This window comes from Sturnira hondurensis, unplaced genomic scaffold (assembly GCF_014824575.4).
Source record: "Sturnira hondurensis isolate 20B ecotype Veracruz unplaced genomic scaffold, ASM1482457v3 Scaffold0005329, whole genome shotgun sequence".
NCBI classification, from domain to species: Eukaryota; Metazoa; Chordata; class Mammalia; order Chiroptera; family Phyllostomidae; genus Sturnira; species Sturnira hondurensis.
This window is the reverse complement of record NW_028077960.1, coordinates 11,965,375-12,109,553: the sequence shown is the minus strand read 5'-3', so window position 1 is coordinate 12,109,553 and position 144,179 is coordinate 11,965,375. Positions and strand designations below refer to the sequence as shown.

At 38.2% G+C, this 144,179-nt stretch overlaps 1 pseudogene; it reads left to right on the top strand.

Moving 5' to 3' along the window:
* The first annotated feature begins 104,204 nt into the window (after nt 1-104,204).
* On the top strand, nt 104,205-107,099 carry LOC118987690 (40S ribosomal protein S10-like; annotated as a pseudogene).
* The last annotated feature ends 37,080 nt before the right edge of the window (nt 107,100-144,179 follow it).

The window sequence follows — 144,179 nt, the reverse complement described above, 5'->3', positions numbered from 1 at the left end:
ACAGAGGATTTCATCTTCCACAGGAGACAGGATCCTTCATACTGTCTCAGAAAGAAAAAGGGAGGGTTGCAATATATAAATAGTGCATCTGGTGTTACTGTGTAACAGCTTCTACTTTTTCTACAGAATACATAGCAATGTCATCCTCCGAAACCCAGGGAGAATAGACATTTGAGAGGATTGGAGAAGATGTACAGGTATGAAATTATCTTTTTTGAGCACAAGAGAATGCAATTGCCAGATTTAAGGGACCAGATAAAGTGAGAGCTAACTTAAAAGATGTGAGTTTTTCTCCAGCAATTCTTACCTGCAGCAATACAGGCATGGAGAAATTCAGTAGTTGTGCTTTCCCAGGGACGCAATTTTGCTGGGAAATAGAGCAAGAAGAGGGAAACAAAGCTATTGAAGATTTTGTAGAAGAGTGATTATAGTGAAGGTTGGTGCACATAATGAGAATAGAAAAAGAAGATGGAGTCAATATAATACTTGCATGAGTCAAGGTGGTCGAACATATAAAAAGTTTAATTACTATATATAAGGTAGGAATATCTAAAAATAATTCATAAATAATTTGTTTTATTATTTCACTTAGATTCCTAAATGGCATTCCTGGGTCAAAGTTAATAAACATTGCAGGAGTTTTAATACATAAAGACAAGTTGCTTTCTATTAAGAGTGTACACAACTCCCAAAAGTATATGTGAATTTCTACTGCAGTTACCAGCATCATCATTACCTTTGTTGCACATCTGATAGCACAAATGGAAGAATTCTTAAAAGGAAAATATTGAGATGAAATCAAAATACATTTTTCAGAGAGTGACTTTTCTATGATCTTTTTTTCTTCCTTCGCAGGTAAACTAAAAATAAATGTGAATGTTTTGTTCAGTAGTTTTAATTCACCTAAATAACAGAGCATAATATTCAAATCATTTCTAAGTTATCAACACTTCTAAAATATATTTAATAATTCCCTCAAAACCAACTCTTTTTTTTAATCTTAAGGTTTTTTAATCTTTTTAAATGCAAGGATGGATAGTTGGTGAGCCATGTCTGCCATCAAAGGCTCACATAACTCATGGAGAAATTAATGGCAAGTTGGTTGTAAATATTGATTCCTTGCATCAGGATTTTACTAGAAGCCTAGAAGCATATCAAAGAGAAAAAAATAAAAGGAGCCTGGCTTCAAGTAGTTTGCAATCTAGTTGAAAGATGATTTTATTAACAAAAATTTCTTAAATGTAACTGACAAAGCAAAATCTACAAGTTATTAAAGTTTAGCCAGAATAATCTCCAAAAAGTGTGGAGGAAATAAGAAAATATGGATGGGCCACTTGACAGGGTCATCTCATTTAAAACTGAACTCCTCTTCCCTGAGCCCAAATCTCACTCCTGCTGCGCATTCTGACTTCAATTCATCCATTAACTTGCACACGCCAGAAACCGGCACAGCCTCGCTGAGGCACTCACTCTCACCTATGCACCAAGTTCTACCCATTCCAGCTCTAAACTCTCTTGTCTCCATAGCTCTCTTTTCGTAACCCCACTGTCACCATCTTAAATGGGGTACATAGAAATTTAGGCCCAAAGGATTAGTTAACATTTTTTGCCAGCACTCTCATAACACAACCACTTCTCATAATACAACCACTATGGAAGAATTATAAATTGAGTGAAATTTTATTTTACCAGATAGTGTTAAATAGGAAAAGGCCATGAATTTTAACCAATCATGTATCACTCATATATAATATCAACTGCTCAGGAGACTACCTAAGTTTTATGAGCAGAGCTTCTAAAACAATTGGAAATTTTGTGTAGCTATGTAAGGAATGCAGTTTATCACTCATTTTCCTTTAAGCAGTTAAGAAATATTTATTAAACATCTATTGAGTATTTCTGTGATATCTTTCCTTTAAATATCATTGTTTTGATTCATTGTCATACTGGCTGATGTATTACAAATTTCTGTGTAATTCTGGGTTTGCTAAAAGAAAAATAAATCAGGGATACTATTTTGAACATCATCTGATTTCAAAGTTCTTGGTATATTTTCTGACTTTTTAACCATGTGTCCTCTTCAGCTCATATAAGTACCAAAAAGCAGTAGAATAAAAAAAAATTAAAGAAGGTTAAGAATATATTTAGGTTTTCTACTGTTGAAGCAAAGCTTTCCTACAACTTTTGCCTTTTCATCTTCCCAATAAGTTATATACAAATCATTCTCTATTCTTCCTAAGTAGAAAAAATAGAGACAAATATATTAAACAATAAATTATACCACATGTTTGTATTTTCAGAAAAAACATGACCCCCAAATAGTATTTTTTAATTAGCTGGAACCTTAATTGACTATCTCATACCAGACCTGTACTTCATACTTAATTGGAAACTAACACCTCATATTTGGCACTGAAGTGTACAAATACTGGCAACGTACAGGTCTGGAACTCTCTGTTTCGGCTAATGGGAGCTATTATTCCAATTCACATAAAGCTTTACTTTCAAGTGAGATAGTCTCACTAGGCTCCCAATTTCATTTGAAAAGGACAGGACAAACAGTTCACTTTCAGACACATCTTTGCTTCTTTTGGTATGAGAAAATGGTCTGCTAAAAGCCTTGCAGAGGGGGAAAATTATTTTGAAAAAGAAAATCCATTACTGTTTCACCAGAGGGACCAAATCCAGAATATCCTAACCTAAATTTTCTCTCCTCCTTAGATATTATATGCATGTGCTTGAATTAGTATTCAATGTGTAATTAGATTAATACTCTATTTACCTGCCTAATGGTTCCACTGCATAACAATCATTCTCTTTTTGTAGGATGGGAATATCTTTTAAATCTCCCTCATGGAGGTTGAGCAATGAATTTAGTAAAATTTATTATTAATTTCCTAATTATTGAAATAATAAGAGCAAAGTGCTAAGAAGGGGAACAGAGATCAGCGTATTAAGAAAGAAAATGAGAAGAAAAACAGACAAAAACCAAAAGAAATGCTGTGGCTGTGAGGTACTTTGGACACATTCCAGGAGAAACTGGAAAGCCTGGTCATTAAAAAGAACAGAAAGGCCATTTTTTTGGGATATCCTGGATGGCAGTTGCTCAGCTGAAGCCGTAACTTAGTGTCTATAATTGTTGGCTGAGTACACCTAGTTCAGGTATTGCTCCTTTACAATGCCAAGGAAATTGTCTTATGGCGTGTTTGTTTGTTTACCTTGGAACTTCAAATGGTCTACAAAATTGTTAGTTTGGGAAAACTAAGAGCATATAATGGAAAGAATTGCCTTTGGTTAAATTAAGTAGCAAGTAATCTATATAAAGACACATGGAAATACAAATGGCTTGTGGGCATGGCTCTGGCTGTGCTTTGTGTAACAAAGACTGGCCTCACGGTCATCGAAGTCCCATTCTGTGCCCAGTGTAAAAAGTTCATCATCCCGAACTTTTGGGGCCATGCATTGATCTACCTGCCCTTTTTTCACTGTCCTTGTCCCAAAGCCATTCTGTTCACAACTGAATTGTACATTAGCAGCTCTACCATAAACTGCAAGGAGAAATCATTGAAAATTCTCTTCTTAAAGTGGAGAGGTACCATAACATGGATTTTAGATAAAAATAGACTGATTTTAAATCCTGGATATGACTCTCATAATGGTGTATCCTCAACTTCTTCAGCTGTAAAATGAGAATAAAAATTATATCTTCCTCATAGAATCCTTATAAAAAATTAAATGTGGTAATACATGTGAGATACATAGAACCTATTAGGTATTTAATAAACAAAAGTTACTTTGAGATAAAAACATTCTCTCTCAAGATATTGACCAGTTCTGGTCAAACAGCCATTGTCCAAATCCAGGTTCTGTGGGTACTATAGGAAATGTGTGTATTCCATGCTGTTTCCTTCGTGTGTCAATCAGTGACTCTAAGTGGGAGAAAAATGTGTTTCAAGCTTAGTTCCTGGCTCTTTCCAATACCCCAACAATTTATCGCTGTGTTTATTTCTTGCTTTTCACTTAAGTGTCCCTATTTTCCTTCCCTTTTCCCATCAATTCCACCAAAAAAAATTACTACCTGTATCTGGAACTGAGTTTATATTCACCTGCAAGTTCATTGTTTTTGCCCATCACATGAAGGATACACAATACGCAGAAGCATAAAAACTTCTTATAGGGAGACACCTCAGTTTGTGCTGTTTCTCACATACCTGTTCTCAGACATTTCCCTGCTCTACTGAAGCCAGTCCATCAAAAGTGCATGCTCTGCAGAGATCTCTAGGTATATGTATGCAGCAAAAGCATTTTGAGTGAAAAGTGTAAAAGCTGGAAAAGGTATATATCTCTTCATATATATGCTATATACAATTATGTAAATTTTAAAATATACACTATTCAAATTATATTTTGTTAAGGGTGTATACATATTCAAGGCATATGAAAATCACATTTTAGAAGGAGGGCCTACAGGGAAGTAGGAATTGGAAACACAAATCGGAAATAAAAAGAAAAAATAAAATAATGGAATTGCACAGATGAATTAAGTTAAATACCATTACACAGAGCTATTTTAATTACCGTTGTTTAAGAAAGATAATTCAAGCAAATGTTTCCTATTAGCCACGTCTAGCTAAACAAATAGACCCTCAAGATGAAAATATTAACTTTAATTGTTATCACAAAACTGATATTGTAGAATATAATTTGAATCTGAAAGCTTTTGGGCTTAAGGCTAAACTATAGAATTACTTACCCAGTTCCTCATTGCACTGGGTTTCATTAAACTTTCTGACATGGAAGATCATAACATGGTGCAGCCAAGAGGGGGGCCCCAAACAGAGAATTATAATGGGGTCCAGAACTCAAAGTGTCCAGAAAATATTAGAAAAATATATATGGGATGTCCTCACCCCAACAAGTCTGAACTCGGGGATGGGACCCATGGAGCAGGGCCATTGAGAGCTGTTTTGTACAGCAACAGCTCTGCAGCTAAACTCTGGCATGGTCATTTAACATCTCTATAACCTTTAACTGGTTTCATAGATATGTTACATAGCTGTGGCTATGCTTTGAGCCAGGGGGATGGAAGTGACCTCCACCCAAGATGTAACTGGGGGCAGCTCTTCCTGGTTACATCACTTTCATGAGAGGTTGGAGAAGATTGGTTCCATGCCGTGGGGCCACACCTGCCCAGACCCACTATGGCAGCCCAGAAAAGCTGGAATACAGGAATGCTAGCAGATGTAGTTGACTGTAGGAGGAGTTGGATATGGGGCTGCAGAAGAAGATTGGCGCTGGGATTTAAACCCAGACACAGCAGCCATGTGGGGAGAGAACCCCACAGAGTGGGGTTCACATGGCTTTGGGGTGTTCCCTTTTGCCACATGGCTTGGGAAGCAGGGGAGACTTTGCCTGGAAGAAAAGGGGTGAAAGGACTATTGCTGGTGGGCCATGAGAAGGTGCCACATGGCTTTTGACTAACTGGAGATGATGGTGGCAACACAGCTGATGGTGCCAGGAGCCTAAATCATGGACTTCTACTTCTTTTCCTGAGATACGGTACCCCAGACTGGGCAGAGGGAGAAGGAAGGACTGTGTGTGTCTGTGGGTATTCTAAAGGACTTTAGTCTGTATGACTTTTAAATAAATATTTCCTTTCCTTTTCACAAATCTCTGGCATTGAGAGACATCTTTCCTCTGGCAGCGGGCATAGCCAAGCTAGTCAGGGGTCCTTTCAGTAATAGTATATCATATGCCCCCCTGGGCTCTGTTCTGTAACAAGATCACAGTTATAAAGCAACACAGAGAGTAGGCCAGCATATGTGCCTACCCTCTGTGGCCAGCTAGCTACAAAAGAGAAGGGTGAGAAAAGGAGATTTAATCTTTGTTTAGTTTGCCCTTCCAAATCATCAGATTAAGTCACTGTTCTCCCTTTATGAAAAAGGAGTAAGGGTGTGCCAAGAAGGCAGGCATGACAACCTAATGAAAAGCCCTCTGTTGGGAACCACTCTGCCTGATTTTAGGAGTTGTAACTACCTCCCGTGGCTAAGACTGAGTGAGTGACCTCCGCAATGCAAGCCAAAAGAGACAAAGCTTGTCTCTGGTAGCAAATACTGCCTCAGCTTACTCCCCTTCCCCCAAAGCATGGTCAATGTCCATGACGAGCAAGACTCTTCACAGCGAGGGGTAACCTAAGCCAGACACGATCACGTGGGAGGTCATCATGGAAGGGGGCGCTGAGACCAAGAGGGAGCAATAGACCCTTGCCCCCGCCCCCACCCCCCCGCTATTCTGACATAGCCTGAGTCTCCATGTCCCCTGGGAGAAGGGCTTCCTGGCTTTAATCCACTTAAGCCTAAAAACCTGTGATGGAGGAGGCTGTGCAGCTCCTTGCCTTGCTAGAGCAGTATCCAGGGAAATCAGGCATAAGAAAGAATTCCTAAAAGTCCTGTGAAACCTGCTTTGCTAAGATTGCTTTCATTCATATGTTAAGGGTCTGAGTAGGAAATAAGTATGTCTCCCAAAGTTTCTGCAACTTCCTTACTTGACAGACACTGACTCAGACTAAGCCTTCATCAGATTTCTTTGAAATGTTATCTCCTGTTTGATCCTTACCACCTGTATTCCTGTGTATTACAACCCAATAAAAGCCCCTGGAGGAAGGAGCTCCTGGCCTTTTTCCTCTGAGAAACTGGACACCTCTGCTCCCCAAGCAGATCATGCCTTGGTAGTGTTACTTTCATCCATGGTGGATGGGGAGGACTTGAGGGCAAAGTTGCCCACAAAGCCCTCCATGTGGAAGAAGGCATTAGGAGTAGAAAGTTTTGTACCTTATGCCCCACAGTGAGCATTTGAATAATCTCTTGCCAAATGCTTTCTGTGAGCCTAAAAAATTATACCACCACTTTTCAGTTATGAGTCTTAAAACAGCTAAGTTTTATTTGAATACACTTTAGATTTCTTTCTAAATCACATTTTTTCATTTTACAAAAATTACAGCTTATTATTTTCAGTAAATTTTTTCTCTTCTTTACTAAAATTTAAAAACCAGTTCAGAGTACTGTTACCAGACCTCTAACGGTTTACTAACTCACTTAATTCACCCCATCAAAAGAAATAAAAATAATTTTGACTATTAACAGGTCTGTAATTGGTTAGTTCTAAGGCTGTTTTGGGCAACATCAGACACAATACTATTTAATATAAAATGTTAAACAACACCTAAATTCATATGCACTGTTAGAATTATCTTGACTTCTGTTGTTATATTTTAAAATAGGAAATAGAATCTATTATGATAAGGCAGGCTAGATAAAGCAAGAACTCAAGAAATCTTTTTTAGATATGTTCTGGGCCATAAACATAAGATTAGAATTGAAATAAAATAATACACTTCACATAGTATACACTGTATACTTTCCCACCAGTATATGCGAGTTAAATTCACAAAAATCTTTTTAAGCAGAAACACCTTCAATTTTTTAAGGTTTTTATTTATTTATTTTTAGAGAGAGGGGAAGGGAAGGAGAAAGGAAGAGAAATATTAATGCATGGTTGCCTCTCATGTGGCCCCCCCTGGGGACCTGGCCTGCAACCCAGGCATGTGCCCTGACTGGGAATCATGTTGCCATAACCCACACTCAGTCCACTGAGCTACATCAGCCAGGGCCACAAAAATCTTTCTTAATCTTCACATATTCCATTATATATCTCAAAACACTTATTATCATTAGTTATTGCTCTCTTTAGAAAGAAACTATAGTAACGTTGGGATTATTTTCAGCTACTTCTTTTTTTGTATTGTATCTTTTTCACTACCATTTAATTCCCTTATACTCCCTCCCCAAACCCCACAATGAACACACTTTTGTCCATGTCCATGAGTCCTTTTTCCTTTTGCTGAGGAAGCCAATGAATCTAGTGCATAGTTAATGTGTTATGAATGCACAATTTCTACTTAAAATGGAAGAGTCTCTTCCTTTACATTTATTTAGTGGGTATCACCATGGTAACTGAATGCTTTTTCACAAAGCGTAATTTGTGACACGAAAAGATACAAAGAAGAAAAAGAGCTTATCCTTTCTATATTTTGCATATTGACAGAAAAAACTATTGGGCTAACACATTTTGGGAAGAAAAAAAACATCTGAAAAGCAATATGGACAAGAGCAATTTCTTTCAATATTGTAAAGATTCTAGCCTCTCAAATCTGTGCTATAAGAAAAGCTACCTCAGGAAAAAGTATCTCAGAGGGAATAATTTAATCTCACACTGGAGAGCCTCAGAAACAATCTCACTTAACCCTTCTGTTTCGCAAATGACATCCCTGCGCCTAATCAGGTGGTCTGAATGCTTCAGGATCACATAATAAATACTAGTTTGTGACAGGGCCCCGCCTCTTCCTCAGGCCAGCCACCTCCCAATCCCTTGCTTTTTCTATTGTCGCATCTCGTATACTCCATGTTACCTCTTGTCACCATTAAAACACAACTGCTTTAAATTTCTTTAAAAGCTGGTTTAAAAAATTTTGATGTATGAAACAAGTGATAAATTATTATGTAAAAACTCATACAAAAATTGTGAATGTGGCCTTTTTAAAGTTAATTTATGGTACATGTCAAGATCTAGGTCTGAGATTTTACTCTAGCTGCCCGCCAATTTCACCATTGCTGACAGAAGTCACAAGACTCTATCAGAGACAGAGAACAGTTTACTGCTCACAGCAATAGCAGTAGCTAGAGTATCAGCATCTCCACCATCATCCCAAACCTCAATTCCCAAGACCAATGAGGAAAAGACCAGTGTTGCTTACATATAGAGTGGGTTGTGACAGAAAAAGAACCTTAAACTTAGAGAATGCAATTTTTTTTGTAAGGAACTGTAAGCCTACCTGATCTTTCCTCAAGAGAAAGACTTTATTTTTACTTTACTGAAGAGTAAGCAAACTTGTCTTTTGTTCCAGTGGCAGATGTTATCTCAATCTTCAAGGCTGTTTGCTAGACAAAGTTCCTCAAGTAAATATTTCAGAACAAAGCCAGTGCCTCTGCTCACAGAAATAAAAGAGACCCTTAGAGAATTGTCTTGCAGTGACACTCATGTCTCATTACTATATTGTCTCAGCTTCTGGAAAATGCTTCCATTAAGTATAATACTCCATCAGCCATAATGATTAATTTGACTAGCAGAGACTAGAATCAACCACGTTCAACTTGTCTCATCTAACATTTAATAAAGCCACTAAGTAGCAGGAGAAAGATAACCTAAAATATGGGCCTTAACCATATCTTCCAGGGTCCCAGACATACCAGCTGAACAAATCCTATATACCAGGGCCTGGCGAACCGTGGCCTACAAGTCAAATCCAGCCTGTCATCAGTTGTTAAAGTACTGGGACACAGCCATGGCCATTCATTTATGTATTATCTATTGTCATCTTTATACCTCAAAGTCAGAGTTCAGAATACCTTAACCATTAGGTCATTGCTGAGTAGCTTTGTGGTAAAAAGAAATACATCACTGTCAGACTGCAAATAGTCTGAAAAGACATGTAAATAACACAAATTAGTTTCAAGGACTGTTACCGAACAGGGGGTCTGAGAGGGCAGCAATACTTGGCCGACCGAGGGACACCAAAAAACTGCTACAGAAAACAGGGGCCCCTCCCAAGGACAGTATACTAATATCTATAGGGCTCTTCTGTCTGCCACCAATTGGCAAGATATCTCTCAATGCCAGAGATTTGTGAAAAGGAAACAAAATGTTTATTTAATGCTATTTAGGCCTAATGCCTTCATTAAAATATCATAGTCTTTAAGGGTATACACCTNACAGAAAAAGAACCTTAAACTTAGAGAATGCATTTTTTTTTGTAAGGAACTGTAAGCCTACCTGATCTTTCCTCAAGAGAAAGACTTTATTTTTACTTTACTGAAGAGTAAGCAAACTTGTCTTTTGTTCCAGTGGCAGATGTTATCTCAATCTTCAAGGCTGTTTGCTAGACAAAGTTCCTCAAGTAAATATTTCAGAACAAAGCCAGTGCCTCTGCTCACAGAAATAAAAGAGACCCTTAGAGAATTGTCTTGCAGTGACACTCATGTCTCATTACTATATTGTCTCAGCTTCTGGAAAATGCTTCCATTAAGTATAATACTCCATCAGCCATAATGATTAATTTGACTAGCAGAGACTAGAATCAACCACGTTCAACTTGTCTCATCTAACATTTAATAAAGCCACTAAGTAGCAGGAGAAAGATAACCTAAAATATGAGCCTTAACCATATCCTCCAGGGTCCCAGACATACCAGCTGAACAAATCCTATATACCAAGGCCTGGCGAACCGTGGCCTACAAGTCAAATCCAGCCTGTCATCAGTTTTTAAACTACTGGGACACAGCCATGGCCATTCATTTATGTATTATCTATTGGCATCTTTATACCTCAAAGTCAGAGTTCAGAATACCTTAACCATTAGGTCATTGCTGAGTAGCTTTGTGGTAAAAAGAAATACATCACTGTCAGACCGCAAATAGTCTGAAAAGACATGTAAATAACACAAATTAGTTTCAAGGACTGTTACCGAACAGGGGGTCTGAGAGGCAGCAATACTCGGCCTACCGAGGGACGCCAAAAAACTGCTACAGAAAACAGGGGCCCCTCCCGAGGACAGTATACTAATATCTACTGGGCTCTTCTGTCCGCCGCCAATTGGAAAGACATCTCTCAATGCCAGAGATTTGTGAAAAGGAAACGAAATGTTTATTTAATGCTATTTAGGCCTAATGCCTTCATTAAAATATCATAGTCTTTAAGGGTATACACCTACACACACACACACACAGCGCTCCCTTCTCCCACTGTCCCAACTCCGGGTACCGTAAATCAGGAAAAGAGCACATGTCCGTTTTTCAGGTCACTGGCACTGTGGGCTGTGTTGTCTGTCCAGGAAGGAACTCCAATTAATCCAAAGTCATGCGATACCTTCCACTGGCAAGAGTTCTCTGTACCAAGTTCCAGTCAAAGTCTCTCCTGCTTTCCAGGCCACTCAGCCAAAGGGAGCACCCCAAAGCCATGTGGGCTCTTCTACCAAAGCTGCGTGGGCTTCTACTACCAAAGCCGCACTCCACCCAAAGTGCGTCTTTCTTCTTCACCTGGCCACAGGGATCTCCATTCTGGCAAAGATGCGTGGTTTTCCCTTCTACCTGGCCAAGAGGAGGTCTTAACTCTGTTGAAACTGCTTGGCTCTCTCTCCTAATGGCTACAGGGGTCTGCATCTTTCCAAAACAGAGAGGCTCTCCCCGTCACCTGGCCAAGACAGGGTCCTCACTCTGCTAAAGCCACATGGCTCTCTCACAAGCACTCTCTCAGAGGATCAGCCCCCAGTTCTACCTTGGGGAGCAGCCACTCTCTTCTCCCTCACCCCAAACTTGGCCACAGCTATTTAACATATCTATGAAACCAGTTAAAGGTTATACATATGTTAAATGACCATTCCAGGGGTTAGCTGCAAAACTGTTGCTATGCAAAACAGCTCTCAATGGCCCTGCTCCATTTGTCCCTTCCCCCAACTGACACCTGGGGGGGCCCGGAAAGAAGACATCTTAATAATATTTCCTCCAATATTCCTATGCACTTTGAGTTCTGGACAACATTCCAAATCTTTTTTGCTCCCCCCTCCTTTGCTGCACCCTGTATCAGGACCACAATGGTGTGACTAGTGTCAGCTTTGGCCTGCAAATATTAAAAAAAAAATTATTATTGGGCCTTTATTTAAAAAGTTCAGCAACTACTGACCTCAGACATTTTGGTGTACCTTAGAAAACTATATATCTTTCTCAAATTTATGCTTGATATTTTGATTTGGTTAAAGGGATGAATCCAGGTATGAAAGAATGCATTTGAAAATGCACAAATCCTTTCTTATCCTATAAGGAGAAAGAGTAAGATAATGTTATATCTACAACAGCACAGTCTAGTGAATTAGGCTGATCTGAATCCTTTCTGGGATCGAGGTGGTGTCATGGATCACTTCAGTCAAAGTCAGGGACAAATTTTATACTATCTTTTTTAATTGTATAAAGCACTTAAAGGTGCTTTTTATCATCACCTCTAAGGTATCGGTCACACTATTTTTGGTAGAAAACAAGTTAGGGCCTGGATTCCCCACAAGAAGTACAGTCCTGAACACACATGATGCCCCTGAAGAGTGTTGTTTATAATTTGGGAGCCACCTAAGAAGCTACTACATCAGCCAGAAAGCGGAGACTAATACCTTCAATATGGCCTCCTCTCCAACTCTACACCTTAAGGTTCCTAGTTCGATTAGAATAATTGAGTCTAGTCCTTACTTTTGGAGGAAATGCTTAAGGCAGTAATTCAACCTATGCTGTTTGTCCACACTAAGAAGTGGGTATCATCCATCCATATCAGAGAATAACTGATGCTCTGGGTGTGGGAAAAACATCTGAGTGCATTCATTGGCAGATATTTTGCATGGGAGGTGCTGGAGTTGGGGCTATCTCCTGATGTTTCTAATAGATTCTCAATAAGGTTAAGAAAAAGCAGTAATCAAAGTGTGGTTAGCTGTCTGAAAAGTAACGGCAGATCCAGCAATCAGTAAAATTTAAGGCTATTGCAAGAGTTTGGAAAAATGGCCTAGGGAATTTTCCTTTGTGAGAAGGGCTCCTCAAATAGTTCTGAAAGTGAAATAGCATTAATGTGTCCTCCTTTGTACCTCCTGGGGCTTAAAGCGTTCTATTCCAAGGATCAGGGACAATTGTTCTTTCTACTGTGGCAAAATTAGCACACCCCACTTCCATGCTCTGACTTCCCCTTTCTCCAATCACCTACAGCCACACCCAGATCATCTGTTAAGAAGAATAAGACACAAGAGAGAAAGGGGCATTTTTAAAATAAAATTCACAGACACCCATTCTGTCCATTTTAATCCATATGGACTATAGTAGGTAAACTTGCAAACAATGTATTCAACAAAGTGGTCATTATCTTTATCGTCTACAACCATGTTGACTGAACAAGAGAATCCACAGGGCAAAATAAGAATTTGACTTGAATCTTTAGGTCTCCTTTTGGCTGAGCTTCCACTCATATGCATCATAAAAGCTGATCTGAGCTTGCTGTGTGGGGACAGAAAAGAGCATCATGTAAAGGAATAGTCATGGAGAATCCCTAATTTTCAAACTAGATCTATACAATGCCCCCATTACCTTTCATTCTGGTCATTGCCCAGGAAACAAATAAGAAGAGATGATCTCTTTTGGGGGAAAGTCCCATTCAGTAACCAAACTGTATTACTGAGTATGGGCCAGAATGAGGTGAGGAAGGTAGAATTTGAAATGATTTTAAGCCAATTTTTGAGGAGCTTGTTCCAATGCTCAACAACCTCTCTGGGTGGCAGGAAGCAGAGAAACCCTATCGTCACATTAACTGTCAGCCCACTATTGAGTGGATTTTGTGATAAAATAAACATCACTTTCATACTGCAGATGGTCCAAAAAGCCAAATATATAACACAGCTTATTTTCAAGGGTCACAATGGTGTGGCTGGACCCAGCTAATCAGACAGGAATAGCAATTTTATAATCATAAACTGTGGCAATAGTAGGGAAACAATTCAATATAGTCAGCCTCCCAGAACTGGTGGAGGTCCCCAACCCAATGGATTGTAGCATCCCTTGTTGAAGAACAAGAGTTTACTTTCAGCAGGAGTTAAAAGTCTTCTGTGCAGAAGTAGCCTCTGCATCAGAAACATAGAATTACTTGTTTTGTGCCTAATCTATGATGGTGGATATGTTGCCATGTCTCAGGCAATGTAAGATCCAGAGGCAATGATAGCAATATGGACACAGCAAGCTTATTCTAGCTGTTCTTGTCACAGAATGAGCCTTTGTCATGGGCTCCCACATGAGTGACTCAGACAAGAGGCATGTCTTTAAGTTGCCAGTCAGTTTTTGATTTGATAGACCATCAACTAGGACATTCATAATTGCTTATATTTAGTAAAAATATAACAAGTTTCATCAGGGGGAATATTGGTTAGAGGCATGAGAATGGCCTTGACTTCTGCCCACTGTGCAGAGTGATCACATCCATCTTTAGTTTTTACATACCTTGTGTTGAAGCTGACCAGCTTTAGCAGCCTACAAAGCATCTTTGGATTTCAGCTTCGATGACCCATCAGTGAGATAGGCCTGAACATACTCCCATTCTCCAAAGAGATAACTGTCACTTTTTCATATAAAGCCAAGATGTTGCTCAGGCCACATTGAATATACCATTTCCACTTGGTAAATAAGACTTTGGGGGGCCTTTTCATCCTAGTTGTTGAATTTGAGTTGACCCACCTCAAAATCGGAGTATCAGGATGGAGCAGGGCTATGAAACTCATTTTCACTGGGGGCCACATCAGTTTCGTGGTTGCCTTCAAAGGGCTGAATTCAATTTCAACTCCTTAAGAGTTAAGGAATAGTTACATTTATGCAGTCCTAAAATTACATTCAGCCCTTTGAAGGCAACCACAAGGCTGATGTGGCCCCTGGTGAAAATGAGTTTGACACCCTGGAATAGAGAGTCAAAAGTCCTCATGGGTCATACGTTTCGTTTTGACAAAGAGCCTAGTAGCAGGCTAATATTCTTTTCAGAAGGGTGTGCCAATGTCAATGTAAGAGAAGTGATGCATCTAAAACCCTAAGGGGTGTCTCCGGTTGGAAGCCAGCTCTCTTTATCAAAGGCTCCAACTGGAAAAGTTATTAGTCACTGAGACTCTTAATTCAGAGGGACTATCAGAGTTATAGGACCCAAAAAGTAATATGACTTTCCTACATATGGCTCTTCCTAATCAGAATTCCCTTCGTTATTTAGGAGACAGGAGGTTCAACCATATTTGCATCAATTTTTACAATACATTCAGATTTAGAAGCAACAAAAATGATACACTAAATTGGCCCAAAGGGCCTCTCTCACAAGTGTACATTAGTTTCCATCCCAACACTGAACTTTTCACAACTCAATCAGTGGAATCTCTGCATCTCTCCTCCTTAAGACAAGGTAGACCCTGCCTGACCAGTGTGGCTGAGTTTGTTGGAATGTCATCCCATAGCCAAAAAGTTGCAGGTTCAATTCCATGTCAGGGCACATACCTAGGTTGTGGGTTTGATCCATGGTCTGGGCGCCTACAATTCCTAGTCTGGGTGCATGCATGAGGCAGCCAATCAATGTTTCTCTCTCACATTGATATTTCTCTCCTTGCCTCTCTCCCTTTCTCTCTCTCTAAAAGCAATGAAAAAAAAAATGTCCTTGGATGAGGATAAAGAAAAACACCTGTATCCAATAGAGTCATATAAGTTTGAGACCTTCCCCTCCTTAAAGGCCTCTAACATACTTAAATAGGTGGTAATCTTCCTTGGTCCTCTTGAGGGCAGAAAGACCTCAGCCTTGTCCCTATTCATATTTTTTCATGAAGAACCTGGGATAGAGGTGAGAATAGAAAAGACAAGGAAGTGGAAAAGGACTTTATGAGGAGGTGCAAAGATAAAAACTCATTCTGCACCAGTAAGCAAGACTCATTTACTTTCAGTATTGAGTGGCATCGCCCATGGCTCAACCAAATGAAATTCTAATGTTTTCCACCTGCCCAACACTATATCAGAAGGCAATAGCTATATTGCCACCTGGTCATGGCTGACACCATCTATTTTAGTTTGGGGGATTTCTTGATTTAACAGCCACAGCCACATGACATTCCACTTGAGGCCACTGGATTATGCCTTTTGCCTGACTCCAGGCTGACACCTAAAAGTGACTTTTTAAAAATTCATCTTAATTAAGGGCATCTGCTATTCCATTACCAAGACACATCTCATAACTTCTCAATGTAAAGGCTGGATGAGTTTTCTAGGGCTGCAGGACTCACTATAAATATTTATCTAAAAATTCTGTTCAGTTTCTCATGACCCATTGGTCACCATCAGCATTTTAAATCCAACTTAGATACTTTTTAATGCCTCATCTATGATTTCCCACAGAAATTTGTCTTTCTGGGAGAAATTTCTTGCCCAAAACCCAAGGATCCCTTACAACAACCATTAACTACTAGGAAAAAAAAATTCTGAGGATCTTTATTGTCATCTCTGAATGGGCATAAGATTGGCATGGTAGATTGCAGGAGTCACGCAGTGTAGGGGTGACTTTCCTCGAAACTGCCCCTGTGTGCCACGGATGAGAGTAAACACGACTGAGACACGATGTGCTCTGCTTGGGGAGGAGAGGTGGCCAGTTTCCCAGAGGAAAAAGGCCATGAGCAGTGGCCAGTTTCTCAGGGGAAAAGAAGTTAAGCCCCTTCCTCCAAGGACTTTTATTGGGTTGTAATACACAGGAATACAGGGCAGCAAGGATCAAACAGTAGATAACATTTCAAAGAAATCTGAGGGCTTAGTCTGAGTCAGAATCTGTCAGGAAGAGAGTTTTAGAGTTTCCTGCTCGAACCCTTAACATATGAATGAAAGNAAAAGCAATGAAAAAAAAAATGTCCTTGGATGAGGATAAAGAAAAACACCTGTATCCAATAGAGTCATATAAGTTTGAGACCTTCCCCTCCTTAAAGGCCTCTAACATACTTAAATAGGTGGTAATCTTCCTTGGTCCTCTTGAGGGCAGAAAGACCTCAGCCTTGTCCCTATTCATATTTTTTCATGAAGAACCTGGGATAGAGGTGAGAATAGAAAAGACAAGGGAGTGGAAAAGGACTTTATGAGGAGGTGCAAAGATAAAAACTCATTCTGCACCAGTAAGCAAGACTCATTTACTTTCAGTATTGAGTGGCATTGCTCATGGCTCAACCAAATGAAATTCTAATGTTTTCCACCTGCCCAACACTATATCAGGTGGCAATTGCTATATTGCCACCTGGTCATGGCTGACACCACCTATTTTAGTTTGGGAGATTTCTTGATTTAACAGCCACAGCCACATGACATTCCACTTGAGGCCACTGGATTATGCCCTTTGCCTGACTCCAGGCTGACATCTAAAAGTGACTTTTTAAAAATTCATCTTAATTAAGGGCATCTGCTATTCCATTACCAAGACACATCTCATAACTTCTCAATGTAAAGGCTGGATGAGTTTTCTAGGGCTGCAGGACTCACTATAAATATTTATCTAAAAATTCTGTTCAGTTTCTCATGACCCATTGGTCACAATCAGCATTTTAAATCCAACTTAGATAATTTTTAATGCCTCATCTATGATTTCCCACAGAAATTTGTCTTTCTGGGAGAAATTTCTTGCCCAAAACCCAAGGATCCCTTACAACAACCATAAACTACTAGGAAAAAAAATTCTGAGGATATTTATTGTCATCTCTGAATGGGCCTAAGATTGTCAGGGTAGATTGCAGGAGTCACTCAGTATAGGGGTGACTTTCCTTGCAACTGCCCCTGTGTGCCACGGATGAGAGTAAACATGACTGAGACACAATGTGCTCTGCTTGGGGAGGAGAGGTGGCCAGTTTCCCAGAGGAAAAAGGCCATGACCAGTGGTCAGTTTCTCAGGGGAAAAGAAGTTGAGCCCCTTTCTCCAAGGACTTTTATTGGGTTGTAATACACAGGAATACAGGGCAGCAAGGATCAAACAGTAGCTAACATTTCAAAGAAATCTGAGGGCTTAGTCTGAGTCAGAGTCTGTCAGGAACAGAGTTTTAGGGTTTCCTGCTCGAACCCTTAACATATGAATGAAAGCACTCTTAGCAGAGTAGATTTCACAGGTTTATCAGGAAATCTTTGTGATGCCAAATGTTTCCCCAGGACACTCTAGCAAGGCAAAGAGCTGCACCCTTCCCCATCAGGTATTCAGGTTTAAGGGGATTAGAACCAGGTAGTGAGTGCTTCTCCAAGAGGACATGGGACTCGGGCTATCTCAAAGCCAGGGGGGCAAGAGTCCATTGCTCTTTGCTGTAGTCCCCCAAGTCCTTCCATGATGGCCTCCCAAAGTGATCGTGTCTGGCCTAGATTGCTCCTCCTCTGAAGGGTCTTACCCGTCAAGGACTTCCAACCATGCTTTGGGGACAGGGAGGAAACTGAGGCAGCATTTGCTACCAGAGACAAGCTTTGTCTCCTGTGGCTCGCATTCCAAAGATCACTGATTCCTCCTTAGACACAGGGAGGAGAGTTACAATTCATGAAACCAAGCAGAGCGGTCCACAACAACTCAGGTATGTGATGGTCCTATTGTTGCCCTTCTTCCTTAACAAGCATCCCATCCCCTGCTCTCTCATCTCTTATGTAAACCAAGTACAATAAATTCTCAATGTCATCAGTAGGCTTTGTGACTTTAAGTGAAACAAACCCAAATTTACTATAGGTTAACTGATATAAACAAGAGTTAACATCCTAGGCATCTCACCAACATTATAACAAAACTATGTCCAATGAAATAACATTATTTGAGGATGTGTTATACTAGCCATTTAGTTGCAAATTTCCCTACTTTGAGACCCAGCAGAAGTATTCCTAAATAACTGTTGTCAGGTAGGAGTCAGAACCTTCTGGTGCCCTGCTGGGGTAAATTTTAATAATAGTTATTACAATGGAGTGGACCTGAGGCTGGCCACCACATTGACAAAAAATTGTTTGCACCCAGAGGAGAGTTAGAAAAAAAAAAAAAACAAAGAACCATTCAAACAGCTTTCTTTCATTTTAGTTCCTAGCACTAAGCTTGTAATAGCTCCCCAAATTTTCCCTCATTGCCTGGCAGTAAAGTGGAAGGCCACTGATTGTCCAATTGGCCATTCAGTTTGTTCAACATGTCTGTTATCTATTCCTCATAGAATTCTCTGAAATCTTATTTATCAACCATAAGGCCCTCTTCTTCCTCTGCCAGCAAGGGATGTCTCAGCATCCCATCCTCATTACCAAAACTGTCAAGAATTTTGAAGGATCTGAGATTTTACTAAACATGAAAGCTTGTAAGTCAGACAGCCCTTGTTTCACAGAGGCTGGCAAAAAAACATTCCTTGTTAAAAAGAAAGTTCAGTTTATCCTCACAGCAATATCATAGCTAGAGTATCATCATTTGCACCATGTCCCCAGACCTCAGTTCTGAAGGGTGATGTCAAAAAGTACATGCCATGCATTACCTTACAAAGCCCAAGCACAGGGAACCCAGATCTTTTATAAGAGGCAGTAAGCATGCCTACCCTTTTCCCCAAAGGAAGACATTATCTTTGTCACACCAGACAGTAAACAAACCTGCTCTTTGCCCCAGAGCGAGACACATCTCTATTTTCCAAGGCCGTTCACTATTACACTATTACAACCATCAACAGATAGCCTAGAACAAAGGTAGCCAGCGCCTCTGCTCGTAAGTGCAGAAATGCAAAAGACCAATGAATTATCTCCTAATCATGTAAACAATTAGTGAAGTTATTTTAAAATGTAAATCCTGACATGAACTTGATACGGTTTTAACACAGTTATTGAGGTACAATTGACATACTAAAAACTGCACATATTTAAACTATAAATTTTGCTAACTTTTGACACACATACAATGAAACACTGAAACATGAATATGATCAAATTAATGAATGTTAGCCCTCACCCTCCAAAGTTTCTTTGTGTTTCATTCTTTGATTTCTCTTTTTATTAAGTATTTGATGATTTTTTACTAAAAACAGATGAAACTAGTTGAATTGGTAAATTTCTCCCTTGAGGTAGAAATTATATTTCTACCAGGCAAGGAATGATAAGTGATTCTTGGTGGGTGTAAATATGTGTTTTCAGGCATAGTGTGAGCTAAATGACTGCACCCAAAAAAATTAAGAAATTTTTCCATTACTATTCTCAATGCCATGTGACTAAGACCTTTAGAATACTCACTGTGTTTCACATGAGTCAATGAAGATTTTCATTTTGATATTTCACCTACCAAACATGATCTTATAATATTTAGGTAATCACTGAAATATAAACCCTGATTTTCTTTCAAGAAATTTCCTGCCTACATTTTACTTTACGTCCTTTTAAAAGAAAAAGGTGGTGTGTAGTGGAGGCAGTCTGGCTTCCTCACCCACGTGTCTGGGTAGCTAAGGGAAGCTGTATTTCCTTAGTCTTTGAGGGGCCTGATAACCAGTGTTCTTATAGCCTTGAGACTGGATTCAATAAATTATTCCCATAACATGAGGTAGGCTTGCATGCACAGAATTTTATTATGTTATATAATTTCTGGCATCTTGCCGGCTTTGTCCCCCTCGAGTACTTAAACAGGTAGGGACTCCCTGCTGGGGGCAATGGTGATGAGAGACATGCAAGGGGACAGGAGCCACAATGGGTGCCACTCTGAGAAGCAAGGACCATGGCATGAGACATGCAGATAGACTTGCAGCATGGAGCATGCGTGACTCACCCACCCATGAATAAAGGTATGCCAGAAGTCCCAAAGGCTCCACGAATATTTTTCCATATGCACGAATACCATGGACCTGCCTGGCCTTGGAGGGTGGTAACACATGGTGCACGACCAAAAGAGAGACAACAAATTTAAAAACAAAGAACAACCAGAAGTACCAGAAAATCAAACTGTATGGAAATCTGACAACCAAGGGATAAAAGAAGAAACATTCATCCAGACCAGTATGAGAGGCAAGAGCAGGCAGCCATGGTGGACAGGACTCATGGCAAGGCCACAACTGGAGACGTGTCTGCAACTGGCAGAGCAGGTGGTTCCACATTTGCATGTGCATAAACCAAGAGGATCAACTAGGGAACAACAAGACAGACCATGCTACCCAGGGGTTCAGTGCAGGGAAATAAAGCCTCAAAACTCAGACTGAAAATACCTATGGGGGTTGAGGCAGTGGGAGAAACTCCCAGCCTCACAGGAGAATTTGTTGGAGAGACCAACAGGGTCCTAGAAATACACAAAACCACCCACCTGGGAATCAGCACCAGAAGGGGCTGATTTGCTTGTGGGTGACAGGGGAAGTGACTGAAAGCCATCTAAGAGTCTAGCAAGTGACATTGTTCGCTCTCAGACTCCTCCCCCACATACAGCAACAAAGTGCATTTATTGCCCCACCCTGGTGAATACCTAAGGCTCCCCCCCTTACTACATAACAGGTGCACCAAGACAAAAAAAATGGCCCAAATGAAAGAACACATCAAAGCTCCAGGAAAATTACAACTAAGTGATGAAGAGAGAACCAACCTATCAGATGCTGAGTTCAAAACACTAGTAATCATGATGCTCACAAAAATGGTTGAGAATGGTTGCAAAATAGAGCAAAAAATGAGGGCCATGAAAAGTGAAATAAAGGAAAATGCAACAGTGATGGGAAGGAAACCAGGACTCAAATCAACTGTTTGGAGCAGAAGAAAGAAATAAACATTCAGCCAGAACAGAATGAAAAAACAAGAATTCAAAAAAATGAGGAGAGGCTTAGGAACCCTTCAAGGCAACCTTAAATATTCTGACACCTGAATCATAGGGGTGCAAGAAGAAGAATACAAAGAGCAACAAATTGAAAACTTACTTGAACAAATAATGAAGGAGAACTTCCCCAATCTGGCAAAGGAAAGAGATTTCCAGGAAGTCCAGGAACCTCAGAGAGTCCCAGAGAACTTGGACCCAAGGAAGCACACACCAAGGCACATCATAATTACATTATCCAGCATGAAAGATAAGGAAAGAATATTAGAAGCAGCAAGAGCTAAGGAGACAGTTTCCTACAAAGGAGTTCCCATAAGGCTATCAGCTCATTTCTTAAAGGAAACCTTGTAGGAAAGAAGGGGACGGGAAAAGTATTTGAAGTCAGGAAAGGCCAGGACATACATCCAAGATTGCTCTACCAGTTAAGATATCATTTAGAATGGAAGGGCACATAAAGTGCTTCCTAGATAAGGTCAACTTAGAGGAGTTAATCATCACCAAGCCCTTATTATTTAAAGGGACTTATCTAAGAAAAAGAAGAAGATTAAAAATACAAACAGTAAAATGACAACAACTCACAACTATCAACAAGCAAACCCAAAAAAAAAAAAAAAACAACTAAAACAGAAACAAAATCACAAAAAATGGAGATCACGTGGAGGGTTATCAGTGGGGAAGAGGATGGCAAGAATGGGGGGAAAGGTACAGGAAATAAGTAGTACAAATGGTAGGTGGGAAATAGGGGGAGTTTAAGAATATTATAGGAAATGTAGAAGCCAAAGATCTTATACGTACAACTCATGCGCATGTGGATGGGAGGCGGTGTACAGGGTGAAGGGGAATAAAGGGGACAAAAAGGAACAACTGTAATAGCATAATCAATAAAATATATTTTAAAAAATAAGGAAAAAGGTGGTTCCATTATTTGTTTTCATCTTTTTAAAAAACATACTTTTTCTCTGTTTTTGATTTTTTCCAAAGTAAAGATTTTATTTTTTATAGTCTTTGGAATAATAAAATAAATTATATGACACATTATAGGTACATGTCACATTAGCATTGTATGAAACCACAGCTAAACAGAATAAAACTAATATATATGAGGTTTACCATGTTTAAATCAAGTACCACTTTACTTAAACAGTGAAGAATTAATGAACTATACCTTGCATTATTTGACATAAAGTATATAGCAGGACTTAAAAGAAATAAATGCAATGCCTCAAAATTATTTGAAATAAATTTTATTTGCAATGGCCCTTGGAATGAACTTCTATTCAAGAAAAAACTTAGATTGCAATGTGTTAATATCTTCGATTGGCTAACCAAATGGAAATCAGTATAATTACAATGAATAAAGAATGCACAGTTAATATTTTAAATTTCATTCTTCTTTTAAGATATAAAAGAAGATAAATAAAGCAAATAAAAGCTACTTTCATACTCGTATTTATAAGATCGATAATTTTGTTGGTGCTTATGAACTTTTCAAAGCAGGTAATTAAAAATATTATATAATCTCTTTTTAGTACACACTAAAAGTTAGAGATGTATTTTAAGAAGTTAAACCTCACTTCAGCTTGAAATGTACCACAAAAATGCATTATAAAAGAAATATTAATACATTTTCACAGGGTCCTGAAAGATATTTAAAAGTGCAAGAAGTGAATGTTCATTGTTCATTGATAACTGTTCATTGTTCTGCTATCTTAAGCAATGACAGATTGAGAGGAAAAACTGAAAGAATTTCTGAAATTAAAATAATTTTTCAATATGTTAGATAAATATTACTATCAAGAAAGTGTTTGAACAGGCATAAAATATTTTATTGGCCGTAGCAAGTTTAATGAAATTTTTATGCTTGAAAACTAGCAATATGTAAGCAAGTAGGCATCAAAGAGAATATGGGAGAACAACCAAAATCTACCCATAATACTCTGTAGTTTTGAGCTCCCTTTCTGTCACCTTTTCTCCCCCTTTCTTGTTTCTGTGTTTGGTGTAACTTATTCGATTAAGAGCAATACATGCTAATTAAATACTGTATGAAATTTTTCAACTTCTTGATGTAATTTGTGCCATTCCTTACTCTATACCTATCAATGAACTTCATGAGTCTGCTCACAGATTACATTTTTATGTCATCTCTACTATCATCTTTTGCTACTTATAGATAAATTATTCTCAACAAAGACGACTATAATCATGAGATTTGGGCCTATTCCCCCCATACAGTTCTCCATATTTTTGAATTATTTTTTCCACCCAATCTATATCTCACAGTTTGATCCTTAAACTAGGACTCAGCCTAGAACACTGAACCAGAAAAGTCCTTGTTTAAAGAAGTATATCTAGCCCTGGCTGGTGTAGCTCAGTGGATTGAACTCGGGCCTGCAAACCAGAGGATCGCGGTTCGATTCCCAGTCAGGGCACATGCCTGGGTTGCAGGCCAGTTCCCTGCAGGTCAGCTCCCAGCAGGGGACGCACAAAAGGCAACCATACATTGATGTTTCTCTCCTTCTCTCCTTCCCCTCTAAAGATAAACAAATAAATAAAATCTTTAAAAAAAAAAGAAGTGTATCTACACATACATTTCCCCACCTATGTCCTGAGAATGAATTCTGAAAGCAGACAGAAAAAAGGTTTGTGGCAATAGCATTGGGTTTGAAGTTAATGAGAACTAATACTTGGTTCCAGCATTTAATTTTTCTGGGTATATTTCTCAACTTTAATTTTCCCTACTCCACATAGTTCTTATGAGAATTAAATTAGAACATGCAACTTATGAGCCTTACTCAAAGTAAGTTTCAAATAAGTATTAGCTATTACCCAAAAGTTAAATCAATTTTATTGATAATTGATTATTGTCTATGTTTGGTGTGTTTTAAGATTTTATAATGTCTTTTAGGATTTTATAATGTCTTTTTATAAATCTGAGGTCAATTTTTCACTAGCATGCAAATTTTATGCAATTGCAAGGGTGGTCTTTCTAAAGCACAAATCTCTAACACATTCAGAATCTTTTAGTTGCTTTCCATCTTCATCTGGTTCCCACCTTTCTACACTCATTTCCCAGCTCCCATTACACACACACACACACACACACACACACACACACACACTGAGCTTCCTCCAAGCCAGATTTCAAGCCATTCCCTTAAAAAAAAAACAACAACAACAAAAAAACACTCCTCTATATGTTAACACAGTGTCACCCCTCCTCAGATGGTCTTTTTTGTCCTCTCTCCTTTCCATTTGAACAGCTCTCACCTCTCCTTCAAAACTCAGCTCAATGACCACCACGTTAGCAAGCCTTCCAGGACCTATTTAGATATCAGTGCTCCTGTAGCACTTAATTCCTCCTGAAACCAGGAAAAGTCAGCATTTGTGCTTCCTGTCATTATTGAACCAATAAGCAGAGACAAGGATGGAATCTTTATAGGTGCTTTGCCCACATATCCAGCCATCTGAAGAGAGCAGTTTATATACCCTAACAGACCATCTTATATTCCCTCTAAAGCCAGCCTTTTTTTCTTTTATAAAAGAAAAAAAGTGTACATAGGGGATTTGGAATGCAAGGGAGAAAAAGTGTATTTGGAATTCAGGAAAGAGGTTAATCACACAAAAACTGCAGTCCAGCAATTTTCCTAACTTCCCGTTATTCACTAACTGGAGCTTTTCTATCTGGGTCCTGGGTCCTGGGTGATTTTTTTATATGTGTCCTGGGCACAGATGTTTCTCCCTGAAACACAATGGCTCATATATTATCTTGATTGCTTATGGTCTCTTCTGAAGCACAAAGTTCAAATCTCTTGTGGTCTCCTGGAGTCAAGGTTGACTATACCTTCAGTTTCCGAAACAACAGCTTTTTACATACATTAACTACTAAGCTTATTAACTATCACCTAAAACTAAAACTTCCCAACTCAAGCCCCATCACTACCACCATTGTAGCTTCTGTCTAGTTGCTTTATTTTTCATGTACCTCCTCCCACCCTCAATTGCTTCCATTTAGCCTCTGGTGTGCAAAACGTATTGATTTCTTTATTACCCTAGAGCCTGTAACATATTTTGTAGTCAACAAATAATGAATAGATAGAAGGATTGGATTCTATTATTGTGGTGAACAAATATCACCATAAGTAATGACCATATTCACATACAAATAGATGTTGATGTGTGACAAATTTTCCACTTTTGTATTGCTATGAATGAAGGTGTGGTCTTCAGAAAACATTTGTTTAAAGGCAAACACATTACATTGCTGGGAAGAAGTGCTACTGTCACATGTACAGTGAACTAACAGGGTTCTGATGGTTTAGAACGGACCTTTTTTATGGGAAGAATCTAAAACATTCACCTCTACTGAGGGAGAAAAGAAAATTCACGTGAGCAGTAACAGTGCTGTCCTAGGCAGGTTATCACTGGTTCATCACAAAAGCAAGAACAACAAGTGGGGAAAGCTCAGAAAAACTGTCTGGGCACCAGTTTGCTACCCACACAACAGCACATAGCCTCATCTGGGAAGACAAACTAATTTTCACACTAGTAACGTCAAATTTTGTTAAGAATGTAAATGTACTGGAAATAAAGATCATTTGGAAGTTATAAATACAAATTGTTTTGGATTTTCCATGCTATTACTTCCCTTATGTAGTCTGAATAGCTCAGAGCTCTTACAGAACCAATTACACATTAAATGAAAACCTAAATAACTCCTCAAGAGCTGAGAGAACCACAGCTAAGTAACCTGTAAGTCACTCCTGAACTATCCTTACCAGGAATGCATATTCTAAGAAAAATGAGAGAAAAAATTGCATCAATCTGTAAAAAGGAATTCCTGAAAGAAAGAAAATGCTACATGACAAAGAGACTGTTTTACATTAAAGCAGTGTTATTTATCTTCATTGCACACAGTGAGAGCTGGGTCAGAACAAAGGGACAGAGACCAAGAAGACCCAGTGGCCTCCCTGGCAAAGATATATTGGCACTGCCACCCTGCAGTGCTCAGGGCGGGGGCTGGGAGCTTAACTCTGACACCAGGGCAAAAGGGGAGCCATTGAGAGCAGTAGACCTAGACAGCGCTAAGAAATGACAGTGCTCCCATAACCATTCTTGAGGGAAATTGCTTTCCAATAGAATACAGGCATATTTCTGAGAGCATGAGTTTCTTTCCCACCATTGTTTCGATATAACTTTCTGTGAGTAAAATGTCTCACTCTCAGCTTTAAAATATTCCTCCCAAGATCACTTGTGAAAGATGTAACAGTTTTAATACTGTGGTAGATTGTGTAACTATTCACAAAAATGTACTGCGTTCCCTCTGAGAAGATGAAACATCTTCACCCTGTTAAATGCAGGAGAAGCATGTGACTTGCTTTGACCAATGAACTGTGGGAAGGGTCATACATCACTTCAAGTAGAAGCTTTCAGAGAAACGCATGCTTTGCCACTCTATCATTTCCTGCTTCCGCAACAACGGGCAATTTTGAAGTGAAAAAGCTTTTCCATTAGCCTGGATCCTGGAGTGAAGATGACATGGAACAGAGCTACAGCCAACCCACAACAGACCTGCAGCATGAATGAGAGAGGAATTTTTTTTCTTTTTGTTGTCTTGCCTTCTATGCTGAAATTTGGAAGATTGTGTATCACTACCAAATACCCCAGTGACTAGCCAAATAGCCTATTAGAGATGCCATTTCTCAGAATGGAATGCACCAGGCCAAAGGAAGGCCTCTTAGTTGACAGCTCTGTTGCAGTCGACTGCCTTGTGGGTGGCGGTACCACCAGGAAATAAAATCATTAAGAAACGAGTGATATGAACTGTTTCTTAAACAGCCAAGATTCCTAAAATTGAAGCTGATATCCACTTCAATTAGAGGTAACCAACTGAAAAACAAGTGCTGCTCCAGAAGATCATTTTAGGTCAGAAGGCTTCTTACAAAGGAACAGTGTTAAAAGTGGATAACAGGTTCCTATGCTTGTATTTTAGTGCTCTGTCTCCAAAAGGTTAATATTATTTTAGTTAAGGTATACCACTGAAAGCCAGGAAGTACATAATTTATAATATTGCTTCTTGAGATGAACTAGAAATTACAATTTTAAAACCATTACACCAAGCACATACCTCCCAAATATCACTGGCTTTAGAACAGAAAACGGGCTTTCAGTTGGTGTTAGTGTATGTGTTAGCTGGTTTAGTTTTCTATGTCTCATGTATCTGTGCTTTGACCCTAAAACAGGAGCTGAAACCCCACTTATAGAAACCCCTCACCTGCTCATAGGGGTGCCAGCTCTTGTGGCATCAAAAATTCTATGAGCAAGTAGTGACAATAAAATTGGAAAAACCAAGCAGGAAATATAAATTTTGTTGGTAAGGTTGATTAGTTATTTATGGCTGTATAACAAATTGTCCCCAAATGTAGCAGTTTAAAAAATAAACATTCATTAACTCACAGTTTCTGTGGGTCAGGAATGCATTTTAGCTGGGTGGTTTGGGTTCAGGGTCTTTCGTGGGGTGGAACTCAAGTTGTCAGCCATGAGAAGGCTGGAGTGGGGCTGGATCCACTGACAAGGTAGGTAGGTCACTCGTACACTAGACAGGTTAGTCCTGCCTCCTGGCAGGGGCTTTTCGTTCCTCGCCACATAGGCCTCTCCATGGGGTTGCAGGGGGACCCTTATCTACACTGGCTTGAGTAGCAACTTTCCCCCCCCCAGCAAGTAATATAAAAGAGATCCAATCAAATCTTTCACGGCATTGCCTCCAAGCTGACATACTGTCATTTCCGCATTATCTCACTAGTTAAACAGATTAGTTTTGTTCAGTATGGAAGTGGATTATAAAAACTGCATCTCAGGACACAGGGATTATTGGGGGCCATCTTGAAGGGTAGCTACCACATTTATATTTTCCCTATAACCTATAGAATACCTTGGTCACTGGCTTTTTCATTTATTAAGTTCAAGAAGTTTAAAAAGTCAGCTCATATAAAATTCTGACCAATATAATTCCTATTGAAATATCTGTTAAATAAAGAGATTATGTTTTAAAATTCACAGTCACATTTAAATGTCAGGTAATAGAATAAATATTGTGTTTCATTTAATATATTTAGTTATCTTATTTCCTCGTGGTATGATTCACTTAGTACCAAAAATAAAAATAAAAAAGGTATTATTATTATGTAAATTACTTTTCCTCAATTTTCAATACAGTCTTTCTGATTATGGATCATACAATTAAGAGTAATAAAAAGGCAGTGTAAAAAATTCTAACATTATACAAGTGACAACGGAATAGATGACATCACATTAAAGATATAATTCTAGAAATCCTTAAGAATAAGATCTTGTTCAAAAGACTAAATAAAGCTTTCAAAGATTTAATTCCAAGTACTAAGGTTGATTTGCAGATTTCCACCGTGTCTTTTATATTAATCACTTCAAGTTTTGACAAACATAATTATCTGACAAGTACTTGCTAACATCCTTCACACCATTACTAATCATGGTAGGTAAAATATAGTGTCTGCATTCAAAAACATATAGTCCAATACAGGGAGACAGACATATAAGTAAATATACATCAAATACCCCCCAAACATAAATAAAAACTTGAATATCATACTAACCAATATACAAGTCTTTATGAGGATTCCACATGTGAGAACATACAGTATTTGTGTTTGTCTATGGGACTTGTTTTATTAGCATAATGCCCTCAAGGTTCATCTATATTGTTGCAAATGCCAAGAAAGCCTTCAGTTTTATGGCTGAAATATATATTAGCGATTTTGATCACCTTTTGATGTACCTGTTAGCCATTTGTATTTCTTCTTTAGAAAATATCTATTCAAGTCATTTATCTATTATTTAATCTGATATTTGGCTTTTTTCTATTGAGTTGTATGCATTTGTTATATACTTAAAAAATTAACTCATCACATATATAATTTGCAAATATTTTCCCCCATTCCATGGGTTGTGCTTTCACTCTAGGAGTTGTTCCTTTTTTCACGTGGAAACTCTATAATTTGATGTAGTTCATTAGTTTATTTTTATTTTTTGTTGCTTTTGCTTTTGATATCATATCAAAAAAAATTTTCAGCACCAATGTTAGAGTTTTTTTCTTATGTTCACTTCCAGTAGTTTTAAAGTTACATGTTTTACATTTAAAACTTTAATCCATTTTGAATTAATTTTTGTGAATGGTGTAAGAGAGTGGTCCAGTTGAATTCTTGTTCATGTGATTATCCATTTTTCCCAACACCATATAATAAAGAGACTATGTTTTTCCATTTTGCATTCTTGGTGCTCTTGGCAAAGATTAGTTGGGATTATTTATAGGCTCTCTATTCTGCTCCACTTGTCTATATGCCTGTCTTTATGACACTTTCATACTGTTTATATTAGCCCAGTAACATAGTTTTAAATCAGAAAGTATGATGCCTAAATCATACTTCCATTTTTTCTTTCTCAAGATGCTTTTACCGTTTAGGGTCTGTTGTGGTTACCTACAAAGTTTAGGGTTGTTTGTTCTACTTGTCAAAAATACCATTGTAATTTTGATAAGGATTGCATTGAATCTATAATATAGATTTGATTACTATGGGTGTTTCAACAGTACTAGTTCTTCTAATTCATGAGCATAAAATGTACTTCCATTTATTTGTGTCTTCAATTTCTTTCATCAATGCCATATAGTGTTCATAGTACAGGTTTTTAACCTCCTTGTGTAAATTTATCCCTAAGTATTATACTGTTGTTTTTCATGATATTGTAAATGAATTGATTTTAAGTTTTTTCAGATAGTTTTTGTTTGCGTGTAAAAATGCGACCATTTTTTGTATGTTGATTTTTCATCCTATGATTTTACTGAATTTATTTATTACTTCTAAAAGACTTTTAGTAGAGTCTGTAGGATTTTCTACATATAATCTCATGTCTTTTGCAAACAGACAATTTTACTTCTTCCTGATTTGGATGCAGTTTATTTATTTATTTGTTTTTTGTTTATTTTGCTTACCTAATTATTCTGGCTAAGATCACCAAAACTACGGTGAATAGAAACCAAAAAAGTGGAAATCCGTGTTTTATTCTTGTTCTCAGCAAAAAAGCTTTTAGCTCCTCATTTTTAAGTATGATATTAGCTCTTGGCTTGTCGTATATGACCTTTATTAGGTGGAGATATGTTCCTTCTATGTGCACGTAGTTGAGAGTTGTTATCATAAGATAATGTCAAATTCCGTCAAATATTTCTATGCAACTAGTACGATAATCATGATTCTTATCTTCCATTCTCTTTTTTAACCAAAAATAATTAATTTCTCATAGTCTGGAGTCTGGAACGTCCAAGACCAAGATGTCAACTGGTTTGATTCCTGGTGAGGACTCTCTTCCTGGCTTGCAAATTGCTGCCTTGCTGTGTTTTCACCAAGAAATTTAATGAAGGAAGTAAAAATCTCTACTCAGAAAACTATAAGACAGTGAAGAAAGAAATTGAAGAAGATACAAGTAAGTGGAGATATATACTGTCTTCATAAATAGAAAGAATTAACATCATTAAGATATTTATTCTACCAAAGCAATCTACAGATTCAACACAATTCCTATTACAATACCAATTACGCACTTCACAGATGTAGGAGACCATTCTGCAGGGCGTGGGCCCAGCCCCCAGTGGCAAATATTTACTGCAAAATAACTTCCTAAAATCCATGCTAAACCTTCCAAGGATGAGTGTAACTGTTTCAACCACTTTTGCCCTTTTCATTTGCAAATATCCCTCTTCTGTGATGTGAATAGCAGCATTGGCTCCTTTGTTTGCTGTAAAAGGTAACCACCTAAAGCAACCTGTGCATAGTAAATGAGGACCATCATGTAATGTGCTGAGAAACCCAAGAAAGGCTGGTCAGAGCAAGATGGCCAAGGACCTGAGGGCCAAGGCTTTTGCTTCCCTTGAGAGAAAGGCCATGCTGTCCCTTTTCCTCCACAGGACTTGGTAGTCCCTGTGAATGTCCCATTTCATCCATAATGATGCAGACACTGCGGACCGGTGTCCACATCAGCTGGTGCCCATGAACAGGGACCCAGAGGCCACAAGCTATGGTCGCTATGGACAACACACCAACTTGGGCTGGGCTGCGCACATCAGCCCTGATAACGTCCAACGACCCCTTGTGCTACTTGGGAATGTCTAGGGTGTATTAGATTACAGAGGAAGAGGGTTTTCTTCCTAGGTCGCTCTCTCTTGTGACCGCTTTCCAACATACCTTCTTTTGTAAGCAGGAGCCTTGCCGGGAGTCGACCCCAAACTAGGTCTAGGCTTGGGAGAAAGAGCAAAGATTTTCCCTTTAGTCAGTTTTAAAAATATCAACTAGTTACAGGACACTTTACAGGCTTCTCAACAAATTCTTTTAAGCCTCCTCTTGTGGCCCCTTCAGTTTTGCCTTTTCCCTCCGTCTGCCGTCATAAGGACTTAAAGGTGCAGGTGCATAAAAGGCAAAACTGAGTCTGGTTTTGTAATTGCTGTGCTTGCGGTGGGAGGAATTTCAGAAAAAGTTTCTTTTATTTGTTAAAAAAATTTCTTTGAAGGTTTCTACGAATCCTCAACCATGGGGAACGGGCTCTCTATAGAACAAGAGCAATGTTTTAGGTTCAGCAGCATTTGGGGGCTGCTGAATGTCTCCTAGATAAGAGATCTTTAGCTTTGGAAGTATGGAACAGAAGGGACCCATGAGAACTGTTGAGGGCAAGGGGAACTAGCCAGAACATAGCTGTAAGGAAGCAAAAGGTGTTTTACTAACTAACGCAAAGAGGCTCCGGGACACGCCCGAAGAGCAGGGTGTGTTCCAGGATGTGGTTTAAGAGCAAAGGTTAGTCAGGCAGATAGCCATCTGGACAGTCACTAGGGAGGGAAATTTTGCCCCTGTGCACGAGCTCGACTGACCAATCAGGTAAAGGAGCACGAGCCAGTGCACAAGTTAACTCACCAATAATCAGTAACCCTATTGTGCCCCTGAGCTAACCGCTAACCGCCACATCTGCTTCTGTATCCAGCTTACTTGCTCGCCTCCTTAAAACCCTAAGCCTGTAAGCGTTTGTCACGACTCTCATTTGCAGCCCTTTCGGGCACCGTGTCTCCAGACACTGGAGAGTTCGCCCCTGCGCAGGTTAAACTTGGCCAATAAAGTAACATCTTTGGAACCCCGAAAGTCTCCGACATTTGTTCTCGCGGTTGGTGAATGCAACAGAACTAGCCAGGCCCTTCTCCCGGTTCCCACCAGCTGCCCAAAGTCTCACAATCCACCCAGTGAGTTCCGCAGCCACACAGGTGTGCACGCAAGGTCACAGCATGGCTGCAGCTCCCTGCATGTGCATGCTCATGGCGAGTTGTGTGGGGGCTGCGTCTCTCTGCCAGCCGGCAGTGGTGCAGAGGGGAGATTGGTTTCGCTTGCCTCCCTTTCCTCCCAGTGTGAGCGGGAGGAGACCCTTCCCCGGGTGCCTGGGAACAGTTGCAGTCTTGGACACCCAGCGCAACTGTGACCAGTCAGAAGCGGTGGCATGCACCTGCAGTCCCAGCTACCTGGGAGGCTGAGGCAGGAGGATGGCTTGAGCCCAGGAGTTCTGGGCTGTAGTGCACTATGCCAATCAGGTGTCCACACTTGAGTTTGCCATTAATAGGGTGAGGGGGTGGGGGGCACCAGGCTGCCTAAAGAGGGGTGAACCCGCCCAGGTTGGAAACAGAGCAGGTCAAAACTCCAATTTTTAAAAAAGTAAATGTATTTGCCAGTAGAGAAAAAACTGTTTCTGAAAGTTGTGAATGTGTTCGTAAATTTGTCAATCTAAAGCATGCTATAAGTGGGATGGGGGGTGACGTGTTAAAGAAATATTAAAAATCTTGTTTATGCCAGAGCCATGACCTTTATTGTAAAAATGAAATATAGATATATTGTCTCCCAGGGAGAACTAGCCCTTCTCCACAGAAGACAAAGTACCATTTTTTAACTTAGTACCTATAAACATGATTGTTTCCTTGGGGAGGAACTGGCTATTCTCCCGAAAGGAATGATTAGTCAATCAAGTCACAAAAGGCCATTGGTGCATAACCATTCTTTGTCTAAAACATATTTTTTCAGGACACCTCCCCCCCATCTTTCCCACTTTTCTTGAAAACTCTGAACCTAGGAGCTACCAGGTCCCGAGAACAACAGGGCAATTAACTTGCTGCTTAAACTCACTGCAGTTTGCAGAAACAGCAGGGGCCTGTCCTTCCAAGCCCTTAGCAAGGCACCCCCATTTACAGGAGTTAATCCTCAAGGACTGAGTTCTCAAATTATTTGGCAAACAGATGTCACTCATTACACTCCCTTTGGGAAATTCAAATAGGTTCATAGTTCTATTGATACTCTGGTGCGCTACATGCATCTGCTTTAACAGGAGATTCTGCTAAAAATATGCAAGCCCATTGGCTTGAGGCCTTCAGTCATTTAGGACAACCTCAGCAAATCAGAGCTGATAGTGGGCCTGGATACCTTGCACATTCTACTCAGGTTTTTCTTCAGCGTTGGAATATCCAAAAGAAAGCAGGAATACCTTAAAATCCAACTGGTCAGGCAATTGCAGAATGGGCTCATCACTTTTAGAAATCTTCTTAAGAAATAGAAAAAGGGGGAATCATGAGTCCTTCCCCCCATAATTTAATTATGTTAGTCCTGTTTACCTATAATTTTATAAATTGTGATGAATCACTCTGTACTCCAACTGAGAAACATTTTCAGAGGAAAGAGCCAAAGTCATCTTATCCTTAGGTTTTATATAGAGATCTGCTGGGAAATGGCTCTTGGTAGGCCCTGTAGATCTCTTAACTTGGGGAGGAGGGTATGTTTGTGTTTCCATCCCTACGGGTCCTGTCTGGCTACCAGCCTGAAGAGTAAAGCCTTATCATGAGCAGGACAGATACCAAACTCTGCTACCTGAAACCAAGGACCAATCCACTGACAGACCCACTGGCCCAGCTTGACTCTGAACAACCAGAAGGAAAATGAACAATCAGACCATAACTCATGGGTCTGGGTCTGCCAACAGAGGAGGATGGGGCCTGCCCCAAAGTCAGAGGCCGAGGCTCAAGTGCCTCTTACAGAGGACATCAACCCCTCAGTGCCCCATAGTGTTCAATGGTTGAACCCTAAAAACTGTTTCATTGGACTGAATTTACAAGTTTGGGTCCTAGCAGCTCTTAGATGCTCCTTTGTCTTAACCCTTATTTGTGCTTTATGATATACATAGAGGTTGTTTTCTTAAGATTGTGTCAGGGAACAGCAAATAGTAGGTTTCACAGGCTTAACAGCTACAATTGCATTTACAATAAAAAAAAGGGGGGGGAGGTTAGATGTTGGGAACCACCCTGCCTGGTTTCAAAAGCTGTAACCCATGCCCTCCCCTCCATGGCTAAGGCTGAGTAAGAGTCCGAGGGACCTGCTTCATCCAGGTCTGTTCTGCTATGAGGACCTGAGCCGCTGAGACAAAGCTTATCTTCCTGGCAGGAGCACCATCTCTGCCCACTTTACTTCACCCTGCCCAGCCCCCAATGCTTGGTAGGTTAGCCAATGATGGCTAAGATCCCTTAAGGAAGGGGCAACCTAAGTCAGGCATGATCCCGTGGAGGTCCTCAGGGAAGGACTTGGGGGGCTATAGAAAAAGAGGGTAATGGACCCTTGCTCCTCGGCTTTGACATGGCCTGAGTCCTCATTCTGTCTGCAAGGAGTCTCCCAGTCTCTTGGCTGCCTTATTTTCCCTGCTCTACCTAAGCCTGAAACAATGCCAAAGGTGGGTAGAGCCCTCTGCTGGCAAGGGCAAGTTCCCCAAGACAATCAGGCCTAAGAAAGAAAGCATAAAATCCTATGAAACCTAGTTTGCTAATACCCTCAATTTAAACATAAAGGTCCAAGCCTGAAATGAGTTTGTTTCCCCAAAGTTCTGTGGCACTTTGGTTATTTGACCCTGACTAAAAATAGGCCCTCAGAGTTCTTTGAATGTTATCTATTTGATCATTACTGCCTGACAGTGATTCACGGGCTTAATCTGAAAAAGTGGATCTTTAGAACCACTGGATGCTCACTGATTATAATAATGCTCTATGTACTTTGAGGTTTTTTGCAAATTATCTTTCCAGGGTCCTGTGAGAGGCCAGCAAGCAGCAAGCTTTGTGGGATCTATAGTGGTGCTAACTAAAAACAATGAGGGAGATATAGGAGACCATTCTACATGGCATGGGCCCAGCCCCCAGTGGCAAACATTTACTGCAAAATAACTTCCTAAAATCCATGCTAAACCTTCCAAGGAGGAGTGTAACCGGTTCAACCACTTTTGCCTTTTCATTTGCAAATATTCCTCTTCCTTGATGTGATTAGCAGCAGTGGCTCCTTTGTTTGCTGTAAAAGGTAACCACCTAAAGCAACCTGTGCATAATAAATGAGGACCATCACATAACGTGCCAAGAAACTCAATAAAGGTTGGTCATGGCAAGGGACAAGGCTTTTGCTTCCCTCGAGATAAAAGCCATGCTGGCCCTTTTTTCCACTAGACTCGGTAGTCCCTGTAAATGTCTCATTTCATCCACAATGAGGTGGACACTATGGGCCTGTGTCCACATCACACAGATATAGAACAAAATCCAAAAAATGTATTTGGAACCAAAAAAGACCCCACATGTCTTCAGTAATCTGAAGAAAGAACAAATTGGGAAGTATCACAACACCTGATACCAAGCTATACTGCAAGGACATTGTAATCAAAACAGTCTGGTACTAGTATAAGAATAGACATGTAGAAAATGGGAACAGAACAGAGAATGCAGACTTATATAGCCAAATAATATTTGACAAAAGAAGCAAAAATATACAATGAGGTAAAGACAAGTCTCTTCAATATATGGTGTTAGAAAAAAATGGACAGATACATGGAAAAAATGAAAATGGACCACTTTCTTATACCATATACAAGAACAAACTCAAGATGGATAAGATCCTTAAATCTAAGTCACAAAACCATAACAATCTTACAAGAAAATATAGGCAGTAAAATCTCAGACATCTCTTAGAGCAATATTTTTGCTCTAATCAATACCCTTGGATATGTCTCCAAGGGTAATGGAAATAAAGTAAAAAATAAACAAAAAAATAATAATGTAAAATATAAACATCAAACTAAAATGCTTCTGCACAGCAAAAGAAACCATCAACAAAACTTAAAGGTAACCCACTGTATGGGAGAACATATTCATCTATGATATATTTGATAAGGGATTAATCTCCAAAATACATATACTAAGACCTTATACAACTCAATACCAGGAAGAAAAACAATCTGATTAAAAAATGGGCAAAGGAATAGTCTCTGAAGAATAAGGGTTAGCTCTTCCTTAAATGCTTTGTAGAATTCTCCTGTGAAACCATCTGGTCCAGGGCTTTTGTGTGATGGGAATTTTTTGATTACTGCTTCAATTTCATCTGCTGTTATTGGTATGTTCAGGCTTTCTGCTTCTTCTTCGTTGACTTTTGGAAGATTATATTTTTCTAGAAATTTGTCCATTTCACCTAGGTTTTCAAATTTCTTGGCATACAGTTCTTCATAGTAATTTCTTACAATCCCTTCTATTTCTGCGGTGTCAGTTGTAATCTCTCCTCTTTCATTTCTGGTTGTGTTTATTTGGGTCCTCTCTCTTCTTTTTTTGATGAGCCTGCTTAAAGGCTTGTCAATTTTGTTTCTCTTTTCAAAAAACCAGCTCCTGGATTCATTGATCCTTAGAATTGTGCTTTTAGTCTCTATGTTATTTAATTCTGCTCTGATCTTGGTTATTTCCTTCCTTCTACTTGCTCTGGGCTCTTTGTTGTTGTTCCTCTAGTTCTTGTAGGTGTAGGGTTAGTTTGTTTGTTTGAAATGTTTCTATATTTTTTAGGTAGGCCTGTATTGCTATGAACTTCCCTCTCAGAACTGCCTTTGCTGTGTTCCATAAATTTTGAGTTGTTGTGAGTTCATTTTCATTTGTTTCCAGAAAGTTTCTGATTTCTTCCCTAATTTCAATCTTGACCCATTTGTTGTTTAATAGCATACGATTCAGTCTCCATGGTTTTGGGTGTTTGGGGTTTTTTCCTGTGGGGTTAGTTTCCAATTTCAGTCCCTTGTGGTCCGAGAAAATGCTTGGTAGAATTTCAATTTTCTTGAATTTATTGAGGCTTGTTTTGTGTCCTATCATGTGGTCTATCTTTTAAAATGTTCCAAGTGCATTTGAAAAGGGGACTCTAGTTCATTGTTGGTGGGATTGCAGACTGGTACAACCACTGTGGAAAACAGTATGGAATTTTCTCAGAAAACTAAAAATGGATCTGCCTTTTGACCCAGCAATTCCACTGCTAGGATTATATCCTAAGAACGCTGAAATGCTAATCCAAAAGAACCTATGCACCCCAATGTTCATAGCAGCACAATTTACAATAGCCAAGTGTTGAAAGCAACCTAGGTGCCCAGCAGTAAATGAATGGATCAAAAAAATATGATACATTTACACAATGTAATTCTATGCAACAGAAAGAAGGAGCTCCTACCTTTTGCAACATCATGGATGGAACTGGAAAGCATTGTGCTGAGCGAAATAAGCCAGGCGGTGAAAGACAAATACCATATGATATCACCATTAACAGGAATCTAAACAACAAAACAAACAAGCAAGCAAAATATGACCAAAGACACTGAAATACGGAACAGGCTGACAGGGACTAGAGGGGAGAGAACCACAGGGGAAAAGGGGATGGACTCACATGAACAAGTATAAAGGACACATGGACAATAACTAAGGTTGGGGGTGGAAATGGGAGGGAGGTGGGGAGCACTGAGGGTGTGGGCTGGAATGGAAGTAAAAAACACAAAACTACTTGAACAACAATTAAATAAATACATGTTTAAAAAATGGGCAAAGGACCTGAACAGACACTTCTCCAAAGAGGACATACAAATGTCCAAAAGGCATGTGAAAAAATGCTGAATGTCACAAAACATCATAAAGGTGCAAATTAAAACCACAATAAAATATCACCTCACACCCACCAAAATTACCCTCATCAACAAACCAACAAATAGCAAGTGCTGGTGAGGATGTGGAGGAAAGGAAACCCTAGTGCACTCTTGGTGGTAAAGAAGACTGGTACAGCCACTGTGGAAACAGTATGGAGTTTCTTCAAATAACTAAAAGCAGAACTTCTTTTTAACCCAGTAATCTCACATTTGGGAATATAGCCTAAGAATCCAGAAGCACCATTTTGGAAGAATATATCCACCCCTCTATTCATAACAGTGTTATTTATAATAGCCAAGATCTGGAAACAGACCAAGTGCCTATCAGTCAATGAGTAGATAAACAAGCTTCAGTACAGAGAGAGCCAGCCAAGATGGAAGCATAGGCAGAAGTGCTTCACTTCCAGGCAAAAGAAGTAAAACAACCAATTTAAAAACAAAGAATAACCAGAGCTGCCAGAAAATCATTTGCATGGAAGTCCAACAACCAAGGAGTTAAAGAAACATTCAGCCAGATTGGTAGGCAGCTGGAAACTGGAAAGCATTTCTTGGGCAGGACACAAGGCAAGGCATCAGACCATGGGCGATCCCACATTCACGCACAGATAATCCAGGAGGAACAAGGAGGGAGCTAGATGGACCACAAAACCCAGGGTTTTAGTGTGGGAAACTAAAGACTCAAAACTCCTGGCTGTAAAAAATCTGTGGGGTTTGCAGCAGTGGGGGAAATTCACAGTCTCACACAAGAGTTTGTTGGAGAGACCCACAGGGTCCTAAAATGTGCACAAACCCTCCCACCTTTGAATCAACACCTGAAAGGTCACAACCTGCTTTTGGCAAGTGAGGACAGTGATGGAACGTAGAATGAGAGCTGAATGAGTGGCATTGTTCCCTCTATGACCCTCCCCCACAGATAGCACCCCAACACAAAAAAGAGGGTTGCCCCACCCTGACCAATACCTGAGGCTCCACCCCTTACACATAACAGGTGTGCTGAGACAAATATGGCCCAAATGAATGAACAGATGAAAGCTCCAGAAAAAGAACTAAGTGATGAGGAGATAAACAACCTATCTGATGCAGAGTTCAAAACACTGGTAATCAGGATGTTCACAAAATGGATTGAGCTTGGTTGCAAAATGAGGGAAGAAATGAAGGCAACACGAAGTGAAATACAGGGAAATATACAGGAACCAACAGTCAAGGGAAAGAAACCAGGACTCAAGTCAACAATTTGGAACAAAAGGAAAAAATAAACATCCAACCAAAACAGAATGAAGAAACAAGAATTCAGAAATATTAGGAGAGGGTTAGGGACCTCCAGGACAACTTTAAGCACTCTGATATCTGAATTATGGGGTGCCAAAGGAGAATATGAAGAGCAACAAATTGAAAACTTATTTGAACAAATAATAAAGAAAAACTTCCCCAATCTGCCAAAGGAAATACACTTCCAGGATTCCAGTCCAGGAAGCCCAGAGAGTCCCAATGAAGTTGGACCCGAGGAAGCACACACCAACACACATCATCATTAAGTTACCCGAGATTAAAGATAAGGAGTGAATCTTAAAAGCAGCAAGAGGAAGGGGAACAGTTGCCTACAAAGGAGTTCCCATAATACAATCAGCTGATTTCTCAAGAGAAACCTTGCAGACAAGAAGGGGTTGGATAGAAGTATTTAAAGTCATGAAAAGCAAGGACCTACATCCAAGATTACTCTATCCAGTTAAGATATCATTTAGAATGGAAGGGCAGATAAAGTGCCTCCCAGATAAGGTCAAATTAAAGAAATTCATCATCACCAAGCCCTAGTATACAAAATGTTAAAGGGATTTATCTAAGAAATAGAAGGTCCCAAACTATGAACAGTAAATTGACAGCAAACTCACAACTATCAACAACTGAACCTAAAAAACAAAAACAAAAACTAAGCAAACAATGAAAACTGGAACAGAATCACAGAAATGGAGATCACATGGAGGGTTGTTAGTGGGGAGGGGGCAGGGAAGAACGAGAGGAAAAAGTACAGGGAATGATAATCATAAGAAGTAGACACAAAATAGACAGAGGTTAAGGATAGTATAGGAAATGGAGAAGCCAAAGAACTTGTATGTATGACCCATGGGCATAAACTAAGGGCTGGGGGAGTGCAGGCAGGTGGAAGGGTGCAGGGAGGAGAGAGATAAAGGGGAGAAAAAAGTTGGGACAATGGTAATAGCATGAATCAATAAAATATACCTGAAAAAGCATCAGTACATTTACACAATGGAATACTATGGAGCTATAAAAAGGAAGGAAATATTACCTTTTGTGATAACATGGGTGGACCTGAAGATTATTAAGCTAAGTGAACTAAGACAGCCAGAGTATGACAAATACTATATATTCTTACTTATATTGGAACTGAGGCATTCAGGGTCATTTATGTTTCAATATAAATTTTGAAATGTTCTGTATCTGTGAAATATGTCATTGGTATTTTAATAGGGACTGCATTGAATCTACAAGTTGTTTTGGGTAATATGAATATTTTGATGATGTTAATTTTTCCAATCCATGAACATGATATATGCTTCTATTTGTTTGTGTCTTCCTTAATTTCTTTTTTCAGTGTTCTGTAGTTTTCTGAGTACAGGTCTTTTATCTTCTTGGTTAAGTTTATTCCTAGGTACTTTACTATACTTGTTGCTATAGTAAATGGGATTTTTTCCCCTGTCTGATAATTCATTGTTGGTATACAAAAAATGCCTTCAATTTCTAAATATTGACCATCTATTCCACTCTTTTGGCAAATTCACTTATTAGGTCAAGTCATTTTGGTGGAGTCTATAGGGTTTTCTATATAAACATGTCATCTACAAGGAGTGACAGTTTTATTCCTCCTTTCTAATTTGGAAGCCTTTTTTTCCTTTTTCTTGTCTGATCACAGTGGAGAGAATTTTCAATACTATGTTAAATAGAAGCAGTGAAAGTGGACATCTTTGTCTTGTTCCTGACCTTAGTGAGAGAGGTTTTAGTTTTTCCCACTTAGTTTAGTTTTAGCCTGTTGAATATGATGTTGGCTGTAGGTTTCTCATATATAGCCTCTGTTGTGTTGATTTATGCTCCCTGCACTCCCACTTTATGGAGTGTTTTTATCATAAATGGGTGCTGTACATTATCAAGTTTTCTCTGAATCTATTAATATGATTATGTGATCTTTGTCTTTCCTTTGTTTATGTGATGTATTATGTATATTGATTTATGAATATCACACCATCTTTTCATCCCTGGGATGAGTCACACTTGATCATGGTGTATGATCTTTTTAATGTATTACAGGATGCAGTTTGCCAATATTTTGATGAGGATTTTAGCATCTGTGTTCATCAGCAATATTGGCCTGTAGTTTTCTTTCTTTGTTGTGTCTGTATCTGGTTTGGGGATTAGGATGATGCTGCCTTTATAAAAAATATTTGGTAGTCTTCCCTTTTCTTGAATTTTTTGAAATAATTTGAGAAGGATAGGGGCTAGCTCATCCTTAAACATTTTGTAAAATTCTCCTGTGAAACCGTCTAGCCTTTGTGCCAGGAGTTTTTTAATTATTGCTTCAATTCCTCTATCTTTCATCAGTCTGTTCAGGCTTTCTGCCTCTTCTTCATTCAGTTTTGGAAAACTATATGTTTCTAGAAATTTGTTCATTTCACCCAGGTTTATAAATTTTAGTTATAAAATTTATAACTAAATTTTATAGTTATAAAATTAACTATAGGAGCATATAGTTATTTGTAATAATTTCTTAGAATTCTTTGTATTTCTGTGGTATCAGTTGTAATTGCCCAACTTTTATTTTTTATTTTATTTGTTTGAGTCCTCTCTCTTTTATTCTTGATGAGTCTAGTTAAAGGCTCAATTTTGTTTGTCTTTTCAAAGAACCAGCTCCTAGAATTATTGATTCTTTGAATTGTTCTTTTAGTCTCTGTAATTTAATTCTGCTCTGATCTTGGTTATTTCCTTTCTTCTACTCACTCTGGGCATTGTTTGTTGTTGTTCCTTCAGTTTTTGTGGATGTAAGGTTAAGTTATTTATTTTAAATGTTTCTCTCTTTTTTAGGTATGCCTGTACTGCTATGAACTTCCCTCTCAGGACTGACTTCACTGTGTCACATAGGTCTTGAGTTGTGTGTACACTTTTATTTGTTTCTAGAAATTTATTGATTTCTTTCTTGATCTCATTATTAGCCCATTCATGGTTTAATAGCATGCTATTCAGACTCTATGAATTTAAATGTTTCTGAGTTTTTTCTTTGAAGCTGGTTTTTAGTTTCAAGTTTTTGTGGTCCAAGCAACTGCTTGATATGATTTCAATTTTCTTGAACTTGTTGAGGCTTGTTTTGTGTCCTATCATGTGGTCTATCTTTGGAAATCTTCCATGTACATTTTAAAAGGATTTGTATTTTGCTTCTTTGGGATAAATGGTTCTACATATATCAATAGTCCATTTGGTCTAGTGTGTCATTCAATGCCACATCCTGGTTGATATTTTGTTTGGAAGATCTATCCATTTTTGACAGTGGGGTATTATAATCCACTACTATAAGTATGTTGCTGTCAATATATTTTTTGAAGTCCTACAAGATTTTCTTATATATTAGGGTGCTCCTATATTGGGTGCATATATGTTTACAATGTTTATGTCTTCTTGATGGATTCTTCCCTTGAATATTATGAAATGCCTTTCTGTTTCTTTTTTTATGGCCTGTGTTTTGAAGTTAATTTTGTCTGATGTAAGTATTGCTATGCTGGCTTTTTTTTCCTATTTGCTTGGTATACTTTTTTCAAACTCTTCATTTTCAGTCTGTGCAGGCCTTTTGTTCTCAGGTGGGTCTCTTTTAGGCAGTGTGGATCATGTTTTCTTATCCATTCAGCTACCCTATGTCTTTTGATTGGGTCATTCAATCAAAAAGTGGAGAAAGAAAAGGTGAAAAAAGTAAATAGGTAATTTTTAAAATGAACCAAATTGGAAAGAAAAATCCACCACAGCACTATTAATAACAAATGAGCTAAAATCAATATAGTTCATGTGAGAATAAGAGGGGAGAAAGAAAGAAAGAAAGAAAGCTTAAGAGATGTCTACAGCAAAGGGAAGTGATTTTGAGATGAAAGAAGGAGAGAGAATATTAAGAGTGAGGAACAAAGACCACACTAAGACAGGGAAAAATTAAAATTTGACATAAAAAAAGAAAGAAGAAAAAAGGCAGGATGAAAGAGGAAAAAATAAAAACAGGCTAAGAGAGTGAAAAATTAAAATTTGAGAACAAATAAAGTGTAGGAAAGGAGAACAATAAAATTTGAGATTTGAAATATGAAATTAGTGCAGATATAGAGATAAAATTGAAAAAATGCTGTAACTACCCTATCCACAATCAATGAGCAAAGATTGCTAAAAGTGGAGAGAGAACATGGGTATATCAAGATTGGGAAAATGAACAGGAGATGACCATTCACAGAAAAATTGGTTTTGAGAGGCTGGATGGGGGTGGGGGGGGGGAAAGTAAGAGTATAGAATGAAAACAACTTGTAACGAGAGAGAAGACAGAATTTAAAACAAAAATAATAAGAGGAAAGAAGAAGGTAAAATGAGGTAAGAAGGGAGGGGCAAAATATGTAAATAAGCTATAATATTTTTATTAAAACTATTTATTTTCAAAATATTGAAATAAACTATAGTATGAAATCTTGTGACTTAATATGCACAAACTTGAAGGACAAGAAATAAATGTTACAGAGCTATGCAGGAGAGAAAATATCACAAATCATGGAAAAGACCACAGTGGATTTTGTCTCAGCATCATCTAATATTTACCACTGTTTTTTTCTTTCTGGATCTGCCTCTGGTGATCAGATGGTAACCTCATTCTGGCCTTAGGCAGCCTGTTCTACACTTCCAGGGATCTACTACCTAGGAATGTCTCCTTCACAATCTAGTCACTCTGCATTCAGCAGTCAGGCTTAAGCACCACAAGGTGAGGCGGAAAAGAATCCCTTCTGGGGGTGGGGCTATTGTTTCCCCTCAGGTTGCTGCTATTCTGAGGGGAGTGGTCTGCCTGAGCAAGACAACTGTTGCAGTATGGGGCATAACTCAGTGCCAGTGTCTCGGCCACTACTTTCTCAGTTCTCTCCCCTCAAGGCTCCATCCCCAGTCTCTCCTCTAGTCCATTCTGCCGCATCCCCCCGCCTTTGCTGTAACCCAAGGTAAGTGACTGCAAGTGAAAAATGTATGCGCTGTTCCTTTAAATGGCTCTTTGCATCTCCAGCACCCCTGCAGCTTTTGCAGCTGGATGTTATCTGTGTACTTTTCAGGCTCTGGTGCTCTAAGTTGGAGATCTCTGCTTAGGGTTTAGACCCCACCCTTCTCAGGGGATCCAAGTGGTCACTTAAATATCCCTCTGGCACTTAAGCCACCACCTGTGGATGACCAGCCAGCCCTCTCAGTCTGCACCACACTCCCTACCAGTCACATTTTGCTGAAACTGATTCTTCTGTCTATCTGTGGTTATATGGCTTCTCTCTTGCTATTGTTCAGTTGTTTGTTCTAGGTGACTTCTCCACGATTTAGTTGTAATTCCTGATTGGTCCAGGAGGAGGTTATTGTAACTTCCACTCATTCCCCTGCCATCTTGGATCCTTTCTGAAGCAGTCATTTTTCAAGTAAAGGCAAGACTTGGCTTCTGAGAGTTCAGAGAACTTCATTCTGGAGCAGCTGAGGCTGCCACACCAGCAGTGGCCCTGTAGTCAATAATTAGTATGTTTTTATTTCAGCTTAAAGAATTCCCATTAACATGTCTTGTAAGGTAGGTCAAGTGGTGATAAACTCTCTCAGCCTTTTTTATCTGAGAAAATATTTATCACTCCTTCATTTTTTAAGGACATCTCCAAAACATAGGGAGGATAAAATATTCTTTTGGACAACCCTTTTCTTTCAGTGCTTTTGATATATCATCACTCTCTGTTGGCCTGTAACTTTTCTGCTGGGAAACCCACCGAGACCCTTTTCAGGGTTCTCTTATAATTGATTAATTTCTTTTGTCTAGATGCTTTCAAAATTCTCTTTTTAAAAAATTTTCAGCAGTTTTATTATAATGTATCTTGGTAAAGACTCCTTTGGGTTGAATCTGGTTGGAGACCCTGACCATATCTTTCCATAGATTTGGGAAAATTTTAGCTGTTTTTTAAGTATGGTTTTGGCCCCTTTTTCTTTTTCTTTTACAATTTTCATAATTTATAACTTGTTTTTTTAAATTATGTACCATATAACATATAGGCTATTTTCACTGTTTTTATTATTGTTTTTTCTTTTTTGCCCTCTGACTAGATAATTTTAAATGATGTATCTTTGAATTCAGAGTCTTTCTTCGGCCTGGTAAACCTGATGATGACATGCTCTATTGCATTTTTTTCATTCCATTCATTTTATATTCCTCAGTTCCAGAATTTCTGTTTGGTTCTTTTTTATAATTTCTAACTCTCTGATAAAGTTCTCATTTGGTTCATGTATTATTTTCCTGATTTTCTTGAGTTGTCTATCTATGTTTTCTATAGCTTGCTGAGCTTCCTTAAAATAATTATTCTTAATTCTTTATCAAGTAATTTATAAATCTCCATTTCTTTGGGGCTTGTTACTAGAAAATTATTGTTATTTTAGTCCTGTCATGTTTGTTGATTTTCATGTTGCATTTCTGTCTCCACATTTCAGGAAGCAGTCATCTCTTCCAGGCTTAACTGGCCGATTTTAGGTGATAAATACCATCAATCAGCCTAGGTAGGGATTTTTAGGCTTTCTCAGTCCTTTTATTTAGGTGTACCTGCTCTACACTTCTTGCTCTCTCAAGGGGTACTTCGTAGATTATATGCCTTCTCTTAATCCTGAAAAACCAGACCAAAGGCTAAGAGCCTCCTATTTGCTCTTACTACGAGGCTCCCCTGAAATGCTCAAGTATGTGTGCTTTCTCTCAATCTAGCACAGTCGGGCTGGCTTTCTGCACATGAACACTAGCTGCATACAAAGCCTTGCACTCGCCACTCACAGGGAGCCAGCCATAGGGATGAGTGGGTGAGGCATGCAGAGCACTGGGCATGTCTGTGGTCCTGTTCAGGGAATCTGCAGGCAGGATGCCCTGAGCAGCTTGGGGATGATGGAGCCCATAAAGTGCATGGTAAGATCCATGTTACATCAATGGGTTCCCTAGCTACTATATTCCCAGCATCTCAATCCCTCAGGCATGCAGATCACCCCAGTAATTTAGGTGGGGGTAAGAAGAAAGTAGATCACTTTGGTAATATCCTTCATAGCAGGTGGGGGATAGGGCTTATTTCTCACTTTCCCAGGAGCAAGAATCTCAGAACAAGGTAATCTTGCTTGGCACTGAATTGTGCCACCTTGGGGAAATGGTGACTCTGGTAGAGTGATACATTTCTTCATATTCTCTTCAATGCATCTGTTCCTGGATGGTTGTGTTGTTGTTGTTGTTGCTTCTGCTATTGTTGTTGTTTTGGTTTGTTGTACACTGAAGCTATGCTGGAATTCCAAATGTACCACAAGTATTCTTGTCTATGGGTGATCATCAAAGTTAGTGTTCTTGGGGACAGTAGATAACTCCTGACCTCACTTCCTATCAACTCTTAACATCACAAAATTTTTCTGAGCCTAAAACTCTATAAAGATAGTAAAAATGATTTCTAAACAGTAGAGTCAACAGAAATGTTAGTTGTGAATAACAGGCACACATGCTCACAGAAACAGTAAGACAGATCATAAAAACACACTAGATTGTTCCTCCCCTTTAACACCTCGGTCTGAGATACAAGGTTGAGATCACAAAGGAAGAGGCTGCCAGACTGCGAGGCAGTCTAAGAGTCTAAGAGTCAACTCTGGGGGGTAACAGTAGTCATAGTTAACCCAGTGCCAGGCATTTACAAAGCTCTTAGCAAGTCATATGCTGTTTGATCCATTATTATTATTCTCATTTTACAGATTAGAAAACTAGGCACATAGTGGTTAAACAATTTGCTCAAGGTTACCCAGTAGTAAGAATCAGACTGCTAGAATGTGAACTCTCTTTCCTGAAAAAGTCAAAAATGAAACTGCCTTCTGACTCAGCAATTCCACTCTGGGTATCTATCTAAAGAAAACTGAAATATTGATCCAAAAGGATGTATGCACCCTTATGTTCATTGCAGCATTATTTATAATAGCCAAGATATGGAAGGAACCCAAGTGCCAATTAGTAGATTAATTGGATAAAAAGCCATGGTACATTTATACAATGGAATACTACTCAGCCACAAAAAAAGAAGGAACCCTTACTTTTCTGACAGCATAGATGGATCTGAGAGTATTATGCTAAGTGAAATAAGTCAGTCAAAGAAAGACAAGTACCTTATGGTTTCACTTATATGTGGAATCTACTAAACGAAAAAAAGAAACAAATGAAGTAGGAACAGGCTCACAGAGACAGAGAACAAACTGACAGCAATTAGAGGGGAGGAGAGTTAGGGGGGCTGGGTGAAAAGGTAAAAGGGTTAAGCAGAAAACAAACAAACAAAAAGAAAGAAAGAAAGAAAAACCTCACAGATGGAATTTGAGCTCCTAATTCCTACCTAACATTGCTTCTCTGGCAGGCAGAGGTAGACCTGAGGGGAGCCTGAGTGGAAGACCAAACACTGTACTTTATTTTCAAAGAACCCTTCCACATGACTCCTTTTTAAAAAATATCCTTGACTGGTGGGGAAGCAAGCAGAATCTGCTTATGTGCCAAGGAGGGAAGAATGTAGCTTTGAGGGTAACCATATAGTAATAGGGATCAGAAGAGTCTCCTTTGTCTTTCATAAGTTGCTAATTTACACCAGTACAGATCATTGAGTCAACCATTCTCATTCCCTGAACTTCTTTGAAATATCCCATTGGCTCTTTTTAAACAGGAAAGAGAACCCAATATTGAAAAAAATAAACTGTTCTTTCTTTTACTTGAAGAGTACAAGCTTAGAGTATATGCAGGGGGGAAATGAAAACTGTGAAATCATGCTTACTATTTGAACAGCCATTCCAATTAAAAAGCACCCTAGAACTGGTGCATGTCTGGCCATTGTTACTGAACAGAGGTCCGGGGTGGGGGGCAGGGGGGAGCAATACTTGGCCCACGGAGGGATGCCAAAAAAACTGCTACAGAAAACAGAGGCCCCTCCCAAGGACACTATACTAATACCTACTGGGTTCTTCTGTCCGGCACCGCCAATTGTAAAGATATCTCTCAATGCCAGAGATTTGTGAAAAGGAAAGGAAATGTTTATTTAATGCTATTCAGGCCTAATGCCTTCCTTAAAATATCAAAGTCATTAGGGGTATACACCTACACACACACACACACACACAGAGCACTCCCTTCTCCCACTGTCCCAACTTCGGGTACCGAAAATCAGGAAAAGAGCACATGTCCGTTTTTCATGTCGCTGGCACTGTGGGCTGTGTCGCCTGTCCAGGCAGGATCTCCAATTAATCTAAAGTCATGCGACATCTTCCACTGGCAAGAGTTCTTTGTACCAAGTTCCAGTCAAAGTCTCTCCTGCTTTCTAGGCCACTCGGCCAAAGGGAGCGCCCCAAAGCCACGTGGGCCTCTTCTACCAAAGCTGCAGGGGTCCGCACTCCACCAAAAGTGCGTCTTTCTTCTTCACCTGGGCAAGAGGAGGTCTTAACTCTGTTGAAACCACGTGGCTCTCTCTCCTGATGGCTACAGGGGTCTACATCTTTCCAAAACAGCATGGCTCTCTCCCTCACCTGGCCAAGACAGGGGTCCTCACTCTGTTAAAGCCACATGGCTCTCACGCAAGCACTGTCTCTGAGGACCAGCCCCCAGTTACATCCTGGGTAGAAGCCACTCACTTCTCCCTGGCTCCAAGCTTGGCCACAGCTATTTAACCTATCTATGAAACCAGTTAAAGGTTATAGGTATGTTAAATGACCATTCCAGAGGTCAGCTGCAAAACTGTTGCTATGCAAAACAGCTCTCAATGGCCCTGCTCCATTTGTCCCTTTCCCCAACTGACACCTGGGGGGCGGGTGTGAGGACATCTTAATATCTCCTCCAATATGCCTATACACTTTGAGTTCTGGACACCATTCCAAATCTTTTTTGGGGCTCCCCACCTTGGCTGCACCCTGTATCACCATCACACAGCAGACACAGAGAGCTCTGCTCTGAATGCCCATGGAGTCATTTTGGCAAGGCCTCTCTTGGAGCCAACTGATCAGTAAGTATCCCTCATGTCTTTCAGAGTACAGCAAGAATTGAAGACTGAAAAAACAGCAACACCTCTTCACCAAGACCACATTAACCCAAACCACAGGGATCCAGCACTAGCTCCTGGAAATGCAACCTTCCTGGGGTACACCAGCTATGAACAGTGTGGAAGAGAGGTTTTGAACTGCTTCACACACAATTGGGGGGAATACTTTAGGAGCTGCCAGCATAGTAATTTTTTTTTTTACTTTTCAGAAATCCTTTATATGGCTCAGTGGATCATCAGGCACATTTCATGCCCAGATATATAAAAACAAAAAAGAGCCAAAGTGTGAGGGAGGGATAGACTTCACAAAGAGCCTAGCTCTACATCAAAGCTTAGTTCACAGGCAAAGAGCTATAGGAAAACCTTGCAAGTAAAACTAATATGCAAAATCTTGATTTCATAGAAGCTCAAAATTGAAAAGAAAAAACCTGGAAAAAATAAGCTAAATAGAGAGACAGAAATAATGAGAGACAAGAAGCCACTCATAAAAATTGGTTGTAAATACAAGATATGACCCAGTAACTCCCTCACACTGAGCGATAAAGCTTTGCATTCTCTCAGAATGTGGAGGGAATAGCATTTCCCTAGCTCCATTCCCTGTGTAGCTCCTTTCCCCTCTTCATTTCACATATTTGTGGATTAGAAGACCCATATATTAAAACCTACAATCTATGTTCTGGCTATACAATTTTTAGAAGGCAGTAACTTCTACATTCATTTACTAATTGCTTGAAGGACTCAATGCCACATAACCTGAAAAATGTGAAAACCATATAAAGCCATGGTGGGAAGACAAGGAAGTCTATATTTCCAGTAGATNGAGCAACTTGATGGTATATTTATTGGCCAAGTTTTAACCTGCGCAGGGGCGAACTTCCCAAATGAGACCGCAGTCCCGCGGCTACGCAGAGCCGCCAAAATGGAAGTCGCGCCTGGCTTACAGACTGTTGGGTTTTTATAAGAGCAGGCAAGCAAGCTGGATACAGAAGCAGATGTGGCGGTTAGCGGTTGGCTCAGGGGCACAATAGGGTTACTGATCATTGGTGAGTTAACTCGTGCACTGGCTCGTGCTCCTTTACTTGATTGGTCAGTTGAGCTCGTGCACGGGGGCAAAGTTTCCCTCCCTAGTGACTGTCCAGATGGCTATCTGCCTGACTAACCTTTGCTCTCACACCACATCCTGGAACACACCCTGCTCTTCGGGCGTGTCCCGGAGCCTCTTTGCCTTAGTTAGTAAAACACCTTTTGCTTCCTTACAGCTATGTTCTGGCTAGTTCCCCTTGCCCTCAACAACTTCTACATTCATTTACTAATTGCTTGAAGGACTCAATGCCACATAACCTGAAAAATGTTAAAACCATATAAAGCCATGGTGGGAAGACAAGGAAGTCTATATTTCCAGTAGATCCGGACAGATGAGCTCAGTAAATATTTACCATATTAATTGTGGTTTTTCTGCTCTTCTCAGATACATACCTTACAATACCCCAAATGGCTAAGCTAACATTTTGAAATACAAACCTGCAATTATTTATTTCTCCATGCATTTTCTCTTTTTCTTTCCTTAGTTCACGTCAGCAACCAGATTGTGCTCTTTGTTCAAGATAAACATGGAAAAAGGAGAAAAGCAGCCAATAATCTTTCTATTATCTTCCACAGCCTAAGTCTGGCAACTCCTTCTGTCCATAGAGGAGGTTTAAAAAAGAGGATTCTTATACAATGACAACATATTAGCCAGAAACATGAAGAGAAAGAGATCTCCCCCCAGAAAGAAAAACAAGGACTTTCTCCAGGATAGAAAGAAAAGAGAGTATGTGCATGTTCTGTGAGTCTGCAGAACACAGAAGAGCTTTACCACCAAAACTGCTAGGGTGAGCAGCAAAGCCCCTGAGAGAAAAAAAATCTGTGTTCTGTCAAGAGGTAGATAAGATAGAACCACAGGCAGCCTTGCAGAGGATTCTGGAGGCTCAGGTAAACTTGTGGACTGACAAGTTCTAAAACAAGAATGACAAATAAACTCCTTATGAGTGAGCTATGTAAGAAAAGGCCAAGGGTCCCAGCAGCTCACCCCTCTCCATTCTGTGACTTGGTCAGCACTATGGGAGACATTGGAGCTCAAACTCTTAATTTCTCTCTCTCTGTCTCTCACACTTCAGGGAGCTCTATTCTCCTCCCTCTTGGATGAGACACTCTGTGTTATGCCTACAAATACTCTTCTAACTCTGGGGTTGAATCTTTAGAAAATAAAAGCCAGGGGAGGAAAATGATTGGCATGCAACACTGTGGGTTGGCCTGCTACATCTACCCCCTGAGAAAATAAGCACAAAAAAAGCATATAACACATTTGACTCCTTGGAAAGAAAAATTAAAAATGCAGGGAAAATAAAAAATGTATATCTCAAAATATTATCTCAACTATATTTTTCCTAAATAAATATTTTATGTGCTTACAAATAAAATTCACTTTTAACAAACACTCTTTCTCCCAGCCTCTAGCTCCCATATCCTCAGCTGCTGGGGTTAAGGGATATCTGGCCCAGGATCCCCAAGGGTCAGTCAAGTAGGTTAGCCAAATGTGGCAAATTTCTCTCCTTGCCAATGTGTGTGCATGTGTGACAAACTGGAAAGGAACCATGTGAACTCTTTGGAAATTCTTCTCCCTACCAACAGAGATTCCATAGAACAGAGAACTCAGGCACAAGTAAAGGGAGCCTGGACTCCTCATGGATCTAGAAAAATGACTACTGAGCATCTGTCTTCAGCAAAAAGCCTGGTCAGGTTAGTCAGGGAAACTGATATCCTCCCCTTCCTGCTTACCACTTCATTAAAGAAGCCAGAGATCCCTGTAGAAAATAGTTTCCTTGGATTTTTTTGTGAATCTCTCTGGGTGTCAAGGTGTTACCGAACAAGGGTCCGAGGGGGGGGGGGGCAATACTTGGCCCACCGAGGGATGCCAAAAACTGCTACAGAAAACAGGGGCCCCTCCCAAGGACAGTATACTAATATCTATAGGGCTCTTCTGTCCGCCGCCAATTGGAAACACATCTCTCAATGCCAGAGATTTGTGAAAAGGAAACAAAATGTTTATTTAATGCTATTCAGGCCTAATGCCTTCCTTGAAATATTAAAGTCTTTAAGGGTATACACCTACACACACACACACAGCGCTCCCTTCTCCCACTGTCCCAACTCCGGGTACCGTAAATCAGGAAAAGAGCACACGTCCGTTTTCAGGCCGCTGGCACGTGAGCTGTGTCGCCTGCCTGTCCAGGCAGGATCTCCAATTAATCCAAAGTCATGCGGCACCTTCCACTGGCAAGAGTTCTTTGTACCAAGTTCTAGTCAAAGTCTCTCCTGCTTTCCAGGCTACTCAGCCAAAGGGAGCACGCCAAAGCCGTGTGGGCCTCTTCTACCAAAGCCGCGTCTTTCTTCTTCACCTGGCCGCAGGGATCTCCATTCTGGCAAAGTTGCGTGGTTTTCTCTTCCACCTGGCCAAGAGGGGGTCTGCACTCTGCTGAAACTGCATGGCTCTCCCTCCTAATGGCTACAGGGGTCTACATCTTTCTAAATAGCGTGGCTCTCCCCCTCACCTGGCCAAGAGGGGGTCCTCACTCTGCTAAAGCCACATGGCTCTCTCGCAGGCACTCTCTCAGAGAAGCAGCCCCCAATTCCAGCCTGGGTAGCAGCCACTCACTTCTCCCTGGCCCAAAACTTGGCCACAGCTATTTAACATATCTATGAAACCAGTTAAAGGTTATAGATATGTTAAATGACCATTCCAGAGGTTAGCTGCAAAACTGTTGCTATGCAAAACAGCTCTCAATGGCCCTGCTCCATTCGTCCCTTTCCCCAGCTGACACCTGGGTGGGGTGAGGACATCTTAATAATATTTCCTCCAATATTCCTGTACACTGAGTTCTGGACACCATTCCAAATCTTTTCTGGGCCCCCCTTGGCTGCACCCTGTATCAAAGGAGGCAAATCCCTGAAGGACGCACATTCCTCGATTGTGTTTTAGTCTTTCATTGTGCCAAACATGCTCACTTCCTCACATTTTTACATGAATCACTAATGGTTCAAGGACAAAAAATATATACCATATATCTCTATCTTCATAAAATGATTATTCATCTTCTCCAAAGCATCTTACAACAAATGTTAGACAATTAAAAGTATGGTTAACATTAAGTTAATCGACTATTAAGTACAAAATAGCTATACATCAGAATATTAAATGTGCTATCTCAGATGTTTGGTTATTTTCTTTAATCCTTACCAAGGATATACTTATTGGTGTTTAGAAAGAGGGAAAATGAGAGAGAGAGAAAGAAAAATACCGGGGATCGAACCCACAACCTAGGTATGTGCCCTGACCTAGGGTTTAACCTGCAGACCTTTGGTGCACAGGATGTTCCAACCAACTGAGCCACTCATCCAAGCCTGGTTATGATTAATGTCTGTGATTATAAAAGAACATTCTTTTTAAGTGATAGCACTTAGATTGCCATATAATTTCAAACCATCACTTTAAAGTTTAAAAAAAATCTGATTTGGCTCTGGCTGATGTGGCTCAGTGGATTGAGGGCCAGCTTGCGAACCAGAGGGCCACCAGTTAAATTCTCAGTCAGAAAACATGCCTGGGTTATGGGCCAGGCCCCAGGTAGGGGCCACATGAGAGGCAACCACACATTGATGTTTCTTTCTCCCTCACTTCCTCTCTCTCTAAAAACAAATAAATAATTTTTTAAAAAAATATGATTTGGAGTTAACACTTACAAGAAAAAAAGAAGGGACTATCTTCCTTACACATTTCTCAACCTCTTCTCCCCAAGCTTCTATTCTGATTGTAAACACTGCTGTGAGAACTATCAGTTGCAAACTTTCTATCCCAACCAAAAACACTTTCAAGACAAAATAAACTCAAGGGTGGGGGGATGGAGATTAAAAATATTTCCTCTACTATTTTTATTTTTACTTTATTTTGTTGTTTATGCTATTACCATGGTTCCAGCTTTTTCTTCCTTTCCCCACCTCCCCCAGTCTCACCCCTTCCCCTCCCCAAGCCAATCCCTGTATTATTGTCCATGTCCATGGGTTGTGCATAAATATTTTTACCATCTTTCATCCCATCCCCTGCCTCCTTTCTGGCAGCCGTCTGTCTGTTTTATGTACCTAAGCTTGTTATCATTTTGTTCATTAGTGTATTGTGTTCATTAGATTTCACATATAAGTGAGATCATGTGGTATTTTTCTGTCACTAACTGGCTTAATTCACTTAGCATAATTTTCTCCAAGTTCATAAAAAAATTTCCTCTAATATTAAGAGTCATGTTGAGGACATCCTTTCAGAAGCAACTCCTACTCTAAACTCATTATCAACCAGTGGAAATAATGATTTGACTTTGAAGTGCTATAGGCAAAATGCTTCCTTCTTTCATGTATTTTTGCTTGTATGTGTGCGTACATACCTTGCCTTATACCAGCAAAGATGTGGCATGTTTAGTAAAAATTCATGCAATGTTACAAAATATAATACAATCAAATTTTAAAATAAGAAAAAATTAGAGGAAATAAGAAGCATGCAAGTAAAAAGATGCAAAATGAACCCATGAATGAGATTAGTGAAAGAAGAGAGAGAGAGAGAGAGAGAGAGAGAGAGAGAGAGAGAGAAAGAAAGAAAGAAAGAAAGAAAGAAAGAAAGAAAGAAAAGCATATCTAAAGCCTGTTCCATGCCAGAAGTAAGCCAGAAATTGGGAATTATATCAATCCCACCAGGAAGGAAAACCAGGAATGAATTATTCCAAGCTACTAAGTGTCGATAAGATAAAACCCACTCATTCCTTAGAAGAAGCACAACTCCTCCTGAGATAAAAAGCAAACAGATGTTTTTCAGGTGGATCTTAGAGGTAGTAAACTGTATGAGGTAGTAAACAATACTCTTCATGACAGCTTTACAGTAAATGTCACAATGGGTTTCATAGGACTATTTCTTTCAGCACCTTCAAAGTAGAGTGATGCAATGTCAAAAGTGCAACTTGGCAAAAGCAATTCTGCAGGGAAGACCAGAAATGGAATGAGAATATATTTCTTTGCTTACCTGGCATGAACGAGAATCACATTTCAAAACAGACTACAAATCATTTGGGCAAACCTGCATATGTGCTGTTTCTTTCAAACAAGCTTTCAGTAAGTACTGAGCAATGGTGATCCCCAGATAGCCTCTTTCATGTACCTGGATTGTTATTATTCTAGGTCACAGTCTAAGTGCAGCTCCCTATGCCTCAACAGCCAGCCAAGCTGGAGGTAAGTTGTCATATTATAAAATTGACATGCCCAAAGGAGATTTGAGTCAAAGGCAATGTCACTTCTGCACAGAAGTAGCCCACAGAGTGGCTAAGTGCCTTTCCTTCAAGCAGTGCTACTTAAAACTACGATTGTTTTAACAGGCAGCATTGGAGTCTGTTTGTATCATGACCAACTCATCCTAGTACAAAATTAAACTACCATCTTCATTTGTAATCTTATAGATAAAATCCTCTTAGAAATATAGACACATCAATAACAATAAAGGAACACTGCTGCTTGTCTCTAGAAATCAAGAAGCTGACACATTTCACGCAAGTATTCTTAGTGGTCATGAAGATTATAATACTCGAGACCTACAAGAGGGGCTGTGCCAGAAACCCCAGTTAGATTGAGGATCACCTTAGATACCCTCCAGGAAGTCTGCTCTGAGTCCCAGTGATAGGAATCCCCTTGTGTGGTGAAACATCGCCTCTACTTAAGCTATCACAGCATTTATTACCCTGTATTTTAATTGTCCACTAACTCTTTATACCATTTAGGATGCATTCTACTTGAAGGAACAGAGAATTCAATTAATAGTGATTCAAGTAATAGTTTGTTTTTCTCGTATAACAACAATTTTGAGATAAGGGACTACTGTCACTGATTCAATTCAATGGCATCTGAAATTCTCTTGGCCTTTCCCTCATGGTCACCAGGTAGCTGCTAATGCTTCATGTTCACATTTAGGACAGGAGGAAGAGGGTAAAAGAGAAGAAAAGGGGTGGTGGCATCAGCGTCATTTCATTTACCAGGACAAAAAAAAATGTTTCCTAGTGATAAACCCTCCCAGAAAATGCATATTGTCTCCCTGGTCAAAGTTGAGTCACCCAGCAAGCCCTAGGTCCAAGGAAACCTGGGAAAATAAGAGGTGGCATGACCATGAAGTTAAGGCCTAGATTCTGAGTCTCAGCTTTAGAATAATCATGATACACACTATGGAGCAAGGGAGATATACAAAAGAGATGTTAAGTATGGAACTAAAAGTCTTATGTTTCTTTGTTTCCTGAATTAGATGTTGGCTCCTTCTTTTTCCCCAGTGTATTAAAATATTTTGTTTTATGCTTTGGCTGGGCAGCTCATTTGGTTAGAGCATTGTCCCGACATGACAAGGTTGTGGGTTCAACCCTGTTCATGAAATATGCAAGAATCAACCAGTGAGTGCATAAATAAATGGAACAACAAACTGATGTTTTTCTCTCTCTTGTCCTTCCTCTCTGTCTCTAAAATCAATAAATTTTAAAATTATTTTATTATTTTATTTTTTATTAAATTTATTGGGGTGACATTGGTCAATAAATTATATGTTTCAAGTATACAATTCTATTATACATGGTCTGTACATTGCATTGTATGCCCACCACCAATCTCAAATTTTCTTCCATTACCATATATTTGACCACCTTTACCTTTGACAACATGCCCCACTGCCCTTCTTTATGGTAACCACCATATTATGTCTGTGTCTACGAGCTTACATTTGTTTGTTTTTCTTGTTTGTTAATTTGTTGCTCTCAGTTTTACATCCCACATATGAGTGCAGTCATACAGTTTTTAACTCATTCTGGCTTGCTACATTTAGCATGATATTCTCAAAGTCCATCCATGTTGTTGCAAAGGGCACTATTCCATCTTTTCTTAAGGCTGAGAAGTATTAAGGTATGTGATACCACATCTTCTTTACACAATCATCTATTGAGGGACACTTTGGTTGTTTCCTTGTCTTAGACACCACGAAGAATGCTTCAACAAACAGAGGGGTGCATATATTTTTGCAGCATAAAAGTTTTTTATTCTTTTTAGGTAGATAACCAGAACAAGGGTAGCTGGGTCATATGATAACAAGATGTCACTTCTTGAAGACAAAGATTGATCTGTTTTACTGTTTTACTCTCCAGATCCTGGCATAGTGCCAGAATCATAGCAACTGCTCAGTGACTAATTGTTGGGTGGACAAAGAAAAAAAGAGAAATGAATGAAAAAATGAGTGAAATGTCAACTTCCTAACTGTTGCCCATCACCCTAGTTCACACTTATATAAAGATACAAGAAAAATATATACATGTACTTTGAACATACTTGCATACTTGCATTCTGAGATAAGAAATATTCTAGTCCATTCTATTCCTACCTTAGGAACTCAATTCATGCTGATGATAATAATAATGATGGTCAAAGTTTCTACAAGATACTTCCTTGTGGAAAATCACAGTGCTGACATGAAAATATAGTGGATATATTAAAGTAAGTAGATTATTTTTATTGGTTCCACCAAAACATAAAGGCTTGCATGTCCAATAAATATAATACTAAAGTATACATGTTCCTCTAAATCCAAAAAGGTATATGATCAATAAGGTTCATACGACCAGTCTCTGCAAGCTTAATACTCTAAATAAATTACTTGAGGAAACTCCAAGCAGAAGGATTTTCATTTGTCTAAAAAATAAATAAAAAATGTGACTATGAGACACATAATTTGCAGAAGCAATCAATGAAAGGCAAGCTTTATATTGAATTTAAACAAGAGCTTGCATAGAATTTAAAAGAGTGTTCTTTATGGTTTTAATTAAAATGCTACATATGAGACCTTTCTAATCTTACTGCGCTGCAACTGTATTAAGACGCTCACATCAAAATATTTACATTTAAATATTTTATAATGCCATACTTTAAAATATTAATGATGCCACAAGTAATCTATGACATTTCTACAGCCTTTTCAGCAGTGAGTTTTATTTTAAAAAATCAGGTCTGTGTTATCCCTAGTCAGCTACTTAAAATTCCGCTTAGCAAACACACCAGCTCACCTATTTCTACAATTCTAATGAAAACTTCTCTAAGAACTTAACTTCTAGCTATTGTAATTTGTTCTTATTCTGTTCTAGACAGTAGCACAAGAGGGAAGAAAAAGCACTGTTCTTGTGTCACTAAATGCCACTGCTGACTTTAAACACACTCCTTTTCAGAGAGATAGATTTATTGAAAGGTTTCATTTCAAATGTGAGAAAGACATCTGTGAAACATAGCTAGTGAGCAAGTCAGTGTTATTCCCTGTGTTTTGCAGTGAAGAAATGTCTTTACAGAGACCAAAATGCTATTTGGAAACAGATAATGATGAAAAATAGTGCATTTGTACATAACATAGACTTTGTAATGTTAAGATGCATTCCTTAATATTTTCTCCTTGAAAGTACCAAACACGATCTGTCCATTGTTGTGGCTATGTTCTTCTTCCTTCTGCTGTCTCTCTTTCTTGTCACTGGCCAAAAAAAAAAGGCAACTGAGAAAGCCCTGATTCAAACTCTCATCTCCATAAGCAATTCAAGCACAAGTTTGCTGGGATAATAAATATGGTACAGACAATAAATGTTAGCACCTCAGCTGGAAACATAACAAGAGGATTATTCCTTTCTTTGGTCCTCAGAGAAAGCTAATTATTAGGGCTAATCAGAAAGGAAGTTAATGATTAGGGGAATGGCAGCAACTAACAGGGACGCTTCGAAATGTGCCTGCTCCCGCGTAAGTTTGCTGAGGGTTGTCAGATGCATCTGGCTATCAATTTTTTCTACCGCAGAAAAAAACATCATATCATTTGCACAATTGTTAAGATGTTTGAAACACATTATTCTGCCTTTATGCATAGTTGGTTAAAATAGGCTAAAATAGTGGATAGTCCTGGATTTGGGGTTGAGATAGATAACAGCTATGTGGCCATATGGATTCCTTTTGGCAGGTAACTTTCTAACTTGCAAAGAAAGACCATGTAAAATAATGATGACCCACTAACAGTTATATAATGTAACTAATCTTTTCTGGAAAATTTGAAACAGTGATGCCTTTCTGGTCTTTCACAGTTAGTAGTCAAGTAGTGTTTATAATTACAAGTTAACTTATTAACCTTTCTTTTTATTGAAATTTGATTGACTTTATTGGTATGATATTGGATAATAAAATTATACATTTAAGTGTACAGTTCTATAATACAGCATCTGTTATTGTACTGTGTGTTCACCACACAAAGTCAAGTCTCCTTCCGTCACCACTTATTCCCCCTTTACCCTCCTCTCTCTCCTCACTTCCATTTTCCCTCTGGTAATTACCATACTGTGGTCTGTATCTCTGAGTTTTGGGGGTTTTTCTCTTAATCCCTTTACTTTTTTCACAGCCTCAAAAACACCCTCCCCTCTAATAGTTGTCAGTCTGTTTTCTGTATCAATCGGTCTGTTTCTATTTGTTTGTTTCTTTTGTTCATGAGATTCCACAAAAAAAGTGAAATCATATGGTATTTGTCTTTCTCTGACTGGCTTATTTCACTTAGCATAGTACTCTCCAGGTCTATCTATGTTGACAAAATGGGTAAAATTGGCACCTCTTTTGTAGGCAAGTAATATTCCTTTGTGTAAATGTACCACTGCTTTTTTATCCACTCATCTACTCATGGGCACTTGGGCTGTTTCCAGATCTTGGCTATCCTAAATAACACTGCAATGAATACAGGGGTACATATATTCTTTCAAATTACTGTTTTAGATGTCTTCGGACACATTCCCAGAAGTAGAATTGCTAGCTTAAAAGGCTGCTACATTTCTAGTTTTCAGAGGTAACTTCATAATGCTTTCTACAGTGGCTGCACCAGTCTGCATTCCCACCAACGGTGCACAAGGTTCTCTTTTCTCCACATCCTCTCCAACATTTATCCATTGACTTGTTTATGATGGCCATTCTGACCAGTGGGAGGTGTATCTCATTGTGTTTTAAATTAGCCTTTCTCTGATGATTAGTGATCTTGGACGTATTTTCATTGGAATATTGACCATTTATCTATATGTCCTCTTTGGAAAAGTATCTATTTAGGTCATTTGCCCATTTTTTAAATTGAAGTGTTATTTGTATTTCTTTTGGGCGTAGGGTTTTTGGCATTGAGTTGTATAATTTCTTTTTTATTATTTTTATTATTTATTATGTTACAGTTGTCCCAATATCTTTTTTTTTTCTTTTGCCACCATCCACCCAATCCACCCCTCTCAGTCACGATCAATCCCCTTTCCATTGTCCATGCCCATGAGTCATTCATACATGCTCTTTGACTAGTCTCTTCCTTTTCCATCCACCATTCCCTACTTTCCCTCCACCCCTCCTACGGCTATCAGTCTTTTCCATGTTTATGGAAACATAACATGTTCTATTATGGTCTCTAACATGGTATTCTATTATGGTATTCTAACATGGTCTCTTGTTCTATTTATCTGGTTAGCTTATTTTGTTCATAAGATTCCAGTTATAAGTGAGGTCATATGGTATTTGTCGTTCACTGATTGTCTTATTTCACTTAGAATAATAGTCTCTCATTCCATCCATGCTACTGCAAAAGGTAGGACTTCCTTTTTTCTTTCTGCTGTGTAGTATTCTATTGTGTATATGTACTGCAGTTTTTTTAATCCACTCATCTACTCATAGAAGTTGTATAAATTCTTTATAAATTTTGCATATTAACCCCTTATCAGATGTATCATTGACAGATATGTTCTTCCATTGATTAAGTTGCCTTTACATTTTGTTGATGGTTTCTTTTGCTGTGCAAAACTTTTTAGTTTCATGTAGTCCCATTTATTTATTTTTTATTTTGTTTCCCTTGCCCAAGACAAATCAGAAAAAACAGTGCTACAAGAAATGTCTGAGATCTGACTGCCTATGCTTTCCTCTAAGATTTTTATGATTTCCAGGCTCAAATTTAAGTCTTTAATCTATTATAATTTTATTTTAGTGTATGGCATAAGAAGGTAATCTAATTTCATTTTTTGACATTGTCTGTCCAATTTTCCTGACACTATTTATTGAATAGACTATCCTTACCTCATTGTATGTTGTTGTCTCCTTTGTCAAATACTAACTGACCATAAAGGCATGGGTTTATTTCTGGGCTCTTTACTCAGTTCCAGTGATCCTTATGTCTGTTTTTATGCCAGCACCAGGTGTTTTGGTTATATGGCCTCGTAGTGTAGCTTGATGCCAGATAGCCTAATTCCTTCAATTTTGTTCTTTCTCAAAATTGCTGTGGCTATTCAGGATCTTTGTGGTTTTATATAAATTCAGGGGTATTTGTTCCAGTTCTGTGAAATATGCCATGTGTATCTCAATAGGAACAGTATTAAATCTATAAGTTGTTTCGGGTAGTATGGACATGTTAATGTTTTCAGAACCTCTCTGCCTCGTTTCAGGAGTTGTAACCACCTGCCATGGGTAAGGCTGAGTGAGCAACCTTCAGATTGTGAGCCACGAAAGAGACAAAGCTTATCTCCCTGGCAGGAGCGCTGCTTCTGCTTCATCCATCTCTCTAGCCCCCAACGCTTGGTCAGTTAGTCAGTGACAGGTAAGACCCCTCGGGGCGGGGACGTGGGGGGGGGCAACCTAAGCCAGACATGATCACTTGGAAGGCCCTCAAGGAAGGACTCAGAGGGCTGCAGCAAAGAGGGGGTGATGGACCCTTGCCCCCCGGCTATTCTGACATAGTCTGAGTCCCCATTTCTGTCTGGGAGAAGCACTTCCTGCCTCTAATCTACTTAAGCCTAAAAACCTATGACAGGGAGGACGGTGCAGTCCGCTAAAGCAGGTTCCAGGGTGATCAGGCATAAGAAAGAATTCGTAAAGTCCTGTGAAGCCTGCTTTGCTAAGAGTGCTTTCATTCATATGATAAGGGTTTGAGCAGGAAATGAGTATGACTCCCAAAGTTTTGCAACCCCCTTACCTGACAGACACTGACTCAGACTAAGCCCTCAGATTTCTTTGAAACGTTATCTACTGTTTGATCCTTGCCACCTGACATTGACTGATGAGCTTTACCTGTATTCCTGTGTATTACAAACCTAATAAAAGCCATTGAGGAAGGGGTTCTTGGTCCTTCTCCTTTGAGAGATTGACCATCTCTCCTCCTCAAGCAGTTCATATCTTGATAGTTTTATTTTCATCTGTGGCTGACGGAGGGGACTTGCATGCAAAGTTTCCCCCACATTAATGATGTTAATTCTTCCTACCCTTGAACATGGTATAGGTTTTTACTTATTTATATCTTCTTCAGTTTCTTCCTTTAGGATCTTACAATTTTCTAAGTACAGGTCTTTTACATCCTTGATTAAATTTAACCTAGTTATTTTATTTTTATGCAATTATAAATAGGATTTTTGTATCATTTTCTAAAAGTTCATTATTGGTGTATAAAAATGCAATTGATTTCTGAGTGTATATTTTATATCCTGGTACCTTACTGAATTCATTTATCAGTTCTAGTAGTTTTTTATGGAACTTTTAGGGTTCTCCATATAAAATGCCATGTCATCTGCAAATAAAGACAGTTTTACTTCTTCCTTTCCAATTTGAATGCCTTTTATTTCTTATTTTTTCTTGTCTGATCACTGTGGCTAAGACTTCCAGTACTATATTGAACAAGAATGGTGAAAGCAGATATCCACATCTTGTTCCGGTTCTTAAGCGAAACATTTTGGCTTTTGCCCACTGAGTATGATGTAGGCTGTGGGTTTGTCATATATGGGCTTTATTGTGTTGACATATGATACCTCCATTGCCATTTTGCTGAGAGTTTTTATCAAATGGTGAATTTTATTAAACATTTTTTTCTTCATCTATTGATATGATCATGTGATTTTTATTCTTCATTTTCTTAATATGATGTATCATGTTTATTGATTTGCATATATTGTATCAACCTCACATCACCAAAATAAAGCCCACTTGGTCATGGTGTGTGAGCTTTTGAATGTATTGCTGTATCTGGTTTCCTAATATTTTGTCCAGGATTTCAGCATCTATGTTCATCAGGAAAAGTGGACTATAATTTTGTGTCTTCATAGTGTCTTCATCTGGTTTTGGAATTGGGATAATATAGTCTTCATAAAATGAGCTTGAGAGTCTTCCCTTCTCTTGCAATTTTTGGAATACTTTGAGAAGGAGAGATGTTTGTTTTTTTAAATATATTTTATTGATTATGCTATTACAGTTGTCCCATTCTCCCCCCTTTATTCCCCTCCACCCCGTATACCCCTTCTATCTGAATCCCCTCCCCACTTTCGTTCATGTCCATGGGTCATACCTATAAGTTCTTTGGCTTCTCCATTTCCCATATTATTTTTAACCTACTCCTCTCTATTTTGTACCTACCATTTATGCTTATTATTCCCTATACCTTTTCCCCTGTTCTCCCTCCTGCCCCCACCCACTGATAATGTGATCTACATTTCTGTAATTCTGTTCCTGTTCTAGTTATTGGCTTAGCTCATTTTTGTTGTTTTAGGTTCAATTGTTGATAGTTGTGAGTTTGTTGTCATTTTACTGTTCTCATTTTTTATCTTCTTTTTCTTCTTAGATAAGTCCCTTTAACATTCCATATAATAAGGGCTTGGTGATGATAAGCTCCTTTAACTCAACCTTACCTGAGAAGCGCTCCATCTGCCCTTCCATTGTGAATGATACCTTAACTAGATAGAGTAATCTTGGATGTCGGTCCTTGCCTTTCATGACTTCAAATGCTTTTTCCAGCCCCTTCTTGCCTATAAGGTTTCTTTTAAGAAATGAGCTGATAGCCTTATGGGAACTCTTTCGTAGGTAACTGTCTTCTTTTCTCTTGCTGCTTCTAAGATTCTCTCCTTATCTTTCATCTTGGGTAGTGTAATTATGATGTTCCTTGCTGTGTGCTTTCTCGGGTCCAACTTCTTTGGGACTCTCTGAGCTTCTCAGACTTCCTGAAAGTATATTTCCTTTGCCAACTTGGAGAAGTTTTCCTTTATTACTTTTTCAAATAAGTTTTCAATTACTTACTCTTCTTCTTCTCCATCTGAGACTCCTATTATTCAGATGTTGGACCATTTAAAGTTGTCCCAGAGGTTCCTAAGCCTCTCCTCATGTTTTGGAATTCTTGTTTCTTCATTCTGTTCCAGTTGAATGTTTATTTCTCCTTTCTACTCCAAATCATTGATTTGAGTCCTTGTTTCTTTCCCTTCACTGTTGGTTCCCTGTACATTTTCTTTTATTTCACTTTTCATAGCTTTCACTCTTTCCTCAATTTTGGGATCATACTCAACTGTTTCTGTGAGCATCTTGATTACCAGTGTTTTGAACTATATATCTGATAGGTTGGCTATCTCTTCATGCTTTGTTGTATTTTTTTCTGGAGCTTTGATTAGTTCTTTCATTTGCACCATATATATATTTTAAAATTTTTATTTGTTTATCTTTAGAGGGGAAGGGAAGGACAGGAGAGAAATATCAATGTATGGTTGCCTGTCATGCATCCCCTATGGGGAACTGGCCTGCAACCCAGGCATGTGTCCTGACCAGGAATCAAACGACGATCCTCTGGTTCATAGGCCCGCGCTCAATCCACTGAGCTATACCAGCCAGGGATGCACCATATATTTTTTTTGTCTCAGTGCTCCTGTTATGTAGTAAGGGGTGGAGCCTTAGGTATTTGACAGGGTGAGGCAACCCATGTCTCTGCATTGTGGCACTGTAGAGGAGGAGGGGTCCAAAAGGAAATAATGCCATTTGATTCCTTCTCCAAAGGTTTTCAGTCACTTCTGCCCCTACCCACAAGCAAATGGGCCCTTCTGGTGCTGATTCCTGGGTGGGTGGGATTATATCCTAAGGATTCTGAAACATCAATTCAAAAGAACCTATGCACCCCAATGTTCATAGCAGCATTATTTACAATAGCCAAGTGCTAGAAACAGCCTAAGTTTCCATTAGTAATCTGGGACCACCTGCTCCACCAGCCACCACTTTGCCTGGTCTAAGACCTGCTATCTTGCCCACCTGGGTCCTCCAGCCCCCACTTTTCCACAAGTCCTCTCCACCCCAGCTGCCCATCTCCACCCCTTCTACCAGTCTGGATGGGTGTTTCTTCTTTAAGCCCTTGGTTGTCGGATTTCCATACAGTTCAATGTTCTGGCAGTTCTTGTTGTTTTTTGTTTTTAAATATGTTGTCCTCCTTTTGGTTGTGTGATGGAGGCACAGTATATCTACCTATGCCTCCATCTTGGCCGGAAGTCTGGCAATGGCCAATTCTTTTTTGATTGATTAATAAAAATCTCCTATGAAGCCATTCAATCCAGGTCTTTTCTTTGTTACAACCTTTTTTATTATTGTTTCAATTTCATTAGCCATAATGTGTCTATATAGATGTTTTGACTTTTCCTGATTCAATTTTGGAAGATGCTATGTTTCTAGGAATTTATCCATTTTGTTCAGATTATTCAATGTCTTGGCATATAGTTGTTCATAATATTTTCTTACACTTTTTTATTTCTTTGGTGTGAGTTGTCACATCTACTCTTTTTATTTTAATATTTGGGCCTTCTCTCTTTAAAGTTTTTTCAATCTTTTTTTTTTCAAAGAACCATCTCAGTTTCATTGATTTTTGTATAATTTTACTAGACTCCATTTTATTTATTTCTGCTCTTATGTTTATTATATCCTTTATTCTATGCACTTTTGGCTTTGCTCATTGTTCTTTTTCTAGTTCCATTAATGTAAAGTTAGATTGTTTATTTCAGGTTTTACTTGTTTCTTGAGGTAGGCCTGTAATACTATGAATCTCCCCCTTAAGGACTACTTTCACTTTGTCTCATAGATTTCAGGTTGTTGTATTCTAATTTTCATTTGTTTCAATGTATCTTTTGACTTCTTCCTTCATCTCATTTTTAACTCATTCATTGTCTAATAACATGTTATTTCCCTCCACGTCTTTGTGTTTTTTCTTAGTTTTTTCCTTGTAATTCAATTGTAGTTTCATACAAATACATTCGGAGAAGATGCGTGACATGATTTTAATCATCTTAAATCTATTGAGATTTGTTTTGTATCCTAATACGTGGTATATCCTAAAAATTATTCCATGTACATTGCAAAAAATGTATATTCTGTTGTATTGGGGTGAAATAATCTGAAGATGCCAATTAAATCCATCTGATCTAGTGTGTCTTGTAAGGCTACTCTTTCCTTGTTGCTTTTCTGTCTAAAAGATCTATCCATTGATATCAATGGTGTGTTAAAATTTTCTACTATGACAGTATTTATGTCAGTTTCTCTTTTATGTCCATCAAGATTTGCATCACATGTTTAGGTGCTGCTACACCTAAAACGTGAATTAGGTATATAAATGTTTACAAAGGTTATATCCTCTAGTTGGATTACTCCCTTCATGATTATGTAGTACCCTTCTGTTTCTCCTGTTATGGCCTTTGTTTTGAATCCTTGTATGTCTGATGTAAGTATTCCTGCACCAGTTTTTTTTTAATTTCCATTCACATAAAATATCTTTTTTCATCTCTTTACTTTTGTTCTCTGTGTCTTTTCTTCTGAGGTTTGTCTTTTGTACACAGCATCTATAATGGTCTTGTTTTTTTAATCTATTCTCTTACCCTATTGTTTTCACTAAAGCGCTCAAGCAATTTATATTTAAAATGATTATTGAGAGGTATGTATTTATTGCAATTTTTATTTTTTGTTTTTAATATTGTTGTATCACAGTTGTTCCAGTTTTCCCCATTGCTCTCCACTGCACATGCAAACACCAATACCACAGTCAATCTTCAACCTGTTGTCCATGTCTATGGGTCATTTATACTTGTGCTTTAACTAGACCCTTCACCTTCTTTCCTCCCTTATCTCCCTCCACTCTTCCCTCTGGTCCTTTTCAGTTTGTTCCTTTTTCCCATGACTCTGGTTCTATTTTGCTCATTTGTTTCTTCTGTTCATTAGATTCCTGTTATAGGTGAGATCATATATTTATCTTTCACCACATGGTTTACTTCGCTTAGCATAACACTCTCTGTTTCCATGCATGCTGTCCCAAAAGGTAGAAGTTCCTTCTTTCCTTTTGCTATGTAGTATTCTGTTGTATAAATGTACCATGGTTTTTTGATCCACTCATTTACTAATGGAACCTTAGGCTATTTCTAGCACTTGGCTATTGTAAATAATGCTGCTATGAACACTGGAGTGCATAGGTTCTTTTGAATCGGTGTTTCAGAATCCTTAGGATATAATCCAAGCACTGGAATTGCTGGATCGAAAGGCAGTTCCATTTTTAGTTTTCTGAGGAAATTTCATACTGTTTTCCACAGTGTCTATACCAGTCTGCATTCCCACCAACAGTGTACTAGGGTTCCCCTTTCCCCACAACTTCACTAGCACTTGTTTGTTGATTTATTAATGATGGCCATTCTGACCAATGTGAGGTGGTATCTCATTGTGGTTCTAATTTGCATCTCTCTGGTGGCTAGTAATGCTTAGTATCCTTGCATGTGCTTATGGGCCCTCTATATGCCTTCCCTGGAGAAGTCACCGTTCAGGTCCTTTGCTTATTTTTTAATTGGATTATTTGTCTCCCTGGTGTTGAGTTGTATGAGTGCTTAACATATTTTTGGAGATAAAACCCTTGTCCGAGGAATCATTGGCAAATGTTTTCCCATATAGTTGGTTCCATTTTCATTTTGCTGATGATTTCTTTAGTCATGCTGAAATTTTAATTTGATATACTCCCATTTGTTTATTCTGTTCCTTGTTTCCCTTACCCTAGAAGGTGTATCAGTGAATATATTGCTGTGTGAGATATCTGAAATTTTACTGCCTATATTCTCCTCTAGGACTTTTATGGTGTTGTAGCTTATGTTTAAGTTTTTTAACCACATGGTTTTATTCTGGTATATAGCATAAGTTGACAGTCTAGTTCCATTTTTAACAAGTGCCATTCCAGATTTCCCAGTACTATTTGTTGAAGAGATGATTTTTACTCCATTTCATGCTTCTGCCCACTTCTGTCAAATATTAATTGATCATAGAGTTATGAGTTTATTTCTGGACTCTCTCTTCTGTTCCAATGATCTATGTATCTGTTCTCATGCCAGTACCAGACTTTTCTGATTACAGTGGTCTTGTAGTATAATTTGATATCAAGTATTGTGATTCTTTCTACTTCTTTCTTCTTTCTCAAAATTGCTGAGGCTACTCGGGATCATTTATGGTTCCATATAAATTTTTGAAATATTTGTTCTAAATCTGTGCAATATGTCATTGATATTTTACAAGGATTGCATTGAATCTATAAATTGCTTCATGTAGTATGGACATTTGAATGATGTTCATTCTTCCAATCCATGAACATGATATGCACTTCCATTCAGTTGTATCTTCCTTGATTTCTTTCTTTAGGGTTGTGTAGTTTTCTGATTACAGGTCTTTTACCTCCTTGGTTAGGTTTATTCCTAGGTACTTTATTTTTCTTGTTACTATAACAAATGAGATATTCTTCCTGATTTCTATTTCTGACATTTTGTTGTTGTACAAAAATGCCTTTTATTTCTGAATATTGACTTTATATCCTATTGCTTTGCCAAATTCACTTATTAGGTCCAGTAGTTTTTTTGTGCAGTCTATAGGTTTTTTTATGTACATTATCATGTCGTCTGCAAACAATGACAGTTTTACTTCTTCCTTTCCAATTTGGATGCCTTTCATTATTTTTTTTCATCTGATTTCTGTGGCTAGAACATCCAATACTGTTTTGAATAAAAGTAGTGAAAGTGGACTTCCCTGTCTTGCCCAAATATTAGGAAGAAAGCTTTTAGTTTTTGTCCATTGAGTATAACATTGGCTGTAGGTTTCTTGTATATGGTCTTTATTATGTTTTTTTAAACATTTTTTATTGTTGTTCAAGTACAATTTTCTGCCTTTTTCCCCTACCCCTCTTCACCCCCAAGCCCTCCCAAACTCCCTCCCCTGTTTTCACCCCCCTTGCTATTGTCCATGCATCCTTTATAATAGTTCCTGCAAACCCTTCACTTTTTTTCCTATAATTGTTGGGAACCACTCTGCCTGGTTTCAGGAATTGTAACTACCCACCATGGCTAAGGATGAGTGAGAAACCTCCAGAATGCAAGCCACAGGAGACAAAAGCTTGTCTCTGGTAGCAAAGCTGCCTCAGCTTACTCCCCTGCCCCCAAAGTATGGCCGATGTTGATGACAGGTAAGACTCCTCACAGTGAGGGGCAACCTAAGCAAGACATGATCACTTGGGAGTCCATCATGGAAGGACTTGGGGGGCTACGACAAAGAGGGAGCAATGGACCCTTGCCCCCTGGCCATTCTGACATAGCCCGAGTCCCCATGTCCCCTAGGAGAAGTGCTTCCTGGCTCTAATCCACTTAAGCCTGGAAACCTGTGGTAGGGAGGTGGTGCAGCTCCTTGCCTTGTTAGAGTGGTATTTGGGGTAAATCTGCATAAGAAAGAATTCTTTAAAATCTTGTGAAACCTGCTTTGCTAAGAGTGCTTTCATTTATACATTAAGTGTCCAAGCAGGAAATGAGTATGTCTCCCAAAGTTTCTGCAAACCCCTTTCCTGACAGACACTGACTCAGACTAAGCCCTCAGATTTCTTTGAAATGTTATCTACTGTTTGATCCTTGCTTCCCTGTATTCCTGTGTATTACAACCCAACAAAAGCCCCTGGAGGAAAGGGCTCCTGGCCTTTTTCCTCTGAGAAACTGGCCACGTCTCCTCCCAAACAGATTATATCTTGGTAGTATTACTTTCATCCATGGGGGATGAGGGGACTTGAGGGCAAAGTAGCCCCCACATAAAATCCCTCCCCCCTCCACTCTAGTCACTGTCAGCCTGCTCTCAATTTCAGTGTCTTTGGTTATATTTTGCTTCCTTGTTCATTGTGTTGATTAAGTTCCTGTTAAAGTTGGGAGCACATAGTATTTATTTTTCACCACCTGGCTTATTTCACTTACATATGCTCTCTAGTTCCATCCATTCTGTCACAAAGGGTTGGAGCTCCTTCTTACTTTCTGCTGCATAGAATTACATTGTGTAAATGTACCATATTATGTTGATGTAGGCTCCCTATATTCCCACTTTGCTGAGCTTTTTTATCATAAATGTGTGCTGTACTTTCTCAGATGTTTTTTCTGCATCTATTTATATGATCATGTGATTTTTGTCTTTCATTTTGTTTGTATGCTGTATTACATTTATTGATTTGTAAACATACCATCCTTGCATCCCTGGCATGAATGCCACTTGATCTTCTTGTATGATATTTTTAATGTATTGCTGGACCCCATTTGCCAATACTTTGTTGAGGATTTTATCATCCATTTTCATCAGCAATACTGGCCTGTAGTTTTCTCTCTTTGTTGTGTCTTTATCTGGTTTTGATATTGGGATAATGCTGGCTCAAAAAAAAAAAAGTTTGGGAGTATTTCCACTTCTTGAATTTTTTGCAATAGTTTACAAAGTATAGGACTTAGCTCTTCCCTAATTGTTTGGTAAAATTCACTTGTGAAGCTGTCCAATCCAGGACTTTTGTGTGCCAGTTTTTTTTTATCACTGCTTCAATTTCACTAATTGCAATTAGTCTGTTCAGGCTTTCTGCTTCTTCCTGATTCATTTTTAGAAGATTGTAATCTTGATTATTTCCTTCTTTCTACTCACTCTGGGCTTTGTTGTTGTTCCTTGGTTCTTGTAAATTTAGGGTTAGGTTGTTTTTTTGAAATGTTTGTATCTTTTTTTAGTAGGCCTGTATTGCTATGAACTTTTCTCTCACGACTGTCTTCATTGTGTCCCATAGGTTTTGGCCTGTCGTGTGTTCATTTTCATTTGTTTCCAGAAACTTTTTGATTTATTTCTTGATCTTATTGTTGATCCATTCAATGTTCAGTAGCATGTTATTCAGTCTCCATAAATTTGAATTTTTTTTGAGTTTTTCCTTGAGGTTGGTTTCTAACTTCAAGCCGTTTTCATCTGAGAAGATGCCTGATATGATTTTAATTTTCTTGTCTTTTGTAGTTTGTTCTTTTGACTTATCATGTGGTCTATCTTTTAAAATGTTCCATGTGCATTTGGAAAGAATGTATATTTTGTTTCTTGGAGTGAAAGATTCTGTATATATCAATTAAGTCCATTTGATCTAGGGTGGTGTTCAATGCTACAATATCCTTGTTGATTATTTGCTTGGAGAATGTATTTTTAGTCAACAATAGGGTGTTAAAATCCTCTATTATGAGAGTGTTGTTGTCAATATCTTTCTTGATATTCTCCAAGATTTTCCTTATATATTTGGGTGCTCCTATGTTGGGTGCATATACATTTATAAGAGTTACGTCTTCTTGATGGATTGTACCCTTAAGTATTATATAGTTTCTGCCTTTGTCTCTCTCTTTTTTTTTTCTTGGCTTTTGTTTTGAAATCTATTTTGTCTGATATAAGGATAGCTACCCTGGCTTCTTTTTAATATCCATTTTCTTGGAATATTTTTGTCTCTCCCTTCACTTTCAGTCTGTATAGATCTTTTGTTCTGAGGTGGGTCTCTTACAGACACAGCATATATGCAAGTCATGTTTTCTTATCCATTCAGCTACCCTATATCCTTTGATGTGATTATTATTCCATTTACATTTAATGTTATTATTCATAAGTACTTATTCATCACCATTTTTCCCCTTTGTACTTGTGTTCCTCACTCTCTTTCTTTTTCTTCATCTTCTTAAAGTAGTCCCTTTAGCACCTCTTGCAATGTTGGTTTGATGGAGATATGTTCATTTAATCTTTTTTTTTGTCTGGACAACTCCTTATTTCACCTTCAATTGTAAATGAGAGTCTTGCTGTGTAGAGTAGTCTTGTTTGCTGGCCTTCCTTTACATTACTTGGAATGTTTCTTGCCATTCCCTTCTGGCTTGTGTTGTTTTTTGTTGAGTAATCAGCTGATAGCCTCATTAGTCCTCCTTGTACGTTACTAGCTGTTTCTTCTTGCTGCCTAGATTCTCTCTTTTTCTTTAAATGTCATCATTTTAGTTATGATGTGTCTTGGAGTGAGCCCCTTTGGATTCATCCTGATTAGGACCCTCAGTGCTTCCTGGACCAAGCTTTTGCTTTTCCTCAGGAAGATGACACTTGCAGGGGACTGTTCTGCCTGAGCAAGATGGCTCCTGTAGTATGCAGGATGACTCAGCACCAAGGTCTTGGCAGCTGCTCTCTCAAAGAGAGAGATTTGGAGAGAGATTTCTCTCCCCATAGCCACCATCCCCAGTCTCTCCTCAAGTATCTCTAGTCCGCTCTGCCCGCTCCTCCCCCCACCTTTGCCAGAGCCCAGAATAAGTGGCTACAAATGAAATTTTATGTTTTGGACCTTTAAAAGTGCTTCTGTTACCCTAGCCATCTGTCCATGGCAGAGAGAAAGCCTGTTGCTTTTCACATCTGGATGTTATCAAAGGCCAGAGCCTTTCTGGTTCTGGTACTACAGGCTGGGGAGCCTCGCTGGTGTTTTAAATCCAACACTTCTCAGGATGGCCCCTGAGGTGCCGAAATATTCCTGCAGCACTTCAGCTGCTGCCTGTGGGAGCCCATACAACTTTCTCATGTGTTTTCTGCAGTCCGTACCAGTCGTGTTGTGATGAAGCTGTTTCTTCTATCTGTTGGTGGTTATACAACTTCTGTCCTGCTATTATTCAGTTGTTTATTGTGGATAATTTCTCTACAATTTAGTTGTAGTTCCAGATTGGTCCTTCAAGGAGGTTAGTGTACCTTCCACTTACTCCTCTGACATCTTGGGTCTCTGCAATTTTATTCTTTATAACTACATTATTCTGTTTTGGGTTTTTTTTTTCTTCTTTTTCTTTAAAGAAGATCCTTTAACATTTCTTGTAATACTGGTTTGGTGGTATTACAAGAACTCCTTTAGCGTTTTTGGCTTGGGAAAATCTGAATTCCTTCTTCAATTTGACGTGCTAGCCTTGTGGGGTAAAGTAGTCTTGGTTGTAGGTTCTTGCTTTTTATCACTTTGAATATTTCATTCCAGTTCCTCCTGGCCTGAAATGTTTCTGTTGTGAAATCAGTTGAGTCTTATAGGAGCTCCCTTGTAAGTAACTGTCTTCCTTCTTCTGCTTTTAAGATTTTTTGTCCTTAACTTTTGTCATTTATATTATGAAGTGTCTTTGTGTGGGAATCTTTGGGTTCATCCTGTTTGATACTCTCTGTGCTTCCTGAACTTTTGTGTCTGTTTCTTTCACCAGGTTAAGAAAGTTTTCTCTCATTATTTCTTCAAATAGGTTTTCAGTCCCTTGCCCTCACTTTTCTCCTTCTGGTGCCCTTACAATGCAGATGTAGTTGCTCTTCATGTTGTCCTGAAGGCCCTTTAACCTGTGCTCATTTTTAAATTTCTCTTTTTTATTTTCTGTTCTGATTTGATGCTTTCTGCCACTTTGTCTTCCAAGTCATTGATTCAGTCCTCTGTATCATCCAACCTATTGTCTATTTCTTCCAGTGTATTCTTCATCTCAGATATTATATTCTTCATTTGTGACTGATTGCATTTTTTATGGTTTCTGTTTTTTTATACCTGCTATCTCTTTGTTAAAGTTCTCACTAGTTTCTTGAGCATCCTTATAACCAACTTTTAACTCAGTATGTGATAAATTGTTTGCTTTTCATTTAGTTCTTCTTTCTAGAGATATCTTTTGATCTTTTATTTGGGGCATGTTTCTTTGTCTTCCTATTTTGGCTACCTCTTAGTGTTTTTCTGTATGTATTAGGTAGATCTTCTATGACTCCCAGTCTTGGTAGGTAGTATTATATCGTAGGCATCCTTTGGGGCCCAGTGGCAGTCTTCTCACACTTGATCTGTATGCTCCAGGAATGTGTCCTATGTGGGTTATGTGGACCCTCCTGTTGTAATTGAATCTTGATTGAGATTGGCTTATTCATGTGTGGGGTCAATACTCAGGTTGACTGACTGTGGCGATCAATCCCAAACACATTGTAGAAACTGCTCTGCAGGTATTGACCACATGAAGTGGATTTTGTCTCAGCAGTGTCTGGTGCCATCTGAGATCTCCCTCTGTATCTGCCACCTATGAAAGAGAGTGGACTGTGCTCTGATGTTGTCTGAAACTGGCCATTGGGTTTGTTTGTTCTGGAACTCTTGGAAGGGACTCTGCTGCAGTCCAATGTCAGGTGCTGCCTATACCTGGCTTTGGAGAAACTGTTTGGAACTACATAATAATATACAGTTTTTGCCTATCTCTGGTGAGTCTGGTTGTGCACAGAAAGAACCAAGCTGCACACTGAGGCTGGCTTTACCAGCACGAAATTGAGGCAAGTCAGCAAAAGTCCCAAGGCACCCTGAGATCTGTCTCCATCTGCCTCCACTTTCTGGCTTCCTGATAATTTTAGTCACTGAAGGGGATTTGATGGTACTCAAGTTGCATGAGGTAGGTTCACAGTAAGTCACCAAGTTGGGGCGAGTGGTATTCACTAGTGGTTCAAACTCAGTGCCAGTGCTGGGTCTGTGGCCACTCAGCAAATGTTCAGGGTTATATCAGCTCTAGCTGCATGCCACAAGGTGTCCACAGACCTTTGTGGTGTATCAGAGTTTCATAGGGTGACTTCAGGGTAAGGCCAGCAAGTTTAATATGTCCAAACAGACCAAGATTCAGCCACATAAAGGGAAGGCTTTTTACTATTTGGACACACAAGGTAAAAAATATCTCCTATCCTAGAGCCACAAAACTCAGTCTTTCCAAGATTCTGCCAGGAGCCCAAGTCCAAGAGGGTGGTGCCACCCAGAGTTGGGAGCTTGGGGCTAGTTGATCTTTCATGAGGGGGAGGTGCTGGTCAGGCCTGGGGGAAGGTAAAAGGAGTGGCCCTCATTCCAGAGCTGCACAACTCAATCTCTTCTGGATTCTGCTTAGACCTCAGCAGGGTGGGACCACAAGGAGTCCCAAAAGTGGGTCCACCTAGAGCCTGGAAGGTGAGGCAGAGGATTTTCCATAAAGGGGGGGCATATGTCAGGTTCACAGGAAAGTGAGGGGAATGGCCCTTGTCCCAAAGTCATATAACTCAGTCACTGAGACCCACTGAGTCATCCCAGACCTCTATGCCTTGGCCCAAGCAGTTGACTCCTAAGCAAGGCATAAACTCCACAGGGTGAAGAGACTGGGAGTCCAGAAGGTAGTAGTATTACATTTCTCAGGTTAATGCCATAAGGTATGGAGTGTTCCACCAAAGAAAGATGGCATCTGCAGTGTGGGTCCCAGAAGCTCTCCTCTTAGTTCTCTCCTAGAGTCACAAATCCAAATCTTTCCTCATGTGATTCTATTTCACTCCACCCTTTCTCTGCCAGAATTCATGTTGAGTGACTGTGATCAAGATTTTGTACATTGGCCCTTTAGGAAGATGTCTGTGTCTCTAGCAGATTTTGTCTCTCAATGGCAGACAGAATTTTTGCTGATTTTCACAGCCAGGTGTTATGTGGGTACCTCTTCCTGGCTCTGCTGCTCTGGGATGGCAGTCTGGTATAAGATTGAGATCCTGTGTTCCAAAGAGGAACCTTTTCAGCTGGGATATCTGTCCAAAATCTGTTTCACCCACAGGAGCCAGGCCACCTCTGTTTGCATCTCTACCCTTTCTACCAGTCTCAGTGTGGCCTCTTCTGTAGATCTTTGGTTATAAGACTTCTATACAGCTAGTCTTCAGTTGGTTATTCAGATCAACTGTTGTATACTTTAGGTGTAATTCTAGTTTGATTTAGGAGAAGTTAAGTGTAACATCCACCTAGTCCTCCACCACTTTGGATCTCTCCATTAACACTCTGATACTGCTTTCTATAGATTGTAGGTTTTCTCTTACTCTTTTGGGAAAATATAAGCTTTTGAAAAATAATTTATCTTTCCTGTTTTGGAATTCAAAATTTTGTCACATAGCTAACTACCAGGATGATACCAGAAGATGGCATGAACATATTCTTTCTTGTAGAAAGAAATGTCTACTGCATTGCTTTAAAATATATGCAATCCATCTTTCTTAGTAGTGAATTTTTTACCTTTCCTAAACATTTACATTATTCAAAAAAATTGGAGAAATAAACTTGAATTTTTTAATCATATAATCAAAAATTTTAAGATAAAGCATTAGATACACCAATACAATAAATTCATAAACATGCTATTTTTTCTTACTCCAGATTTATGTATTCTGCCTTAACAATGGAAGACATTATACAGAATATACATGACTTTCTTCTCTATATTGCAGAAATTTGATTCTAAATCCCAATGTCCCACAGCAGTCAACATCCAACCTATAGAGCGTTTTACCTGAAATAACTGAACAAGTTTGCTGGATCAGTTTGAATGTTTCTAGCCAATTGAATGACATTTAACTTAGCTCCAGATCTGAGAAACAAATTTAATGAATAAAAAGCCTCAAGACAACACGGATATTTTATTTTTATCTTTCAATCACAAAGAAATTTAATTCAAGAATTACTTAACAAGAATGTATTGTTATAAATGCTGTGAAAAACATTAGGGAAGTAGAAGGTCTATTCCTATCATCAGGCAGCTTACAATTGAGTTGTATGTTGAAAAAATACATATTCATGAAATTGCTAAATAAAAATAATGTGAATGTGGTAGACATAATTCTAAGATGATTTTTATGATTTCCAATTCTTCGTATCACTCTTATGATTATGTTATATTGCATGACAAAGGGGATTTTGCAGATGTGGTTAAGGTTACTAATCAGTTGACTACAAGATAAAGATATTATCCTGGTGAAAGTAATATAATCACATGAACCTTTCAAAGTAGAAAACTGTTTTCTTCAGCTAGTCCCAGAAGAGGAGGCCAGAAAGATTCAAAGAGTAAGAAGGACTTGATAGGCCATTTCTGGCTTGCAGATGAATACGGCCATGTAGCAGGAAGTGCAAGCAGCCCTTAGAAGCTAAAAGAGGCCTACAGCTAATAGCCCACATGGTATCAAGAACCTCAGTATTACAGCTCCAAGGAACTGTACTCTGCCAACAACCACAATGAGCTTGCAAGTGGATTCTCCACCAATGTCTCCAGATCAGAACTCAGACTAGCTGATACCTGATTCCAACCTCGTAAAAATCCCAAGCAGTCAATCCAATTGAGCACACCTGGACTTCTAACCCATAGAACTGTTAGATAATACATAGCTGTTGGTTTTAGCTCATAAATGTATGGTTGCTGCAGAGAATATAATTTTAAACATTATAATGTAATAATATACAATTAGTGCCAAGTGAATCACAATAAGGATATATTTGAAAATTTAAATCAGGAAAAGATTAATGTGGCTGAAATGGACAATCCCCTACTTGTTTGTTACAAATATCATGCTAATTCCTATCTTTTTTACTTTTGCACATTCTATGCTTCTTGCCTCCAGTGGCCTTTACTTTTTAAGCATTCATCAACACAGAACCCACCTCTTCACTAATGCCTTCTCTGACATCTCTACTTTATGATGTCATCTCTTATCAATGACCCTCCATTGAATTCATCCTCATTTCTGAGAACTTTTTCACTAAATTCACTGTTTCATTTTTTTCCTCTCTCAAAACCAAAGCTTCTAAACCCAGTTCTCTCTTTGTGTCCCCAAATAATCAAATTAATTATTATTAAGTACTTGACTAAAAATATGTCCTAGCTACCCTGTAGATAAAGGCTTCAATAAAATTTATGGACTTTTATATTCATCTTACTTAAACCAAATTAAGGCTTTCTTTTGTTTCCACCATACTGATTGCTAAATGCCTAACCTTACCTTTTTCCAAATCACGGTTTTAAAATAACTCTGCACAATTGGCTTAATGTGTTCAGTGTTGGCCCCACATATTCAATTCTACTGAAGACACAGATTGGTAAAATGCTTTTGCTATAAAAACTTACATACTCAATGGATTCTTATATCAAGAGTTAAACTATACCAGGATGCTATTTTTAGCATTGCAAAAATTACTTCTTGAGCAATTATTGCTATTTCAGTGGTCTCTTATATGTCTAAGAAGGTAAAGGCTTTAATGTAAAAATATTATTTTTATATTTTGCTGACATGCTACTGCTGCTTGGGCAACAATCAGGTTATTTATGGCCATCTGGAACCAATTTCTGGAGCAAAAAAAAAAACTTCTTTCTCTTTGTTACAGTCCTCTCCTCAAGTGACTGAGTGTTTTTGTTTTCCCCTTTTAGTTCTTTACAAGACAAATATGTGAAGAAAAACAATTGTCTCTGAAACCTGGTTGTTGCTAGAAAGCAAAAAATATTTGAAATGCAAAAATTAATATTCTTCCCAAAATCTTCAGAAATTTAGAGTTATACAATACCAATACCAACCTTTTGCAACTCAGTTTCTGCCTCAAAAAGATTTGTAATCATTTCCCAAAACTTTTTTAAAAGCACTTTTTTCTCCTTCTCCTATCCTCCACCAAGCCATCCACGAAGCTGGTGTTACTCTGAATAGTTTGCAGTAATCCCCATATTCATGAAGATAAATCACTAAAAACAATTTTAAAAATGGATGACTTCAATGTCATTTTTACAGAAGGGAACCATGGATCATATTCAGAAGATTTTGACTCAATTCTTTCATTACAGACATTGCCATCTTTCCACTTTCCTGATCCCCAAATACTACATCCATTAAATGGAGGTAAACATACCTACCCAGAACAGATCATAGGATAACAGAGAAAACTGAATTATGCCAAATACATTACATTTAATTTGAAAGTAGCAAAATGTTTTATGAATTCAAGGCACCCAATTATTGGTAAATTGAGATTATAAATTATATACTATATGCATAAATAACAAGGTCTCAAAATTTTATATTTTCTCAAAGTTCAAGCAAAAACTGATTTCTATTCAATAGATATTTATTAACTAAATGTAAAATATCTAGCTCAACATGATTAGCTTAATATAAAAATCTGCTTTTAAATTGAAGAATAAAGTCTTTAAAAATCTATAAAATTGATTAATTATTTTAAACATATTAAAATATATTATAACTAATTATATATTATTATGTATGCTCATTAGCACTCAGCTGCTAGGATAAGTGCTTCACTTTCATTATGTCCTTTAGTTCCCACAACAACCATAACCCTAGGAGATAGGAATCATTATCCCCCCCACTGCAGATGAGGCATCCAAGGTTCAGGGACTAAGTCCAGAGAATATCAGAGACCTGTCAAATTATACAGGTAATAATAGGTAGAGGGACTGGGACTCACACATAGGTGTGTGGTCTTTAAAATCCTTTTAATTTACTGCATCACATACATTAGAATACAAGAAAGAATAGTTTATAACAAAATCAAATGATGCAGTGCCTTTACAAGTGCAATGGATTGGAGAAGGGATCTGGATCAAGAAAGGAAGGCTTCGCAGGAGCAGTGATGTTGAGTTACAATGGGAAGCATAACTTTTAGATTGCAGACTGTTCTGTGAAGCACTGAGTATAGACTAGGCACAAAATGGACACTTAACACATACTCACTGAATAAATAAAACAAAAGTGATTTCCCTAGGCCTGGTGATGAGAATTTAATTTTAGGAATCTACTGAGTTTATTGTTTCCAACTTTTCCTCAATTGATAAACTTTCTTTTTCCCATATTTACCTGACCTGCCTAATATTTAGTTTGCATACACAGAGCCAGATACTCTGAGTTCTCATTGATGTCATCATCATTCTGGGCCATCTTCATACTGAGAATCCATTTGAAAATCAGTCATGTGAAAACTCTTTAAATAAAGATTTTTGTTCCTGATTTCTAAAAGATGCAGCACATGCAAAAGAATTTAAAGGATCATTTTCAAAACAAGACTTTGTAAATAATATAGAAAACTTGTCATCTGGGTAAATGACAATTAATGAGCTTTCTAATGATGACTGTTAAGCTCTTCCATCTGGCAAGCTATTCATTTTTGCCCTTTAAATTAAACTAAAAGATCATTGGGCTAGATTTTATTTTCTTATTCTATATTTCTGGGTTCCAATCAGTGTATTTTTGAGGGTATCATGCAAAATGACATTTTTGTATTTTAATTTGCTAAATATTGAAATTGGACAATCAGACTGGTTAAAGCCACTCCTTTCTCTGTTCCTCCCAAAACTAGGATTCTGCATCAGCCCAGACTCCTCATTTTGAAAGTAATGCATAACCCAATCCAAACTGGCTTCAACAACAGAGAGGATTTATTGACTCACTGTAACTGAAAGTTGAGAGAAATGGAAGACTTCATTGTTGGTCTGATTTAGCAGATCAGCCTGGTTTCTTTCCTTCTGCTCTCCACTTTCCTTCTGATAAGCACCATCCAGTGTCTTTCTTCTCCACTGTAACAAAAAAAAAATCTTTTATCATTTCTTATTTTCTCAGACTTCTCTGAACCCAGGGACAAAGAGAATGTGATTAACTTACGAGGTTTAAAAGCATTAGGACCCACCCCTACAACTGTGGTCATTCTCTCCCTGTCTCGTCCCACCCCTAACTGCAGGGCTAACACACAATGGAAGAGAGAAAGATGGGATAGTGGAACACCAACACAATGTCCACTATACAACCCTAACTGTCTGGTGAGACAGTCCTTCCCAACATTCCAACAAATTACTATTGTCTACATCATTCCTTAGTCCACAAGATATCCCAAGACTTTTCCTTTTAGCAAATATTCCCTTAGATTCCTCCTTCATGTTCCATGGAGTAAGCAGACTGGGGAAGCAGCCTTCACACTGTGAATCAAAATTAAAGAAAGAAAAGGTACCACCAATTATAGCCAACTATTTAATTCACTGGTTCATCAAAACAGATTCCTGGGCCTATCCATACGCATTTCTAAAGGTGTGCATGGGGACTGAGAGAAGTAAAACAAGCAGCTTTCCAGGATTTGGTGCAGACACTTTCCTCAGTGGCAGGTACCTGGACACCAAGGTGTAATTCCTGCTTCTTCATAAACTGGTAGTAACATTCATCCATGTGATGGCAACCTGCCCAGCAATGTGCTTGGTGGGTAACTGAGACCATCTTAATTAATTAGTATTCCTGAATGCTTTGGCTCAATTCCTCAAGGAAATTTATTTTCCAGAAGCAGAAGCAGACAGATTAATATTATCTAAATGTATTTGGGTCTATGTATCTAAAACATATTTTGTCATGTAAAAAAAGACTACATAAAAACTCTACCCTGGAAACAAAATACCTCCAAAGGAAGAAGACAAAGCAAATGACTATGAAAGACCAGAATATGGTTTAGTTTGAGCAGACCACTCTGAAAAGAGAAAATCATCAAGATGAGCCATCTGTGCACAAAACATGAAACACACTCAACTGAATTTTCTTTTATCTTTGTTTTTGTGACTCTCATATTAACTTTCAAAGGGACTTCTGTATTCTGAACCCTGAATTAGAAGTGGTACAGGTAGTGAAATCTCATCAAATTCATCAGTCAGAAAAGTAAAGCATTTTAAATCTCATTCAAACATGGTTTGTTTGTTTAGCAAACAAAATACATAGTCTAACTTAAACTCAAAGAAAGCCTAATTAATTTAAATGCTACCTTGATTACATTTACTATTGATCCAGGGAAAGAATTTACTAACATGCTGAAACAGTTGAATGCCAGTCTTTGCTTTTTTTCTTATTTAGCACACAAAAAAATCACAGGATAAGGTAGGAAATCCTGGTTTTATGTTCCAAGTTAAAAAATTTCTCACATTTCTCAGTCATTATTACAGGATAGAATTATAAAGTGTTGGGCACTTTCATTTATAACTTTTACTGGTTAAAATAAACATGTTATCTTTTAAAAAGAAATTATTTTCACTCCCAAGATATTTTCCTGTATCTTCCAGATATGGAAAAAAGAAAAGTCCTTCGAAGAGGAGACCACACTTGTGAAGTTTTGGTATATTCCTTCCGTAGACTAACCTCTTTCTTGCAAAAGGAACCTATATTGTAACTGAAAAAAAAAATGCTTTCCAAGGACAAATTTTGCTAAATAGTGCAACGATCACAAATTGAGTAATTTTTTCTCCTAGTTATGATAGGAGACAGCATAGAACATGGAAGTGATTATAGCTCTATTACTATTAGTATCTTGGTAAATATCCTTCTCAAGGGAATAAATAAATAAAATGCTTTTATTTCAGAAATGGAGTTGGTTATTTTCCAATTGTCATTAATAATGGTTGATATTTCAAGTCACCTGGTTGCTGATCTGTACTAGAATCCTGAGTTCCGGACCAACCTCCAATGAAGTATACTGGCCAGGGAACCAGAGTGTAGACCCAGGGTTTATCTAGAGGCCGTGTCCAGGCAGTCTAGCTGAGGCATCAGAACCAGGCACAGAGGCAGAAGCCAGGTGTGAGCTGGGAATTTAGATCAGAAGAGAAGGTGTGGATGGAGAGGGCACAGAGCAGGAGTTTGGAATGGAATGTTTCCCTAAGCCTCTAAGCGTATCTGAACGACCTTCTAACAGCACCTGGGACTTCCAGCGAGGGGGTAGGGAAGATCTGTTACAGGAGGGTCTACCGGCCAAGTTAGAGGAGGGTCTACAGGCCTCAGATATACCTAAGAAGCTCACAAAACTCTCTGCTCAGATCAATTTAAGAGATTTTTTTAATTGTTTCTATCCATGCCTTAGGCAACTTTGCCATCACAGAAGGAATTGAACATCCTTGTCAGAATGATCTGTAATTTTCTCAAAAGAATGACTGTCAGATACATGCAGAATATTTTTTCCAATGTCCAAATGAAAAAATAATGAACTTCCTCAAAGATCTCCTTGTGAGAATATGAAAAGCACCCTACTCTCCCAGGGAATGAAAATGTTCAATACAAGTTTCTACATGAGACAGACACTGAAAGTGTAATGGGGTACACCCAGGCCCCCAGAGAGAGGGGTTTGTAATGGGACCCAGAACTCAGGATGTCCAGGAAATATAAAAATATAGGATATGTTCACTCCCACAAGTCTGGACTGGGGGATGGGACAAATAGAGCAGGGCCATTGAGAGCTATTTTGTTTATCAACAGTTGGCCAGCTTCACACCTCATATGCCCAAATGGTTATTTTACATATCTATAACAGCTGGCTAGCTTCACAAATATGTTAAGCACCAGTGGCCATGCTTTAAGCCTGGGAGATGGCAGTGACTTCAACCTATGACATAACTGGGAGGCAGCTCTCCCTGGTTACAGCGCTTGTGTGAGAGCTTGGAGATGGTTCGCTACATGCCATGGGGCCACGCCTGCCCAGGCTTATTATGGCAGCTCAGAAAGGCAAGAAAAATATAGAAATTCTGGCCAGTGTAGCCAATTGTTGGAGGAGTCGGAGATGGGGTTGCAGAGGCAGATTTGCACAGGGATTTGTACCCAGATGTGGCAACCATGTGGGTTCTAATTATGCACCTTTGGGAGGAACCACATGGCTTGGGGCTCCCTTAACCATGCAGCTTAGGAAGCAGAAGAGACAATGCAGCACTAGAGATGGGGACAATGCAAGACCTTGCAGGGAAGGGAAGGGGTAAAAGCTTTCACTGGTGGGCCATGAGACGGTGCCGTGTAGTTTTGGATTAAGAACTGGAGATCCCAGAGACACAGCTGATGTTGCTGGGGACTGCAGGAGACCTCCCAGCCGAGCACAGATGACTGGGAAGAAGCAGGAGCTAGCCAAGCCATGGACTTCTATTGTTGTTGGCTTTTTTCCTGAGATACAGTACCCTTGACTGGCTTGACTGGGCAAAGTAGGGAAGGAAGGACTGTGTGTACTTGTGGGTGGTTTAAGGGACTTTGATTATTTAATAGTGGCATTCTGCCATTACTCTACACCTGTATAACTTTTAAATAAATATTTCCTTTTCACCAAACTGTGGCACTGAGAACCATAATTCCAATTCTGTGGCAGCAGGCAAAGAATCCACAGTGACAGAGGGACCCAGTAACCCCAGGTCTCTTCTGTAACAAAAGCACCCATTTCTGAATTCATACGTAGGATTTAAAGTTCCACTAATTGTTCTAGGCCTTCATTTTCAACTTTCATTTGGTCCCAAGATTCCTGGAGGTAGTCAGGAAACCCATAGGTCCTGGCATAGGCAACATGAACACATGTTCCTGCTTCCTCCTGTGTTGTAAGAACACTGGACAGTGAAACACGAGTCTATAGGCACCTAGAGCAGGAGTTTGAAAAACCCTCCTGCAGGAGACAAAGGTCTAGACTAGAACTCTCCACACTAACCTTTATTCCTCTTTTAAATTTTCCACGCAAATAGTTAAAAGTAACTCTACATTTATCCACAACCCCTAACGACATACAGGCAAACAGCAGAGACACTGTCTCCTAATCAAGAGGCAAACCCTGCTATCAGGTTTCAAGCATTCTCCAGGAATTGGCCTAACCAAATTTTCACAACTGAAAGTCACCCACACAGCTATGGTTAATCTTTTATAGTTTTCCTACAGATTCACATAAAAATGACTACCCTTTTAGATGGGCCCAACTCTTTCCCTCTAGCTCCAAGTAGTTAATAACAAAATAATTAGTTGGTCATCATTTCCTGCTAAAAACTAACACAGTATTTATTAAATTAAGTAGGTTTTTTTTCAAGTTTCAAACCAAGACCTTTTAAAAACATGGTAAGTCTGATGACTACTTTCTCTTTAAACTGTGACTCTATTTATGAAATGCAATAGATTATCTGAAAATGCACATTTCATCAGAAATAGATTTTCATTTAAAGTATATATGGAATACATCTTGCAGAACATTTGCAATTCTGGAAAAGTGTCTAGAAAATATACAGCTAATATACTTACTGATGTTACATAAAATGCAAGGCCATAGTATGTTGAGTAGCTCGTATAGTTTAAAGGGAAGACATTAATTTATTCAGTTTCCTGACTACAGCAAATAAGATATTATCACACTTTAGACATGAGCAACTGAAGACTAAAGAAATTAAGCAACTCACCCTAAGTCGTAATGTTAGTAAGTGGAGGACAAAATTTTGTGACTGCCATAAATACTTTTAATCACTTATTTTATGAAACTATCTTCTTCTAATTATATTTATGATACTTTAGAAAAATTGTACTATCTATGTGATTTCAATAATTAAATAATAACCAAATGGAATAAGAAGTTATTCTGCTTATATCACATCCATTTTCTGCAACTCTCCTGCAGGATGGAATGTATATTGGTGGATAGAAATAAAACCAAAATGAGTTGAAACCCAAAATTCAAGTTTAAAAATGACTGAGGTAAAACTAGTAATCAGAAAGTAAGAGAGACCCAAGTAATGAGTCTCCAGAATATAAGATAGCAAGAATTAGTAATATTGTTTTTATTGTGAATATATGTACATACAAGGTCTGTCCAGAAGGTATCCAGCTTTGTGTGAAAGATAGACATTCATTGAAGGAAATACAAGATACAAAAAAACATACATAGGACAATGATGCCTCAGTCCCCTTCAAAGTAGGCACCTTGGGACCTCACATAGTTTTCCCAATAGGTATCAGCTGCCCTCTTGTATTTTCCTCAATCTCATAGACTATCTGAAATCTCTTCCCTTTCAAAGGTGATTTTAGTTTTTGGAAAAGCCATAAGTCACAGGGCACCAAATCTGGGCTATAAAGGGGATGATTTGACATTTCACCAAAACACCATGCATAAGATGTGATGCATGGGCAAGCACACTGTCATGATGAAGCTGCCAATCACTAGCTGCCCATAGCTGTGGCCTTCTGAACCATCCAAATAGTTTCTACAGAGGAATGTTTATGCTTAACACAAAATTTGATGCAAAATTGTTGTTCTACTCACTCAGTCATTTTGAATGTGACAGCCACACAGTACACATGCTCACTTAACAGCGTCTACTGCCCCCACCAACCAATACAGTGAAGTCATCATTGTTCACATACATACGTTCCAATCCACTCACCTTGGCTGCCAGGTTACATGGATGTCACACAAACCATTCTCATTATATTAACAATGGTTGAATTTTTTCCAGACATACCTCATATATTTCCCTTGGAATAAATATATATCATAAAATAATCTTTAAAAATACTTGCTGTTCATATCCTGATAACTCCAGGCACATACATTCCAAGTTACAAATAAGTAACACAAAACTTCACTCTGCAAACACAGACTTTAAGAAGCTGATTTCTTATACCTTTATTTTGTATTTGAATTCCATTAAGAAAAGTATGTAACATGGTTAATTCTCAGCTGTCTAAGACCTTCAGAAATGTAGTCATTCTAAAGAATTAAGATTATAGCTTTAAAAAGCAAATTACTTTTATCATCTAGAATAGAAAACTTTCTAGAACTATTTCTAGCCTTCTTAATCAAAGTAGACAGAAAATAATTTTCCTTTACTAACTTAGAATTTTTTTGTACAGAAGATGCCTCCTTCCTACTGAATTGTATATGAATATTTACATCTACTCCAAATGGCCCCAGACAACCATTCTTTACTAGTAATTTTACCTCATTGATTCATGTTTCTACCTCTGTATCACAGTCAATGTCATGCAAATGATTTATAGTAGGGGAAAGGGGTTGAACTAAAGGGTCTCTAAGGCCCATTCTAAGTCTATCATTCTCTTCTTTCTTCTTTCTGCTTTCATGCACCTTCCCAAATTGGTAAGGATGCTTTCAGCTGCAAGTGACAAGACCCAACTAAAGGTGACTTAAAGGACACTTTATCTCACCAATTGAAAAACCTAGAGGTAATCTCAAGGGTTTATAAATTCACTGGTTCCTCACAGTCAGAGCTCAGTTCAATTTATCTGCAATTCTCTTGGCTTTCCCTTTACGGTTCCAACGAGGATCTTATCAGATTACCTTATCACAGGCAGACAGCATCAGGCAGGGCTACAATTTGCTATCTCCCCTGTCTCAGGTCTCATTTTGAAAGAAAGGAAATTTTCCCTAAAGCCCCTCCTGGGAGTTCTGGTGTCATGGTCCATGACTACAATGCCTGACCAGTAGTAAGTTTTAAGGGAAGACCACCAAGATCCGTCTACCGCAATCAACATTTATTTACCTGTGAAGATTTGGCGAAATAGAAGTAAAAACACTAAGGCCTGCTTAACAAGAAATCAGGAAAGGAATGGTTATTAAATTTCTACCAATATACTCTTTTTGCCATTTCAAATGGGTTGCTTCTTCTCTGATCTGGGCACAAAAATCCTGAAGTTATGAATTCATGCATAAATTAAGATTAAATACACACTGAGAGAAGTCCACATTTTCCCATAAGTAAAACGTGTGTCTTATCGCATTAATTTCATGACAATTTCTAAGAATCCTGGAAAATTCCTTGGCCTAATTCCTTGCTTCAAGCCAAATTTTATATAGGTAAACATTTATTCTTTCAAAAATATTGACTAAGGATCTCCTATGTGTCAAGCATTTCACTGGGCAGTGGAGACTCAAGAGTGATCAAAAACAGAAATTACTCTAGTTAAAACAGAGTTTAAAGTCTAATGAACTATTTCTGAGCTGTGGTTAAGAGTGCTAGAAAAGAGACAACAGGTTCAAAATGGAGTCACTTGTGCTAACTTCATGTCACATAACTGGGACTTAATACCTAAACTAATTACAGTTCCAGACTCCCGCAGGAACAGAATGTTAAACCAGTTAATCTGGAAATACCTGGTCAGCACTTTGTGAGGTAACCTGCCTGATAGACTTTTGACATTTCCTAAAGAAATGTGACCTTGCCACAATCAACTCTTTGTTTGTGTAGCTTCTTTGTCCTGCCCCCTTCTGCCTATAAAAGTCTTTTAGTTCAGATAGCTCTTCAGAGCTCCTTTCTATTTGCTAGATTGGGTGCTGTCCAATTGGTGAATTATTGAATAAAGCAAATACAATCTGTAAAATTTATGATCTTTGAATTTTGTTTTTAACAGTGTTATACTAGCTCACTCCCAAAACAAGGACATGAATTAGAAACCTGAAGTAGTATAAGTTTCCTTGAATAAATATATTCTATTAACATGTGAAATTATTAATCCTATTTTCTTTTCATCCCAAAACAGTACTCATATCTAGTTTCTCATTTTTGTTTTCACATACCCCTAATTTCAATATAATGTAGCTGTTGTTGTCATTGTTTTTTTTTGCTTTACATTCTTAGATAGAAATATAAAATATTCAGTTTGAACAATGTCTGAACAATATTCTAGTGGTTTTGCCCTGTTGTTACAGCAAATTTTAAGGTTTTATTTCCTTAAAAATAATAAATACCTCTTATTTTACATTTAGACTAAAAATGAAATCATTCACACGAGTTCTTAGTATCCTATTTATTTATGCAGTTCCTTCAACCTTTCCTTTCATTTCCTAATCTCCATCTTCCCATTCCAAAGAGCCTATCAGTAGGTGTCCCCTGAAGCAAAAATTAAGTGAATCTGTCTTGGTGACACATGACTTTTCTCACTTCACAAATCCAGAGTAGTCAACTTTGCCTCAAAAAGACACTGCACTTGAAAAATTCACATAGATCTTTTTATTTCTTAAAATTTATATTAAATATTTCCCGATAGTAATAGAAAATAATTCTTGCATTAAATCTGATGATGCAAGGACTTCCGCCAAGATGGAGGCATAGGTGGAAACACTGTGCCTTCTCCCACAACCAAGTTTCAGTACAACAAAAGTTTTGGAGAACTAAGACACATCCAGAGACCAGAAAACGGAATTATACTGAAGTCCGACAGCTACGAACCATTCAACGAGGACGGTAAGAGAGGTGGAGCCAGCAGTGGAGCTGGGTCGGGCAGGACAGACCTAGGAGCGCAGGCAGCCCGGAATTAGTCGGGGTGCGGGACAGACTGACCAAGGTCACACATTCGCGTGCAGTGAGACGGACCACGCAGGCCCCAGGGGGCGAACCCAGTGGTGGAGGGCTGATAGCAGTGGCACACTCGCGTGCAGTGGAGTGAGGCGCGTGGGCCTGGTGACGGTGGTGGCTGTGGTGCCGGTGAGGGTCGCAGCAGCAGGCGGCGGAGGGAAGCCATTGTCCCTCTTTGACCCCGCCCCCACATACAACGTCACAACCCAGCGACTGAGTTGCCCTGTTCTGGTGAACACCTAGGGCTCTGATCCTGATATGTAACAGGCATGAACAGCCCAAAAGATGGCACAAGAAGAACTCAAAGTCCCAGAGCCAATAACTCTAAGCGACCAAGAAATTGCCAGCCTCTCAGAAGCCCAATTTAAGACACTATTTATCAGGATGCTCACAGAATTGGTGGAGTACAGTCACAAATTAGAGGAACATATGAAGGCTAAACTAATTGAAATGAAGGGAGATGTCCAGGAATCCAATAGCGATGGAAAGGAAACTGGGACTCAAATCAATGGAATGGACCAGAAGGAAGAACAAAACATCCGACCAGAAAGGAATGAAGAAATGAGAATTCAAAAAAATGAGGAGAGGCTTAGGAACCTCCAGGACATCTTTAAACGTTCCAACATCCGGATTATAGGGGTACCAGAAGGGGGAAAGAAACAGCCACGAGTGGAAAACTTATTTGAACAAATAATAAAGGAGAACTTCCCCAGTCTGGCAAAGGAAATAGACTTCCAGGAAATCCAGGAAGCTCAGAGAGTCCCAAAGAAGTTGGACCCAAGAAGGAACACACCAAGGCACATCATAATTACATTAGCCAAGACCAAAATGAAGGAGAGAATCCTAGAAGCAGCAAGGGATAAGGGGACAGTCACCTACAAAGGAGTACCCATCAGACTGTCAGCGGATTTCTCAAAAGAGACCTTACAGGCAAGAAGGGGCTGGAAAGAAGTATTCCAAGTCATGAAATCCAAAGACCTACAGCCAAGATTGCTTTATCCAGCAAAACTTTCATTTAGAATGGAAGGACAGATAAAGTGCTTCTCAGATAAGGTCAAGTTCAAGGAGTTCATCATCACCAAGCCCTTATTATATGAAATGCTAAAGGGACTTATCTAAGAAAAAGAAGATGAAAAATATCAACAGTGAAAGGACAGCAAGCTCACAGTTATTAACAACCACACCTAAAACAAAAGCAAACCAAGAGGACAGCTAGATCAGGAGTGGAACCATAGAAATGAAGAACACATGGAGGGTTAGTAACGGGGAATGGGAGGAGGAGAAGGGGGGAGAAGGCACAGAAAATAGCATAGACAGTAGGTAGAAAATAGATAGGGGGGAGGGCAAGAATAGTATGGGAAATATAGAATCTAAAGAACTTGAGACACGTGGTTATAAACTAAGGGGGGGGAGAATGGTGGGGGAGGGAGTGTGCGGTTGGAGGGGAATGAAGGGGGGAATAGAACAACTGTAATGGTATAATCAATAAAATATATTTTTTTAAAAAAATTAAAAACTTCTTTGTGAAAGAGAATGTCAAGACAATTAGAAGACAAGACACAGACTTGTAGAAAATATTTTCAAAAGATACTGATAAAGAACTGCTATCCAAAATACACAAAGAATTCTTAAAACTGAACAATAAGAAGACAAAGAACATGATTTAAAAATGAGCCAAAGATCTTAATAAACACTTCATCAAAGAGAACATACAGATGAGATTGTAAAAGACATGAACAAGCATTTTACAAGAGGAAATAAAAATGCATATAAACTAGTAGAAAGATGTTTACCTTTAATCAGAAAAAATGTAAATTAGAGCCCTGGCTGGTGTAGCTCAGTGGATTGAGCACGGGCCTGCGAACCAGAGGATTGAGGTTCGATTCCCAGTCTAAGGCACATGCCTGGGTTGCAGGCTGGTTCCCTGCAGGCCAACTCCCAGCAGGGGACGCATGAAAGGCAACCATACATTGATGTTTCTCTCCCTCTCTCCTTCCCCTCTAAAGGTAAATAAATAAATAAAATCTTTAAAAAAATAAAAAGAAAAAAAAGAAAAAATGTAAATTAATATATTAATTAGATATAATTTTAAATTCATTAAATTACCAAAAATTAAGAACTCTGACAATATAGAATGTTAGCAAGGTTGTAAATCAAGAATTATTTATTTTTTATGTGTCTATTTGTTAACTTATTTATTTTTGGAGAGAGGGGAAGGGAAGGAGAAATAGAGAGAGAGAAACATCATTGTGTGGTTGCCTCTTGCACACACCCCCTAACTGGGGACCTGGCCTACACCCCACACATGTGCCCTGACAAGGAATTGAACTGGTGACCTTTTGGTTTGCAGGCCTGAGCTCAATCCACTGATCCATACCAGCTAGAGTTAGATATATTTTTAAAGAAAAATTATAGAAAAAAATTGACACAATGGGTGATTTTTTTTCTTAAGGAAGAGTTACATTTGTTTGCAGCAGATTGTTGAAGAAGTTAGCAATCCACAGTCACCTTAATCCAATTTCAGGGAATGAAATGATTTAGAACTGATCTATAGTCCTTGCAAGGACCAGTCTAGGTCTCATCACTTCTCACTTCCAGGGTAAAATCTCTCAAGGTTCCAACTCAGAGTATGAAAGAATACTCAGGGCTTCCACTTGACTAGTATACATCAATTTTTGTACCCCTATTTCTGGGGAACCATCAAAATGGCAGCTTCTCATCCATCCCTTCATGAATAACCAGAGGCTGTTGGAGTAGAAGTGGCCCCAAATGCCTTACTTACCTCTCTGGATTTTTATCTTCTCCCAGATTTTAGTCCCATAATTCTTTACAATTTTTACTAAATTTTTGGTGCCTATTTTATCTATTTTTTTTTATTGAGGTATATATAATATTGACATATTATAGTTATTTTGAGTGTACAATATAATGATTCAATATTTGTATATATTGCAAAAAGACCACCACAATACAGAATCACAACATTTTTTTCCTATGATGAGAACTTTTAAGATCTAGTCACTCAGAAAATTTCAAATATGCAGTACAGCATTGTGATGTCTTTAAATAGATGTGTATAGCAGGGAACAGGGCCAGCTTCTGTGATATTCCTTAATGGGAGGACTGTTCCAAAGCACCAGGTCGACCTTATTAGAACTGCAAGACAAAAGAAAAACTTCAAAATTCCATTTCTCTGGCCTTTGTCCTCTCCTTCCTATAAATGGCAATTGTCCCCAAGGTCTCTTTCCCATCCACCTATAAACTTCCCAGCTAAACATTTCCAAACGTCAATGGATGGGCTAGCTGTCCCTCCTTTTACATTTTACTTTCCCCTACCCACAGGTCTCTGCTTCTCTGAATGAGCTAGCCTCTCAATAACCTTCAGTTCTCCCTCTCATTCCTTCAATCATGACAAAAATAAGGACTGGAAGCAGTCTGTCTGCTGGTGAGGTTTGTAGGCCGTCTTATCTCTTTAATTTTATCTGTATTTTCTAAAGTTTTACAATAAACACAATTTGTTAAAGATATCATGTTTAATGTTTGCCAGATTTCTTAACAGATCACAGGCTATATGCTATTTTATACCTATGCATATAACTCGACATTTACCTGTGCTATAATCAATTCAGTGTGCTCTCTTTGCACAGGTGATTTCCCGGTTTCATTAGGACTCTAAAACTCTGCAGCTGCTTTCATGTAGAAAACAAATTCTCATGCAGGTGTCCTCGCTTAAATGACAGATTCACAATTCTGTTTCCAGACTTCCTTTTTACCTTTCACTTTTACTCATTTGGCATACATGTGTGGAAAATAAAGTTTTTTTCTTTTGTTTTTAGTAGTGTAATGGGGATAATATTTTTAAAAATATTTTCAGATGCACTTTCACATCATGTAAATCATACTCTCTTGTGACTCACTGCCCCCCACCAAAAAAAGCTGACATCAGCTAGAACAATAAAGTCATTGTTCAGCTTTGACTGTCAAATTAGACTTTTTCCATTGTCTTCAAAGTTAGCCTAGGTTGAAAGAGAAACACATTGCAATTTCTTTAAGCTCAATTAACATATCAAGAGCCAGACCTCTGTCTCTGAGCCATGAGTAGAGGTAACTCAGACTGTGATATAATAATAGACCCTACCACACACAAAGCAAGAAAGCCTGCCCATGAAAGCCTGTGCACTGCAGGAAGACAGAAATGTGGGTGTACCTCACAGATACTGTGGTGTGATTCCAGAGCTCCATAGTAAAGAGATTACTGCAAAAAAATGGGGGTTGAGTTGTAATTGGTTTCTGGGTGGAGCATATTGCCATCGATTTGTAAAAAACACAGCCCAATAAAGTCTAACACAGTACCACAAGATATGCCTACAGGGAGAGGCATCAGACATATTATATACATCTGGTTCAAAATCCCAGGAAGGAAGTATGTCAGAAGTACGTCAGAAGAACTAAGGAATTTTGTGCAATACCCACCCCCCCATTTGGAACTCTGTTTGGAGGAGAGGAGGAGGAGGATGGCCCCACATCAATACAAGATGTTGCTACATCAACACAATATTCATGATCTATATAAACAGGCAGAGAGAAGGGCTGGAGTCAACACTCTTTAGCCTCCTTTGGTTCCTGGTGACAAAGAAGGGACCTCAAAGTTACTGCAAGCCATGGGAAAGAGCTCAGTTAAGGGCCTGTAGTGCTCTTTTGGAACCACACCGGTGATGGGCAATATGACTCCTCCCGAGGCTGTGAACTGGACGGCCATGGGCTGCCGGAAGGGAGGGGTGAATGGCTGAGACTCAGAAAGGACTGTAGCTCAGGCAAAACAGTATCTGCACCACTGAGGTGACAAATCTGCACCACTGAGGCCAGGCTCGGTCTGATGCAAGAAAACCAAATGCAATTTTGTCTGCCACACATCAGCAGCCCCCAGCCAAGAGACCAAGAACTGTACCATGATGAATATAGTGCTGTAGAGATCAACAAGGCACAAAGGGAAGCAAAGGCCCTATTGGCAGATTGGGATCCTTTCTCCCCAGCATCGCAAGGTCATGTTAATGCCCCACATATCCAGGCACCATTTGGGAAAGAAGCAGGAAGAACAGGAAGAAATCCGAGATGCTGCGCACTTACCAGAAGAGAGTAAGTTTCCTAAAACACCATGTTTAAACTGGCAGAGTCTCAGATTCAATTGATGGAAAGTTATACTTTGTTCCTTTTTAATCCCACTAGCCAAAATGGTGGAATTCATGAGAAAAATTTGATTTATCTGTGGAAAATACACATTTCTTAAGCATAGAAATAAACCTACTGGTGTATGAACATTTGATTTATGACAAAAATGGTACTGCAGCGCAGTAGGGAAAGTGTTCTTTTCAATTTATGTGAAATTGGGACAATTAGATTACCGTATAGGGGGAAATGAAGCAGTCACTACATTGCTCCATACACAGATATCAAGTCAAGGTAGCAAAACAAAATGTCTAATTGAACTGTGCTGCCCAATAAGAAGCCACAAGCCACATGTGGCTGTTAAACACTTGAAAAGTTTGAAATTGACTACCATAAATTGAGATATCATTTTGAAGACTCAGCATGATTTCTAAAATGTAAAATATCTCATTGATCATTTTATACTGATTACATGCTGATAGTATGATATTTAAAATATGTTGGCTAAAATATATTATTAAAATTAAATTCACCTGATTCTTTTTACTTTTTAAATGTAAAAATGTTTAAGTTCTACATGTACTTCTTAGAGTTCTCTTGAGTAGCTCTAAGCCAGAAGAAAATAGTGGAGAATATCTTCTTAATTTATGTAAGAAAAAAATTATTTAAATTGGATGGAAAAATCACTGATCATAATGGAAAGGAATGATAAATTGAACTACACTAAAATTAAAATTTCTGTTCATCAAAACACACCATTAAGTAAATTAAAGATAAATTATGGAGTGGGAGAATGTTTTGGCAACACAAAAAACTAACAAAGGACTGGTAGATAAAATGTGTAAAGCATCTACTACAAATCAATTTTTAATGGGCAAGAGGTTTTAATAGTCAATTCAAAAAAAAAGGAAAAAAAAGAAATCTGAATGGCCAGTAAGCACAGAAAAAGGTACTCAGCTTTATCAAAGTAGTAAAAATGAAAATTACCACAATGAAGTATGGCTGTATATCTACCAGAAGGGGCTACAATGGAAAAGGTTTATAATACCAAGTTTTGGCAAGGACATGAAGTCTCCAACAGATTACATCAGAGACTGATGTAACCAATTTGAAAATCGATTTGCCACTGTCAAACAAAGTTTAAGATACACACACCCAAACATTTCCTCCCTTAGATATGCTCCCAGTACAAATGTATCCATTCATGTACTGCAACACACATGTAGGAAGGTCTGCAACAGCATGACTCGTAAAAGCCCAAAACTGGAAATAACCCAAACTGCAATGAAAATGAGTGAGTTACAATCTCAAGAAACAAACAAATGAAACAAACAAAATATTGAATGTAAGAAGCCACACCAAAGGACTCTTTGTGATATAATATGATTTATACAAAATGTAAAAACAAGCAAAGTAAAACTCAAGTAGTGGGTGATGAATACTTAGAAGAGTGTAGTTGAGAAAGGCTAGCAGGGCTTCCTTGGTGTTGGTAATATTCTATTCTTGAGTTAAGTGGTAGTCACATAAAGTTTTATCTTAAAGTGATTCACTATTTCATGCATTTCTCTGAATTCATGTTATAGTTTACAATTTAAAAGACTAGATGAGCTACTACTTTCCTTTTAGGTTTGAATAATAGTTTAATATTTGCCACCCTACTACAAGTACTTACTCTATAGCCCACCACATATGGTTATTTCAGCTATGGCTTCTTGCCTGTCTTACTCTTCGACAAGCTTCCAAGAGATGTAAAATTTTCGATCACCATATTCATGTTCTTAATTCTCAGTAATCCAGCCCACCTATACATTAATGTTTATATGTCAGCATAATGTTATCAGTTCATTTTTAGTCTCTGCATATCCATGCAATATTTTTTGCATTTAAATTGGACTGCATTGCTCATTGAAAGAATAAAATTAAAATACAACCTTCTAAATATCATGTAAAAAGTTAGAAAATTAAATATAACATTCCTAACCTCACCTGACTTCATTTTCTCAGGTAACAGGTGTAAACCTCAGCCTCCTATCCACATCATTTTTATGTAACCACAAGATACTGTCTTTTAAACTTTCCACATCAACTCACAAAGAACTTGGGTACTTACCTGACTTTTTTCTTGGTAAAATATACCACAGAGGAAGCCATAAACATTAATGATGGTCTCCCCTGTTTTATCAGTTTTCTCAGGCTGCCACAAACAATACAACAGACTTAGTGTCTTAAAATATCAGAAATTTATTCTCTTATAGTTCTGGAGATCAGATGCCCAAAGATGAGGGGTCAGCAGGGCCACAAACTTTCCAGAGGCGCTAGAGGAAAATCTTTCCCTGCTTCTTCCAGGTTCAAGTGGTCATTAGCATTCCTTGGCTTGTGGCCCATCATTGCAATATCTGCCTCCCTCTTGACCTCACATTCTCTTTTCTGTCTGTGTCTTTGCTTCTGTCTTGTATAAGGAATTTGTCATTAGGATCTACCAGGATAATCTAGGATGATTCATCTCAAGATGTTTAACTTTTTTTTTTAATTTTTTTATTTAATTCTTGTTCAAATACAGTTTTCTGACTTATATTCCCAGCCCTGCCTGCCCCCCACCCCGTGCTCCCCACCTCCCTCCCATTTCCGCCCCCCACCCTTAGTTATTGTCTATGTGTCCTTTATACTTGTTCATGTGAGTCCATTCCCTTTTCCCCTATGATTCTCTCCACTTAATCATACCTGCAAAGACCCTTTTTCCAAATGAGATCATATTCCCTTGTTCAGAAAGGGAACTTAAAGGGTAAAATTTGAAACTGGCTCCCATATACAGAAGGTTCCCTTGTTCAGAAAGGGAACCCATTATAACTGTTATTGTTGGAGAAGGTTATGGGGAGGACCTGACCCCTGGTTGACTTGAGAGCCAGCCTCAGGTAGTCAGCCTCTCAATCCCCACCCAGTCCTTGGATGTACACTCTGCCTACCACTCCCACAGTAGAATCCAGTTTGAAGGACATAGCCTTGACAGAGAAGATATTGTTGAGACCATCTGGACTGTATACCTGATTTAATCCTGTTAAGGCCTCTATAAAAACTTGTAAGATTCTGGCAGGCAGATGTGATCTATTTGTCTAGTGGCCTCCCAAAACAAACCTGATATGTAAGCTCCCTTGCTTACATATTAAACTTGCCACTACCAATCTGGAGTGGCCTGCCTCGTTCTTCAGTTTCTCCTTGCCCTCTGTATATGGGAGCCAGCTTCAAATTTTACCCAGGGAAACTCCCAAGGTTACGAACCACAAGTTATGCAAACACAAGGAAAGAAACAAAAAAAATTGAAAGGATTCAAGAATAATAGAAGCAATGATACTATTTTGGGTGGGACTCTACAGTTAAATTTCTAACAAAATTATATAAATTACATATTCATTTTCATACACCACACATGCTTAAATTATAAACCCATAGAAGAACAGTAACTAGGTTTTACTTGACTTTGAATCCTAACACCTAACCTAGTGCTCTTGACATAGTAAATGCTCAGGAAATAATAGCAAATGAACACATTGCATGTAAAATAACTTACAGTTACTTAAGGACCACCATTTTTGTCTAGACTTAGATTTGGCTTTAACATAAGGAAACAGAATTGCTATTTTTTTCTATCTAAAAGAAGCCTAAAAATCTAGCATCATATTACTCACTGACAATAAAAATTGACACCCAGGGAGAAAAAGGAAGAAATGAAGTAGATGACAAAACAGGTACAGATATTTTTGCTATAGGAAACTTAAAGGAACCTTAAAGAGGTACAGAGAAAATGATGGAGCCTTGGTCAAAGCATTCTGACATGTCCTAGGATGCTTTTACAAAAGCCCATATGAATAGCACCAAAGACATGAATGGCAGAGAAAAGAATGAAGACACTCAGAGAATTGACCACAAGGTAGAAGGAAAAAATTTCCTGACATAAGAGTAGGATTGAGATGATATCTTGGAAAGAGTGAATAGCCCACCTACACACAACTTCTCAATGAAAATAGAAACTATAACATCAGTAATATAAAATGACTGTCCAAGTATATAAAACCAATGCTAGAAGTTGTAAAACAGGAGCCAGAGGTTTATTCTGAGACATGATAAAAATTATACTTCTTTAAATAAAAATTCAAAACATGATCATTTTGTTATCACTCAAGTGTCTGTATCCAGTTTATATCATACCTGTTCACCTACCCACAGAAAAGTGCATGTGTGTGTAAGCACACGTGTGTGCATGCACACTGATGCATAAAAAAAATTTGTTCTGTATTGATTGTATGATATTCTGGTCAGGATCAGCTATAGTTTCTTTCTTGGTATATGTGATTATGTGAAAATTGTGTCAATACAGAACTTGTTATAATTGTTAGAAAAATTCCTACAAGATTACCCAGTGAGTTATAAAGGATAAAATCTGCATAAAAATATGCTGTCACCATCAAAATATTTAGTCTTACAATAAAGATTAAGAGTTAGATAATGTACTTATCTAACTCCCAATCTGCAAAATTCCCAATGACATGATAGTAAAATGACAAAAATATCCTAAGAACACTAATAAGAAAAAGAACTTTCACCGAGCAGAGTAGAGATACTAACAATTTTTCTGGAAGTTGGAAAGAGAAAGCAGCTATCCAGAAAGGTCACAGCAGAGCCTACTGCAGAAATGGCCCCTGGTCCATCTAAGAAAGCCCACAAGAGACCCAGGGAAGCCAAAGCTGGAGGCAGAGGATGGCAATGGAAAGGGGAGCAGAAATCTACAGGATTTACGTCTGTCTATACAATTACTCCTCTCCTGCTTTCCCTCTCTACTGCCAAACATTTTGGCCCTCCACTGAGTTTGCATCCATTCACAAGACATAACATCTGCTCTAAAGAAATTGCTCTTCTACCTCTGGGCCATCAGAATAAATCCCATATCCTTTTGGAAATGGTTCCTGCAGGTGTCCTGCAGGCCTCTCCTCTCTGCCTGATACAAAGGGCACAGGGGCAGCACTACCAGACTTCGACTACACCTTCCCCATGAAGATGAATACACAAACAGGAATCTCTGAGACCTGGGGGAAAGCACACAAAACCAAAAATCAAAGGCAAACAAGTAGAACAGCTGACCCAAAACTGTTGAGAATTTTAAAAATCTAGAACAACTTAATTTTTATCCTAATTAAGATTCTAAGAGTCTGAGAATGCTAAACACTGTACCTGTAAGATTAGCATAGGTTGCTTCCATGTCTTGACAGAGAAAGATAAATACCATATAATCTTACTCATAAGTGGGATAAAAAAACTAATCCATAGATACAGAGAACTGATTGCAGATTAGTGGTTGCCAGCGGTCTGGGGTGTGGAGGGTGAGAGGAGCAAAGTAGGTGTAGATGGTTAAAAGGTAGATACTCCCAGCTATAAAGTAAGTCATATGGATGTAATGTACAACATGGTGACTATGGTTAATCATAGTAGACTATATATTTGAAAGTTACTAAGAGGGTAAATCTTAAAATTTCTCATTACAAGAAAAATATCTGTATGTGTGGTGATAGATGGTAACTAGACTTACTGTGGTGATCATTTGCAATATATACAAATATCAAATCATTATGTTGCACACCAGAAATGAATATAATGTTATATGTAAATTATATCTTTTTTGACAGATTAGAATAGTTTTTTTATGTCAATGGAGCATTCAGTGAATTTTAAAAATTGCCTTGGGAAGCTAAAATGTGTTTGCTAAAATTTTTAACCCACTAGAAGAGCTAGAAGATACAACTGAAAAAAATGAAAACGAAAATATGAGGGAAAAGGAGACAGACAGACCAGTGCTTCTCAAACATTAATATGCATTCAGTTCACCTGGAGATCATGTTAAATTGCAAATGCTGATTTCAATGATGGCAGATTCTGTAATTCCTAACAAGCATCCAAATGACACCATTGTTGCTGGTACACAGGCCACATTTTGCGTAGTAAAAACTTAAAAGAAATGTACCTGTGAAATTTAAGAGTAGTCAAAAACCTTTTTTTAATAACAAGAAGAAAGTTCTAAGAGTGGAGTCCAGTATCAGTCTCAGACTCTCATTTGTCAGATTTAAAAAGGAGCTCAGAGTGGTCACATCTCCTGAGCGTGGCTGGGTCCTCTTACAGTATTCTCCTCCCTCCCGCCTCCTTCCAGCTCCCCCAAGGCCCCCAGCTTTCCCAGACGAGGTTGTTCCCCTCTTCAGATTGTTGACTCCTCAGATCAATTCAGAGAATCATGGTTAACTCAATGCTGTCTTGCTTAGGAAGGCAAAGTTTAATAACGACAGAATTAAGACTCATCATGGTAACATGTACCAAATGACCTCTAATTTAGAGTACAATGAAACCAGGAATATTCACTTTCTTTATCTAAACATTTTGAATGTGACTCTCATATGAAAAGAGAGACAATCATAACAATATTCTGACACTGGCTCTCCTTTTCTTACTACTAAGGTAATATAATCAGGCACAAATTATTTTTTCCATTAAATTTATTGGGGTGACATTGGTTAATAGGATCATATAGGTTTTAAGAGTACACTTATATAACACTAGATCTAAACAGTAATAAAGTTACCCTGTTCATGAAGTTACATAGTTTGAATTTATGGATTTTCAACTACATTGCATGCATGGTTTGTTGTTTTTAAAGAACTTCTAAAGATAAAAGAAACATTACATACTTTAGTAAATGATACTTGAATATTCAGGTAGCTGGTGAATCAAGAGGCTTGCTAACCTTGTTTTGCAAATTTAATTTTTTGTTTAAAATGTCTATTATACACTAATTGCTTTAGAGATTGAAATTTAACTTTTGCTTGAAAGCTCTTTATCACATACTAATTGTTAAACAAAATCTTTTTAAAGAGTTCCAAACTGAAACTACTGACCATTTTCTTTGCCTATAAGTAGAAGCAATGTAATACTTTCATAATCATAACTGAGGGAAACATGACTGTTTATAAAACCATTTGAGAAAGAATGGGGCATTTATTTTAAAAAATCTCTAAAAATTTTCAAGTTTTTAAAAAACACATTCTTCTTAAGAGGAAAATATAAACTCTGATCCTCAAAAAACTTCTTGGCAACTCAGGAAGTGTAATTTTTGCTGAAAAAAATATTGCTGCCACAGTACAGCCCCACTGAGGAGAGACGCAGAAAGACAGTGGTGAATGGAAGTCCCTCCAGCGACTTAAACTTGGTAGGTGGGTTTTAATAAAAATGTTGAGAAGCACCCTGGCCAGGTAGTTCAGTTGGTTAGAGCCTGATCCTAATACACCATAGTGGCAAGTTCGATCTCCAGTCAGGGCACATACAAGAAGCAACCAGAAAGTGCATTTATAAGTGGAACAACAAATTGATGGTTTCTTTCTCTCTCTCTTTCTCCATCCCTTTTCCCCTCTCTCTCTAAAATCAAATTTTAAAAGTTTTATAAAAGAAAATGTGAAGCTTTGGCCCCAGTGACCAGAAGCACCAGAAAGGCTAAAAGTGCTAAAAATAAACTTTGCCTCTATTATAGACTAAATGTTTGTACCCCTCCCAAAATTCATATGTTGAAATTTTAACCCCAGGGTGATAACAGGGCATCTGGGAAGGGACTAGGTATCCCTATAAAGGGAACCCAGAGGGCTCCTTTGCACCTTCCATCATGTGAGGACACAGTGAGAGAAGTCAGCCGTGTAGGAACCAGGAAGTGGGACCTCAGCAAATGCGAACTTACTGGCACCTTGATCTCAGACTTCCCAGCCTCCAGAACTGTGGGAAATAAATGTTTGTCATATACGCCATAGTATTTGTGTTATAATAGCCCAAACACTAAGACAGCCTGTTCATAATTTATCTTACAGTCAGGCCAAAGTATCTCAGCTGAGAACTACTGATTTAAAAGACACATTAGACAAAATAAGATCTGAAAACAGACATTCCGTAGGAGCCACTGGGTTCCATGACTCAGTCAAGAAAATACTCACGTGGGACGTATCTTCCCAATATGTTCAGGGTAGCTTTCACTTCACTTTCAAGATTTACAGGTTATTTCTCATAGGAGCCATCTTCAAAGGTATCTTTATTATTTTTGCCTCTTCTATATAGATTTTCAGTATACTGTGGCCATTGTCCCTTTGTTTTCTCCTGGTCAGATAAGCTGCTTCCTTCTTGGTTGTTCAGCATTCTAATCTAGGTTTGAATTTTCCTTTTATTTTGACTTTTCTGGTAGAGATCTGTTCTTTTATCATCTTGGTTCTTCTCTTCTATCTCCTTAGATTGAAAATCACAAAATTTCTAGAATCATAGGATTTGCTTCTATAATTAGTCATTGAAACTACATTCAGGATGCTACCCCTGTTTTCGTCACCTTTAACTCTGGACTCTAAACCTGTCTTTAATAATTCTTAGTTCCTTCTGTCCTGGGTCTTGATTTTTCTTTACTTTTTACATCAAAAGTGTCAGACAAGGCACCATACAAAGGCGAAGGTGTCAAACAAGAGTACATTTATCCTCCTATCTGTTTAATCTGTATGCAGAACATCTGTGAAGCCCAGGGACAAACCCAGAGAAACAAAGAGTAAAAATTGTCATAAGATATCAATTAAGATATGCAGATGGCACCATCTTAATGGCTGGAAGTAGCGATGATTTTAAACGACGTCTGGTGAAACTGAAAGAACAAAGTGCCAAAGCAGGACTCCATTTGGACATCAAAGTGACAAAAATCATGACTGGAAAAGACATGCACGACTTATAAACAGTGCAGACATCAAAACTGTTAAAGAGTTTGCTAACCTTAGTTCAGACATCAGTTCAAATAAAGACTGCAGCCAAGCAAGTCAAGAAAAGTCTGAGACTCAGAAAGGCAGCAATGGAAGATTTAGGAAAGATCACCAATAGCAAAGATGTCTCCCTGGAGACCCAGGCTAAGATTATCCACAGCCTCATATTCCTTACCAGTGTGTACAGAGGAAGCACTTGGACAGTGGAAAAAGCGGATGAGAAAAGAACTGGTTTGTTTGAAACACAGAATTGAAAGAGAACTCTAGGGATACCATGGACTGCCAGAACGATGGAGAAGTGGGTCCTAGAGCAAACTCGTCCTAAAACATCACTGGAGGCAAAAATAACAAAACTTCACTGTGACAAAAATGAAGCTGCCCTCATGCAGGCACATCATGAAGAGGACGGGATCTTTGGAAAAGATGAAAAGCACAGGCACGTGTCTCCCGAGCGGAGCAAGGCTGCCGAGGACAGGATATTGTGGTCGCGTCACTCATTCGTAAGATCAGAGCAACTGGAGTCAGGCGTCAGAGCAACTCAATGACATGTAACACACTCAGACTTCTACACATAGCAAAGAATACCAAACTGGGTTTTAAAACACAGTTCCTGTCCATAAAAAACTGCCATGTTAAAATCTCCATTACCGTCCATTATCCAGCATTATCTACCAATGCATCATTCTAGAAACACTAGCTTCCTGGAACCTATTTTAAGAATTGAAACTTCTAAACCTGTAAGGTGTAGGAAGGCACACACATAAACACAGGCACACACATCCACACACAGAAAGCCTGTTCTAACTTTGGATTTCTTGTTTTGGGATTTCTTCTAAGACTGCCAGAGTGAATTGTACAAAATCCCTGACAATGTCCTTGTTATCATCACCTTTGCTTCTAATCTCTGCCTCTCTCTCATCTCTTTTTTCTATCACCTGTGACTTACTGAGACTCTCAGATTTCACACAGGAAGTCTGCCTTTTACTAACATCCCTACCCTCTATAGCCCTTCTCACCTTCTGTTTATACAGAGAATGAACTAAACATCATCGTGTTGTGGTTTTCGTTGTCTTTGCACATTGAACAAGTGAGTTTGGAATACTTCTCCAAATAAAAACTCTCATTTTTAATACTTCTGACTTTTGGATTCAGTGCCACTCAGATGTTTGAAAGGGTGCCAGATAACCAAAGTTCATTGTAAGTAAATGTAATGATTCTAAGTTTCTTCATCATAGTTTCAACAGTGATAAATTTGCAAGTCTGTTTTTATTAAAAGTGGGTATAACAAGTGGTCTTCTGATGAATGTCTCACTTCTGAAGAAACATTTTTCCATGTAGTACTGCTATGGATGTGCTAAGACACTCTGATTTACTCATTTATTTAATGAGCATTTGTCAATTTTCTGTTATCTTTGAAGTTCCTTGCTAGGCACTGGTAATATAAAGATAAGAAACATATAGTCCCTCCTCTCAAGGATTCAAGCATCTATGGACAAAACAAGCAGGTAGCTGACTAATTTTTACCCAATTTGATAAATACCCTAGCAGAAACAAACACAAGGCACAGTGGGAACTCAGAAGGGAGATTTAACTCTGCTTGGTGGAATCTAGGATGTCCTCACACGAAGTGACCTCTGAGCTATATCTTGAAGTTTAGCTCAGTAGCTGGGTAGAAGTTTGGCAGACCAACAACCTATGAATAAGATAATAAAGAAACTACAAGTGCCAAGGCATGGAAGCACATGTAGCAATATATCTAGAGGATTAGGTACTTACAATTAAATGAAGGGAATAAATCACAGAAGTGGACGAGCATAACCCAGAGTTTCAATAACTTATATACCATACTGAAGACTGGATTTTAAGCTGAGATGCCACTGAAGATTTTATGGATAAGAGTTGGATGATCAGATCTGTATTTTAAAATATTGCTCTGACCATATTACAGGAAAAAATTGGAGCAAGGTAAGATGAGAAACCAGATGAGCAGTGAAAAGAAATAATAAGAGCCTAACTCTAGTGGTAGCCAGAGGTGGGAGCAGAGGAGAGAGACTAGAAGACATTTGGGAGATAAAATAAATATGCATGTGGAGGAAATAGAGAAAGGGGGGAAGGGGAGTAACAGAGGAGGAAAAGTCAAGCAAGATACTTAGGTTTCCTTCATGAGACGTCAATGATGGCAGGGGCTTCCCTGGATTAAAAGACTGAGGGGCAGGAAAAGGTTTGGAGGACAAAATGAAGAGTTTGTTTCGGAAATGTTGAGTTTAAATATACTGTGGGATACCCTATTGGAGATAAACGAGAGGTTGTTGTATATAAGTTAGGATCTCTGGAGCAAGGTAAGAACAAAACAGGACATATGTAGGTAGTAGCTTAGGTAAAACTCCCCATCAAATCACCACTTGTATTGGAAACCACACATAATAATATCACACTTAGGAATTAAATGAGCATAGAAACCCTGCCCACATGGAGATTAATATGAAGAATCAGTTGAAGTCACGTCCTGGCCCTCTCGTAGTGTCTGTGCTTCTCAGGCATTGGGCTGTGGGTGCTCCTCGGCTGTCCACACACCCACTTCTGAGCAACTTGAGGGGCTAGAGGCACAACTTGGAGAACTATTGGCAAAGACTGGCATCCTGATGGTGGGGGCCTACAAGGAGAGGATGAAGCCCTTGCTTGGTAGGACGTTGGTGCCCAAGAAGAACCAGACTGCCATTTATGAACTCCTTTAAGGAGGAAGTCGTGGTGGCCAAGAGGGATGTGCACATGTCTAAACACCCTGAGCTGTGAGACAAGAATGCGCATCTAATCATGTCATGAAGGCCATGCAATCTCTCAAATCATGAGGCTAAATGAGGGAAGAATTTGCCTGGAGATATTTCTACTGGTACCTTACCATCCAGGGCATCCAGTACCTCCATGATTATTTCACCTAACCCCTGAGATCATGCCCTTCACTTTACGCTGCCATCAGCCTGAGACTGGTAGACCAAGGTACAAAGGTCCAGAGAGCGAACAACCTTCAAGACTCACACTGAGGGAAAGCCGACAGCGACACGTACAAATGGAGTGCTGTTCCCCCTGGTGCCGACAAGAAAGCAGCCAAGTCCAGGGCTGGATCACCAACTGAATTCCAGTGTAGAAGAGAATTTGGTCATGGACATGGCCAACCACCTTGGTAAAGTTGGAGGAATTATTTTGTGTTGCATAAACTTGCCGTCAGAAAAAAAATCAGTCAGAGTCACTAAGGCATTGGCTCTGTACTCTGATAAGACAAATCCATATAATACTTCTAAAGTGAAACTATGATTTTCTTTAACCTTGCAGGTTATCAAAACCAAATTATCTCTCTTCTCTCACTGAGGTTCTATTTATTTATGCATTAAACTTATATATTTGCTAATTAATGTGGCCCAAATATCGATAGCCATATCTGTTCAGCCCTGACTTGACTTCTGAGATGATGGGCAAGAGAAACCTTGACCAAATCAGGGGTCTAATTTGCATTGTTCTACACTAGATTTTTTAAAGTGTTTACTAAAAAATGAAATAATTATGTCACACATTGAAATAAATGATACTCGGTTATTTCTGTCATTCCAACTTTTTAAGTGTTTACTTCACACAATAAATGCTGACCTTCAAAAAAAATCAGCACAATGACCTCCTGCTATGATCATTGTGCCACTTCACACGGCATTTACCATCATCTCATCCAAATTACACAGCTCAGACAATAAATAGCCTTAATCAGTAAAAACAAAAAACAATTTGGTCAAAGTCCAAGCTTCTTCCTGAATCTTACTTCAATATAGTTAGATTTTGCAAGATGATAGGTTCTAATCATATCCTGATTGGTACAGATTTTTACTGAGTTTATGCAAAAATGAATGCACATTAAGAAAGTTAGTCCATGCATACTGCTATGGGATTCTGTCTAAAGTTATGTGGTCACCCACAGCTGGAAACATGCTAAAATAATAAGCCTACAGTTGGAAATGCTGTTTTAATTATGAATTTATTTTCTATTTTTAGATAGTACTAATCTCCACTTACTTGCATTAAAGATACATTATTTTAATTTAAATTTGTATTCTTTAAAATGTTTATATATAGAAAATTAAGAAAATACATCACTGACATGTATAATAGTTTCTACATTCAGAAAATTCCTAAGAGAGGTTTTATTTTCATCTCAGAGAGAAAAAAGAAGATAGTCACTAATTTATGTGCTTAATTTGATTAGATAACTAGGGTTTAAGATGTGTTCACTTGATGGAAAAAATGGTATCATGAATATCGGAAGTATAAAACACATATTTAGAAGTCAGACAAAAAAACTGCACTATCCTACTTTTCATCTCTTAGCTTCCAGATTATCTCTAAACTATCAAGGAAGGAAACATTTACTGAGAAGCCACCTATCCAATCACAAGATAATACACAATGTACATAATTTAATATTTCCTATGTGCTTTACTATTGGGCTCACTTCATAAAAGGAAAAAAAAGAAGCCTACCTAAAGGCCTTGTGGTGATTCTAAAATATGATTGTAAATATGAATCTAAATATTTGATTCACAATTTTTTTGCAAAAGTGGAAATTAATTCTCATCCTCTTGAGTGTAGGTTGGACTTAGTGACTTAGTATACAGCCAAAGTTTTGCTTCGTGATTTCTGAGACTATGTCATCAAAGACACTGAGACTTGGAAGGCTCACCTTTGGGCAGACTAGCTGCCATGACTTGAGAATATTCAAGCAGCCTGTACTAGTCAATTTGAGCTCCCATAACAAAATGACACAGACTAGGCAGCTTAAACAACAGAAATTGATTTCTCACAGTTTTGGAGGTCAGGAAGTACAAGGTCAAGGTACCATGTGATTCAGAACTCAACGAGAGCTCTCTTTCTGACTCACAGAGGGCTTACTTCTCACTGTGTCCTCACTTGGTGGAAAGGTAGAGCTTTGTTGTCTCTTACCCTCTTTATAAGGGCAGCAGCCTTATCAGATTAGGGCCCCACCCTTATGACCTCATTTAATCTTTATCACCTTCTACCAGGCCCTATCTCCAAACACGTCATATTGGAGATTAAAGCGCCAATGCAGAATTTTGAGAGACACAAACATTTAGTTCATAACATAAAGCTATGGTAAACTGTGTGAAGCTAGGAACTGAGGAACCCCTCATTCAGCTTGGAAGCACTTCTTCCAGCTACAGCCAACCCTTTGGGTGACGGCAGCATGGGTCAGTATCTTAAACACACCTCATGGGAGGCCCTGAGCCACAGCTACCTGGCTAAACCTGTCTGAAATTCCTTACTTTCAGAAATGGCAGAAGAGCATAAATATTTGTGTTTAAGCTGCTAAATTGTGGGGTAACTAGTAAGGGCAATAGATCATTGATATGCATAGGTCTAAGTCAATAAGTGGTAAAACAGGGATGAGAAACCAGGTTTTTCTGATTGCTCAAGTATGTGCTCTTTCTACTATCGCCAATGCCCACATAGCCTCTTCAAGATTTACTTAAAAGTTTACTCATTTATAGTGAAAATTTATATACACCACCTCTGAAAATGCTAACAACAACTTTGACAGATTGGTTTGATAATAATAGTATATGAAAGTCTATTCTATCATTAAAAATAGCTTTAAAGCAAATAAAGATATCGTTTGGATATTATAAAGCTTTACCTCTAAAGAACACCAATGTGCTTACTTCTTTCCATCTCCACTGTGTCCACCCTGATCTCGACTGCGCTAGTCTCTGACCTGCATAACTTCAGTGGCATAACTGGTTCCTTGCTTCCATTGTTTTCTCCCACAATCTGTTTGTCCATAACAGGAGGAAGCTTTTAAAGTGTAAATCAACCCATGTTACTCTCCTACTTAAAATCCCTCTATGAGTTTGTGTGACTCCTTTCCTGTTTACACTTAATATATACAAAGCAGAGTGAATGGTACTAATCATATGGTCACTCAGTTGGTGGTAACCCATTGCAACCACAATACAGCGCAAACTATATGATCACCTTCATGTCTTTTTTCTTCCCACTTTGGTCTTCTATCCCATGAACCCACTAATCCACCCTCCATCTGGTCTCAGAGCACTTGCAAACCAAGGGAGAATATGAGTTCAAGGGAATACAATATGAGTTCTTAGGGTAAAAAAAAAAATTATGGAGTAGCTACAGAATACAAACACTAAGAAATAAAGATAGGACACTGAACATATTAAGGCATAGGTTAGTATATAATTAAAGTTTATAAGACACTTTAATAAAACACCCCACACTAGTTATAAAAATAAAAGCATCTATATCTATAAGTAACCAAACAAAATCTGAGTTTACTTCCACTGTTAATTTTTCTAGTCAAATTACATTAGGTCAATAGGTCAATTTGTCTCTCTGTCTGCCTTTATTCTGTCATACAACATTTTACATTCTCTACTCTACTGAGTTGGTACTGACCTGAACTGTACACAGTTGTATTTTAAAAGGTACCACATACTCCCATTGCACCAAGCTCAGTGCTCAGACATTGCAATCACCATATCTGTGATTCTGCCTCTCCTGCTAAACACCTCTCATGGTATTTAAGACCCCACGCTCTCTTTTATCTGTCTCTTTCTTTTTCTGCTTCTCTATTTTTAAAGTTTATTTTTCAATCCTCTGCTTTATACTTCTAATACCCCAGTAGACCCTGGTGTTCACTATTCTCTCTACAATCCATCTTTTCCTACTTTTGCTCAACACAGGAAAATAATTTATTTTTCTCAGAAATTCTGTTTTTCTGACAGTGACACAAAGACAATTCCACCAAGAAATTCTATTTGTCTAGGATTTCTGAGACTAGTGATTAAAAACTGTCTTCATTTTTAACTGTAATCTACAGCTATGTAGTAAAAAGCAAAATAGCCACAGTGGACTTCCCTCCTCCTAGCTAGGTTTTATGCTCTTCTAATTCAATAGACAAAAGTTGAATATGGTCAAAATTATGTTTAAAAGTCTCCTGGGAGACCAGCAATGGAGACTAATACACCATCTTTTAGTAAATTTATCACAGTTTTCCTTCCAGGGGTAGATGACCTTATTCTTTTTGGTTTAACACCAGATGAAAGAGTTAGCTTATGTTTGGTATCCAAATTGTATGAATAAATCATTACCATTAAACACCGTGATCACAATTCCGTGCTGTGAGATGCATGAAAGAACTGAGAACACCTGAAGAAAAACAGCAGATTAACACCTCCCCTCTCACACTCACTATGGGTCACAGACATCCTGAGTAGAATGGTGAAATCACCCCTGTTGTTTAAATTTCTCTCTGCTCTCACTTTCTTCCCCTGCTTTCTCTTGATCAATCTGCCTAAATTAAACCCACACATGACATGACTCTAGCGCATACACAGAAAGCTTTTACCTGCCCCAACGGAATGTCAGCTGTGCTGAGATGGGGAAAACACCCTCTCCTTGTTTTGGGGCATAACCAGACCTGACATATTGCTTACTCAGAGTTATAAGGGATGACCACCAAGTCTGGAAATATAAATACAAAATAAATAGTTTATTGTTGTCATATTACAATACACATTAAAATAATACTATCTATATTTCCCAATGCTATGGCAATCCTATACACAAAATAGTTTGACTGAACATTTACCCTCTCTATGGTTTGAGAGTCCATGAACTAAAATAAATAAATAAATAAATAAACAAACGATTTAACTAAAATAACTTATATCAAACACATAACTAAAAATTTAAAGTTAAAATGTATGTATCCAGTTTTACTTTGGGGTGGTAAGAAAAGAGATAGTCACATGGAACTAGAATTTTATATTAGTTTCTATCCTTAAAATCATTTAATTACACTTGCCCAGCCACTCATGAAATGTGACATATATATATTTGAACCACTTACACATTACTTAGCAGATTTTTTAGTACAAACTTTTCTTTACAACTCCAAGCCCATGTCTAAAAAGGAAAAGTTAGATAAGCGTCCTACCGGGTAGTTTTAGCAACCTTCACCTTCTCCTTGGAATACGAGCAATGAGGTGTTAATTGGATGGTTGGAGGAAAGCCTGCTGATTTCCAGACAAACTGGATGTGTCAGGTTAGAAAGAGAGTGACTGTGCTCATCAGTTTAGATCAGACACCTGATAAGCCCCTAGAGGACCCCGTAGCAGTCTCAGAAAAGAGCACTATGGATTCAGAATGACCAACCATACATACGGAATCATGATCATTTCATTTTCTGCCAATAGTTCTATAAAAACTACAGGAATGGAAAATTAAAGGTTTTATTGTTGGACAGATGGGCATGCATGCTAGGAAGTCATATACCTGGCCGACACAAAACGGATGAACAATCTCTGATTTTCACAACACTGCACTTGAAGACACAGCATAGTCCCTGCCTGAGCAATAAGGAATAGGGAAGACTTCTTTCTAATATTTTCCCAGGTAGTTAAATGTGACTATCCGGAGAATTTCCTTTTACAACTAGCTTGGCTGTGCTTGGCATGCCTCCTACCAGGATTCATTATCCACTCAGCTTCAGGGGCCTGAGGGAGGTAGGGGAGAAGGGCTATGTCCACCAGGCCTTGATGTCTGCTATCTGCTAGTCTTGTCTAGCTATGGCAGTGCTGAATTACATTTTTGCTTCTCTGGGCTATTTATATTTAACTCAAGGTTCAAATAGTGAATCCCAAATCCTGGTTTAGTACACATTAAAAACACTGTTTCTTTGGACCACACTACCTACAGTAATGATTTAGCAGGTGTGTGTAGAAGTCAGCATGAAATATATACCTACCATAAAAGTATATTTTAACTGGTATTCCCAAAACATACATTTCCATTTAAAAATTACTACTTAGAAGATCAAAAAGCATCAGAACCCAAAGTAATAAATCTCTAATACTATAATTTAATACATTGGCAATGAAAATAAAAATTTTAAAAGGGAAATCACATATTAGCAGCTGCCTATCCACCTTAGCATAAAATATAACTGGTTGGGCTATTTTAAATTTCCTTCCAGCCAATATCTAAGTGCAGAAAATTTGAACTAAATGACTTTTCCAATCCCACCAAGGAATATATGCAGTGATGAGCTGGTAAATGTTTAATCATCAGATCTCTGGTAAAGATGTGTAATGTATGTATGTGTGTATGTATGTGAGTGCTTATTATAAATTTTGCTGATATAAAAGATATATAATATATAATTTACAAATAATAACAAAATATGAAATATTATTTATTATAAATTCCATGTGCTTATAACTTCAGTGTGACTTGATGTTTTTTGAAAAATCCATTATCAATTTTCATAATTCTATGTCCAACAAAAGTATCAGAAAATGAGAATATGAATATATACTTTATTATTATCCAATTCAATCAAGAAGTCAATCATATCATTAATAAATGAGTGTAGGGTGCCACAAAAGGTGATGATAATTTTGCTTATGTTAAGGAATAAGACTAAAGTGAAATAAAAATAGACTACGCAAGACCTTTACTCACCCATCAACAATGTGAAGGACTTCTTGGCTAACTTGGAAAATAGTTCAGGTTTTGACTACTAGATGAAAGTTTGTCATGTTTGTTATGCTATTCACAATTTAATACCTATTGGCATGATACACTTTCTTTAATCAGCATTTAACATATTTTGCATCACTTTTAAAATGTAAAACAACAGACAAGACACTAAATCAAGTCATAATTTTCACAATTTGCTGATTTCTATGGTGTAGAGAGCCCACTGGGCCAATTTCAAACTACCAATTTAGCACCACTCAGGACCAAGTTCAGAAGAGATGTACCATAGTGTCTCTTCCACAAAACAATTGATGTATAAAATCTCAAGAGCAGAGATAATGGTTTAAAGCAGTTAAAAAAAAAAGAAGTAGTGAATTTTGAGTACTTAATACTTTTGTCTCAATATAAATTTTGTCTCAATATAAATTAATTGTAAGTTTATATAATTTAATTTTAATAATGGTTGTGTTTGACAATAGCTTCACAAAATTCCTGAAAATTTAACAATTGACTCAAAAGCCACTTAGAACCACTGTTACATATGTACTTAACAATGTACAGGTGAGAAGAAGCAAGGCAAAACAGGCTAGAGAGCCCATGCTGTGGAAGGAGTGAAAGAGAAATAAAGAGACTAGGTGGGTGAAAAAATATATAGAAAAACCTTACGTGTCTGCAACTTTCACTCTTAAAACTCTTAAAACTTTCACTCTTTCCATTTCTTAATTATATTGGTGGCAATTCACCAGCAGAATCCACAACAGAAAGACAGAAATCAATCAGGTGATGGTGGACCAGCATCACTTGTTATGGTACTTTCTCTAAGGAAAGCCCTATTGCCAGTCAAAATCCATCATAATTTATACGCACACACACATACACACACACACACACACACACGCACACACACAGGTATGAAGTCCACCTAAAACAAAATTTCCTGAAGTGACTTTACATTCCAAACTACTTTGAAATTTTAACCTGGAATGTTCAACATTTAATTTTGTCTGATTCACATTAGAGTCCATTTCTGAAAGCTCATTTGAACACTAAGTAACTACCACATCAATTTCAACAAGGATGTGTGAGAGATCCAAAACAGCAGTGAGTAGGTAGAAGCTATGCTCACCTCCTCCCAGAACCAATCTGGAACTGCTCCTAAACTATAAAAAAATCATCCTGAATGACTAACTGAAGACTAGCTGAAGAAAAGTCTTATAACCAAGGATTTATAGAAGAAACCAAATCGAGATTGGTAGGAAAGGCAGAGACACACAAAAGGCCTGGCCAGGCTCCCATGGGTGGCAGCTGTGGGATTACCCCCTGAAAAGTGTGGGGTCTAAACCCCAAGCCAGGATCCCCAGTCTAGTGTACCAGAACCAAATAGAGGCACCACCCAACGTCTGGCTGCGAAAATCAGAGGGATTTCTGTCTATTAGAAAAAAGCAGGACTCTGCTAGAGACACAAGCGCCCTCTTAAAGGAAAAATGCACAAAATTTCATTCACACTCAATCACTGTGGGCTCTGGCAGAGTAAGGGCATAAAGAGTCTGAGGTTTGTGGCTCTGGAGAGGAAGCTGAAGGGACAGCCGCCAGGATCCCTGTACTGAGTCATTCTCCCATGCCACAGATGCCATCTTTCTTGGGTGGAGCTCTCACCTCCTTGTGCATCAGCCTAGGAAGAAGCAATAGCTCCAGCCTCTGGAATACCTCTCAGCCCAACCTGTGTAGCTAACACCCTGATGAGGGGTACATCCTGAGGCTCTTTCAGTGTCTGAACCTAACAGGCAACCAGCAGGCAGAGGTAGATCTCAAAGTGACTCGAGACCTTTGTTGAACAGTCCCTGGGCCAAGTGCTAGTAAGAGCCAGCCTTGGTTTGCAGCTTGTTCTTTCCTGCAGGCATTCAGGCCCACCAGAGGCAGCCACAAACTGTGGATCATTTGTAGCTCTAAACAGGTTGTTGTGGGCAAGTCACAGGTAAGCTCTTATATTGGCCAGGAGCACAGTACCATCCAAGAGGCCCTAAACAAACACAACCGGTAGCCAGCTTGAGACAACATCGGAGTGGGATCCATAAACTTCCCAACTGACATATATAAAGGGAAATCTTTGCAAAAAACAGTCCCGCTGAGGCTAATACCACCTCGTGTGGTCACCACCTGCACAGCAGCTTGCACAGTGAAACCAAGTTGAGCCTTACTGTCAGCCAGCCTGAGGGCTGAGCCTATGCGTGAATGAGGGAATAGCAATCAAAACTCGATTACACCAGGAGGGCCCACATAACCTGACAAAGACACTCCTGAAGCACCACTCAGTTTATCTGGGAAACTGCACCACTGGACACTACAGGTCACTTAGTACTAAAGGCCCACCCAGAAAGACAGGGAGTCATAGCAGATCTATGTAACGCATAGAAACAAACACAAAGAGGCAGCCAGAATGAGAAGACAAAGAAACAGTTACCAAAAAAAAGAACAGGATGAATCCATAGGAAAAGAGCTAATAAAATGGAGGCAGGCAATTTATCAGATATATAGTTCAGAGTAATGGTTATGAGGATGCTCAACAGCATGAATAAGAACATAGAAATTATTTTAAAAGGCCCAGTCAGAAAAAAAAAATAAAATATCTGAAATGAAGAATACACTGAAAGGAATGAAAAGTAGGTTGAATGAAGCAGAGGATCAAATCAGGGATTTGGAAGACAATGTAGAAAAAAACAATCAGAGCAGGAAAGAAACGAATTTAAAAAAATGAAGTTAGTTTAAGGGACCTTTGGAATGACATGAGTGTAACAACATTTGCATTATAAGGGTACCAGGAGGACCAGAGAGAGACAGAAAGGGATCAAGAATGTATTTGAAAAAATAATGAGCAAAACTTTTCTAACCTGGAAAAGGAAAAAGATGCACAAGTACAGGAAGCAGAGAGAATCCCCAACAAGATGGATCAAAAGAGGCCCATACCAAGACACATCATAATTAAAATGGCATAGGATAAAGACAAAAAGAGAATGTTAAATGCCTCAAGAGAAAGACAATTAGTTACCTACAAGGGAGTTCCCATTAGACTGTCAGCTAATTTCTCAAGAGAAACATTTCAAGCCAGAAGCAATTGGCATGAAATATTCAAAGTAATGAAAAGCAAGGACCTACAACAAAAACTACTTCACCCACCAAAGCTATCATTTAAAAATCAAGAACTTCTTAGACAAGAAAAAGCTAAAGAGGTTTATTACAACCAAACTAGCATTACAAAAAAAAAAATGTTAAAGAGCGGGCTTGAAGAAGAAAAAAGAAGAAAAATAGAGGAACATAGTTAAAAGAATAAAATGGCAATAAATACATACCTGCTAATAATCATTTCAAATGTAAATGGCTTTAAATGCTGTAATCAAAATACCTACAGTAGTTGAATGGGCAAGAAAACAAGACCCCTATAAATTTTGTCTACATGACACACACCTCAGGATCAAAAATACACACAGACAAAAAAATATTTTTTTGGAAAATAAATTTTTTTGGAAAATAAATTTTTTTGGAAAATAAATTTTTTTGGAAAATAAATTTTTTTTGGAAAAATTTTTTATGGAAAAAATATTTCATGCAAATGGAAGTGAGAAAAGCTGGGGTAGGACTATCTATATCTGACAAAACAGACTTTAAAATAAAGGCTATAGAAAGAGACAAAGAAGGACTACATAATGATAAAAGAAACAACCCAACAAGAGGATATAACACTTGTAAACATAGATACACCCAACACTGGAGCGCACAAGTATGTAAAGCAAATATTGGTAGACATAAAAGGACAAATTGACAATATCACTGTCATACTAGGATATTCTTGTGTTTTTATATATCTTTTATATTTTATTTTCTTATTTTTTAATTTTTATGCTTTTCAGTTGTTCCATTTATTTCCCCCTTTGCCCCCCTCATCCAGCCCTCCCCCTACTTCCATAGTCAATCCCCATCCTGTTGTCCACATCCATGAGTCCTTCATATATGTTCCTTGACTAATCCCTTCACATTCTTTCAAACAATACCCTCCACCTCCTCCGTTCTTACCTTTGTGAGTCTAGTCTCTGATTCTATGCCTCTGGTTGTATTTTGCTGATTAGTTATATTGTTCATTAGATTCCTCTTATAAGTGAGATCATATGGTATTTGTCTTTTATTGACTGGTTCTTTGAACAAAACATGATAGTCTCTGATTCCAATCATGCTGTCCCAAAAGGTAGGATTCCTTCTTTCTTTCTGTTGTATAGGATTCCATTGTGAAAATCTATCACAGTGTTTTGACCCACTCATCTACTGATAGGCACTTAGGCTGTTTCCAACTCTTGGCTATTGTAAATAACATTGCTATGGACAGAGCAGTGCCTAAGTTCTTTTTAATTGGTGTTTCAGGATTCTCAGGGTATACTCCCAGCTGTGGAATCACTGGGTCAAAAGGCAGTTCCATTGTTAATTTTTTGAGGAAACTCCATATTGTTTTCCACAATGGCTGCTTACATTCACACCAAAAGTGCACTAGGGTTCCCTTTTCTTTATATCCTCACTAACTCTGGTTTGTTGACTTATTAGTGATAGCCATTTTGTCAGATGTGAGGTGGTATTTCATTGTGGTTTTAATTTGCATTCCGTGATGATGAGTAATACTGTATGATACTCTTCTTGTCTCAGTTTTTGAAGACTGTATGTCTCTAGAAATTTCTCCCAGGTTATCCAACTTCTTGGCATGTAGTTGTTCATAGTAATTTCCATTCTTTGTATTTCTGTGGTATCAGTTCTTCTCTTCTTTCATTTCTGATTTTATTTATTTAGGTACTGTCTCTTTCTTTCTTGCTCAGTCTGGTTAAGAGTTTATAAATTATGTTTATTTTTTCAAGAACCAGTTCCTGGATTAATTGATCCTTTGAATTGGTTTTTTAGTCTCTTTATCATTTAATTCTGCTCTGATCTTAATTATTCCCTTCTATCTTCTCTCTCTGGGCTTCGTTTGTTTTTATTCCTTCAGTTCTTGTAGATGTAGGTTACATTGTTTACTTGAGGTTTTTCTGTCTTCTTTAGGTAGGCTTGTGTTGCTATGAACTTCCTTCTTAGGACTGCCTTCACTATGCACCATAGGTTTTAGTTTGTTCTGTGTTCATTTTCATTTATTTCCATGTACTTTTTTAGTTCTACTTTGATCTCATTGTTAACCCAGTCATTATTTAATAAGATGTTTTTCAACATTCATGATTTGTATGTTCTTAATTTTGTTTTTCTTGATGTTGGTTTCTAGTTTCAAACCATTGTATCCAAGAAGACGCTTGATATGATTCCTATTTTCTTGAATTTGTTGAGGCTTGTTTTGTGTCCTACCATGTGGTCTATTAAAATGATGCATATATATTTGAAAAGAATATACATTTTGCTTCTTTGGGATGTTCTGTTAATATTAATTAGGTGTTTTTGACCTACAGGGTCATCAATACCACAATATCCTTGTTGATTTTTTGTTTGGAAGATCTATCCATTGTTTACAGTGGGGTGTTAAAATCCCCTACAATGATTGTGTTGCTATCAACCTCTTAAAGTCCTCCAGAATTTCCTTTATATATTTAGGTGATCTTATATTCAGATGAGATTGGGTGCATTCAGGGTGGTATGGCCATAGACTAGGTGATCTTATATTCACTGCATATGTTTATATTATATTGTTCTATTACTTCATTAAGTATTACATAGTGACCTTCTTTATCTCTTGTTATGGCTTTTGTTTTGATATCTATTTTTTTCTGAAATAAGTATTGCTTATTTTTTTATGTCCATTTGCATGGAATATTTTTTTCAACCCTTCATTTTCAGCCCATGCAAATCTTTTGTTCTGAGATGGGTCTTTTGTAGACTGTCTATATGCAGGTCATGTTTTCTTATCCATCCAGCTAACCTATATCTTTTGTTTGGAGTATTTAATCCATTTACAGTTAAAGTATTAATAAGTGTTCATTTATCACCAAGTTTTTCCTTTGTACCTGCATTCTTCTTTCTCTCTATATATGTCTTCTTCTTCTAAAGCAGTCCCTTGCAATGCTGGTTTGGTGGAAATGTACTCTTTTAGCCTTTTTTTGTGTGTGTCTGGAAAGCTCTTTATCTCTCCTTCCATTTTGAATGAGAGCCTTCATGGAGAGAATAGCCTTGGTTGCAGGTCCTTGCTTTTCATTACTTGAATTATTTCATCCCTCTGTCTTGTAGTGTTTCTGTTGAGAAATGAGCTGATAACCTTATCAGAGCTCACTTGTATGTTACTAGCTGTTTCTCCTTTGCTACCTTTAAGATTCTCTCTTCGTCTTTAAATTTTACCATTGTGATGTGTCTTAGGGTGGACCTCTTTAGGTTCATCTTGATTGAAACCCTCTGTGCTTCTTGAACTTGTGTGACTTTTCCTTCACCGAGTTAAGGAAGTTTTCTGTCATTATTTTTTCAAGCTGGTTGTCTATCCCAAGCCCCTTAACTTCTCATTCAGGTATCTCTATGATGCAAATATTTTTACATTCATGTTGTCCCAAAACATCCTTAAACTATCCTAATTCTTTTTTAGTCTTTTTTCATTTTATTATTCTTACTGGATTTTTTTCCCTACTTTGTGTTCCAACTCACTGATTCAATTCTCTGCTTCATCTAGCTTGCTTTTTAATTTCTTTAAGTGTATTCTTCATTTTGAATATTTTATTCTTCATTTCCCCTTGGTTCTCATTCATACTTTCTATATCCTTTTTCATGCTAATGTAGTTCCCATTAAGCTCCCTGCTGTTCTCATTAAGTTCCTTGAACATCCTTATAAGCATTACTTTGAACTCTATGTCTGATAAATTTAATGCCTTACGTTCACTTAGCAATTTTGGGGGTATTCTTCTTTTCCTCTCTACATAGCTGGTTTCAGGGGAATGAGGCCCAAGGAACCAACATGTCTTGTCATGGCTGAGCAAAGTTCAGAAAGGTCCCCCCTTTTTACCTGCAGATATGCACCCAGCTGGGGGCTCCTGAGCTTGGCCTGAATTAACCTAGAGGAGGGGGATGGGAAATGGCTTTCCCTTCCTAGATGTTTTTATTCTGCAGTGGGGAGGGTGTCTGCCTGACTGCAAAGAATCTGTGGCACTAAACCCTTTTCCATCCAACCCACTGCCTTTGCAGGAGACACAATCTAGAACTCTGTGTTCTGTGCAGCCACCAGCCTGTTACCCAGGCTGGATGGGGCCCAGCAAACCCATTGTTGTACAACTCTCTGGACTCTCTGCCCAGCTGGATTCAATGGGAATTAACTGTGCTTTCAATCTGGTCTTTGGAAAGAGCAGCTGTGTGTGGGGTCTTTGCACAACCACTTTTCAAGTCCTTTTTAAAAAGACTCTATCTGGTAGCCTTCCACAGGACTGAGTCACTGTCTGGTTCTCTATACATATTCCTCACCCAAAAGCAAAATGTCTTTCATGACTGCTGGCTGCAGCCTCAGGGTGCCTCTGACAGACCCAGGTGCAGCGACCTGACCATTTTAGGAGATTGAATCTGGCACTCTCCAGGTTGGTGCAACATTATAGACATATTATTCACTATGTTTGTGTAACCTAGTTTTCCCAGATTCTATATGTCCTCTCGAGTCTCTCTCTGTTAGGGCTGAGGATTCCTATGTGGGACTAGGGGCCCCTGCTCCAAGAGAGAAGAAAGCTCCAAAGCTGCTTTATCTTTTTTATCCAAAAAGATAAACAAGATTGACAAACCTCTAATCAGACTCATCAAAAAGAGAGAGAGAGGACCCAGATAAATAAAATCAGAAATGAAAATGTAGAAGTAACAACTGACATTAAAAAAATACAAAGAATTGAAAGATAATATTACCAAAAAAACCCTATATGCCAACAAATTAAACAATCTGGACACAATTTATATTGCATCCTTCACAGGATGCAATATAAAAATTCAAAAATCAGTCACACTTTTATACATCAAGAATGAACTATGAGAAAGAGAAACTAAGGAAACAATCCATTCACACTTACTTCAGAAAGAATAAAATACCTAAGAATAAATGTAACCAGGAATATAAAAGTCATGTACTTGGAAAATTATAAGACACTGAAGAAATCAAAGAAGATACAAAGAAGCAGAATTGTATGCCATGGTCATGGATAGGAAGAATCAACATCATTAAAATTTCCATACTTCCCAAAGTATCTATAGATTCAATGCAATTTCTACCAAGATACCCATGGTGTGATTCACAGAACTAGAACATATATTCCAAAACTTTATACTGAACCACAAGAGACCCCAAATAACAACAGCAATCTTGAGAAAAAAAGAACAAAGTTGGAGGAATCTACTATAAAGCCACAGTAATCAAAATAGGATGGTACTTACATGAAAAGGAAAACAGAACTAGAGATCAATGAAACAGAACATAGAGTCCAGAAATAAACTCATGCCTTTATGGTTAATTAACATTTGACAAAGGAGCAAAACACACAATGTGGTAAAGATAGTCTATTTGATAAATGGTGATGGGAAATTGGACAAATATTTTTAAAAAAATGAAATTAGACCTCTCTTACACCATACACAAGAGAAACTCAAAAAGGATTAAAGACTTAAATGTTAGACTCAAAATCATAAAAATCCTAGAAAAACATAGGTAGTAAAATCTCGAACATTTCTTGTAATGATATTTCTTCTGATGTGCCTCCATGGGAAAGGGAAACAAAAAATATAATTATATATAAACAAATAGGACTACATGAAACATAAAAGTTTTTGCACAGCAACTGAAATCATCAAAAAATTGAAAATACAACCCACTGAATGAAAAAACATATTTGTTGATACATCTGATGATGGGTAAATATTTAAAAGATTAAAGAATTTGTACAACTCAACATCAAAAATAACACAAACAATCCAATTGAAAAATGATCAAAGGACTTAAATAGACACTTCTCCAAAGAGAATATACAGATGGCCAAAAGATATATGAAGAAACGCTCAACATCGCTAATCATCAGAGAACTGCAAATTAAAACAACAATGAGGTATCCCTTCACAACTGTAAGAGTGAGTATCATCAATAAATCAACAAACAGGACTTCCGCCAAGATGGAGGTATGGGTGGTAACACTGTGCCTTCTCCCACAACCAAGTTTGAATACAACAAAGGTTTGGAGAACAAAGACACAGCCAAAAAACAGAAAATTGAATTATACGGAAGTCCGACAACAACTAACCATTCAACAGGGATGGTAAGAGGGGCAGAGCCAGCAGCAGAGCAGGGTCGGGCAGGAAAGATACCCCAACCTAGGCGCGCAGGCAGCCCAGACCCAGTCAGGATGTGGGGCAGACTGACCGCGGTCGCACATTCGTGTACAGCGAGACGGACCACACAGGCCCCAGGGGGCGAGGGTGGACGGCGGTGGCACACTTGCGTGCAGTGGGACGAAACTCGTGGACCCGGTGACAGCAGCAGCTGCGGCACCTGTGGGGGCCGTGGCGGGAGGCGGCAGACGGGACGCCATAGTTCCTTGTTGACCCCGCCCCCACATACAACGTCACAAGCCAGAGACTGAGTTGCCCTGCTCTAGTGAACACCTAGGGCTCTGATCCTGCTACGTAACGGGGAACGAACAGCCCAAAAGATGGCACAAGAAGGACTCAAAGTCCCAGAGCCGATAACTCTCAGTGACCGAGAAATTGTCAGCCTCTCAGAAGAAAAATTCAAAACACTGTTTATCAGGATGCTAACAGAACTGGTTGATTATAGTCACAAATTAGAGGAACATATGAAGGCTAAACTAATTGAAATGAAGGGAGATGTCCAGGAAACCAATAGCAATGGAAAGGAAACTGGAACTCAAATCAATGGAATGGACCAGAAGGAAGAACAAAACATCCTACCAGAAAGGAATGAAGAAATGAGAATTCAAAAAAAATTAAGAGAGGCTTAGGAACCTCCAGGACATCTTTAAACGTTCCAACATCCGGATTATAGGGGTACCAGAAGGGGGAAAGAAACAGCCTCGAGTGGAAAACGTATTTGAACAAATAATAAAGGAGAACTTCCCCAGTCTGGCAAAGGAAATAGACTTCCAGGAAATGCAGGAAGCTCAGAGAGTCCCAAAGAAGTTGGACCCAAGAAGGAACACACCAAGGCACATCAGAATTACATTAGCCAAGATTAAAATGAAGGAGAGAATCCTAGAAGCAGCAAGAGATAAGGGGACAGTCACCTACAAAGGAGTACCCATCAGACTGTCAGCGGATTTCTCAAAAGAGACCTTCCAGGCAAGAAGGGGCTGGAAAGAAGTATTCCAAGTCATGAAATCCAAAGACCTACAGCTAAGACTGCTTTATCCAGCAAAGCTTTCATTTAGAATGGAAGGACAGATAAAGTGCTTCTCAGATAAGGTCAAGTTCAAGGAGTTCATCATCACCAAGCCCTTATTATATGAAATGCTAAAGGGACTTATCTAAGAAAAAGAGGATGAAAAATGTTAACAGTGAAAGGACAGCAAGCTCACAGTTATTAACAACCACACCTAAAACAAAAGCAAACCAAGAAGACAGCTAGATCGGGAGTGGAAACATAGAAATGAAGATCACATGGAGGGTTAGCAACAGGGGAATGGGAGGAGGAGAAGGGGGGAGAAGGCACAGAAAATAGCATAGATGGTAGGTAGAAAATAGGGGGGAGGGCAAGAATAGTGGGGGAAATATAGAATCTAAAGAACTTGAGACACGTGGTTATAAACTAAGGGGGAGAGAATGGTGGGGGAGGGAGTATGCGGGTGGAGGGGAATGAAGGGGAGGGAATAGAACAACTGTAATGGTATAATCAATAAAATATATTAAAAAATAAAATTAAAATAAAGTTCAAAACAGAAAAAAACTAAATAAATCAACAAACAACAACTATTGGTGAGGATGTGTACAAAGGGGAATCCTTGTGCACCATCCTTGTTGGTGAGAAAGATTGGTGCATCCACTGAGTAAAGCAGTGGAGAGTTACCTCAAAAAATTAAAAATGGAACTGCCTTATGACTCACCAATTCCACCTCTAGGAATTTATCCAAAGAAATTTGAAACACTAATTGGAAAGAATATATTCACCCCATGTTCACTGCAGTGTTATTTACCTCAACCAAGATTTGGAAGCAGCCCAAGTACCTATTAATAGTTGGGTAGGTTAAAAAGCAGTGGTACTTTTACACAATGGAATATTACTCAGCCACCAAAAAAAGGAAATCTTACCCTTTGCAACAGCATAGATGATCTTGAAGAATATTATGCTAAGTTAAATAAGCTAGTCAGAAAAGACATATGATTTCATTCATATGTGGAATCTAATGAATGAAATGCACTAACAAAAAATAGAGACAGACAAACAAAGTTCAGGCTGATAGCTCTTGTGGGATGGAGTGGGCTGGGTGAGGGATGGTGAAGGACTTTAGCATTAAAAAAAGACAGAGAAAAAAAACTCTAAATTTAAATTAAATTAAAAATAAAAAGGACCAAAAAGTGAAATTTAATGAAAGCCAAAATAGTATGTATGATCCTAATGCATACACTCTAAAAACTGCTGTTACTCAATATAATGTAAAACTTTAAAAATTCTGGGACATACTGTGCATGAAAAAGAGAGTTAAAATGAGACTCCTACCCTCTGTCAGCAAGGGTCATGAGGGAGTCCTAAGCTCTCAAGACGCACACTTACTTTAAGAAGAGGGAGGAGAAAGCCACTTATCCTCTCCTTTCAACCCCCAACACTTAAAATCTCAGTATCCATCTGCCTTGAGTCTGCCTTATGCTCTTTATTGCAGCTTGGGACAGAGACCACATAAGCCTAGGAGTCCTAGGTCTCCACTCATCTCCTCCACTTAATCTTCCTACAAACATCACACATCCTACATTGGCCCTCATCTCCAATCCCTCCCGAGTCCTGAAACTCTCTCACTGTGTTGTCTAGAACCCATGATTGCTCAGTAGGAAAAACTGCATTCTCAAATTCTTCTCTGAAATTTCCTTTCAACTTGCCCTAAAAGAAGACTCCTGAGAATACTGCTTTTCCAAACTCCTCTAAAGTGATGCTTCACCATCAACTGCACTCATGTTCTTCTTTGTCTCAGATATCTATCAACCCTTGGGTCATGCACCCTTATTGTTCTAGTCCAGTCTGGATGTAGCACTCTCCAACATCTCTCTTATCTTATATCAAGAGAATTTCAATGTCCATTTACATGATTCTTTCCCTATTGTAGCCTCACTGTTTCTCCATTACCATTGGGTTTATCTTTGGGCAACTTCTTTTATCTGTGAAACTACATCCTGTGTTTTCTGCATAATGACATGGCTCCAACAAAAATAACCTCTTTCTTACCTGGATCAGTATCTCTCTATTTATTAGAAAATTACAATCCGCATACACATTAAACTTTCTAAAAGTTCACTCTTACTTGACTTAGGGCGGTGAATACACAATACAGTGTAAAGATGATGCACTGTAGAACAGTGCACCTGAAACCTGTATAATCATGTTAACCAATGTTACCCCAATAAATTAAACAGAAAAAATTAAAATAATTTTTAAAAAATCAATAAGTATATGAAATAATTCATTTTGTGTTTGACCTAGGAAATTATATACAGCAGATTCTCTTTAAAATCAGCTTTAATAAAAAGAAGCATCGTGTTACAAAATTTCTCATAACTGTTTTCTAATATTCAGTCATAAATTCCTCATGAGTGAAAAGTTTATATTCACAATATTCTGTTGCCTTGCTATATTTTCAAAACTGAAAGATGAAGAAGAAACAAACTTTGATTTGACTGACAATAAAATGACAAAGATAGAAAAAGTATATTTCAAGACATATTTTCAAAATTGTGCACATGGAGTAATATTTCCAGTTTGAAAAATCTCTTTACTTTAAATGGGATTTATGTGGTTACATTTCAAACCACTTTGAAATTTTAACCTAGAATGTTCAACTTTGATCATGTCTATTTGACTTAAGCTCACAGTGGATAACTTACTTTTATAATGTAAATGCTATGGAATTACAGTACTTTGAAGTTAATAAATAACCACCTCACATTTTTAAGCTTTCTATCAACTTTAAGGTAATCACAAAGCTAAGTAGAATTATTTTAATAGAAAAGCACACATTTATTTCCAAAAAACCTTTATGTAATCAAACCCATATAAAAAAGGGATTTAAAAAAATTACAATCTGAATCTGAATTTAGAAGTTAGTAAACATCTGATGTTTTCATGCTTAGCACCATAATAAAAGCATCGTATCAAAATATTTATATTCAGTACTTAAATAACTAATCTTGCATGTTTTAACCCTTTTTCTGGTTGGTAGTCTCTCATTAGAAGGTCAATATTCTGAGAATATGTAAGCAGTTTTGCTGGAGTCCCCTCCTGAGTCTCCATTTCATCCACTCACATATGGCTTTTCCTCCCACCCCCAACACCTCCCAGTGATGGTGACAGTACTAGTGACAGTTTCTCCAAAAGCATGAATCATTTTGGATGATAATCATTTAGATGACGTGATCAGCACAACTACAAGGCAATCAGTGGGCCAGTTTAGGGTTCAATTTTCTATCTGGCCCTGAATTAACACCCAATTTTACAGACACAAGGATTAATTCAACCACCAGGGCATAGGCAGAAAGCTGTGGCACAGACCACAAAATGTCACTATCTATCCACAGTGCTAACTTTCCAATTATCATTTCATTTTTGTTCATTTATTTCCATCTGTTTATTGCTTACAAACGCTTCTGGTCAATATATTAGTCAGATACCACCTAATGTGTTTTGGCACCTATTGCAGTTCCCATTAAACTAAAATTCTAAAATAGCTTTTTAAATACTAAATTCTCATCTTTGCCAATGTGAAATTGTAAATCCTTCCTTATCTATTCGTCGCATCAAAAACTTGATTTCCCCAGATGCTAAATCATTAATCTTGTCTGGATGTATGTCAAGATCAAAGTTCCCATTTTAATAAATTTACATGACAACCAAAAATAAATCCTCAGATGCCCACCTTTTTGAATCACAACCTGACTAAATCCTTCATCTGAAGCTGATGCTACACTACATTGGAAACAAAGAATGTATTTAGGGGATTAGATTTAGACTGAGGCAGCAAGAAATATTCCTTTACATGTTTTTCCTTTTTCTGAACACATGCAATAAATTAAAAGCTCTGCAGGTTAACGGAAAACATGGGTGTTATTATACATGCTGCTTTGTTCCCTCTGGCTTTCCACAAAACATCCAAGACCAGAGCCTCACAGAATTCTACAACAGAACTTTGCTGCCACCAACTGATCGCATTTACCCAATGCAAGTGAAATTTTTAGCAACTTCGTGTTAGAAAGGAAGATGAAGGAAAAATCATATAATCTCTTGGATCATACCTCAAACCCGGACCGGAACTCCATTTCTAATTCATTTCTAATCAGTAACTCCACCAGAGTAATGCCAGCCCCCTACCTGTGCAACCCTAAACCAATTTATAACACTCCTTTTTTTGTAAGCACTTGTTTTATTTGTATGAAGAAGCATAGTTCAAATGCTTTGTGCTAGGGGTGTCATATCATGAAATGGGGTACTGAACTGGTCACTCAGCTGGGCTCAGTGGTTTACCAAGCCAGAAAAGCAAACTATTCTAATTTCATTCTCACTAGTGAATTCTTGCAACAACAACAATAACAACAACAACAAAGCAGGGTAATCTCCACAGGTAACCAATCTCTTCTCTCTGGGCCAAATCCACAGCCACTTGTTAAAAGAATAGGTGGTCTCAGACCGTAGCAATACATCAAAATCACCTGGTAAAATATATAAACTCAAAGACCCTTCCCCAGAACTATCAATCAATCAGAACCTCTCAAGAGAGGGGTTGGGCACCAATAGAGCCAAATTCACAGTAAGAGTTGAGGCCCACCAGCTTAGTCCTATTCTCTCATTTTATGGCTCAGAAAAGTAAAAGCTATCCACCCAAACTGCATACACAGGCCCTCAAGAAAACCCCTGAAAAGACCTGGATCTCTGGATTTAGAAAGTGTGGAAACTGAGCTCACTAAAGAGACTTAATCTGTATGTGAACCCCTCCAGCATATTGACTTTTGCCATACTCATTTGTCCTCTTGAACAATTCAGCATAAGCAAGATCAAAATGCTATTTGGGTCAAGAAAACAGTCCTTTGGAAGTAAGTAAATAAATAAATAACTCTAGTTTGTTTTCATTTTAAAGATTTTATTTATTTATTTTGTTTGTTTTTGTTATTTATTTATTTATTTATTTATTTATTTATTTTTTTAGAGAGAGGGGAAGGGAGGGAGAAAGAGAGGAAGAGAAACATTAATACGTGGTCACCTCTCGTGCGCCCCCTACTGGGGACCTAGCCAGCAACCCAAGCATGTGCCCTGACAGGGAATCAAACTGCCAACACTGGTTCACGTGCCAGCATTCAATCGACTGAGCCACACCAGCCAAGCTGTTTTCATTTTATACCTGTCCCATATAGCCTGAATTTTTGCCTTGAAATATGAATGTAGAAAATACCACTACTGTGAGTCAAATATGACCCACTTTGTTAATTCCCATGACTCTAATTAATTTTCCCCTGACATAGACAGCCCACATATAAAATGTTTTAAGTAAAATACATATTCAAAGTTTTTCATGTATTTGGCTTAGTATTTGAACTATGTAAAAGGAAACAATTTCAAACATGCTATAATGATATTTGTTCCTCCAATTTTGTAGTTTTTTTTACCTCTTTCCTCAGAAGGTTTCTTTTAAGTTTGTTCTAGTGTCTTATGAAAAAGATTCACCAGCAGCATTAATGAAAGAGCATTAATGTTTTATCTCTTCTTGTTCTACCCCTGACCGCATTCAACCCTAGCCCTAGTTCACCCAGTAGTAACCTTGCTTCAAGTCTAACCCTGGTTCGTTCGCCCTCCTACTTAATGATGACCTTAATTTGCTCTCCTAGTGAGCACCCAAGAACCCTTGAAATTAAATGAGTGCTACTTACTACAACTAATTGAAATAGCTCTTGTTCTTGACAAAAATAAGCTGGTTTTACACAGCAGAGATTCCTATTTGGGGGAAATTCAATTTGCATTGATATATGGGGAGGGAGAGGAGCAAGCAAAAACGAAATTGGTGATGGGAGTGGCTTGACTCTACCATGAGTGAGAGCTATAGATCTATACAAGGTATGACTCCTCACCAAAAATCTGACAGGATGAAGAAATGCTGTGACTCCTGGGGGGCACCTAACCCAAAGGAATGAAGTGGTCAGGCAGAAAAGTTGCTTTCAGTTAACAAAGCCTTGGTAGTATAGGGGAATAAGGTAAGAGCAAACCTGGTGGTTCCCACACAGCTAAAAGCAAAAGCATGTTTATTACTGCTTCTTAGTAGCATACAGAATGGATTGTGAAATGCTAAAGACACTAAAGAATACGAATGTGACTTCAGCCCCTAAAAGACTTCAGACTATCAGTGAAAGACAGAGACACCTAACAGATGTAGTCTACCCAAGGGCCAGAGGACGAATCAAAACAAAGTCCAAACCAAAAAGAAAGGAAAAAACAAGGGCCATGCAATCACTGGAAAGATTAACTCAGGATGTTGTACACACAAAATATTTCCGGAAAATTTTCATTGTTAGCTTAGAAGTCATTTACAAGGAGATAAAGATGCTGAAATAGCAGATGAAACTGCTATTGAGCATCCAGTATATTTCAGGTCCTAGTGATAGAAAGGAGTGGATTCCACCCTCAGATGTTTCACTTCCCCTCTCTCCTGAAAACATATACCTGTGGAAAATATAACAATATGCCTTTTCCTCAGTTCTGATGTGCTCTTTTTATCACAAACTAAAAGTTCCCATAATAAGTGGTTCGTTGGGGAGGCGGGGGAAGAGGCAGTATCTTGGCTAATTATTGTCATAAAGAATAAATAATATTAAACCTATATTATTTTTTAGATATCATCTTCTAATTAAACAAATGGCACCAAAATATTCCCACCAATAAGCCCACTCTTACAACAGTATATTTTGCAAGTAACTCATTCTAGAGGTGCCAATAATATAGATTTTTATAAAAATGCAGTCTTCCACAGAGATCATACTGAAGTTCTCTTATAGCAAGGTAACATTTTGCCTTGAATATATTCAGGCTAAAGTAATATCTTTGATGCCTTAAGGTGTAAAAATTCAGAGTTCACAACCAAAATCTTGTCTAAGTTTTGAAGTTGTAAAACTCCATTTTTTATAGGAAAAAAAGTTGTGGGTCCTTTTCCACTAGTGCCTTTGAGCTGACACTGCAGGGAATAGGACTTGCATTTCACCAAAAAGCACAGAGAGACAAGTATTTAGCTGTATTCCTCTGGACAGTAAATGAGCATGTGTAACATCTGTACTGACTCCTCAGAGTCTCTGGAGACCCATAAAGCTCTACTTGGCCAGCAGCAGGCTACTTCAAGTGGGTTTGGATGGGTCTGTGGGCTGGCCACTGTCAGCTGTCCTACCCTGTCTGTTATAGCTGGGGGCCATTTGCTATTATATGGGAAAGCCACAGACTGCTGTGTCATTGCACCAGGGCACTTCTCTGCTGCCATAAAAACTCTGATGCACATTTGTACTAGAGAGAATGCTTATTGGAAGTTTATTGAAAATGTAGCTTCTGGACTTTCATGATACATGCCTATGACCAACCCTTATGGTCCCTATCACCCACCCTTATGGTAAAGTGGGAAGAAATACATAAACACCAAAATCTTCTAAATAAAACGTCATCTTTGTTATCTGGTATTTTTAAATAAGCAACTCACCATAAAATTTCAATAATTCGGTGCAAACTCCTAACGTGATTTGACTGCCAAACAGAACTGCTGGTAAGGAACTCAGTTCCCCAGAGATAAAAGCTCTGAAACCCAAATTCAAAGCATCCCCACCTCAGTGATTACCAGTGAATCCCTGTAACATAAAGGCTACATAAATTACATGGACACACACCCGACACCTAAGAAATATGGGTTGGGAGGAGGGGCTTCCTTTGTCGCACTCTCATTGTTGATGCATTCCTGCTATTGTAAAGTGTATCCTCCAATCCCAACAATCCCACCGTCAGCCAGGTTCCCACATGTAAGACTAGTGACCTCACACATTTAGCTGAATCCTTCAGACCCTTATAAACATGTGATATCCCAGCTCATAATTGCTGGATAATGAGCTAGACTTTTGTGTTAACAGAGTGGCACTCATCTCAGTTGTGCTATGTGATGTCCTGGGAAATCCTTGGTGCCTAAAACGGTCTCCCTGATTTAAAATGGTCAATCTGGGAAAGTTTACATCCAGGAATTCATCCTGTATTCTCTTTTGAAATGGAAAATATTTCCCAACAGTTTGCACATTTTACTATCTTACACTAAAATAATCGTTCATCAGAACTAAATTCTTCATTTGGGACTTGAGACACTGTGGCCTGAAAGAGAAGAGACAACTGCCAGAGAAGGAACAACCAAAGAAACGAAACTAGCGCTCAAGCACTAAGAACGTGCCTACTTCCTCAGTTGGTTAGTTGCCAAGTCCCCAGCGATAGCTTGGTACACCAAGATATTCATTCTTTCTATCACAATGGTGGCAGAAAAAGAGAACGTCACCGGAGATGAGATGGAACTATCCAAAAACTTGCCCATGGCAGATTCTGTTTCACAAGAACTTTCCACTGTAGAAGACAGAAAACTGTAATAGAAAACAAGGCAACTCACATTGCATCTCTAAGCTTGTTTTCTTACGAATAAAATGTTGAAAATAAACCAACCACAGACTCCCGTGACCCTTGTGAGTATCAAATAAGAAAATATGAGTGAAAGTATTTTGAATATCATAAACATTATACCGAAGTAAAATATATTGCACATATCACATTATTTTTATGTTTAGCAACAAATAAGGGTACTTTTTCTGAATTCCTGCTTTTCGTCAAAACGTGAGCCCCTGCTGCCACTTCCTGGCCCAGAGATAGCCCTGGGGAAACCCACGGTGCCTCCTCTGCCACCCTCTTCCCTTTCTCTCTTCCCCTTGGGGGTGGTATGAACAAGAATGGGATGGAAAGATGCTGCTTGTTTCCGATTTCTCGGCCTCTCAGGAGCTGCCACTGTAGAGATTCCTTTTGTATTTCATTTGCTTTTCTGTCTCTTCTACCAGCACATCTCTAACTGAATCTGCAGAAACTCTGTGTGAAGGAAATGAACACAGAGAGAGAATTCAAATAAAAAAGAATTGGTGACATGTAAGTTACTAGAAGCTGCACTTTAAAATAACCTTTATGGTCAGAGCAACTGTTAACCAGTCTTTCAACTCAGTGACACACTACACTGAATGAACTAGTGAAGACAGACAACAAACCACACCATCAATAAACAGTGACACTGAGGAACTTATTTTGGGAAGTGGCTGGTATAATGAAGCAAAATGAGAAGACAGAATTTTAAATAGCTAGTCCAAAAGCCTTTGGGATCCATACTACCTCTTCTAGGGTCATTGCCTATTATTTTAACCAGCCAACAGAGTCACTAAATTTATTCTGTGGTACAAGTTTCAGAAGTCACTATTGATTATAGCTTTTAAATTACTTTTATTTACTTTTAAATGTAGATCCATTGAAAGTCACAATAACTATTCTGTTCTTTCTGACTAATAATGGACATACCTCCTGATAATCACCACCGATTTCATCAATAACAGTGAAACTGAAATATGGCCCCAAGATTATATAAGATAGCATAAATTTGAAAACAATATAAAATAAGGTATTGAGAAAAGGAAAACAAAGCAAAATACACCAAGAAAACACCATTTATTCAGTCAAAAATTAATCAAATATTTGTTGAACACTTACTATATTCAAAAGCTATATTCCTACTTAAGTGCATTGTTTTAGTTACTTCTCTTACTAACACTACAGGAGTCATGGCATTAGCCCCATGTTGGAGTTTAAGAAATTGAGCCTCAGAGACATTTCTACACAGTTATGTAGCTAGAAAGTTAGGTAGGAGACATGCAGACTGACCCCAAGCCCGAAGTGATTTCAATAAAAAAACTTACTTCTAATGTAACAGGTTTATTATTCTACTGGTGATAGAAACAATAGGTTGAAAATTATAAAACAGGGTGTCAAAACCATAGAAACTACAAAGTATTTGTAGCAAATGCTAAGTGACCTTTCCAGCAACTTTGGGGAAAATGAATCAAATTACTTTAAGGATACCCGTAGATGAAATAAAGAGTAAAAAGTTGGGGTCAGTCAGTACCCTTCATAAGCACTTTCCATGAAGCAAGGAAAGATAATCACCAAAAGCCATGAGTGCCCCCAAACAAATGGAAAAATAAAATAGACTGTATACAATTATGAGCTAACGTAAGAGTTCAGGTAACCTAGGAAATATAAAGAAGTACAAACACATAATTGAGTAAAAAGAAACATATTTTCACTACGTAAGCCAGTAATCCCTATTTAAAACATGTCTCATTTTCTAAGATTCCAACCATATTCTTTTTTTATTGTTGTTCAAGTACAGTTGTCTCCATTTTCCCTCCACCATGCCCCCACCCCAGCCATATGCTTTTTTAATTTTTTATTGTATTTTTTCATTACCATTTAGTCCCTTACACCCCCGACCCCCTGTAATCACCACACAGTTTTCCATGTCCAAGAGTCCTTTTTCCTTTTTACTCATTCGTTCCATCCTCTAACCTCCCCTTCACCTTAGCTATCATCCTGCTCTCTATCTATGAGACTGTCTATATTTTCCGTGTTAGTTCAGTCTGTTCATTAGATTCCACATATGAGTGAAATCATATGGTATTTGTCTTTCTCTAACTGGCTTATTTCACTTAGCATATTGATCTCTAGGTCCATCCATACTGTTGCACAGGGTAAAATTTCTTCCTCTCTACAGCCAGGTAGTATTCCATTGTGTAAATGTCCCACAGTTGTTTTATCCACTCAACTACAGATGGGCACTTGGTCTGCTTGCATATCTTGGTGACATAAACAATGCTGCAATGAACATAGGGGTGCCTATGTTCTTTTGAATTGGTGTTTTAGGTCCTTCAGATACATTCCCAGAAGTGGGATTGATGGGTCAAAAGGCAGGTCCATTTTTAATTTTTTGAGGCATCTCTATAATACTTTCCACAGTGGCTCCACCAGTCTGCATTCCCATCAACAGTGCAGAGTTCTCCTTTCTCCGTATCCTCAGTAGCACTTGTTTGGTGATTTACTGATGATAGCAATTCTGGCAGGTGTGAGAGGATATATCATTTTGTTTTTAACTTGCATCCCTCTGATGATTAGTGACATTGAACATCTTTTCATATGTCTATTGGCCATCCATGTGTCCTCTTTGGAACTGTGTCTATTCAGATCCTTTGCTCATTTTTTAATTCAGTTGTTTGGGTTTTTTGGTGTCGATTTTGTAAGTTCATTATAAATTTTGGATATTAACTCCTTATCAGGTGAATCAGAGAATATGTCCTCCCACTTTGTGGGTTGTCTTTGTTGATGTTTTTCTTTGCTGTGAAAAATCTTTTTAGTTTGATGTAGTCCCATTTGTTTTTTTTTCTTTTGTTTCCCTTGCCTGGGGAGATATATGCAATAAAATATTGCTATGAACAATGTCTGAGATTTTGCTGCCTATATTCTTTTCATACTTGAAAACAATTTGCACATTTTAAGGACAACAAGGCAATACTCAAAAGAAACTAGAAAGCTAGAGCAGAAAAGAGTTCTATTCTCTTTTTGTTCTATTTCTCTATAGTCTCTTAACTTTGATATCACTTCTTTCCACTTCACCTCAGCATAACACTCTGGCAAAATGATGAGAAAAAAGAAAATAATACATTAAAACTATTTTTTAAAACCCTGAATAATTTTCATTACAAGACAAGTGCTGGCAGAGTTCAAATTAATCAAAGGAAAATTGATAAACATGCTCAAATTATGAGGCAGAAAAATGCCTTGAATTTTTAATAGCAAAGTAACTGTCATTTTGCTCAGAGATTAATCATGTTATGTCCATACATAGAAATTAACTAGGGAAATGAAATAAGCTGACAAAAACAAACCAAAAACCAAAATCTCTCTGTTTTGAACATTCAGTTAAGATATAATTTGTAATGGCTTATGTTCTCTACACAACAGACTTTTTTTAGTTATTCTGAACTCTGGTACAAATAAAAACAATGAAAATCAGCCCAATTGTTCTTCTCTGAGAACAAAAATGCAGTACTAATACAACATGGATGTTGAAAATAAAATATGAAGGGAATGGAAATGGAATCTATTTATTTAAAAAATTGTGTAACCATTCTTATATGTTTAAACTTCAGTCACCTTCAAAGTACTCTCCACTTAATGTAATACACCTATCAAGACCTTTTTTCTACTGCCCAAAACAGTTTTTGAACTCATCAATTTTGATGTCTTTTAGTGCTTCTACCATTTATTGTTTCACATCTCCCATATCAGCAAAACATTTCCCTTTGAGAATTTTTTTAAAGATTTTATTTATTTATCTTTAGAAGGGAAGGGAAGGCAAGAGGGAGAGAAATATCAATGTATGGTTGCCTCTCGTGCATCTCCTGCTGCGAACTGGCCTGCAACCCAGGCATGTGCCCTGACTGGAAATCAAACCGTGATCCTTTGGTTTGCAGGCCTGCACTCAATCCACTGAGCTACACCAGGCAGGGCTCTTTGAGGACTTTTTTTTCATGCAGGGCAGGTGTACTCATAAATTTCCTATCATGAAATGGGCAAACACATTGAAAGAGTCTTCAAAAAATTCACTGAAGCTGCACAGTCCCTCACAACACCACCAGCTAGCACACTGATACAGATGGCTTCCTAGAACACTCACCTGGTGGGGGAAGCCTGTACCACAAGGGACCCGCCCTCTAGAAGATAATTCCATTCTTTTGGGCCCACCCCTGGATCTGATATAAGATCAATGAATGTCAAAAATCATTGTGCTAAGGAAAGAAACTAGACCCTAAAGACCATATATTATGTAATTTCACTTATATGGAATGTCCAGGATAAACAAATTTATAGAAACAGAAAATAGGTTTGTGACTACCTTGGCCTGAGGGTAGGAATCGAGAGTCACTGCAAATAGACAGGAGGGTACTTTCAGGAATGATAGAAATCTAATCTAAAATTAAATTATGATGATGATTGCATAACTATGCAAACTTAGTAAAAATCATTGAGTCATATACTTGAGAAAATTTAATGCTGTATAAAGTATACTTCAAAAAAGGTGTTACAAAAACTTACTATTTTAATGTTTTTATTGTTGTTCAAGTACAGCTGTCTCCATTTCCCCCCTACTACCCCCCCACCCCATTCATCCCCCCCTCCCAACCCAAGATCCTACCCCCTTTGGCTTTGTCTATGTGTCATTTATACATGTTCCTTGATGATTCTTCCCCTATTTTCCCCTAATATTTTTAAATTACAGTACTAAAAAAATACCAGTTTAAATTCTGGAAAGGTTCCTTTAGTTTTTGCTAATGTAGAATAAGAATGCTTATTCAACAAAAGAATTCTTGTCATTTCTCATGAGTATNGTCTCCATTTCCCCCCTACTACCCCCCCACCCCATTCATCCCCCCCTCCCAACCCAAGATCCTACCCTCTTTGGCTTTGTCTATGTGCCATTTATACATGTTCCTTGATGATTCTTCCCCTATTTTCCCCTAATATTTTTAAATTACAGTACTAAAAAAATACCAGTTTAAATTCTGGAAAGGGTCCTTTAGTTTTTGCTAATGTAGAATAAAAATGCTTATTCAACAAAAGAATTCTTGTCATTTCTCATGAGTATGAAGGGCCCAACAGAGAAATATTGATATCTCATTTCCCTCTGAAACTCTTATTCAAATTAAGATAAAAATCTAAGCTGAAACCAAGAGTTTTTGAAACCACTAACTTTTAATCTTTTCTATACCACTAATAAAAATCCATAGAAGGGTCAAATTTAGGGATGGGTCAAATTCTGGACAAAAAAAAAATGTTTAGCACTATGCATGTCTGACTACAGTCAAAATAAATTTATTTGAGCATAATTTCTCTCTCTTAAAGTACTTTATATTTTAGAATATAGATCCTCTTCTAAAAATAAGGTTTTTGAGACTGTGATTGATTGATCAACTTACTTCCTTGAGTAAGTTTACTTCCTTACTTCCTTACGTCCTCAAAACTAGTGGTAAAGCTTTCCTGGACCTAAAAAGACTTTTTCTGTCTTAGTTTTACATTATGGGCCACATCAGGTTGGGTTAGTCATGCTCATCAATGAGAAATCCCCTGGATTTAATGGAGCAATCAAAGAACCTATTTGAGGAGAAATAAGTTGATAGTAATAGAAAAGATTCTTACTGTTGTTCTTTTAGAGAACCTAGAGACATTACTGACAGCCAAGCTAGTTTACCAGAAAGTTGTTGCTTTCTGTAACAATCACCAGAAAAGTATCTTTAAGTCTTGAGAGGAAAATAAATGTATTTGAATTAATACAATTGCTCTGCAACTATGCTATAAGCAGACACAATTTACATAAGAGATACAACAGCAGTAATTAAATTTACCATTTAGTTCATAAGAAGAAGAATAACAAGAAGTAACACAGATAGGAATAAACCAGAACTAGAGGAAAGGTGAACATCACCCAGAGATCAAAGTCTTTGGAGCTGAGAAGAGGATTTGAATGTCACCAGTGAGTTGCTTCAAAGTGAACCAAGTGAACACCACTTCACTTTACTACATTCTTTGTTAAAAAGGAAATATCTAGCTCCTTTTGAATATAAACCTTCTTTCTAATCTCTAGTTCCAGTTGGAGCAATTGCTATTCAAGCCTATTGTAGTACGGACTCCCCAAGATTTCTTTTCATTGAAACTCCTGAAGTAGCTTCATCGTTTCTTAGACTTTGTAATTTCCTTTCTCAGACTCCATTTTCCTTTAAAGAAATTCATCCTTGTATAATTTTTTTAAATAACAGGGACATAAAAGCTAACCTTTCTAAACCCATCTATTCCTAGAAATGTCTCCTGGAGGCCTCACACCTGACAGTTCATCCTTAAAGCTTCCAATAGTTTTCTCTAAAAATCATACAGCATCAAGTGTGCTGGTTGAACAGTCTGATGTCACTCTGACTGCCATTCCTTTGTTGGTAGTCTCTTCCCCCTTAAAATCTTGGTGGTTTGGGTTTTTTTTTTTTTTTTTTTGATGTCTGAATGTCACCAAGATGTAGTCCATCAGGTCTCCGGAAACCCCACCTTTTCAATCTCACAGTTTGTGTCATCTTTCAGGAGCCCAAAAACTTTTTCTATCTAATTTCTTCTGTTCTCATTTCCCTGAAACCCCTGGTGAATATGTATAATGGAGCTCTCATGTGGATCCTCCGTGCTTTATAAATTTTATCTTTCATTTTATTTCTTTTTGATTTTAGCTCATATTTTGGGATGTTCCTTTGACTTTTATCTCCAGCTCTTGCATTGAATAATTGTTTTCATTTCAGCAAGCATATTTTAAAATATTTTTATTTAATTCTTATTCAAGTACAGTTTTCTGTTTTATATTCCCTGCCCCCCCCCAGTGCTCCCCACCTCCCTCCTATTTCCCTTTATTTTCTAATTACTCCTTTTCATGGAGTAATGAAATATTCAGCAATATTTAAGAATATCATATCAATTCAAATGACTCTGAGAAGTGAATTACAACTTTTTAATTTATCCTTTGTTTCCTGAATTATCCTGATAATTGCATTTCTAGCATTTCATTATCCTGATAGTCCTTCTTCTTTGAGTCATTGGCTCACTGAACATGTTGGAAAGATTCTCAATTGCCTATTCATATCTTTGAATGATAACTAGATAATCATTATCGGTTACCGAGATTTCTCTGTCATTATGCAGGTTGATTTCCTACCACACATCTTTACTTTGGATGGAAGCACTAGCTGCAAGTGCTGTGATTATGGTCGGGTATGTCCACTGACAAGTTCATTTAAGGATGAATAAATGATGATTCAGCACACCACCCAGACACCGCTCTCCATGCTAACAATAGGAAGACTGTTCTGCAGGACCAACACTCACACTAAGCCCCCTGACACAGTGTAGTTGCTTTCCATACTGTGGTTGCCAGTCTAGGAGGTGGGTGTCGGAAAGCTTGTGCTCAGCAGAAGGTACCCTGTGGGAGAAAGAAGAAAGAGGGAAAGGGAATGGGCAGTAAATAAGGGATCTGGCCCACCTGCTCTGTATACAACCCTTTATCAGTCACCTCGTGAAATGTCCCACAGGAGTATCTTGCCCTAGTACTTGCTTGGAACCTGTCTGGGACTCCTGAGAAGAGAAGGGCTACCACCTCCGTTACAGTCTTTTCCTGGGTATAGACAAATGATTATGGGCATCTTCCCCTTTGTATTTTATCCATCCCTTCTAGCCTCAGTCCACCAGAAATTTGAGACTCTGGTCCACTGGCCCTAGCCCCACTCCATTCTCATACCTACATCTCATTTTCTGCATTTATTTTTCAATTTATTCCCTTCCTGTAAGTATAATATGATTTAAGTAGCCTTTGAGTAATTAAGGAAATTAAATAAATTGCATTGTTCTATCCACCATATTAAAGCAAAAAACTATAAAATACATTGAATTATGAAATTTGGGGAAGAGTTTGTTCTTTTTCTCTTATTTTCCTTTTTCTTTTTTTTCATATCAGAACTGAGGAAGTGAGAAAGTGAACGTTACCATAGAAAATATTTTGAATATGGAGTAATTTTAAGTAAAACTTGCATCGGAATTTTATTTATTTACAGTTTTTGTTATTCTACTATGTTTCAGAGATGTTACAATATACTTAATGCAAGATCAAACAAAATTTGAAGGAGGGTAAAGTAAGAAAAGTAAGAAGGGATGGAGATCATTGGTGAGCAGGTAGAATATGAATAGAAAAGACAAGATGAAGCCAGAAATCACTTTACATACACCGAATGCATTACATAAAGCAGAAGCCACATTCAACAAAAAGTTTTCTAGTCACCAACACAAAGAAAATAAAAACTCTGTCATGTATATCTCTTTTCACAATATAGAAATAAACCCAGTAAGAAAAGAAATATATTTCTCATAAAATTTTATCATAAGCAATATAATGAATGTCTTCAATAATAAATATAATGATTTTCATAGAGGAAAGGCTCAGAGGATTCCAATAACCATGAAAAGAAAGAGTTAACCATGTGCCTGGGAAAATAATAAGACTATCTTATTAGAAACAAGATGGTAGTGCTAAACAAGCTCTAATATGTTCTCCCTTTTATCACCTTCTTGTATTTCCCCTGTAAACATTTAGATAACACTGGAGTCCATATATATTAGAAGCCCTCTAGTACTCTTTCTATTTGTTATCATATTTAAACAAATGATTCATTAGCTTCCAACTGATACTTTCAGTAGAGAGACATTTATTATTTTCCAAGGCAAACAATTCTCCTTTTTTAATGTTTTATTCTTTATGCTATTATAGCTGTTCCAATTACTTCCCCCTCCTCCAACCTCCTCCCAGCCCACCCCCCCAGTCAATCCCAATGACCCCTTTGTCCATGTCCATGGGTCTTTCATACATGTTCCATGAGTAATCCCTCCATCTTCTTTCAGTCAGTCCTCACCTCCCTCCTCCTTTTCTACTGCTGTCAGTCAACTCCATGACTCTTTGCCTCTGGTTCTATGTTGCATGTTTATTTTATTTTGTTCATTAGATTCCTCTTAAAAGATTCCTCATATGGTATTTGCCTTTCACTGACTGGCTCATTTCATTTAGAATAATAGTCTCCAGTTCCACTCATGCTGTTACAAAAGGTAGGAACTCATTTTTTCTATTGCATAGTATTCCATTGTGTAAATGTACCACAGTTTTTTAGCCAACTCAGATATAAACCCATGTCTCCATGATCAATTAATATTTGACAAAAAGGGCACAAGCATACAATGGAGTAAAAATAGTATCCAATAAATAGTGTTGGGAGAATTGGACTGATACATACAAAAAAATGAGACTAGACAACCAACTTATACCATACACCACAATAAATTCAAGATAAAAGACAAATATAAGTCATGATACCATAAAAAAAAAACTTAGCAGAAAACATAGGCAGTAAAATTTCAGATATCTCATGTAGTAATATTTTTGCCAATATTCTTCCTAGGGCAAAGGAAATAAAGGGAAAAAGTAAACAAATGGGATCATTCCACTTTTGGATAGTTCTTTTTATTAAACATTTATACCTTATGACTCAGCAATCCCATTTCTGGGACTATATCCAAAGAAACCTAGAACACTGACCCAAAAGAATATATGCACCACTATGTTTATTGCAGCATTATTTAGAATAGTTGAGATTTGGAAGCAGCCCAAGTTCCCATCAGTAGATGAGTGGATAAAATAGCTTCGGTACATTTATACAGAGGAACACTACTCAGCCCTAAAAAAAAAAAAAGGAAATCTTACCTTTTGTAACAGCATAGGTTGACCTGAACAGTACTATGCTAGGTGAAATAGGCCAGTCAGAGAAAGACAAATACTATACAATTTCACTTATATGTGGAATATAAAAAACAAAGGAAACAAAATAGAAACAGACTGATAGATACAGAAAACATTGACAGCTGACAAAGGGAAGGGGCCAGGGAGACTGGGTGAAAAAGGTGAAGGGATTAAGCAAAAAGAAAAAACCTCATAGACACAGATAACAGTATGATGATTACTAGAGGGAAAGGGGGATGGGGAGGAGGTAGAAGAAGGTAAAGTGCAATAAACAGCAATGAAAGAAGACTTGACTTGAGTTGTAAACACACAATACAGTGTATAGATGATATATTATAGAACTGTACACCTGAAACCTATATCATTTACTAACCAATAACACCCCAATAAATTCAATAAAAATTTGAATTAAAATAAAATAAATAAATAAAATATTTACTAGATAGATAGATGATACACAAATAAATAGGGAGGTATATAGAATTTGGATGGGAACATTACATTGAATAAATATAAGCTCTCATCCACTGATCCTATACCTGGTTCCCAGAGTTGCATAAACTTTTTATATCCTGCCCTACTTTGTCCTATCCCTGGTTTCTGGAGCTGCATAAAGAAGCCTTATTGCTTATCATATGAATGTCTGAAGGAACAAAAGAAGAGGAAAGTAACACTGGCTAATAAGAGAGAGAGAGCCAATGCACGTTTTATAGAATAGCTTTTAAATAGCAAATTCCTGATACACTAAATTCTTGGGTTCTCATTTATAAGAAGATAATTTTTAGTCACTAAAATATAATGTGCCCAAATATCATTATTTTGTACAAGTTATTCTGAATTTTGTAACAGTTATTCTGAATTATTATTATTATTTTTTAATTTTAACAATCACTTTTTTTAAAGATTTTATTTATTTATTTACCTTTAGAGGGGAAGGGGAGAGGGAGAGAAACATCAGTGTATGGTTGCCTGTTGTGCGTCCCCTGCTGGGAGCTGGCCTGCAGGGAACTGGCCTGCAACCCAGGCATGTGCCCTGACTGGGAATCGAACCTCGATCCTCTGGTTCCCAGGCCTGTGCTCAATCCACTGAGCTACACCAGCCAGGGCATGAATTATTTTTAAAGTGAATTATTAACGAACTTTTCTTCTATATTTTCTGAAAAGGTTACTTAGGGTAATTTAATGCTAAATGTTTTTTTTTAAAAAGGGCAAAGGAAGGATTAAAGTCTTTTCTAAATTAGGATGTACTTACGAGTAGATAAAGGATAGCCAAACTATTATTGAACTCTATTTTAAAGATGTATCTGTTCTTATGTAGAAAGAGTCTTCTTTGAAAACAAAATGAGCTTCTCTCATTTGAAGAGAATAATGTTCATTTAACCATTTTAGATTTTACTTACAAAAAAGCACGATTTTTACATGCATATACTACCCTCACAACAAATACAAGGAATTAAATTTATTTTCATTTTTTATCACATTTTCATAATAACACAGTATGTACAATAAAAGCAAACCAAAACGACAAAGAAAAAGTAAAGAGAATGAACCATCAAAATATTCCACAGTATACATGGGTGGCCTCATTCACCTTCCAGTCTCTGGCTTCTAGTGCTGGCCAAGCAGGGCAGCCCAGCTCCTAGAGGGCTATGGGTTCTTCATCCCCCAGGCTTTGTGCCCACAATCTAGGGATCACAGGATTAAAGACCATCTTTCAGCCTTTACACTCCCCCTCCCTTACCTCAACTCTTTGTTAGTCGCTGAGGCTTATAATACCCTTGTTTAATTCACCCTGGAATATAGAATAAGAGAATTATAGAAGAATCCAAAGTAAGAATCAATTTGAATGCTACCATGGAGAAAACTGGAAACAATCTAAAGTGTCAAGAAAGACAACAAATTCTAAGTGTCGGGTGGAAATGGGAGGGAGAGGGGAGGGCTGGGTGGGAGGGCTGGGATGGGAGTAAAAGACAGAAAACTGTACTTGAACAACAATTTAAAAAATAAAAAATAAATAAAAATAAGCCCTGG